This window comes from Xenopus laevis, chromosome 3L (assembly GCF_017654675.1).
Source record: "Xenopus laevis strain J_2021 chromosome 3L, Xenopus_laevis_v10.1, whole genome shotgun sequence".
In the NCBI taxonomy this organism is placed as follows: domain Eukaryota; kingdom Metazoa; phylum Chordata; class Amphibia; order Anura; family Pipidae; genus Xenopus; species Xenopus laevis.
Genome location: NC_054375.1, coordinates 24,606,391 through 24,746,768, shown reverse-complemented (window position 1 = coordinate 24,746,768; position 140,378 = coordinate 24,606,391). Strand labels below are relative to the sequence as shown.

General features: G+C 40.5%; 9 protein-coding genes and 4 long non-coding RNA genes across 24 annotated transcripts; 4 read left to right on the top strand and 9 right to left on the bottom strand.

The window, feature by feature from the left end:
• The first annotated feature begins 5,780 nt into the window (after window positions 1-5,780).
• Window positions 5,781-26,380, top strand: LOC121401098. 9 transcript variants are annotated; one of them, XR_005966110.1, is made up of 12 exons: window positions 9,183-9,226; window positions 13,228-13,497; window positions 13,798-14,010; window positions 14,142-14,230; window positions 14,717-14,811; window positions 15,619-15,840; window positions 16,999-17,088; window positions 20,088-20,256; window positions 21,638-22,277; window positions 23,142-23,183; window positions 24,297-24,431; window positions 26,250-26,380. It is a non-coding gene; the product is annotated as an uncharacterized LOC121401098 (long non-coding RNA). The 9 variants fall into 9 exon arrangements; XR_005966113.1 differs by lacking the exons at window positions 9,183-9,226; window positions 13,228-13,497 and adding an exon at window positions 5,781-5,808 and having other exon boundaries at window positions 15,652-15,840; XR_005966108.1 differs by lacking the exons at window positions 9,183-9,226; window positions 13,228-13,497 and adding an exon at window positions 5,781-5,808.
• LOC121401067 (serine/threonine-protein kinase N2-like) lies at window positions 21,668-24,369 on the bottom strand. Its single transcript, XM_041585429.1, has 10 exons — window positions 24,284-24,369; window positions 24,104-24,179; window positions 23,925-24,016; window positions 23,571-23,744; window positions 22,907-22,969; window positions 22,637-22,713; window positions 22,412-22,554; window positions 22,174-22,281; window positions 21,987-22,067; window positions 21,668-21,868 (listed from the first exon to the last, which is right to left on the bottom strand). The coding sequence occupies exons 1-10, from the start codon at window positions 24,367-24,369 to the stop codon at window positions 21,668-21,670; spliced, it is 1,101 nt and encodes a 366-aa protein (XP_041441363.1).
• On the bottom strand, window positions 24,418-28,314 carry LOC121401082 (regulatory protein zeste-like). 2 transcript variants are annotated; one of them, XM_041585454.1, is made up of 6 exons: window positions 27,131-28,314; window positions 26,332-26,389; window positions 25,793-26,063; window positions 25,145-25,251; window positions 24,971-25,041; window positions 24,418-24,610 (listed from the first exon to the last, which is right to left on the bottom strand). In XM_041585454.1, the coding sequence occupies exons 2-6, from the start codon at window positions 26,377-26,379 to the stop codon at window positions 24,505-24,507; spliced, it is 603 nt and encodes a 200-aa protein (XP_041441388.1). In that variant the 5' UTR covers window positions 26,380-26,389; window positions 27,131-28,314; the 3' UTR covers window positions 24,418-24,504. The 2 variants fall into 2 exon arrangements, with proteins under 2 accessions (XP_041441388.1, XP_041441389.1); XM_041585455.1 differs by lacking the exon at window positions 27,131-28,314 and having other exon boundaries at window positions 26,332-26,989.
• Window positions 28,315-45,655: 17,341 nt separating this feature from the next.
• Window positions 45,656-69,348, top strand: LOC121401099. Of its 3 annotated transcripts, XR_005966120.1 has the most exons (9): window positions 45,656-46,582; window positions 47,570-47,680; window positions 50,254-50,422; window positions 51,810-51,988; window positions 53,317-53,358; window positions 54,473-54,607; window positions 56,420-56,577; window positions 61,791-61,829; window positions 69,162-69,347. It is a non-coding gene; the product is annotated as an uncharacterized LOC121401099 (long non-coding RNA). The 3 variants fall into 3 exon arrangements; XR_005966121.1 differs by lacking the exon at window positions 53,317-53,358 and having other exon boundaries at window positions 69,162-69,348; XR_005966122.1 differs by lacking the exons at window positions 56,420-56,577; window positions 61,791-61,829; window positions 69,162-69,347 and adding an exon at window positions 54,734-54,865.
• LOC121401073 (serine/threonine-protein kinase N2-like) lies at window positions 51,840-54,545 on the bottom strand. Its single transcript, XM_041585435.1, has 10 exons — window positions 54,460-54,545; window positions 54,280-54,355; window positions 54,101-54,192; window positions 53,747-53,920; window positions 53,082-53,144; window positions 52,812-52,888; window positions 52,579-52,721; window positions 52,341-52,448; window positions 52,159-52,239; window positions 51,840-52,040 (listed from the first exon to the last, which is right to left on the bottom strand). The coding sequence occupies exons 1-10, from the start codon at window positions 54,543-54,545 to the stop codon at window positions 51,840-51,842; spliced, it is 1,101 nt and encodes a 366-aa protein (XP_041441369.1).
• Window positions 55,866-57,676, bottom strand: LOC121401092 (serine/threonine-protein kinase N-like). The gene is made up of 3 exons (XM_041585466.1): window positions 57,300-57,676; window positions 56,502-56,559; window positions 55,866-56,231 (listed from the first exon to the last, which is right to left on the bottom strand). The coding sequence occupies exons 2-3, from the start codon at window positions 56,547-56,549 to the stop codon at window positions 55,950-55,952; spliced, it is 330 nt and encodes a 109-aa protein (XP_041441400.1). The 5' UTR covers window positions 56,550-56,559; window positions 57,300-57,676; the 3' UTR covers window positions 55,866-55,949.
• A 2,399-nt stretch (window positions 69,349-71,747) lies between the features above and the next one.
• On the top strand, window positions 71,748-80,624 carry LOC121401102. The gene is made up of 6 exons (XR_005966127.1): window positions 71,748-71,789; window positions 74,566-74,646; window positions 77,417-77,629; window positions 78,306-78,514; window positions 78,615-78,616; window positions 80,570-80,624. It is a non-coding gene; the product is annotated as an uncharacterized LOC121401102 (long non-coding RNA).
• A 3,256-nt stretch (window positions 80,625-83,880) lies between these two features.
• LOC121401105 lies at window positions 83,881-88,174 on the top strand. The gene is made up of 4 exons (XR_005966131.1): window positions 83,881-83,967; window positions 85,395-86,034; window positions 86,899-86,940; window positions 88,054-88,174. It is a non-coding gene; the product is annotated as an uncharacterized LOC121401105 (long non-coding RNA).
• LOC121401066 (serine/threonine-protein kinase N2-like) lies at window positions 85,425-88,126 on the bottom strand. The gene is made up of 10 exons (XM_041585428.1): window positions 88,041-88,126; window positions 87,861-87,936; window positions 87,682-87,773; window positions 87,328-87,501; window positions 86,664-86,726; window positions 86,394-86,470; window positions 86,169-86,311; window positions 85,931-86,038; window positions 85,744-85,824; window positions 85,425-85,625 (listed from the first exon to the last, which is right to left on the bottom strand). The coding sequence occupies exons 1-10, from the start codon at window positions 88,124-88,126 to the stop codon at window positions 85,425-85,427; spliced, it is 1,101 nt and encodes a 366-aa protein (XP_041441362.1).
• On the bottom strand, window positions 88,175-91,066 carry LOC121401083 (regulatory protein zeste-like). The gene is made up of 6 exons (XM_041585456.1): window positions 90,886-91,066; window positions 90,089-90,146; window positions 89,550-89,820; window positions 88,902-89,008; window positions 88,728-88,798; window positions 88,175-88,367 (listed from the first exon to the last, which is right to left on the bottom strand). The coding sequence occupies exons 2-6, from the start codon at window positions 90,134-90,136 to the stop codon at window positions 88,262-88,264; spliced, it is 603 nt and encodes a 200-aa protein (XP_041441390.1). The 5' UTR covers window positions 90,137-90,146; window positions 90,886-91,066; the 3' UTR covers window positions 88,175-88,261.
• A 30,413-nt stretch (window positions 91,067-121,479) lies between these two features.
• Window positions 121,480-122,540, bottom strand: LOC121401222 (serine/threonine-protein kinase N2-like; the record flags this gene model as incomplete). Its single annotated transcript, XM_041585552.1, has 3 exons — window positions 121,480-122,126; window positions 122,245-122,325; window positions 122,427-122,540. Coding segments are annotated over 3 exons (396 nt in total), but the record flags the coding sequence as incomplete, so codon positions are not given.
• Window positions 122,527-123,184, bottom strand: LOC121401093 (serine/threonine-protein kinase N3-like). Its single transcript, XM_041585467.1, has 2 exons — window positions 122,898-123,184; window positions 122,527-122,807 (listed from the first exon to the last, which is right to left on the bottom strand). Exons 1-2 carry the CDS (start codon window positions 122,947-122,949, stop codon window positions 122,545-122,547), a joined length of 315 nt encoding a protein of 104 aa, XP_041441401.1. The 5' UTR covers window positions 122,950-123,184; the 3' UTR covers window positions 122,527-122,544.
• Window positions 123,185-123,789: 605 nt separating this feature from the next.
• On the bottom strand, window positions 123,790-124,686 carry LOC121401088 (calcium-independent protein kinase C-like). Its single transcript, XM_041585461.1, has 4 exons — window positions 124,545-124,686; window positions 124,365-124,440; window positions 124,186-124,277; window positions 123,790-124,005 (listed from the first exon to the last, which is right to left on the bottom strand). The coding sequence occupies exons 1-4, from the start codon at window positions 124,628-124,630 to the stop codon at window positions 123,828-123,830; spliced, it is 432 nt and encodes a 143-aa protein (XP_041441395.1). The 5' UTR covers window positions 124,631-124,686; the 3' UTR covers window positions 123,790-123,827.
• Window positions 124,687-140,378: the final 15,692 nt, after the last annotated feature.

Sequence of the window (140,378 nt, the reverse complement as noted above, 5' to 3'; positions counted from 1 at the left end):
AAAGTTGGCTATTTCGTTCAACTGCAAATGCGTTTGCCCCAGGAAATTTGAAGAAAGAAGAAGACGGAAGTGGAACTCGCTCCGTGGTGCTCACTGGTATAACTCCGGGCCGGTGCAGTTTTTCTGCTGATAGGAGCACCGGCCCGGGTTTCAAGATACAAGTCAATACAATCACTTGGGGGTGCTACTATTTGGCAACCCAAGTGCACCAAGCCTTTCTTCTCCTTTAAGTAAATATTGCCCTTTTACATATTTTGCCTTGAACACCATTTTGTGATGGTTCTGTGTGCTGCTCAGAGATCACCTGACCAGAAATACTACAACTGTAAACAGGAAGAAGTGTGGCAGCAAATGAAAGAACTCTGTCTAATAATTGGCTCATGTGACCTAACATGTATAGTTTGTTTTGTGTGCACCATGAATCATACAATCCAGGGGGCGGCCCTTATTTTTTTAATATGGCAGTTTTCTATTTATGATTACCAATGGCACATACTACTAAAAAAGTTTTAGGAATTATTTAATTAAGAATTAGAATGGTTTATTTACATGAAGCAGGTTTTACATATGAGCTGTTTATGTAATATACTTTTATAGAGACATTGTTTGAGGAGTATAGTTTTTTCCTTTAAAATGCTAAGAAGCTACACAAAACTGCATAGTCTGATGCAATAAGTAGGTTCAATTTATATAATATGGTGTGTGTTTGACAATAATAATATATTATTTCAGTGTCTACATACTTTATTCTTTCAGATTGCATGACTGGCTGGACTATAACTTTCAAGATTTCTCAGCATATTGGGAGCTATTGTCTAACAACATAAAGAATGCTGCACAATAACCCCCATATGTAACAAAAGGCACAAAGTTTGCACAAGTGTGGTGACCTGTAGCAACCAGTTGCTTTTAAAAAGGTTGTTCATTAAATGCTACCTGCTGATTGGTTGCTATAGGTGATTAGACCTTTGTAAATGTGGCACCTTTATTACTTTAATATTCCCCTTTGACCCAAGGATAATTGCCAGTTTCTGTTCCTAGTGTATAAAAGCGAAGGCAAATGAAGAACAGGTATTCACTCCACTATAGGAGGACTGGAGTGAATGTAAACATCAGTGCAGGAGTCCAAGACCAAGCCCTAAGGTAATTCCTATGGGAAACCAGGGTGAAAGGAACCCATGAATGAGGCTTAGCAAGTAACAGGATAGTTCTGTGATAGTTCACCCCAGGAGTGTAAGAGAGCAGGGCTAGTGAGCGAGAGCAGTGCTGTTCTTCACCAATGAGAAATTGTGTATGGTTTGAATTCCCCATGCAACACCCTCATCGGTGTAGGGACCACCAATCTACCACCACAAGTAAAGAGTTTTGGGCAAACAAGGAGCTAAACTTGTTTATTACCCTGGGATGAATACTATCCAGTCCTGGACCTTTGCTCACCTTTACCCTTGTTCTAGTCTCTTAACTGAACTCATAGTTAGAGTATCTTCAATAACCCTATACTTCCTTACTTGCTAAATGACAATGGGACCAGTCCCTGGGCTGGATCAACTTGTACTATGAGCTATCTTCCATAACCCTCTATTCCTCACTTGCTAAACAGCCATCCAACCCCTTATTATATTATTATTATATGATCCCTTATATATTTATACATAGTTATCATATCAACCCATAAGTGCCTCTTCTCTGGCCAAGCCTGGGCTGCTTTGATTTTTTTGCCCAGCTGCTTTTTACTCCAAGTCCAGTCCTGTCCAGTAGTGATGTGCGTGTTGACCCAAAATCCACAGTGACCCGTGGATTTGACTCCAGTTGGGTGGGTTGAAATTTGACCAACTATTGCAGGTTAGGGTTAAAGGAAGTACACTCCTTTCTGCTCCTGAAGATTCCTGCCTTTTATCCAGAGGCGCAGACAGAAAGTAGCATAGTAGAATGAGAAGACGTGGGTACAGATTAGGAGCAGGTCCTACAATGCCAAAATTTTGCAGGTTAGTGTCGGGTGTGGGTCGAGTTTTACCTGACCCTCACATCACTAGCCCTACAGAGCATTTGTGTTTTCAGATGTCAGAAAAAAGACAAATTTTCATTAACTATGAAAAATAAAGTAGCAGAAATTAGCCATTCTATAACAGTTAACTTAAAGGGTGAACCACCTTTTTAGATGATGAACCATACAGGACCCACTTAAAACTTTGTTTTACTCCTTACTGCAATAACCTTTTCCATCTCTATTTTATCTTTGACTTAGCTTTTGATTTTCTTCGCTTACAAGGGGAATATATTGACATGTATACAGACTTAAGGTTGAACTTGATGGACGTGTGTCTTTTTTTCAGCCTAACTACTATGTTACTATGAATATTTATTTAGCAGGATTTTTAAAGACATTCCATAATGAAAATCTTTCCCAGTTAATATATTGCAGAGATGCCTTACCAGAGGTGTACTGTCAATTTATTGTAGTTCTGGATCTATTGTACTAAAGGAGCACCTCTTCTAATCAATAAATCTGTCACAGCACCTAGCGTTACAATTCCAGCAAGGGCTCAGAAGACAAGTTTGCAGCAGAACAACACACTGTTCATTAGATGGGGGTTTTGAAGGAAATAATTAACACACACCCTTCAACCTAAATACTGCAACTTTGCAGAACCCAAGAAACAGAGGCCAGATTCTGTGCAATCGCAGAGTCTGGGGAAATTATACATAAGGCACAACATTTTAAAGGGGTGGTTCATCTCTAAATAAACTTTGAGTATGATGTAGAGAGCAAATATTCTGAGACAATTTGCAACTGGTTTTCATTTGTGTTTTTATTTGTGCTTTTTGAGTTATTTAGCTTTTTATTCAGCAGCTTTCCAGCCTTCTATTCCAGCCATCTGGTTGCTAGGGTCCAAATTATCATAGCAACCATGCATTGATTTAGAACTGGAATATGAAAGGAGAGGCCTGAGTAGAAAGATGAGTAAATAACAGTAGCAATAATAATACATGTGTAACCTTACAGAGCATTTGTTTTATAGATGGGGTCAGTGACCTACATTTGAATGCTGGAATGAGTCAGAAGAAGGCAAATAATTGAAAAAATCAAATTTGGCCAATTGAATAGTTGCTTAGAATTAACCATCTATAACAGGTAACTTAACCATCCCTTTACACTGCTCACACTTAGGGTGTATTTATTAACATTGGAGACAAACACCACCAGTGATGTTGCCCATAGCAACCAATTAGCCATTCTTTGAACAGTCACCTACAAGTTCCAAACAAAAGCAAAGATCTAATTGGTTGCTATGGCAACATCACTGGTTATATTTGGCTCCAATGTTAATAAATATGCCCCCTACTAGAGTAGACTGATGAGGGTTAAGTTTACCACACACTGGACCTTTCCAGTACACTATGTAACAGCACAGATCCCAAACTGCATTTAAAATGTCTTTATTATTGGCACTAGGCACAGACTTGCTCTCAAGTCCCATGGGAACATAACAAAGAGTCGTACAAGCTGTAATCAGTGCCCAGGGCAGCTAAAAACAAGTCATTTTTAGCACAGTTTGGTGCTGTTTTACTAAATAAGGCATTCCCCAACATTATTTGGATTAGAATTCTCTAGCAAATGATGGAACAGCCGGAGTTCCCTCAGTATTAACAGCAATAAAACCAAACTCATGAAAGGGAAGATTTTAATTTCCTATTTATTTGAATAAAACTGTGATACATCTGTCTGTCATGTCACCAGAAAAATACCTCTAAAGTAGAAATAAAATATTCCTACAACTGTTGTACAGTTAGGACACTCCAATCTGTTCGCAGACACTCATTGGGGGAAATTTACTAAAGGGCAAAGTGACTAAGCGGTACTTCACACCCTAATGCCAGGCGAAGTTGCGCTCTGACGAATGAGTGTAACTACGTTAATTCACTAAGATTGGATTTGACTGAAAGTTACCAATTGCGCCAGACTTGCCTTCGTCAGCTCAGACCAGGCGAAGTGCAATAGAGTAGATAGGACCTGGTCAAAAAGTCTTAGTCCCAAAAAACGCTGGCGTCTTTTACTTTTTACAGGGTAATAGGCTGCAAAATATTGTAATTTTATTTTGGGATACCCAGCTTCCCCCTACATTCCCTAACATATGGCACATAAACTATACACTGAGCTCATGTGTAGGGCATATAACAACTCTATTTTATTTTATTAAGGTTCCCTGGGCTTGTGTAGTCTAATGTATTGGCTGCGACATATAAGTCTGTTTTAACTTCCCGCTGTATGCAAATTAGTCAACGCTAGCTTAATTTCGCTTTGCTTGCCACAGTAACGCTAGGCAACTTTCGCGCCCTGAACCAACTTCGGATTTTCGCAAATTAGTGTATTGGCTGCAAACGTCTGTTTAACTTTAATTTCCACCGTATGCAAATTAGCCAACGCTAGCGTAACTTCGCTTTGCTTGCCGCAGTAACGCTAGCGCAAATTTGCAAGCGTTTGCGCCCTGAACCAACTTCGGAATTTCGCAAATTAGTGTCGTCTTCGCGAATCTACTCCTGGCGAAGTGTTGCGATGTCGGCAAAGCTGAAGCAATTTTGGAGTTAAAGGGATCCTGTCATCGGAAAACATGTTTTTTTCAAAACGCATCAGTTAATAGTGCTACTCCAGCAGAATTCTGCACTGAAATCCATTTCTCAAAAGAGCAAACAGATTTATTTATATTCAATTTTGAAATCTGACATGGGGCTAGACATATTGTCAATTTCCCAGCTGCCCATGTCATGTGACTTGTGCCTGCACTTTAGGAGAGAATGCTTTCTGGCAGGCTGATGTTTTTCCTTCTCAATGTAGCTGAATGTGTCTCAGTGAGACATGGGTTTTTTACTATTGAGTGTTGTTCTTTAGATCTATCAGGCAGCTGTTATCTTGTTATCTGGTTACCTTCCCATTGTTCTTTTGTTTGGCTGCTGGGGGGAAAAGGGAGGGGTGATTTTCACTCCAACTTGCAGTACAGCAATAAAGAGTGATTGAAGTTTATCAGAGCACAAGTCACATGGCTTGGGGCAGCTGGGAAATTGACAATATATCTAGCCCCATGTCAGATTTTAAAATTGAATATCAAAAAATCTGTTTGCTCTTTTGAGAAATGGATTTCATTGCAAAATTCTGCGGAGCAGCACTATTAACTGATTCATTTTTGAAAAAAATGTTTTTTCCCATGACAAGTATCCTTTATGGTAATTTGTTCCCATTAGAACAGCATTTTTTGGACTTTTTCAGGTTGAGCCCCTGCTTTTTGAGGAGCAACTTTTTGGCTGGGGTATATTGTCCCTTTAGAAAGCAATGTTTACATCCTTTAGGGAAGGCTGTCTCCCTTGGACTCCATTTTAATCAAATAATCCAAATTTTAAAAAGGTATTTCCTTTTTCCTGTAATAACACAATAATACCATGTCCTTGATTCCGCTAATATATCATTAATCCTCAATAAAGGCAAAATCATACTATTGGATTCATTTATTGTTTAAATGATTTTTAGTAGACTTAAGGTATGGAAATTATGAAAAGGTAATAACCCCAGGTCCTGAGCATTCTGGATAACAGGTCCCATACCTGTGCCAAATATTATGTGAATATTTTATCATAAACTGCAATACTAATGCAATAAATGTAACTTATTTTAAATGCAATGGTGGGATGTTTCTGTTACCCCATTATATATTGTGTTCTTTAAATCTATGTTTCAGACATCTGTGCATCAGTGTCTTGTGGCATCTCCAACAAAGATTATGAGGTGTGTCCCTGAAACAGAACAAAGAAAGAAAGGTAAGAACATATACAATAGCTTGTAATTGATACAAACTAGGGATGCACTGAGTCCACTATTTTAGGATTCAGCCAAATTCCTAACCCTTTGTGAAAGATATGGCCAAATACCAACCGAATCAGAAGCCTAATTTGCATATGTAAATTAGGGAAAGGAGGGGGATGGAGAACTGCATGTCCACTGTGCAGTTAAATTCATTTTTTTCCTTTCTTGTGTCTTCTATTTTATGTAGGGTTTAAAAACCCAATAAAATTTTCATTATAAAACATTTTTGACTTCCTTGTTTGTATGCCGAAAAGCCATGTGATTTTTTTGGATACAGATTTGGTTTTGCCAGGCACTTGGTTTCAGCCAAATCCAAATTCTACTAAAGAAGGCTGAGTCTTTACCGAATTCTGAAATGAATCCTGGATTCTGTGCATCCTTAATCCAAACTAAGATATAATTAACCTTATTGGAAGCAAAACCAGCCTATTGGGTTTATTTAATGTTTACATGATGATCTGTTAGACTTAAAGGAACAGTAACGTCAAAAAATAAGTGTTTTAAAGTAATGAAAATCTAATGCAGTGTTGCCCTGCACTGCTAAAACTGGTGCGTTTGCTTAAGAAACACTACTATTATTTATATAAATAAGCTGCTGTGTAGCAATGGGGGCAGCCATTCAAAGGAGAAAAAGCTCAAGTTACACAGCAGATAGCAGTTAAGCTCTGTCTGTCTAATGGTGTTATCTGTTATCCATTAGTTAACCTGTGCCATATAGCCGTTTTTCAATTTCCGCCATTGCTCCACAGCAGCTTGTTTATATGAACTATAGTAGTGTTTCTGAAGCAAACTGATCAGTTTTACCAGTGCAGGGCAACAGTACATGATATTTTCATTCCTTTAACACACTTACATTTTTTGGTGTTACTGGTTCCTTTAAGGTGGGGAGACCCAAATTACAGAAAGAGCCGTTATCTGGAAAACCCAGGTCCGGCCACTCTGGATAACAGGTCCATTACCGGTATTGGCAAATAGGGATGTGCATATGAGTAAACAGTATGCTTTTACATCTTTTCCTTTGAGCCACTGCATAGTAACATGGGACAACGTAAGATGCATGTCCATCAAGCTCAACCTTTTTAGTCTATATATAACCTGCCTAACTGCTAGCTTATCCAAAGGAAGGCAAAAAAAAAACAATTGAAGACTCTCCAATTTGCCTCAGAGGTGGAAAAAATTCTCCCTGACTCCAAGATGGCAATTGGACCAGTCCCTGGATCAACTTGTACTATGAGCTATCTTCATAACCTCTATTCCCTCACTTGCTAAAAAGTCATTCAACCCTTCTTAAAGCTATCTAATGTATCAGCCAGTACGACTCAGGGAGAGAATTCCCCAACTTCACAGCTCTCACTGTAAAAACACCTTCCTCATATTTAGCTGGAACCTTTTTTCTTCTAATCAGAATGGGTGACCCTGTGTCAGCTGGAAAGACCTATTGGTAAATAAATCATTAGAGATGTTATTGGACGATCCCCTTATATATTTAGACATAGTTATCATATCACCCTTTAAGCACCTCTTCTCCAGTTTGAACAACCCCAATGTGGCCAGTCTTTCCTAATTGCTGAGATTTCCCATACCTTTTACCAGCTTAGTTGCCCTTTTCTAATTCAATAATGTCCTGTTTGAGCACTGGAGACCTAAACTGTAAACTGTACAGTGTATTCTAGATGGGACCTTACCAGTGCTCTATACAGTGGAAGAATAACCCCTCCTCCACAAATCTATGCCCCTGACACTGTTTATGGGAATAATTCAGTTTCTAACATAAACGTGAAAATGTCTGTGTATAATGTTCTCTTTAAATATTCCCAGAACGATTATAGCACCCCAAAGTAGGACTTGTAATCTTAAATTTCACATGTAGATGATGAGAATCATCCTGCAAGCACTACATCAGTCATCTTCTTATGTAACATATTGGCCTGCAACTTCAGAATGACTGTGTCCACAGCAACAGAAAGAGCAAATGCCCTTGGAGACCATATGAACAATAAAGAATTTAATTTACAGCAAAGTATAAATATATAAGACTGACTTTTCCTTAAGCTTGATTGTTGGATGCTCCATACATTTTCCTAGCAACTTGCAGCTACTAGTATTGACTGCTTATACCTCCATTCCGCCTGTTCCGCCAATTGTTTATATAGTCATAGAGAACCCAGGAACTACTGCCTGTCTGGACCACATGGTCTAGTGGGTCGTGACATGGATGAAACTGGCTTGCAACAAAAAACTTATGTTAATGCATTATTGACAGCTCTCTCAATGGCATACACCATGCCAACTCTGAAACTATGACCCAGAACTTGTGCCCAGCTAGAGGGGGCATCACATGCAGCTTTTACTACTTAGTGAGTGCCTGATGGAATTCTGGGCAACGAAACACTGCGTTCTGCATACATTTGTATTTGAATTGCACTTTATATAAGGGGATCAGATAATAATCTATCTAATGCTTTATTTACCAGTAGGTCTTTCCAGCTGACACAAGGTCACCATTCTGATTAGAAGAAAAGAAATTCCGCCTAAATATTCGAAAGGTGTTTTTTACAGTGAGAGTGATGAAGATGTGGAATTCTCTCCCTGAATCAGTGGTACGGGCTAATACAGTGGTACAGGCTGATACATTAGATAGCTTTAAAAAGGGGTTGGATGGCTTTTTAGCAAGTGAGGGAATACAGGGTTATGGAGTACAAGTTAATTCAGAGACTGGTCCGATTGCCATTTTGGAGTCAGGAATGATTTTTTTCCCTCTGAGGCAAATTGGAGAGGCTTCAGATGGGCCTTCCTCTGGATCAACTGGCAGTTAGGCAGGTTAAAAAAATTAAAGGGTTGAACTTGATGGACGTGTGTCTGTTTTCAACCTAACTAACTATGTAACTGTTATTTTGCACTTAGGTCTCTGTAGTGTCATACTTGCAACACAACTATCAGTTTACATCTCTTTGGTGTACCATTGAGGAAATGGATCCAGCCACCACAAAATAATTTTTGGAATCGCTTGTGGTTGAGTTTGGTTTTTCCTCAGGGATTCTGAAAGTCAGCTCTACTATAATCCAAATTTGTTTATTCACCATCAAGTGTTTTCATTTTATTTTTTGAATCCCCTGAGGCTACATAAAATAAATGATATATTTGTCAGTGGAATTTAAATATACCACCAGAAAATAGATACAATCTTAAAGTATCAGATTTTAAATGTTAAATTAATACATCAACAGTTTACGGGGAATGCTTTATACAAACAAGGAGAACTTGTATGTGTTGTTGGCAGGATTAGAATGAAGCCAATTTGGAGAAACCTCACAAACCCCAACAGAGTTCCTGGTGCTTGTTGGTAGGGGAATCTGCAACCGCCCAACCAAGGTACGTAGAAGGATCACCGGCACACAGGAGTTTAGTCAGCAGGGCAAGCCCTTGCAATTTTATTAATGCAGTGCGATTAAAATGATTAAAAAAGGATAAAAATGAGGCATGGAAGCCAAAACTCAGAGGTTCCAATTTGAAGTAGGAAAACAAATTACTCTCAAAAGGCTATTTAGAACTTCTAGGAGTGGCAACTGCATGTTCCTGTGTGTCCTTGTGCCGTCTCAGCTGATAATGTCCTGGAAAGTATCATTGTCTGGTCTACTACTTATCCATCTTAAGTCCTGCACCGCAAGACATCAGCATGTCCTCTGTTCAACTAGTGATCCATAGCTGGTAGACATCTCTCCATTTTTATTGCATTTATTCCTCTGGGGGTCTGTATCTTTCCCAGGCAGACAGGTACAGCTTGTATTAGAAGACAGGCATTTGAATCTACCACCCATTTCCCAGTGTGGTTCCCTGCTTTTATGGTGTAAGTTACATAACAGATAATAATGTTCCTCCAATGATACAGCCCCGGACTTTTAAAATACAGAAGTGGCACACCACCCCCAAAAAACCTGCTGCTTTAGGCTCACATAACCTCCCAACATTTTGGAAATAGAAAGATGGACACAAAGATTTGTCACATGTATCACAGCGGTAGCAGTATGTGTGGTCACACACCCCCCAATTTCCATGTTCACTTTACTAAATTTGCAGGTTAATGAAAGTTTGAAACACATTTCAGTGGTTTTATGTGTTATTACAGTTTGCTAATGAAGGTGAATTGCCCTTTAAGCTGCAAGTCAGTTCCCCAAGAGACCTGCTTATCTTAAATTGTTACAATTTCTTTGCTTATATCAAATTGTTTAATTTGAATCTAAGTGCAACCTGCCACATATTCTGGCCTCTCTGCCAAAAGCCAATTACGTTTTAGAAACTTTGTATATTTTTCCAGCTGTTCACTGCAGGAGATCAAAGAGAATATCGGGACTTTTCAGTAACAATCCGGGACTGCGGGTTGAGCTGTCAAAATTGGTACTGTCCTGGGAAAACTGGGGACAGTTGGGAGGTATGGGCCCAGGCCTACTTTCCTGGCGTCATCCTGAGCTACAGTATGTTCGCCCAGTCATCAACAGTTATAGGTCCTTCTGTCAGTAATTTGCACCCAAAACTTACCTGCTCCTAATGAAATGAATATAATCATTATCCTCTGATTTCTAGCTAGAGCAGGGAGCACTGTGGAGGGGGAGGCCACGGACGAATTGGGGGCAGGGTCAGACTGAGCTGGTGGGGCACGGGGTCCCGCAGACCCGTTCCTGCCTGAAACCACTGCCCCGACCTCCCTCTCTGGCCCTGATCGCAGCTGTGATAAGAAAAATGTACATCAGGCAGCTGCTGGGTAGGGAAGGGGGTTTTGTGGCTGAGGCAGCAGCCCCGGTGAGCCCCAGTCCAAAGCTGAATGGGGGTGGTGATTGGGGCAGAAGCGGCAGAGCCAGGGGTGGGGCATGCCTGCTTTAGACACTGCCAGAAACCTTCAGATCCAGGTTGGTCTCTCTGCTTTGTGATGTTCATGCAGATCCAGGCTTAAATATCCTGCATCCAGTAATCTCTTCTTGTGAACTACAATTCCCATAATTCCCCACAGACCTCCCCAACTGTCCCATTTTGAGTGGGACAGTCCCTCTTTTGACAGCTCAATCTGCCCCTGTTAATTTTAAGAATTAACAGGTCTCTTGGGACAAGTTAGACTCACATCTTAAAGGTAATTCATGTTTATTAGCAAAACTGTAATAACTGAAAAAAACACAGAAATGTGTTCAAGCCTTTCATAACGTGCCAAATTTTTAAAAATTGATCATGGTTATTAGAGTGTGGTTAAAAAAATCCACTGCGCTATTACGCGGCGACTCTTTTTGGCCCACCTTTTATTACCAAAATGTTGGTAGGTATGGACTATTCCTGCTTAAGATACATTGACACAATTCAAACACCATGAAACTGGGGATATTTAACTGAATTTGGGAATCTTCTGTGAGCTGTTTTCATGAACTCAAGTCTAGAGATGGGTCGTTGCAACAGTAGGGGGGCACATCACCAAAGTCAAGCCTAGAAAACCATGGCATGTTTTATACAAAGAGTGAAGTATATCACACTCAAATTATACATTAGCCATTGCTGCACAGAATATAAATCACTAAAATAATAGATTAAGACCATTCATTCAGACCTTGTTTTGATAGAAGTCCATGCTGGGATTATTTTCTGTACATACACATTTAGTACAGGATCATTTCTATTTGTCAGAACCTGTGTCTGAAATGTTTTCATTGTGTGAATGGAGGGGATTTTTTTCAAATAAACACTATAATGCTGACTTTGGCCATGGTCTGGATTTGGCCATTGGGTCACATTTACGGACAGCACATGATTACCCACTGAACAGCATGAGGCTTGGCACTTGTCAGATCTAATGCTTTTATGAGACTCTATTAAACAGGTCACGACAGTATATTGCGTAGATAAGAACTGCCTTCTAAAAATGCTTCAGCACTGTACCCTTTAATTGTTTATCCTTATATAAAAGGAGTAGCTGTCAGCATATTTAATCAACTCTCAAGCTGCTGACGTTCATGCCCCCAAAATCTCTTCTCTCCTTTGTAACACTAATAAGAGAAGTTTCTAGGATTCCACCTCTACCTGAATTAGATGCATCATACTCACTGGGTAAATCACATCATCAAAACAGACCCTGAGGTTCAGGTATGATTTACTCAGACAGTTACCGCTTTGTCCCTCGTCCCTCAGGGCTCGGTATTGGGTCCACTTTTATTTAACTTGTTCATTAATGACTTGGGGAGGGTATTGTAAGTAATGTATCAGTGTTTGCAGATGACACAAACTATCCAGCCCAATTAATTCCATCGAGGATGTAGCATCCTTGCAACAGGATCTTGACCAACTGTCAATCTGGGCAGCTAAGTGGCAAATGAGATTCAATGTTGATAAAGTAAGTCATGCACCTGGGATGTAAAAATATCCAAGCCACTTATACCCTTAAAGGGGTGGTTCTGCCTTTGAGTTAACATTTAGTATGTTATAAGAAATGGCCAAGTCTAAACCAGTTTGCAATTGGTCTTCATTATTTATGTTTTTTAAACTGATCCATCTAAAAGCAAATGCTCTGTAAGGCTACACATGTATTGTCATTGCCTACTTTTTATTGCTCATCTTTCTATTCAGGCCTCTCCTATTCATATTCCAGTCTCTTATTTAAATCAATGCATGGTTGTTGGGAAATTTGCCTTCCTCTCAGTTAGGATCAAATATAAGGTACTGTTTCAGTGGTTGTTCACCCTTGAATTAACTTTTAGCATGATGTAGAGAGTGACACTCTGAGACAATTTGCAATTGGTTTTTATTTTTGATTATTTGTGTTTTTTGAGTTATTTATGCAGGAGCTCTCCAGTTTGTAAGTTCAGCAATCTGGTTGCTAGGATCCACATGACCCTAGCATCCATGCATTGACTTGGATGAGAGACTGGTATATAAACAGGAGAGGACCTGAATAGAAAGGTGAGTAATAAAAAGTAATTAAAAGAAACTAATAACCAGATCAAAATGAAGCTCTCTTCTTACCACCTGCCCTATGGTATGTCCTAAGAGGCTCACTTAGTGCTCACAGTCAATGACCCCTATAAACTAGTGATGATTGCTCTCTTACAATATTGCTCCACCCAAATGCTGAACCCAAAGAGTGCAGGGAATTGTTGAAACTGCCAACATTTCAGACCTGAACTAGGGGAGCGCAAGCAGAGGAGGTACATGCCCAGCACCCCACACAGTTATCAGCAGTTGTCTCTACACCCCCTTTAATGCAACCATTAAAACTGTAGGGAATAAAGGGGAATGGCTTATAAGTAATAAATAAATATAATATATGGGAAATGATTTAACTGCACAGTGTTATGGCTTATGAACTAAACAGTCTGTTATTTCTGCATTTGTCTCCGTAGGTAACAAGCAGAGCACAAAACACAGTCATCCATATAATATGCATCCCCAAGGATTGGGAAGTGTGTCCACCAAAGAACCCTACATGCAGTGGATGTTACTGGGCACAACAGCAAATTAATTTTATTGCACCCAACATATCCAGCGGTTGTCTTGTTTTACCAATATATGTTGAAATTGCTCTTAACGTTTGGGGCCCTCTGCAGCTGCAGGGTCTGCTTCTTCTGTAGTTCCACCCCTGCCCACAAGACAGGCAACAGGGCACTGGGCAGGTACCTGTTAAATGGTCTTCTGCCTACCCCTAGTCCTGGGTATCGTTCTCCCTCTGTTGTACTCACCTCCCTCTCTTCCCGACTGTCACTCTCCCCTACCTTTATCCTCTGCCCTTCCCCTCCGCTGCTCTCCCTGCCCTCCCCACTGTTATTGCACATGGACACGCACACTTGTGCACGCTCAAAAGGGGAACGTGGCCCTTGATTCCAGTAAAGGGGGATTTGTTGTGCTCGTACTGCATATAGTGCTGGGAGCTGTGCCCTGAAAATTAAAGAAGGTTTGTTGTATTCTCACTGCAGATAGAGCTGGGAGCTGTGCCCTGAAGATTAAAGCAAACTTCATGTGCTTGGATTGAGAATGTGGAGACACTGTGGATGTCTGTACCAGCTCTGTGTGATTCCCGGTGAGTCTGACTGAGGGAGATATTGAAACTCCAGCGTGTTCCCTGGATGAAGACAAGTGTTGTCTGTGTGCCTGCTACGTGGGAGCAACTACTCTGTCCAACAGGAGAGGTATTTGGGCAGGTAGCACTATCTGGGGAAAGTTAAAGGGGTGGTTCACCTTTAAGTTAACTTTTAGTATGTTTTACAATGATCAGTTCTAAACATCTTTTTAACTAATCTATATCATTTATTTTTTATAGTTTTTGAATTATCTGCCCTGTTCGTCTGACACTTTCCTGCTTTCACATCGGGGTCACTGACCCCATCTAAAGAACAAATGCTCTGTAAGGTGACACATTTTTCGTTATTGCTACTTTTTATTACTTGTCTTTCTGTTCAGGCCTTATTCATATTTCAGTCTCTTATTTAAATGAATGCCTGGTTTCTAGGGAAATTTAGATCCTAGTAACCAGATTACTGAAATGGCAAACTGGAGAGATGCTGAATTAAAAACGTAATAACTCAAAAACCACAAATAATGGAAAAGATTACCAATTGCAAATTGTCTCAGAATATCACTCTCTATATCATACTAAAAGTTAATTTAAAGGTAAGAGCTCTTGTGGAAAGGGACTGTGACTCTCTTTATAAAACAGGAGTGAAGTGTGAGACTTTGCCTGGTGAGGACTGTGCCACACAGGTTCCCCAGGGCAATTGTGTTATTGATTAATACTATGTATTTGCACTTTTCTTCTCTGCCAGTTATATAAAGTTCTATTTGTTTTACTGCAACAGTGGGATTAATCATTTGTTTTCTTGTGGGGCCACCCATCAGTGCATCCCTGGATCCCACTAGGTGGAGACACTGCCATGGAGAGACATTCCCTGTACCCTTTTTATTTAGCAAAGGGGATTCAGGACCTGTGTATGGTAAGATATTAATGATGTATATCCTATAATACAGGTGGTGGCCAAGATTGGGTTACGTCACTTTCTGGTTGGTCCATCAAACTGTGCCAGTAGAATCCCTTTAGAGGGAACATTTACAGGGATGGCTCATCTTTTTTTTTACTTTTGGTGTATTATAGAATGACCAGTTCTAAGCAACTTTTCAATTGGTCTTCATTATTAATTTTTTATAGATTTTTAATTATTTGCCTTTTTCGCCTGACTTTCAAATTGGGGTCATTGACCCCATCCAAAAACAAATGCTTTGTAAGAGTACACATTTATTGTTATGGCCGCTGTTTAATACTCCTTTTTCTCTTCAGTCCCTCTCCTATTCATTGCTGAAATTACAAACTGGAGAGCTGCTGAATAAAAAGTCCACAAATAATAAAAAATGCCAATTGCAAATTGTCTCAGAATATCACGCTTTACATCAAACTAAAAGTTTATTTAAAAGTGAACACCCCTTTTAAGAAATGTTTCATGTTTCATCAATCCAAAAGCGCTTTCAAAATTAAGATTGTAAACAGGCCTCCCCTTTCTAATGATGATTGCAATAAATGAATATATATTTTTGTGGTATATTTTGATGTTGCAATAAATACATTTTTGCACTATGAACCCTATACCTTTATTAACATTATAGATGCAGTTTATAGGTGCAGGGTATAGGGGTAATACTTATGTGTGATTTATAGCAACTGTAATGGGGCTTTCCCCATAACTAAATACGAAAGCTGAAACCTGTCAGGTTCAATGTAACCCTAAATATGAATTTGTTTTAATAAGGGGAACAACTGATGGAATATCCCATTTATCCAGATGAGACCGTTACATATATTTGGCAAGTGACTCAAGGAGATGCCCCATTGTCATCTGATCCACGTTGTCTAACAAGACTGAACTCCAGCTCCTTTGATCCACAGAAATATTTATCTTCTGGGCCTTTTGGACCTGCAAGATTCGCAAGATGGCGACGGTGAGCTCCGCTGCGCTTCTCTGCATTTAAGGGTGAGAATCTTTTAAAGAGGGTTTTTTTACACTAAAGCACATTGAGGAGAGGGGAGGGGCAATGCCTGGATGCTTGGGGGGCTTATGGTAGGGGGGGTTTAGTTCTCCTTTAAAAAATCAGAATAAGAAAGTATGAATGGAAAATGATGGTCTAAAATATAAGAATACCTCGAAAACCTCCAAAAAAATTTAGTTTTTCTGACAATTTCTAGCGAAAAAAATTCCAAAATCCTATAAAAGTCTGAGTTGATGTAAAGAGGTCCAATAGGATCAGCGCAGCTCCCACTGACTTCTATAGGACCTAGACAATTTTTACCTGACAAAGTTTTGATATCAGTGGTTTTATGGTTTTTACACTTAATAAATCTCACATTTTTTGAGCTTCTTTAAAAAGTGAGAAAACCACCAATTCTAATGGTTTGTGGAAAAAACAGCCCGGTAGTGTTGGTATCAGGAGAAGAACTGCACAAGCTAAAGAGTCTTCTGTACCACATGTATAAATTGTGATGTACAATAACTAGTGTTTTATATCAAAGTTGACACCTTTCTTCAGGCAAGTGTATTGTTGAGATACTCAGAAGCCACTGTGTGCTTTAAAAAACAAAATTTCTTACAAAAGGCTACTGCATTGTAAACACTGTGTGGGTTACAGTGACATTCAGAACGCTTACTAAAACTGTATTATACTATGCCAAAAAAGCTTTGGTGTTGAAATGGATGCCCCCCCAACCTCCCACATTACAACATTGGTTGTCACTGATAGGAAAGTCATTGGTAAATATAAAACTGGCGTACAAAGCAAGAGGGTGCCCCACCAGATTTTGGTCAAAATGGTCCCCCTGGCTGGAATTACACCCAGAACAAGAACCCTGAAAGGGCACTGTAGATGATTCCCCTAGGACCCGTTGGGTGATTAACCTCAACATCACTACTGATGGTAATATTGCTCAGTAACTCATGCTCCTGACTCAAACAGCAGACATTACTACGTATGTTTCATTTAACAAATATTTCCTTGTCTTTTGTTTCTTTTTTGTATAGTAACCTTTTTTCCATATCCCCTTCCCTTCCCTTCCTGTTGAAACTCAATAAATATACGCTTTTAAAAAAAAAAAGCAGGGGACATTACCAACTCTATCGGCATTTTTTTCCTTTTAGATCATGTTTTCTATGCTGGTGGTGCAACTGTTCATCTTCTTAGCGGAAATCCTCCCGAGGGCACATCACCAGGTTTTGCCCTGTTCCCAGGTACCCCTTGCACCTCTCTGGGTGGACAAATGCACAGGGAAAAATATTTGACTCTCATGAACGTTTTGTTCATACTGTTTACGATGCAGTGTCACAGATTTGTTTTTCAAGCTGCAGTTTAAGCATCCGTTTGGAATTAAAAATTGGGTGATTTTGGAAAAAAGTATACTATCCGTGGCAATTATCATTAGCCTTGCACATGTTCCCTGTGGTGGGAGCTGGTTAGAGAAATGTGAGTAAAGGGAGTGGGTAGTCCAGATCTGTCTATGGGCCTTAGCAATAAATCAAAAGTCTAGTGATCTGCACAGAAATGTTTTTTAACTAATCTCCAGCACTATTCAGCCTCGTAGCTGGTGACACAGGCATGTGGTCTATTTCGGTTATGGGAGAGGCCCCTGTAATCACAGAATTGCTTTACTTTCAGCTCATTTAACTTGGGTAAAGGGGTTAAAGTTCACAATCCAAACAATTTTTTAGCTCCAATGTTTCCTAGCAATTTATTTTTTTACCTGATTTCCCATGAGCGGGTTAGTAAGGGCTTGTTGCTGTTTTAAGTATTACAATTCTGGATAACAGGTATGGGACCTGTTATCCAGAATGCTTGGGACCTGTGTTTTTCCGGATTACAGATTTCTGTAATTTGGATCTTCATACCTTAAATCTACTATAAAATTATTTAAACATTAAATAAACACAATGGGCTGGTTTTACTTCCTAGTTGCGATCAAGTACACACCACAGTTTTATTATTACAGAGAGAAAAGGGAATTATTGAAAAGAAAAATGGATTATTTGGATAAAATGGAGTCTTTTACTTCATAAAAGATCTCCTGATAACAGATCCCTGTATATTATTTGATTTATTTCACAAAAGCATCATATCAAAACTTTTATTTCTATGAATCCAGATGTGTAATTGGTACCGTGTATTGCGTATCTCTCTGTACAGGCCTTTGCTGTTTATCTTCCACCCTGACTTCTAGGCTGCTGCTCGGTTGTTGGCATGTTTGGCCACAGGGGTTCTGCCCACTGGTGATTTATTTTGTCAGTTCAATGTTGTTCTTCAACTCTGAGCTCCTGCACAGTAGGTTTGTTATCTGTTGTTATTATCTTCCCTAAGCTCAGATAGCTTGTGTTTTAGGAATTATTCAGATATGGGGGAGACTTGCTTATTATACATATCTGTCGCTGGTTCTCATGTTCAGGATAAGAAGTGAATATGGCACCATCTTGGATTTAATTTCCCTGTTTGCTTCTACACTGGGTGCTATAAAACGCTGTCATTTTGAGACATGCATCTTGCTTTTTCCTTTAGCCATGAGGGGCCCTCTGCGAGGGAGGTATTGTCTGCTTGGAGAATCGCTTAATGCATTTCCCCCTTTAAACGCTGTGGAAGTCTCTCTTTGGACAGGAGCTGACTCTGCCTGTGTCTAGCTCAGTTCATGGCCGAAAGTGGGAGACAGGGTGCAGAACTGAGATTGCAGGCTAAAGAGGAAGGTCCTGGTGGGGTTTGCGGGTCCTTACCGGACCCCCTAAGTCTGTGGGCCCCTTAGGATCATAGGGTTTTCTTCTTGTTGGTTACACCACTGTATACAGGCTTAGGGGCAGATGTATGAAGGGTCGAATATCGAGGGTTAATTGACCCTCGATATTCGACTAGGAACTAAAATCCTTCGACTTCGAATATCGAAGTCGAACGATTTAGCGCAAATCCTGCGATCGAACGATCGAAGGATTATTCCTTCGATCGAACGATTAAATCCTTCGAATCGAACGATTCGAAGGATTTTAATCCAACGATCGAAGGAATATCCTTCGATCAAAAAATCTCAGGCAAGCCTATGGGGACCTTCCCCATAGGCTAACATTGACTTCGGTAGCTTTTAGCTGCCGAAGTAGGGGGTCGAAGTTTTTCTTAAAGAGACAGTACTTCGATTATCGAATGGTCGAATAGTCGAACGATTTTTAGTTCGAATCGTTCGATTCGTAGTCGAAGGTCGAAGTAGCCCATTCGATGGTCGAAGTAGCCCAAAAAACACTTCGAAATTCAAAGTTTTTTTAATTCGAATCCTTCACTCGAGCTTTGTAAATGTGCCCCTTAGTGTTGGAAACCAGGTTGCATTTTATTGATAAAAATGTTCTGAGGATGCCCATGCCTGCTGGTGGGTCACAGGTACTGTAGCACTTTCTGCACCCTCTAATAGTAGTTCCCCTATAAATAGGTTTCTGATATTGATGTTACAAACCCACTCGGTGACACACAGTCTTGGAGTGACCTAGACAATGTTGGCTTGGAAACATTATAGATTGTAGGGTGGGGAGAAGGTGATATCCATAGACACCTGCTAAACACCTAAGCATCCAATTCCAGACGTGTAACAAAGAAGATGAAGATTTTTGGCCAAATCCCTGAATGTTTCCCTGCCTGTTAAACTTACAATACACTCGGAAAGGGATATGGATTTGACACATAGAAAACAGTTACTCATGTGTCACAAATCAGAAGGATTTCCCGTTATCTTAGTATGGGGATCTGTAATATGGATGAATCGTGTGCATTTTTGCTTACCTGCCAGTATTCTGTGTTCACAGGAGAAATGGCTGTATAGTAACCCCACAGGGCAGGTTCAGGCTTTGTACCCACATGCATCTTCTCATCTGCCCAATGAATATTGTGTTGTGCATTTTAACCTTCATTGATTGGGGCTCAGGGCTGGAGAGAAGGGAAGGTGAGAGCCAGTTTGCTCATGTGTGTTATATTCCATATGGTGGAGGCACCTGATAGGCCAGACTATGAAAATAAGAATGGGATCCATTCCTCATATTAAATATGGTTGCTGGGTATTGGAATATAGACTATGTCTCTATACACTGAATGCTTTCAAAATGTTTTATTTTTCATTCCCTTTTATATCCATATGCTCTTAATGTGATACATTCAAGTGTCAGTTTCAATTAAACTCTGGTTTATCTTATACATTTTTTTTCTTTCCCTCCAGGTTTTTGATGTGCGTGTGCCAGTGGGTGCACTGAGTATACAGCCTTATTGCCATGATGGAGGATGCCCAGAATGACCATTATAAACAGAATCTCCATCCTGTTATCCCAGTGTAAGAATGCTTGTTGCAGCAGCCATGCCCGCTGGAGGACTGTGTCTCTCACCTACAGGTACTAAACCTTTCAATGTTTCTTCATTGCTAATTTGGTCAATTCTGTCACTCAGAATAAAGACACACACACAGTGGCTTATCGGTTAATCTGTGCAAGACACAGCTTTATTAATCATAACAATGAAAAATGTGCGATTTTTGATCCAGAGGAAGGCAAAAAACCTCTGTGAAGCTTTGTTCTATCTGCTTCACTAGAGGGAAAAATTCCTTCCTGACCCCTTAACGGCAATCGGATTTGCTCCCAGGATCAATGCACCATATTACATCAAGTGAAAGGAAAATGGCAGCATACACATGAGCACCAGTAAGCTGTTTAGTGAAAACTGCATTCCCTTTCATTCCATTCTGCAGACCCCGGCCTCTACAGTTTGAGAGATGGAGTAAAATGGAATGCAGGTTTCACCAAGTGGCTTAAGGGGTACTCCTGTTTATGATGCCATATTTTGGTGTAAAGAGGAGAAGAGGAACTGCTGATGGTATTACAGTGCAAGGAAAGGAAGGCACTGCTGGTGATATTACAGTGAAAAGGAAGGCACTGCTGGTGATATTACAGTGGAAAGGAAAGGGAGGCACTGCTGGTGGTATTACAGATGAAGGAAAGGAAGGCACTGCTGGTGATATTACAGTGGAAGGAAAGGGGAGGTACTGCTGGTGGTATTACAGTAGAAGGAAAGGGGAGGCACTGCCGGTGGTATTATAGTGGAAAGGGAGGCAGAAGAGACATTATTGGTAATGCTATGGTCGATGGTAGAGAAGGCACTGCAGGTGGAATTGGGGTACTCTTACCTGGTGGAGCTGTCAGGTGGTGCATTTTCCCAACTCCAGCCTGCAAAAGACAAACAATATAATTTGAAATGCATTCCTCATATTTTACTTTGCAATTGATATTCCTGAAACCCTATAATACTTTGGGGCACATTAATCACAAATTGGGTGGTTTGTTGAAATAAAAATATTGACTAATTGTGGTTGCAACTTTTCCAACAACTTGTGATTACAAATCATTGGTTTCCATGTATTTTTAAACAATTTGTACAGTTGTGATTTCTGTGACATTTGGGGTGAAATTTATGGTGGCTTTCTACTTGCCCAAATGATGAAGATACACTTCCATTGGTTTCCTTGGAATGTGAACAGGTTTCAGCAGCCTGAGAGTTTGTTGTGATTGTTTTTGCCACGTATACAAAAACCACAAAATTAGAATCATCATAGGGATCATCTTAATATTTCAATAAAATCCACTTTGCCCTGCATGCACGCAATATGGCTGCTTCCCATAGCCAGCTCTGCTCTGATCAGTGCCCCTGCACCCATAACTTTAGGAATACTAACGCTAGGCACTTCTTGTTCTGACTTGTGCTTCATGTATTTTTAATTAGGTCTTTTCTTACCCATCATCCCCTTTGGACTTAAAATGCTGCATAGTTAAAGTCCAGAAAGGCTTCATCGATCTCGCTTGCCATCTCAGCAGGGGGTCCTTTGGGCTGGGTCAGATTCGCAGACAGCTTGGTGAACTCCTCATCGAAATACCCCACATCCTCCGGTCCATTTAGGCTGGGCACGAACGGAGCTGTTACGTTCTTCTCAATAATATCATCCCAGACAATGCCCTGCAAAATAGGCACCATAACAAATGCTCATTATTAGAGTTTCATCATTAGAAGCTGAGGATATGAAAGGACTGTATCTCTTGGATAATTATTTGGACAATACAGACAGGGGACTTACATTAAAGAATGGATGTTCTGCTACATCTGCGGCATTCCCCGGGGTGGAACCTAGCCTCTCCTCAGGATTCTTCTTCAACAGCTACAAGAAGTGAAAATAGCCGTTACACTGAAGAAGCAGAAGCTTCAGGGAACTCAAGAGAAAGTGGTCACTGATTATAATAAACTGAAAGCTCAGCGCTACTTACCTGTGATATGAAGCTTACTGCTTCGGAGTCCAGGGATGAGGGGTAGTGTGGCTCATCCTCCACGATGGAATCATATATAAAGTCCCTGTCGTATCCGGTGAAAGGTCTCTGAAATGATTCATAGGTATTTATTAGGAGGCCATTCTTTTTACACAGAGTGTTTGATGAGTATAGATAAAGAACAGTATTTAACTTTAATACATCCACCTATAGCTGGCCAGTGGCAATTGCTGCTTACCGTTCCGAGGAGCATCTCATAAACGATGACGCCAAGAGCCCACCAGTCGACGGCTCTTGAGTACTCCTCCTCCATCACGACTTCGGGCGCCATATAAGCAGGACTCCCAACCATGGTGTTGGTGCGGTCTCCATATCCAATGCCTTTATAAAAAAAGAAAAAATATAATTGTATGCCCTAAATGAGTTCCCTTTGCTCTGTGTAATAATACAAGGTGGCTCTTACCAGTTTTGCTCATCCCAAAATCGGCGATCTTGATGTAGCCGTCTTGATCCATTAGTAGATTCCCCGGCTTTAAATCTCTGTATTAAATTAAAAGGAAGATGTTATGACACATTAAAACTGCTGTGAAATAGCTGAGCCATAAGCCAAGCTCAAAGAATTCTGGTTCCTGTCCTTTTTCCTACCCTTAGCTTTCCAAGCAGTGACTTTCAACCTGTAATTGTCCTGCTACTAAATTGCAACAGCTACAAACCCCCCTTTATTAACTCTTACCTGTGTATGACGTCCTTGCTGTGAATTCCTTCTAAACCAAGCGTTATACAAGCAGCGTAGAACCTGCAAGAATAAGAAAATGACATTTGATTATTATATGGCGCATTCATAGAGGTATCTTAAAGGGGTGCTTAACTATTATATTATAGAATGGCTAATTATTAGCAGCTTTTCAATTGGTCTTCCTTTTTGTACATTTTTTTATTTATTTGTCTTCTTATTCTGGCTCTTTCAGGCTTTTAAATGGGGATCACTGGCCCCATCTAAAAAGCAAAAGGTACTGTGCACTGTAAGGTAACAAATGTATTGTTATTGCTATTTTTTATTACTCATCTTTCTGTTCAGACCCTCTTCTTTCCAGGCTCTTATTCAAATCGATGCATGGTTGCTAGGGTTATGTGGCTAACTAATTGCAAACTAATTGCAAACTGGAGAGCTGCTGAATAAAAAACTAAATAACTCAAAAACCACAAATCATAAAAAATTAAAACCAATTGCAAATTGCCTCAGAATATAACTCTCTACATCATACTAGAGATTAATTCAAAGGTGAAAACCCTTTACTATTAGTGTAGCTTACCTCTGCCACTGTCATTATCCTCCCCTACTCCTCAGTCTTCTATAACTCTGGGACAAATATCCACCTACTGCCATTTATACTTACTTGGTTGTCTGTAGATCAAAGTGCTGGCTCCTCATCAGGTGGGTTCTTAAACTGCCTCCTGCCACAAACTCCATGATGAAAAACAGCTGGTTTTTGGTGCTGAATGTGGCGTATAAGTCCACTATAAAACTGTGTGGATTCACCAACTGTCCAATTTGCTTCTCTGTTAAAATGCTGAAATATAAAAGAGAAAATGAGTCCGGCACAGAGTAAATTATCTTGGTAACAAAAGCAACTGGGTGAAAGGAAGGGAAGTGAAAGAAAAGTATATAAAATAGAAAAGATTGTGAGACAGAAAGCAACTGCTCCAAAAGCAAAATGAGAGGATTATGGAATCATTCTCAGTGAACTTACTGTTCTATATCATCAGTGGAGTCGATGTTGTCCTTCTTGAGCACTTTAATAGCGCAATAGATGTTTGCTGGAAGATACTCTACTAGTAGAACCTGGAATTAGAAAGTGAGTTTAGTGTCATTGTTACCCTGTATATGCTGCTAAAGATCCAAGTCCTAATTAGAGACTGAATCAGTTACCTTGCCGAAGCTTCCTCTGCCTAAAACCTTAATCCGGCGAAAGTCCCTTGCTGTAAAACTGCTGAACTGTAGCTCTCTGAAAGGGAATAACATAAATTGTGTTTTGTGCAGCTTGAAAAACAATGTATATCTATATTAATAATGTATGTATTTATGTCTTATATTGAGGGTTTGTCTTACTGTGTCGTTTCAGCCTCCTCTACTGTCATCTCTTCAGCCTGAGAATCCTCTGGAATGGGGCTGTAATCGCCGGGGAGAGGACCCATCGATGTTTCAGAAGAGTCTTCTTCATTCTCAGGAACTTCACTATTGGGAAGAGGTCATTGAGGTACATGATTAGTATAATGCAAGTTTATAGTAGAAATCAGTCTTAACCGCAGCCTCCCATATAAAGTGTGAGTTTACCTTTCTTCCTCATTCTGTTGTTGTTGTTGCACTGGATCTTCTTCAACAACAGATTCTGCCTCTTCCTCAGCCTCCTCATTTGTATCTTCTACAGGTAAGTCCCTTTAAATATAATGGCGGGTTAGTGTTTATTCTAATTCATTTCTTTCCCTTAGTGATTTATAAGCTTCACGCTATCCTTTTTTCTTCCCTTAGCAAATACATTCTCCATAATCCTTAATACTACAGCACCCCTAGCCATAATTCATAGATGGCACTGTACAATTATGTATTGTGGGATCTCCCGGCCAAATGAAGGGGCATCTTACCAACTGTCCTCTTTTTTTATGCCAATCATTTCATCTGTTGGTACCTTACTTTAATTAGAATAATATTCCTGTTATTGTGAAGATATTTTTGTTCTTATTTGATGAAAGTATGGGATAGGGATTTAATCTCTAATAAACTCCAAAATATCCTTACCTGTCAGATGGTTGTTCAGGCGGCTGTTCTATCTCTGGAACAGGTTCCTCAGATGATTCATCATGTTGATGCTGCAAACAAGAGACAGGCAATTATTGAATGTGGCTTTACATTGATATGATAAGGGCAGTGTTTGTGTCCAAGAAATGAATGGCGTCAATGTAAAATACTCACTTGTGATGAATCACTGGCGGGGTCTGAAATGACCTGAACCTCAGGCGCAGTGATCTCTGGTGCAGGGAAGTTGACATCGGTGTCCCTTGTAGTCTCCAGAACTGCATCTGAAATAAATTTGAAGGATATTAGGATTTTCAAATACAACATTCTTGAATCTAAGGCTTAAGACCTTTTTCTTGATTTGTTAAGATGCTGCCAATGAACATTGTTTTAAAATATAAATTTAAAAGATATGAAGGTCATCTATAGTTCTGTGGGGCTCAATCTAATGGTCCACATCAACACCAAAGAATTGGACGGCACTCCGATCAAAAGGAATACAGGTTTATAGCATACTCCTGCAGGGATCCTACGCCCAAGGATCCCTGCAGGAGTATGCTATAAACATGTATTCCTTTTGATCGGAGTGCCGTCCAATTCTTTGGTGTTGATGTGGATCTTAGCAGTGGGGATGCAGCAGACAGAGCACCCGATAGGAAACATATGAAGCAGCTACAGGGAAGATGAGCTTTGAGCAGTCTTTTTGTTTTTGAGCTCAATCTAATGGGGGTCAACCTAATGTCCATGAAGAGGTAGTGTATGTGATGTTATGATGACACACATGTAATGCCAATAGGAAAGAGGCCAGAGACTGTTATATCTTACCTGGAGAATTCTCTGCTTCCCTCTGAGCTAGCTGCACATTGAGCTTGTGGAGAGAGGAGAAAAGGGCTTTCACCTTCCTCTCACTGATGTTCCTCAGCTCCTTCACTTGGGCTTTGGTCTGTCTGTCCTTGGTGACAAGGTACAGCTTTTGCGCCCCTGCTGCTATCCTCATCTCCTTCCGGATGTCTCTCAGCAGCTCCTGCTTCATACCTGAAAAGCAAATACTCACCCAAGGCTCACAAGCATCAAAAGACTGATTGATGTCAACAGTCTATAGAGAATAGGGAACAAAATCAAGAAAAAAATGATTAAGCAATTGAAATCCTCCCAAAATTTAATGAATATTGAACATTTTTTATGTGATATTTGTGAAGAACATCTGAAAAATGTAACAGTAATGTTTGTCAAACAGGTTTGCAAAATATTTCTTGTAAGCTGAGGATTTTCTCTTTTGCAGTGACAGTTCCCCTTTATATCTGGTGGCAAGGACTCTAATCGTCAGGCATGAAACAACGACTTTATATTTCCATCTGTCTTACCTCAGTATGCCGGTGCCGGTGCAGGATGTTGCACAGTTTGGCGCCCATCTTGACGCTCCTGTATCAGGAAAAAAAGGTTGGTATAAGTCACTGCTTTAGTGGAGATAAAGAATACAAATGTTTGTAGCTGCTGGTAAATGGCAAGCTCAGGACAAGCATCTCTCTGTAACTTTCCCACTACACATATTAACAATGAGCTGCTGTTACCATGCATAGGACATTCTAAGAGAACTAGCCCTTAAATTAAACTATTATTTAAACTAATATCATTAAACTATTAATTAAACTATTTTAGTTGCTTATAAATGTACTTATACAAGTGCTTATTTGCTGCTAGTTTACCCCTGGAACTATATCAGCATGACTGTCGCACTGTGGGAAGCTCAAATATTGCTCCGGGATCTCAGCCCCTGACTCCCAAATATATATATGTGGAAATTTTAAAGACTATTTGTAGCTAAAAACTACAATAATCATTGTCTTTAATATGTCCCCCCATCCCAGTGTCTTTATCGGCTCCACTAAACCCTGAATTCTGAAATAAAAACTTGCTTTCTGTACCTGTCACAAGTCAAAGGTCCACCCAGACCCTCCCCTTTTTCAGACAATCCCCTCCCATTTATTTGTTCCACAAATCAGATCATTATAACTGTTAGCCCCCCACTTTCCTCTGGATCAGCTAGCAGTTACACAGGTTTTATTTAGACAAAAAGGTTGAACTTGATGGACGTGTGTCTTTTTTTCAACCTCATCTGCTATGTAATAAATATTACCAGAGGGATAAATTCAGGATCCCTACCTTCCTCCTGATGACCCGCAATGGGTTGAGCAGGTTGCTGTTATTTCTCTGCTCTTGATGTAAGTTGGTAGTCTTTAAAAAGACTGTTTTTTTTCTTCTTTATCCTCTTCTTTGTCGCTTTTTGGAGTCGCTGCAAATCGTTCAGATCACTAAGATCGCTCTTAGTATTTCATTTTTTTGGGGAGAGACAAAAAGAGATTGTGAGCCAAACACTCTTTGACACATAAAGCTTTGAATACTGTTTTTCCCTTTCTCTATTCTTCCCAGTTATACTGCGCTACTGAATATGTTTGCTGCTCCGAAATAACCAGTAACACCAACCAGTAGCAGCTTTAATAGAATGAAGAAGCCAATTAGGGCACATACAAAAGGTTGGTGCAATCAAGGCCCTGGGCACCCCTGCCAACCAAGTGTGGGTCCTGGTGACCCCAATGTACTTAGGGGACTGTACAGACTAATGGTTAAAAACAGCTGAATATTACTGCCGTATATTACTGGCAGGGGTCCTACTCTGATCAGTTCCCTGCACCCATAAACACTAGGGATCTTTATTGTAGGAATTTATTCTTCTGATTTTTGCTACTAATATTTCCATTTTGGCCCTTCCTTACATATCATCCACACTAGTGCTGATGCTAGGGACAGTTGCTTATTACAGTTTCTAGGATGAGTGGTACCCTTGACACCAAATGAAGCAATAAATAGACAGGGAACATTAAATACACATTGCATTAGAACTACAACTATGCCGTAGGGGATGCTGGGAATTGTAGTTCAGCTATAGCTAGAGAAGAACAGGTTTAGGCTCAGCGAGACAGTGATTTGTGTTGCCTTTCTGTTCCTTAGCTCTGCACTACCCACTACAGGTCTCACTACCCCTAGCAATGGAACACGGGCAGATTTTTGGCACCTTGACACCCACAAGATTTAGTAGATTGAGGGGCAGGGCTGCCATCAGTAACCATTTTTTAGGGGAATTAGGCCCTAGGGCTGTATTACTGAGTAACTGTAGGGATTAGCAATTCAACATTGTTTTATTAAATAATTCCCCTAACATGTACCTATTTGCCTCCCACAGCCGGGGTATTTGAAAGAAAAGTGCATAAAACGTACTAAAAACAAATTAATGTTGTTTTTTTAAAGAGAATTTAATTAAAAGTAGGGAGGGGTGTGTGTATGGATGCTGGATTTTCATTTGGAGGGGTTGAACTTGATGGGCTTTGTCTTTTTTCAACCCAATCTAACTATGTAACTCAATTAAATGTAGTTACATGTTAAGGTTGGTACATAAGAGCAATGGAGAAACCGGGGGCCACTGGGCAAATTTCTAAGGAGCCTGTCAATACTGGGAACTAGAATAGAATTAGGACTTTTATGACATAGCCCAGGGGTCGCCAAGTGTTATCTTTTTATGGGGTCCCAGTTGAAAGAAAGTGTATATTTGCTGCTAGTCCTTCATAACTGCCAAATGCAGGGTCTGTGTCTCCCAACCAGCACGAAGATTAAAGGAATCTCCCAAGACCATTTTAGGGGAATAATCTCCAAATTACCTAAAGTCAGTAAAATGATCATCATCTACTAGTCTGGGGGGTGTCACCCAACCATTTCCCATCTTTTCTTACTAAAATAATGGTTATTTGGCCAAATAATCTCTCAGAAGGAATTTACACTTAACACAGAGCCAACCAACGGACTAAACCAACTGTCAAATCCCTGGGTATGATGTCTCCTCTCTTCTATGGGACCCTGCTGTATGTCCCCCAATCATTCGCTAGCACCCCCAAACTGTCCCTATGGCACGTGCTTCTGCTTCCCACCCCTAGTTCCAGACTTGGATAAAGGGAACATGTATTTAGCTACAATGTTGGTACAAAAGAGCAGGACAGATACCCAGGGGGCAGATACCACAGGACAGAGGGGCAAAACTCTAAGGAGCCTGTCAGTACTGGGAACACCCTATGGTGTGGTACAGGGGTCCCCAAATGTTACCTTCAGTAGAAAAGGTGTACAGTATATTTGATTGCAGCGCTGCATATTTGCCAAATCCTGGGTCTGTGTCTCCCAACCAGCACTAAGAGTAAAGGCATCTCTCAAGCCCATTTTGGGGGACAATCCTCTAAATTCACTAAAATCAATGAGAACAGCAACATCCACTAGTCTGAGGGATGTCACCCAAATGTTTCCCCTTTTTTTTTGTTAAGAAATGGGTTATTTGACAAAAAAAATCTATCAGAGCAAAAGTACACTCACCTCTCTCTCGCAAAGTCAACCAACGGTCTGAACCAACTGTCATCCTTAGGGTGTGAAGTCACCTCTGTTCCCTGCTCTTAAAGGGGAAGTGTACCCTGTTGATGAATGAGGTTTATATGGCAATAATTTACCATTAGATGTGCAGTACATACCCAGCTTATTATGGACACGGAGCTTTGCTTTGTATGTTTATGAGTTTGAGTCAGTGCAGTTTCTGTGCTTTATATCTATCAGATCCATTCATTCATCACTGCTGCTAAGTCTAGTGTAACCTGGGGGTCCTTTACTTTACCTGAATAGTGGGTAGAGATGGGGGGTTACACTACACAATAGGAAGGGCTTTGTGCTTAGTAGGTGAAATGGTATATACAAGGTATGGATGGGGGGGCAGGTTCTACTAATAAAGGGGCAGATGAGTGTTTAAGCAGCACAAATCATTCATTACTCTGGCAGTGACCAGGCTGCTTGACTGTTGGACCTGTACAGAGAGCCCACTCATTTCCCAGCATAGGTATTCTTCTGTATTAAACACTGTTTGCTCATAGCCTGTACAGAGAGATACTATAGAGCTGTGCCAGTATAGTTACTCTTCTATAATAAGCACAAGCCAGTAGGAACAGCCCCCTAAATTCCCTTACAGCCTGTACAAAGAGATACAGTAAGGGGGTTATTTATCAGAGGTTGAGTTTGTGAGGTTTTTGTTTTATACCTCAAATAAACTTATAATTCGAATGTGTGCTTATTCATAAAAAGATAAAAATACAAATGTAAAAAACGCCTGTCTGCATTCAGGGGGAAAAACCTGAATAATCATATCATTGGGCAAAAAAAAACTTGAATTGCTCAGTTATTGAGTTTTTGAGCACAGAGCACTGAAAAAAATTCAAACATTGTGAAGGCTAAAAACTTCTTCGAATTGTTCAAGGGACCTCTGCCATTGACTTCTACGTGACCTCGACAGGTTTTAGCTGGTGTATTTTCAGATTTGAGCTATTTCTAGCTTTGGTTCATAGAGTTTCCATGAAAGTCACATACATATTTGCATTTACTATGTGCAGTTCAGCAGACAATGCCCTGTATGTTTGTGCACAGCCTGTACATGGAGATAAGGTAAATTAGAGCAGCAGAAATAGTAACCCCCTTGTTGACAGAACCCACAGGGTTAGTACATGGGCAAGATGGCAGCAGGTCATGTTTCAATGGGCACCTGGAGCAGGAGTGCTGCGACCATGAGGCAAGATGGCACTCGACTCGCTCCGACTCTGAATGTCCCACTTATGTTCATGAAAACTAATGAGAGGCAAAGTTGTTACTTCAGAGAGAACCTACAGAAGAAATGCCCTCCTGGCTGTGGAGAAGGTGGAGCTACACTTGCTTCCTGCCCCCTAGCTTGCACCCAAAGTCTTGTGCTAGAAGTTCAGCAACTACACACGTTTCATGGTATGAACATAGTTCTCATCAAGTATTGAACAGACTGTAGTGCAAGATTGTGTTGTTCCATCCCAAGTGGGTTTGTTAATTGTGCAGAGGTAATACCATACCAGCATGTTCCAAGATATGTCAGACAGAGATGCGTGGCATATCGATTCAACTTGCATTAAATTGCTGGCTATTCACTTTTAAAAATTTTTTTTGTTTTTCAATAGCGTATATTAAGCAAATAATGTTTTTTACATGTTAAACCATTCAGTATCATATAGTTGTATAAATGGAGAGAACATGTGTCTATTGCCTGGTTAAAGATGGGGAATGAAAAGGAGATGAGAAAATGGGAGAAATAAGAACGAGGAAGGCAACATTTGCAGCAAAGGTATAGGATCCATTATCCAGAAACCCGTTATCCAGATATCTCTGAATTATGGAAACGGTGTCTCTCATAGACTCCATTTTATCTAAATAATCCACATTTTTAAAAATGATTTCTTTTTTCTCTGTAATAATAAATCTGTCGTTTGTACTTACAAACTAAGATATAATTAATCCTTATTGGAAGCAAAACCAGTCTTTTGGGTTTATGTAATGTTTACTTGATTTTCTAGTAGGTATCAAAATCCAAATTACCGAAAGAGCCATTATCTGAAAACCCCCAGGTCCTGATCATTCTGGATAACAGGTCCCATAGTTGTACATGTATTTGTATTAACAGATAAAATCATCATATGGACTGACCATTCTAGTCATTGGGAGATGTAATCTGATTCCTGATAGGCATTCAGTCTTGAATCTATTATACTTCTGTTGAATTTTGTATTTATTTAACTAACTATTCTTTGTTTTGCCTTGCAGTTAGAGAGTCCAGTGCTGCCCTGTCTCCTAATAGGATTGGTAAGTATTATGTATAGGTGCTGTCATCTCTTCCATTTCACAGATTTTTGATGTAAGGCAAGATGAGCTTGGGGAAACGTCTGTAACTGTGGGATCTTGTGTGTATAGTAAACAATGATTTTCTGTAACTGGGTTAGCATAAAAAGTAAAGTTTTTATCAGTGATTTACATAGTAACATAGTAGGTTAGGTTGAATCCTCATTTTCTGCTGGATATTTTGCGACAACTCCTAAGCTTAGCTTCTCAACAGCTGCTCAGAGCCCACTGAGCATGTGAGTGTCACAGACACTTTCCAAGATGGTGAACCCCTGTGGCAAGTGTGATGTCCTGGATCATTGCTGCTATCGAGAAACTGAAACTTTAGGCTGCTACAATAAGTTCAGTATAGAAAATAAGGCATTTTTCACCATATTAATTCTTAGGGTTTAGTTCTCCTTTTAGTGTAAAGGGGCAGGGAGACTGTGTGATTATATATACACTCATTATACATATATACAGTATATTCATTGACCCTTACAAATTGTCACATGAAGATATTAAGTGTGGCCTCTTACAAGTTATCCTTAATTTACTACTTCTTGGAGTTTGACTGTAGGCCATAGTTACCTCTACACATTTGTATATTCCTGTAGTACAAATATAGCCAATCCATGTGTCACACCATTAACTGAATGAGTGAGATACCACCAAATGTAAAATGACTGTACAATGCACTGTTTCCCCCTGAAAGATTTTCACATCTTCATATTCCTAAACAAGGACTACATCTCATACAAAGGGAGTTTAGTATAATTAAAATTGGTGGAAGTATGGGGGGAGAAGGGGGTGCAATTGGACCAGGGCCCCCCAGTAGCTTGCACACTGATGAAGCCAGCCATAAAATCGTGTACGGATCGGGGGCCCGGCTGCATGTCCCGATCCCTGGCCTGCACAACGCTAGTTATATTACTGATTAAAATGGAAATAATCAGTTATGGCAAAATCATTTTCCACTCTTCCCCTGTAGTGATGTGCAGGTTGACCTGAAACCAACAGGTTGGGTGGGATTTAAGTTGAAATTTGGGTGCCTGCTGCGGGTCTCGGTTGGTTGCGGCACTGACTGGGGAAGTACACTACTCCTCTGCTTTGGAAAATTCTGTCTTCAGAGGCTCACAGAAGTAATGTACAGAGAGGGGTGAGATGCAGGTTAGGGTTGGGTGCAGGTTGTACTGAGTATTTATTAGGCATTTTTTATAGTGTTGTTTTAATGGATGTTATTATAGGGATGTAACTTGCCTGGTCCATGATAAAACACTTGTGGATGTGTTTTCAGCTCTGTACCCTTTAATCACACTACTACTAGACTACGGTTTGGAATGATTTGTACAAGAGACAAAACTTTAAATTTGGATACATTTCCCAACTGTTCTTGGAAGAATTCCCATTAGAACATTGTTGCTGGGATTTGATTTTGGTTTTGCTGTGGATATCCAAGCCCTTCTTACAGGCAATAGAAACAGACCTTTATAATATGTGTTTGCCAGTGGCACATGGGGTGTTTTGCTACCCATGACTTTTAGTAAAAATTGAGGCACAACCAAAAGTGTGAAAGTGCTTCTGCAAGTTCATGTGATTACTGCAAGTGTTTGGAGACCAACTTTACAATGAAACAAGAGGTCAGTCCTTGACCTAAGAGCTTACTATGAACAAGGAGTGACAAACTGGAAAAGAAGGGGCTCACAATCACAGATAAGCATAGACCAAAAGATGACCCCACATCACTTAAAATTTACCTTAAAAACACTTTTCCCTGTCTGGATGATTACTCCAATCAAATTTTAGCCAGTCTCTTGTTCGCGGCTATCTCTCGGTGTCTTACATCACTGCATCCACTCACGACACTGGTTCATTGTGGAACAATATTTATTTAACAATTTATTTTATATAGTTTCACAATCTGCCGAACAAGGGGGGGAGCAATGGAAAAACCTAATTTTATGGATATGAAAAGAAGCAAGTCTATTCTGTGAACCAAATGTACCATTTTAGTGGCAAAAGCGGCCAAACAGGGCTGGAACTAGGGGTAGGCAAAAGAGGCACCTGCTTTAGGCGCAACAATATGGGGGCGCTGGTAGGTGCCTGTTTAACATTCTTCATACTACCCCTAGTTTGGATTTGCTCCTTTTTGCAGCTCTCGCCTACCCCTGTCATTCACTCCTCTGTCCCTCCCCTTTCATCTTTGTCCCTTCCCTCTCCTCTGTCCCTGATCTTACGTTTTGCCTTTTTGTTGCCCTACCCATGCTGCTACATGTTAACTTATGAAACTGGCGAATTTTCGCTCTGGTGAATGGACGTTACTCCGCAATTTCACAAAGATGCGCATTTTACTGAATGTTACCTATTTCGCCAGACTTGCCTTCACCAGCTCAGCTCAGACCAGGCAAAGTGCATTGGAGTGCATAGATCTTCCTCATTCTTCTGTTACTTACATCATATTTTTTAGTGGAAAAAGTTTCAAAAAATGTTGGTGTCTTTTTTCCTTTTTTCAGAGTGATAGCCTGCAAAAGTCCTTTTTTGGGTAACCAGGTTCCCATACATTTTCTAACATATGGAACATTAACTATACAGTGAGCTCATGTGTAGGGCATTATAACAACTCTATTGTCTTAATTAAGGTTCCCTGGACTTGTGTAAGGGAAGTGATGCGATGCCTGCGAATATTCGCCGCTTTGTAAATTTACCCCTAAAGCTCCTCTGCATTCAGCCAATTATCAATATATTAAGGTCATTGAGACATGTGCTACCAAAAAATGACCTGCCCTTTAAACAAAACAGGGATATTTGTGTCCATATATTGCAATACAGTCATGAGACCTGTTATCCAGAATGCTCGGGAACCTGGGGTTTTCCAGATAAGGGGTCTTTCCTTTATTTGGATCTCCATACCTCAATTCTACTAAAAAAATTTTAAACATGAAATAAATCCAATAAGCTTGATTTTGCCTCTGATACAGATTTATTACATCTAAGTTAGGGTCAAGTACAAGGTACTGTTAAGAAAAAGGAAACCGTTGGTAAAAATGTGACTTATTTTAATATAATGGAGACTGCCTTTTCGTAATTTGGAGCTTTCTGGATGACTGGTTTCCAGATAATGGATCCCACATCTGTATATTCAAACTGGCCAAATATGTCAAAGTCATCCCGGGTCTGGCCAGTCCTACACTCACTTCACTATACTGCTTTATTATATATTTTACACAGGGAGTACGTTTTTCCTGCAACTGTATGTATGCTGGGTGAAAGCAAACAAACATAAGAAACACCCAGAAAAAACAGGCGTCAGCACCATAATTTGCACATTCACAGCAAGATTTGCATCACTTCTTGGTAACTAATATTATACTTATAATACACAAAAGCAAAAACGGTGAGTTCTGATGTCATCAGCTATAAACGGTGAGTTCTGATGTAATTTCTGTCACATGACTCACGGAAACTTGTGTATTAGAATAAAGTACCCCCAGTTGCAAAATATGAGGATATTAGAAGTTACCTTGAAGTTCCATGACCTGTATAAAAACACTTGGGGTACTTTATTCACTATATATTTTACAATAGAGGGTACTTTATTCACTATATTATTTGCTTGCCATTTCTGACCCTTTACAGCGTTCAAATGGTGGGGTCATTGACCCCATCTAAAAAACTATTGGTCTGTATTATTATTGCCATTACTTTATATTGCTCATCTTTGTATTCAGGCCCTGTTCATATTCCAGTCACTTGCATAGTTGCTAGGGTAATTTGGACCCTAGAAAACCAGTTGCTAAAATTGCAAACTTGAGAGCTGCTGAGTAAAAAGCTAAATAACTCAAAAAACAAGTGATAAAACATGAAAACCAATTGCAAAATGTCTCCGGATATTGACCAATGAGAGTGCTGATTCCCAGCATAGGGAGGAAGGACAGACTTGTTCAGTCCTAGAAAACTGTACTTAATGCTTCCAACTCCAAATGCAGGAACAAAGAACATGTAGCCAGATTTACACAGATCAGATGGTATTCCCATTGATTATTTTGCATTTTAACAGAGTCACAGACCCTGAAGAGATAGAGAAAAGTTTTATTGAATAATGTTGCTTTAGGAATACAACCCGGATGTTGCTGGACTACAGGTCCCAGGATGCCTTAACCTTCAGAATATGTTAAAGTATGCTGGGATTTGTATTCAAGGAACAACAGAGCACCGTATTGCAGTGCAGCAGTTTTTAGTGTCCTTTTAATACATCCCTGATGCTGTATGTATATAGTCCAGCAAGTAAAGTGAGAGCAGTGCGTAAGATCCCCTTTAAATGAGACAACAGTAGGTTTAAGTTACTTATGTGGATCGATACTGCTATCTTGTGGCTATGAAATAAAAGGACTAGGTGTGTGTAAAAAGAATCTGCAATTGGTTTTCCTTTTTTATTGTTTTTGCGTTATTTAGGAGTTTTTATTCAGCAGCTCTCCAGTTTGCTATTTCAGCAATTTGGTTGCTAGGGTTAAAATTACCCTAGCAACCATGTATTGATTGGAATAAGAGACTGGAATATGAATGAGAGGCCTGAATAGAAAGATGGTTAATAAAAAAGTAGCAGTAACAATACATGTGTAGCTTTACAGAGAATTTGTTTTATGATTCAGTGACCCCCAATTTGAAATCTGAAAAAGTCAGAAGAAAAAGGCAAATACTGTAAAAATTATAAAAAAGGAAAAATGAAGGCCAGTTGAAAAGTTGTTTAGAATTTCCTATTCCATAATATACTAAAACTTAACTCAAAAGGTGAACCACCAAGTGACGACATGTAACCAGCAGTTATTTATTATATGAGGATTTATAAGAATATCAGATAGTGCTCCAGGCATCCCACCCAGTCTAGGGACAATGGAAACAACATAGCATTTTCATTGGTCACCCATACATGGCTCAATTGCCTGGGAAGTACCAATTTAGTGGTTTCACTACTTGCACTGCAGGTATGGGATCCATTATCCAGAATCCCATTATTCAGAAAGCTCTGAATTACAGAAAGGCCCTCTCCAATAGACTCCATTTTATCCAAATAATCCAAACTTTTGAAAATGATTTGCCTTTTCTCTCTAATAATAAAACAGTAGTTTGTACTTAATCCCAACTAAGATATACTTAATCCTTATTGGAAGCAAAACCAGCCTATTGGGTGTAATTAATGTTTACATGATTTTGTAGTAGACTTAATGCATGAAGATCCAAATCACAGAGATCCGTTATCCAAAAAACCCAAGGTCCCAAGCATTCTTTATAACAGGTCCCATACCTGTACTACTCATTAGATCGAAAACCAGGAAAACATCCCAACTCCCAGCTTTGTCCGGCTCATTAGTCATACTTGACATTGATTCTTTTGCTCCCACTAGTTTTTCAAATTAGACATCCCAAGTAGTAATGCTCTTGTTTGGCAGGTTTGGGCCTAGCAATTACTCCTCCAGCAGATCACAGGCATGTGGGAGATCTGACTCTCTGCCAATCCCTTTATCCTTCCTTGCCGTGACCCAACAGCTTTATTTCTGGTGTCTGAAATGTCTTTCAACTTTTATTTATAAAGGAGTACCTCCAACAATGGGAACATCAGAGATGAACAGGAGGCCATACTGAGTACATGCATTTACTAAGCAAGTGTCCCAGCCATGATATGAGATGAGGCAACATACATGCACGTATTGAGTGGGCTAGCATGGGCAGCACTCGGGGAGTAGTCTTCTGATGTGGGGGTACAGCACTTAGGTGGTTTAGCCCCTAATACTCTCCTGCTACTCTAAGTGCAACATAGCCAAGTTTCTACATAGTGTTTTTATCACTTTAAATGTATCTAATACTGTATAGGAGAGGCCTAATTTTGTGTGTGTTTGTTTTTTCCATTCTATATTAATTTGATCAAGAATTATGAATTAGGCTTATCCTGCTGTGAGATGAAATGCAATCATCTTGAATGCTATATGTAATCTATAATGGTCAATAATGGTTTAGGTCTGTAGATGGAGCCACAAGCTAGCATCTGCAGTTTGCTGCAGTATATTACAGGTTTTTGTTATTTGACTATTTGCAATAGTGACGAAAGCCATATCTGATTGGCTAATACAGGTTGTAGCACAGCAGCCATACCTTGGTCAGTCAATATTGTACCTCGTAATTTCATAGCTGTCAATGGGACTATATCAATATCAAATGTGTGTCCTTCTAAATCCTCCATACATACATTCCTCGCGAGAGTGTCATTGGCTGTCAGAAATTTATAAAACTGTCCAGAGTATGCTGGGAGTTCTGCAACATTTTGGTGGTGCAACAATGCTATGAAAGGTATATGACACCTCTAAATTTCAGTTGTACAATGGTAGGTAGCAAACACACTATTATAGGGATGCACCGAATCCACTATTTTAGGATTCGGTGGAATCACAAATCATTTGTGAAAGATTTGGCCGAATACAGAACTAAATCCGAACCCTAATTTGCATATGAAAATCAAGGAAGTGAGCAGGAAAGAGAACCACACATACTCACTGTGCAATGTCTTCCAATCTGACACGCTGAGAAGCCACCTACGCCTACACCGCACCTACAAACTACATGCATCCGACCAAACGCGACTTTCAGATGCGAACGCCGCATGATGCCTCTTCACCCGACAGTCGTGTTGTATGTAGTTTGTAGGTGTGATGTTTCTATAACTTACATTATATTCGGCACCTCCGACTGGTCGTCTACGTTTCCTCTCAGCGCATCGGATCTGAAGACATCGGTCCATGGAGTTCAGGCCTTAGACCTACAAATGCAGGGCTAGAATAAGTGGGAACAGCTGATAATAATGAAGAATTTTAGAATTTTGTGCATTATAAAGATATTAGAAAAGAAGATTTCTATTAGTACTGTATGTACTATTCTATTAGTACTCTATCAATGTGTGCCCCTAAATGCTCACAGGAAAGTGACTTTGTACTGTCTCTTTAACTAGATCACACTAAACTTCTTCTATATATGGAGCTCCATCTCTATTCTGTGACTTCTGCTTCTCCCACAGGCAAGGTCCTTGTATGCTAAACATCTTCCAATACCAAAAAGCATCAGACAAAGCAATGAATGGTCCCAGCTTGAAGGCATATCAGAGGAAGGACAGTCGTAGAGAGCTCCAGGTCTGAACTACTCTTATCTCCACTCTTAAAGGAGAACTATATCGCCAAAATGAATACTTGAGCAACAGATAGTTTATATCAAATCAAGTGGCATTTTCAAGAAACTTATCAAACTGGAATATATATTTAAAGGGGAAGAAAAAGCTTGGTGCACTTGGGGGTGCCAAATGTTGGACACCCCCAAGTGATTGTATTGACTTACCTGAAACCCCGGGCCGGTGCTCCTATCAGCAGAAAACTGCACCAGCCTGGGGTTATATTAGTGAGCACCATGGAGCGACCTTCTTCCGTCTTCCTCCTTCTTCGCCGGGGTTTCAGATAAGTTAATACAATCACTTGGGGGTGTCTAACATTTGGCACCCCCAAGTGCACCAATCCTTTCCTTCTCCTTTAAGTAAATATTGCCCTTTTACATATCTTGCCTTGAACCAACATTTTGTGATGGTCTGTGTGCTGCCTCAGAGATCACCTGACCAGAAAAGTTCTAACTGTAACAGGAAGAAGTGTGGAAGCAAAAGACACAACTCTGACTTATAATTGGCTCATGTGAATCATACGATCCCAGGGGGTGGCCCTTATTTTTTAAAATGGCAGTTTTCTGTTTATAATTAACCAATGGCACATACTACTAAAAAAGTATATAATTATGAAAATAGTTTATTTACATGAAGCAGGGTTTTACATATGAGCTGTTTTATGCAATATGTTTTTGTAGAGACCTACATTGTTTGAGGAGTATAGTTTTCCTTTAAAATGCTGAGAAGCTACAGAACACTGTATAGTCTGATGCATTAAGTAGGTTCAATCTATTATAATATGGTGTGTGTTTGACAACAATGATATATTATTTCAGTGTCTATATACTTAATTATTACAGATTGCATGACTGGCTGGACTATAACTTTCAAGATTCTCCAGAATATTGGGAGCTATTGTCTAACAACCATAAAGAATGCTGCACAATAACCCCCATATGTAACAAAAGGCACAAAGTTTGCACACGTGTGGTGATGTATAGCAACCAGTTTGCTTTTAATCAGTTAGACCATTAGATACTACCTGCTGATTGGTTGCTATAGGTGATTAGCCCTTTGTAAATGTGGCGCCTTTAATAACATAATCCCCTATATCTACAATTAATGCAAGAGGATATTCCAGTAAAAATCTTGTCAGCGTCTTCCTACAAGTCCCCTACCCATCCCTTAACTCAGGGATTCCCCAATCTTTTTTTCACGTGAGCCAAATCTGAACGTAAAAATTGCATTCATGTCAGAAATTCAAAAATAAGCACCTGCCTTGAGACCACTGGGAGCAACATCCAATAGGTTGGAAAGCAACATGTTGCACATGAGCCATTGGTTGGGGATCACTGCCTTAACTCATTTAAAAGCTCAAGTCAGGGATCCTTGATTTACACAGTCCACAGCAGGGCCCTGTACTTACATACATCAGCCATAAGTCATTTGATACAGACTGTGCCGCAATGTACAGTACTCATCAATGTTGTGCTCAACACCTTACACTGGATTATGTTTGGCTGCAAGGTACAGAGCACAGCCAGACTCAAATACTTTTTAAATAAGCACAAAGGTCCACTGGGAAAGAGACTGATATGAAAGATGTATAATCTCGCTAAAGTGGACTGATGTGCCTTATATAAATGAAGAATAATATATTGAGCTTACAGTGCAATATTAACCTGCACTAATGTAGGGGACCCATAGGATTAATTTCCTCCTACTCATCACCAAGTCCCAGTCAGTTACCTATGCATCCTAAGTGAAACCAGGGTGAAAGGAACCCATGAATGAGGCTTAGCAAGTAACAGGATAGTTCCTGTGATAGTTCACCCCAGGAGAGTAAGAGAGCAGGGCTAGTGAGCAAGAGCAGTGCTGGTTTTCACCAATGAGAAATTGTGTATGGTTTGAATTCCCGATGCAGCACCCTCCTCAGTGTAGTGACCACCAATCTACCACCACAAGTAAAGAGTTTGGGCAAACAAAGTGCTAAACTTGTTTATTATCCTGGAATGAATGCTATCCAGTCCTGGACCTTTGCTCACCTTTACCCTTTTTCTAGTCTCTTAACCCAACTCATAGTTAGAGCTATCTTCAATAACCCTGTATTCCCTCATTTGCTAAAAAGCCATCCAACCCCTTCATAAAGCTATCTAATGTATCAGCCTGTACAACTGATTCAGGGTGAGAATTCCACATCCTCACAGCTCTCACTGTAAAAAACTTGAGAATATTCTTCCTCTTTTCTTCTAATCGGAATGGGTGACCTTGTGTCAGCTGGAAAGACCTACTGGTAAATAAATCATTAGAGAGATGATTATATGATCTCCTTATATATTTATACATAGTTATCATATTATCCCATAAGTGCTTCTTCTCTGGCCAGTGAGCATGAGGCCAAAGCTCAGAGGTTCCATTTGAAGTAGGAAAACAAATTACTCTCAAAAGACTATTTAGAACTTCTAGGAGTGGCAACTGCATGTTCATGTGTGTCCTTGTGCCGTCTCGGCTGATAATGGAAAGTATCATTGTCTAGTCTACTACTTATCCATCTAAAGTCCAGCACCCAAGACATCAGCATGTCCTCTGTGCAACTAGTGAGCCATAGCTGGTAGACATCTCTCCAATGACATTTTTATTGCATTTATTCCTCTGGGGGTCTGTATCTTTCCCTGGCAGACAAATTATTGCTTTGGGCATGCAGTAATAAGGTGATTCCTATGGTCAACCAACTCAGTTGGTCAGATGCATTCAGAATACTCACAGGGCCACATTTCAGTTTGGTTTGCCGCCTAGGCCGTGACACCTGTTTGAACCCTTGCACATATGTTCCCCAATTGTATTTTAGCTACAGCTTGTATTAGAAAGAAGATAGCCAGATAGGTATTTGAATCTACCACCCATTTCCCATGGTGGTTCCCTGCTTTTATGGTGTAAGTTGCATAAATAACAGATAATAATGTTCCTCCAATGATACAGCCCCAGACTTTTAAAGTACAGAAGTGGCACACCACCCCAAAAAAACCTGCTGCTTTAGGCTCACATACCTCCCAACATTTTGGAAATAGAAAGATGGACACAACGATTTGTCACATGTATCACAGCGAAACCTTTTTTTTTTTTTACCAGTTTTTGTGGTCACATCCCCCCCAATTACCATGTTTACTTTACTAAATTTGGCAGGTTATGAAAGTTTGAACACATTTCTGTGGTTTTATGTGTTATTACAGTTTTGCAAATTGTTTAATTGAATCTAAGTGCACCTGCCACATATTCTGGGCTCTCTGCCAAAAGCCAATTAAGTTTTAGAAACATTGTATATTTTTTCAGATGTTCACTGCAGGTGATCAAAGAGAATATCTGAACCTTTCAGGGACTGCGGGTTGAGCTGTCAAAATTGGTACTGTCCCGGGAATACTGGGACAGTTGGGAGGTATGGACCCAGGCCTACTTTTCTGGAGTCATCCTGATCTACAGTATGTTCGCCCAGTCATCAACAGTTATAGGTCCATCTGTCAGTAATTTGCACCCAAAACTTACCTGCTCCAATGAAATGAATCATTACCCAAAGTCCTCTGATTTCTAGCTGGAGCAGGAGGGGGGGGGCACAGATGAATGGGGGGCAGGGTCAGACTGAGCTGGTGGTACACGGGGATAAACCCGATGGGCCCAGGCCCTCGTCGTTCCCCAGACCCGTTCCTACCTGAAACCACTGCCCGACCTCCCTCTCTGGCCCTAGTCGCAGTTTAGAGAAGAAAATTGTACATCAAGCTGGGAAAAAATTGACATTGTGGCTGGGGGCCGCAGGTGGGCTTTGCTTCTGGGGATGTGGGGGCCCCTGAGGCAGCAGCCCCGGTGAGCCCCAGTCCAAAGCTGAATGTGGGTGGTGATTGGGGCAGAAGGGGCAAAGCCACGGGTGGGGCATGCCTGCTTTAGACACTGCCAGAAACCTTCAGATCCAGGTTGGTCTCTCTGCTTTGTTGATGTTCATGCAGATCCAGGCTTAAATATCCTGCATCCAGTAATCTACTTCTTGTGAACTACAATTCCCATAATTCCCCACAGACCTCCCAACTGTCCCGTTTTGAGTGGGACAGTCCCGCTTTTGACAGCTCAATCTGCCCCTGTTAATCTTAATCTTAAAATTAACAGGTCTCTTGGGACAAGTTAGACTCACATCTTAAAGGGTATTTTACGTTTATTAGCAAAACTGTAATAACTGAAAAACACACAGAAATGTGTCTAACCTTTCATAACGTGCCAAATTAAAATTGATCATGGTTATTAGGGTGTGGTTAAAAAAATTCATTGCGCTATTCGCGGTGACCATTTTTGTCCCCCCTTTTTATTACCAAAATATTGGTAGGTATGGACTATTCCTGCTTAAGATACATTGACACAATCCAACACCATGAAACTGGGGATATTTAACTGAATTTGGGAATCTTCTGTGAGCTATTTTCATGAACTCAAGTCTAGATATCGGTTGTTGCAACAGTAGGGGGGCACATCACCAAAGTCAGGCCTAGAAAACCATGGCATGTTTTATACAAAGAGCATCAATCAGTGAAGTATATCACACTCAGATTACATATTAGCCATTGCTGCACAGAATATAAATCACTAAAATAATAGATTGAAACCATGCTGGGATTATTTTCAGAACATACACATTTAGTACAGGATCATTTCTATTTGACTGGCAGAACCTGTGTCTGCGACTAAATGTGACTAATTCAGAATGTTAATCCTGATCAAACTGTATAAATAAGTGTAGCTACTGGGTCTTAATAGCACTTCAAGGTGCAATATTGACAGATTTCTAAAATAATTCTAAAATGAAATATTTTCATTGTGTGAATGGAGGGGATTTTTTCAAATAAACACTATAATTCTGACTTTGGCCATTGGGTCAAATTTACACACAGCACATGATTACCCACTGAACAGCATGAGGCTTGGCACTTGTCAGATCTAATGCTTTTATGAGACTCTATTAAACAGGTCACGGCAGTATATTGCATAGATAAGAACTGCCTTCTAAAAATGCTTCAGCACTGTACCCTTTAATTGTTTATCCTTATATAAAGGAGTAGCTGCCTGCATATTAAATTAACTCTCAACCTGCTGACGTTCATGCCCCCAAAATCCCTTCTCTCCTTTGTAACGTTAATAAGAGTTAAAGTGATGAAGTTTCTAGGATTCCACCTCTACCTGAATTAGATGCATCATACTCACTGGGTAAATCACATCATCGAAACAGACCCTGAGGTTCAGGAATGATTACTCAGACAGTTACCCTTTTACCCTTTGTCCCTGGTCCCTCAGGGCTCGGTATTGGGTCCACTTTTATTTAACTTGTTCATTAATGACTTAGGGGAGGGTATTGTAAGTAATGTATCAGTGTTTGCAGCTGACACAAAACTATCCAGCCCAATTAATTCCATCCAGGATGTGGCATCCTTAGTTGACAAACTGGCTATTTGGGCAGCTTAATGGCAAATGAGATTCAATGTTGATAAATGTAAAGTCATGCACCTGGGATGTAAAAATATCCAAGCCACTTATACCCTTAAAGGGGTGGTTCAACTTTGAGTTAACATTTAGTATGTTAAAGAATGGACAATTCTAAGCCACTTTGCAATTGGTCTTCATTATTTATGTTTTTATAGTTTTTTAAACTGACCCCATCTAAAAGCAAATGCTCTGTAAGGCTACAAATGTATTGTCATTGCTACTTTTTATTACTCATCTTTCTATTCAGGTCTCTCCTATTCATATTCCAGTCTCTTATTTAAATCAATGAATGATTGTTGGGTAATTTGCCTAACTCTCAGTTAGGATCAAATATAAGGTACTGTTTCAGGGGTTGTTCAGCATTAAATGAACGTGATGTAGAGAGTGACACTCTGAGACAATTTGTTATTTAGCTTTTTATGCAGCAGCTCTCCAGTTTGCAAGTTCAGCAATCTGGTTGCTAGGATCCAAATGACCCTAGCAACCATGCATTGACTTGGATGAGAGACTGGTATATAAACAGGAGAGGACCTGAATAGAAAGATGAGTAATAAAAAGTAATTAAAAGCAACTAATAACCAGATCAAAATGAAGCTCTCTTCTTACCACCTGCCCTATGGTATGTCCTAAGAGGCTCAGTTAGTGCTCACTGTCAATGACCCCTATAAACTCTTGATGATTTCTCTCTTACAATATTGCTCCACCCAAATGCTGAACCCAGAGAGTTGAATTGTTGAAACTGCCACCATTTCAGACCTGAACTAGGGGAGCGCAAGCAGAGGAGGTACATGCCCAGCACCCCCACACAGTTATCAGCAGTTGTCTCTACACCCCCTTTAATGCAACCATTAAAACTGTAGGGAATAAAGGGGAATGGCTTTTCTCTTACAGAAATATAAGTAATATGGGAAATGATTTAACTGCACAGTGTTATGTTATGGCTTATGAACTAAACAGCCTGTTATTTCTTCATTTCTCTCCGTAGGTAACAAGCACAACGCAAAAAACAGTCGTCCATATAATATGCATCCCCAAGGATTGGGAAGTGTGTCCACCAAAGAACCCTACATGCAGTGGATGTTACTGGGCACAACAGCAAATTAATTTTAGGGCCCCCAACATATCCAGAGGTTGTCTTGTTTTACCAACATATGTTGAAATTGCTCTTAACGTTTGGGGCCCTCTGCAGCTGCAGGGTCTGCTTCTTCTGTAGTTACATCCCTGCCCACATGACAGGCAACAGGGCGCTGGGCAGGTACCTGTTAAATGGTCTTCTGCCTACCCCTAGTCCTGGGTATTGTTCTCCCTCTGTTGTACTCACCTCCTTCCCTTCCCGACTGTCACTCTCCCCTACCTCCCTCCCTCCCCTGCCCTTCCCCTCTGTTGCTCTCCTTGCCCTCCCCACTGTTATAGCACGTGGACACGCACATTTGTGCACGCTCGGAGGGTAACGTGGCCCTTGGGTTGTCTGGTCTGAAAATCCCACATGGTTGGAAAAATCCCCTGCTGTGGCCAGCTAAGTGTTGGACCTAAATTGGATAAGGGAGGGGTTGTAAGTCCTTTGTCCCTAGTGCAGTGTGTCCTGGCAGATTCCTGATTTGGCCAGAAAGTGTCACTATTGGTCCATTTTTTTCATAAAGCTGAGCTGCCATGTGCTCAGTGTCAGTCTACTTCCTGGTTTCTCTCCAGTCCGGAGTGCTGGGACTGTAGACAAGATGTAGGGGCCTAAGGAATTGAGAGGCCAGTGGAGGGTTTGGGGTCCAGATCCCCAAGCCTTGTGAGTTCAACCATGGAGGGTTCAGAGTTCGGAGGCAGTGGAGAGAATGTGACAGGAGCCTTTGGATTGATTCCAGTAAAGGGGTATTTGTTGTGCTCGAATTGCGTATAGTGCTGGGAGCTGTGCCCTGAAAAAATAAAGGTTTGTTGTATTCTCACTGCAGATAGAGCTGGGAGCTTTGCTCTGAAGATTAAAGCAAACTTCATGTGCTTGGATTGAGAATGTGGAGACACTGTGGATGTCTGTACCAGCTCTGTGTGAGTCCCGGTGAGTCTGACTGAGGGAGGTATTGAAACTCCAGCATGTTCCATGGATGAAGACAGGTGTTGTCCGTGTGCCTGCTACGTGGGAGCAACTACTCTGTCCAACAGGAGAGGTATTCGGGCAGGTAGCACTACCTGGGGAAAGTTAAAGGGGTGGTTCACCTTTAAGTTAACTTTTAGTATGTTTTACAATGATCAGTTCTAAGCATCTTTTCAACTAATTTTTATAATTTATTTTTTATAGTTTTTGAATTATTTGCCCTGTTCGTCTGACACTTTCCAGCTTTCACATGGGGGTCGCTGACCCCATCTAAAGAACAAATGCTCTGTAAGGTGACACATTTTTTGTTATTGCTACTTTTTGTTACTTGTCTTTCTGTTCAGGCCTTATTCATATTCCAGTCTCTTATTCAAATTAACGCCTGATCCTAGTAACCAGATTACTGAAATGGCAAACTGGAGAGCTGCTGAATTAAAATCTTAATAACTCAAAAAACACAAATAATGGAAAAAGATCACCAATTGCAAATTGAATATCACTCTCTATACCAGTGATCCCCAACCAGTAGCTCATGAGCAACATGTTGATCTCCAACCCCTTGGATGTTACTCCCAGTGGCCTCAATGCAGGAGCTTATTTTTGAATTCCAGGCTTGGAGGCAAGTTTTGGTTGTATAAAAACCAGATGTACTGCCAAACAGACTCAATGTAGGTTGACAATCCACATAGGGGCTACCAAATGGCCAATCACAGCACTTGTTTGGCAGCCCAATAACATTTTTCATGCTTGTGTTGCTCCCCAACGCCTTGTTCTTCTGAATGTTGCTCACAGGTTCAAAAGGTTGGGGATCCCTGCTCTATACCATACTAAAACTTAATTTAAAGGTGGACAACCCATTTAAGAGCTCTTGGGGAAAGGGACTGTGACTCTTTATGAAACAGGAGTGAAGTGTGAGACTTGGTGAGGACTGTGCCACACAGGTTCCCCAGGGCAATTGTGTTATTGATTAATACTGTGTATTTGCACTTTTCTTCTCTGCCAGTTATATAAAGTTCTATTTGTTTTACTGCAACAGTAGAATTAATCATTTGTTTTCTAGTGGGGCCACCCATCGGTGCATCCCCGGATCCCACTAGGTGGAGACACTGCCATGGAGGGACATTCCCTGTACCCTTTTTATTTAGCAAAGGGGATTCAGGACCTGTGTATGGTAAGATATTAATGATATATATCCTATAATACAGGTGGTGGCCAAGATGGGGTTACGTCACTTTCTGGTTGGCCCATCAAACTGTGCCAATACAAATCCCTTTAGAGGGAACATTTACATTAAAGGGATCTTTATTTTTCCTTTTGGTGTATTATAGAATGACCAGTTCTAAGCAACTTTTCAATTGGTCTTCATTATTCATTTTTATAGATTTTTAATTATTTGCCTTTTTTAATTGAGAGGTGGTTAGAGAATTGTGAGTAAAGAGAGTGGGTAGTCCAGATCTGTCTATGGGCCTTAGCAATAAATCAAAGGTCTAGTGACCTGCACAGAAATGTTTTTTAACTAATCTCCAGCACTATTCAGCCTCGTAGCTGGTGACACAGCCATGTGGTCTATTTAGTTTATGGGAGAGACCCCTGTACTCACAGAATTGCTTTACTTTCAGTTCATTTAACTTAGGTAAAGGGAAAGTTCACAATCCAAACATTTTTTTAGCTCCGATGTTTCCTAGCAATTTATTTTTTTACCTGATTTTCCATGAGTGGTTTAGTAAGGGGTTGTTGTTGACTTAAGTATTAAAATCTGATACAGGTATGGGACCTGTTATCCAGAATGCTTGGGACCTGTGTTTTTCCGGATAACTTTCTGTAATTTGGATCTTCATAACTTAAATCTACTAGAAAATTATTTAAACCTTAAAAAAACCCAATAGGCTGGTTTTGTTTCCGATAAGGATTATAAGGATATCTTAGTTGGGATCAAGTACACACTACAATTTTATTATTACAGAGAAAAAAAGGGAATCATTTAAAAAAAATGGATTCTTTGGATAAAATGGGGTCTATGGGAGATGGCCATTCCGTAATTTGGAGCTTATTTCATAACAGGTTTCCTGATAACAAATCCATGTATATTATTTGATTTATTTCTCAACAGCACCATATCAAAACTTTCTTTTTCATGAAACCAGATGTGTAATTGTTATTGGTACCGTTTATTGTGTATCTCTCTGTACAGGCCTCTGCTGGTTTTTCCACTCTGACTTCTAGACTGCTGCCCAGTTGTTGGCATGTTTGGCCATGCTGGTGTTTGTATCCAGCAAAGCTCCTGTACAGTATGTTAGTTATCTGTTATTATTATCTTCCCTAAACTGGGATAGCTTGTGTTTTTAGGGATTATTCTGATATGGGGGGGAGACTTGCTTTTTATACTTATCTGTTGCTGGTTCTCATGTTCAGGATAAGAAGTTCCAGTGGAGAATATGGCACCATCTTGGATTTAATTTCCCTGTATGCTTCTTCGCTGGGTGCTATCAAACACTGTCAATTTGAGACACACATCTTTGTTTTTCCTTTAGCCATGAGGGGACCCTCTGCGAAGAAGGTATTGTCTGCTGGGGAGAATCGCTTAAAGCATTGTCCCCTTTAAACGCTGTGGAAGTCTCTCTTTGGACAGGAGCTCACTCTGCCTGTGTCTAGCTCAGTTCATGGCTGAAAGTGGGAGACAGGGTGCAGAACTGAGATTGCAGGCTATAGGGGAAGGGCCTGGTGGGGTTTGCGGGTCCGTTTTGGACCCCCTAAGTCGATGGGCCCCTTAGGATCATAGGGTTTTCTTCTTGTTGGTCACACCACTGTGTATAGCCTTAGTGTTGGAAACCAGGTTGCATTTTATTGATAATTTGCTTTCCCTGAACATTTTCTGAGGATGCCCATGCATGTTGGTTGTTCACATGTTCTGTAGCACTTTCTGCACCCTCTAGTAGTGCCCCTGTAAATAGGTTTCTGATATTGATGTGACAAACCCACTCGGTGACACAACAGTCTTGGAGTGACCTAGACAATGTTGGCTTGGCAAAATTATAGATTGTAGGGTAGGGGAGAAGGTACTGACAGTAGAATGGACACCTGCTAAACACCTGAGCATCCAATACCAGACGTGTAACACAAATCCAAAGAGGATTAACATTTTTGGCCAAATCAGTGAATGTTTCCCTGCCAGTTAAAATTACAAAACACTTGGAAAGGGATATGGATTTGACACATAGAAAACAGTTACTTGTGTGTCGCAAATCAGAAGGATTTCCCATTATCTTAGTATGGGGGATCTGTAATATGGATGGAGTGTGTGCATTTTTGCTTACCTGCCAGTATTCTGTGTTCACAGGAGAAATGGCTGTATAGTAACCCCACAGGGCAGGTTCAGGCTTTGTACCCACATACATCTTCTCATCTGCCCAATGAATATTGTGTTGTGCATTTTAACCTTTATTGATTGGGGCTCAGGGCTGGAGAGAAGGGAAGGTGAGAGCCAGTTTGCTCATGTGTGTTATATTCCATATGGTGGAGGCACCTGATAGGCCAGACTATGAAAATAAGAATGGGATCCATTCCTCATATTAAATATGGCTGCTGGATATTGGAATATAGACTATGTCTCTATACACTGAATGCTTTCAAAATGTTTTATTTTTCATTCCCTTTTATAACCATATGCTCTTAATGTGATGCATTCAAGTGTCAGTTTCAATTAAACTCTGGTTTATCTTGTCATTTTTTTTTCTTTCCCTCCAGGTTTTTGATGTGCGTGTGCCAGTGGGTGCACTGAGTATACAGCCTTATTGCCATGATGGAGGATGCCCAGAATAACCATTATAAACAGAATCTCCATCCTGTTATCCCAGTGTAAGAATGCTTGTTGCAGTAGCCATGCCCGCTGGAGGACTGTGTCTCTCACCCACAGGTACTAAACCTTTCAATGTTTCTTCATTGCCAATTTGGTCAATTCTGTCACTCAGAATAAAGACACACACACAGTGGCTTATCGGTTAATCTGTGCAAGACACAGCTTTATTAATCATAACAATGAAAAAAGTGCGATTTTTGATCCAGAGGAAGGCAAAAAAACTCTGTGAAGCTTTGTTCTATCTGCTTTACTAGAGGGAAAAATTCCTTCCTGACCCCTTAACGGCAATCGGATTTGCTCCCAGGATCAATGCACCACATTACATCAAGTGTGAAGGAAACGGTAAGGAAAATGGCAGTATACACATGAGCACCAGTAAGCTGTTTAGTGAAAACTGCATTCCCTTTCAGTCCATTTGACCCCCAGGAAGTCTGCAGACCCCAGCCTCTACAGTCTGAGAGATGGAGTAAAATGGAATGTAGGTTCCACCAAGTGGCTTAAGGGTTCTCCTGTTTTTGGTGTAAAGAGGAGAAGAGGAACTGCTGATGGTATTACAGTGCAAGGAAAGGAAGGCACTGCTGGTGATATTACAGTGGAAGGAAAGGGAGGCACTGCTGGTGATATTACAGTGGAAGGAAAGGAAGGCACTGCTGGTGATATTACAGTGGCAGGAAAGGAAGGCACTGCTGGTGATATTACAGTGGAAGGAAAGGGGAGGCACTGCTGATGATATTACAGATGAAGGAAAGGGGAGGCACTGCTGATGGTATTATAGTGGAAAGGGAGGCAGAAGACGTATTGTTGGTAATGCTATGGTTGATGGTAGAGAAGGCATTACTGGTGGAATTGAGGTACTCTTACCTGGTGGAGCTGTCAGATGGTACCTTTTCTGAACTCCAGCCTGCAAAAGACAAACAATATAATTTGAAACACATTCCTCATATTTTACTTAGCAATTGATATCCCTGAAACCCTATAATACTTTGGGGCACATTAATCGCAAATTGGGTGGTTTATCAAAATAAAAATATTGACTAATTGTGGTTGCAACTTTCCCCACAACTTGTGATTACAAATCACCGGTTTTTAAGCAATTCGCACAGTTGTGATTTCTGTGATGTTTGGGGTGAAATTTATGGTGGATTTCTACTTTCCCAAATGATGAAGATACACTTCCATTGGTTTCCTTGGAATGTGAACAGGTTTCAGCAGCCTGAGAGTTTTTTGTGATTGTTTTTCTCACATATACAAAAACCACAAAATTAGAATCATCTCAGGGATCATCTTAATATTCCCATAAAATCCACTTTGCCCCGCATGCACCCAATATGGCTGCTTCCCATACCCAGCTCTGCTCTGATCAGTGCCCCTGCACCCATAACTCAAGGAATACTAACGCTGGGCACTTCTTGTTCTGACTTGTGCTTCGTGTATTTTTAATTAGGTCTTTTCTTACCCATCATCCCCTTTGGACTTAAAATGCTGCATAGTTAAAGTCCAGAAAGGCTTCATCGATCTCGCTTGCCATCTCAGCAGGGGGTCCTTTGGGCTGGGTCAGATTCGCAGACAGTTTGGTGAACTCCTCATCGAAATACCCCACATCCTCCGGTCCATTTAGGCTGGGTACGAACGGCGCTGTTACGTTCTTCTCGATAATATCATCCCAGACAATGCCCTGCAAAATAGGCACCATAGCAAATGTTCATTACTATAGGTTCATCATTAGACGCTGCGGATAACAAAGGACTGTATCTTTTGGATAATTATTTGGACAATACAGACAGGGGACTTACATTAAAGAATGGATGTTCTGCTACATCTGCGGCATCCCCTGGGGTGGAACCTAGCCTCTCCTCAGGATTCTTCTTCAACAGCTACAAGAAGAGAAAATAGCAGTTACAGTGACAGAAGCTTCAGGGAACTCAAGGGAAAGTGGTCACTGATTATAATAAACTGAAAGCTCAGCGCTACTTACCTGTGATATGAAGCTTACTGCTTCGGAGTCCAGGGATGAGGGGTAGTGTGGCTCATCCTCCACGATGGAATCGTATATAAAGTCCCTGTCGTATCCGGTGAAAGGTCTCTGAAATGATTCATGGGTATTTATTAGGAGGCCATGCTTTTTATACAGAGTGTTTAATGAGTATAGATAAAGAACAGTATTTAACTTTAATACATCCACCTATAGCTGGCCAGTGGCAATTTCTGCTTACCGTTCCGAGGAGCATCTCATAAACGATGACGCCAAGAGCCCACCAGTCGACGGCTCTTGAGTACTCCTCCTCCATCACGACTTCGGGCGCCATATAAGCAGGACTCCCAACCATGGTGTTGGTGCGGTCTCCATATCCAATGCCTTGATAAAAAAAGAAAAATTATAATTGTATGCCCTAAATGAGTTCCCTTTGCTCTGTGTAAAAATACACAATAATAAGGTGGCTCTTACCAGTTTTGCTCATCCCAAAATCGGCGATCTTGATGTAGCCGTCTTGATCCATAAGTAGATTCCCCGGCTTTAAATCTCTGTATTAAAATAAAAGGGAGATGTTATGACACATTAAAACTGCTGTGAAATAGCTGAGCCATAAGCCAAGCTTAAAGAATTCTGGTTCCTGTTCTTTTCCCTACCCTTAGCTTTCCAAGCAGTGACTTTCAACCTGTAATTGTCCTGCTACTAAATTGCAACAGCTACAAATCCCCCTTTATTAACTCTTACCTGTGTATGACGTCCTTGCTGTGAATTCCTTCTAAACCAAGTGTTATACAAGCAGCGTAGAACCTGCAAGGATAAGAAAATGACATTTGATTATTATATGGCACATTCATAGAGGAATCTTAAAGGGGTGCTTAACTATTATATTATAGAATGGCTAATTATAAGCAGCTTTTCAATTGGTCTTCCTTTTTGTACATTTTTTTATTTATTTGTCTTCTTATTCTGGCTCTTTCAGGCTTTTAAATGGGGATCACTGGCCCCATCTAAAAAGCAAAAGGTACTGTGCACTGTAAGGTAACAAATGTATTGTTATTGCTATTTTTTATTACTCATCTTTCTGTTCAGACCCTCTTCTTTCCAGGCTCTTATTCAAATCGATGCATGGTTGCTAGGGTTATGTGGCTAACTAATTGCAAACTAATTGCAAACTGAAGAGCTGCTGAATAAAAAACTAAATAACTCAAAAACCACAAATCATAAAAAATTAAAACCAATTGCAAATTGCCTCAGAATATAACTCTCTACATCATACTAGAGATTAATTCAAAGGTGAAAACCCTTTACTATTTAGTGTAGCTTACCTCTGCCACTATCATTATCCTCCCCTACTCCTCAGTCTTCTATAACTCTGGGACAAATATCCACCTACTGTCATTTCTACTTACTTGGTTGTCTGTAGATCAAAGTGCTGGCTCCTCATCAGGTGGGTTCTTAAACTGCCTCCTGCCACAAACTCCATGATGAAAAACAGCTGGTTTTTGGTGCTGAATGTGGCGTATAAGTCCACTATAAAACTGTGTGGATTCACCAACTGTCCAATTTGCTTCTCTGTTAAAATGCTGAAATATAAAAGAGAAAATGAGTCCGGCACAGAGTAAATTATCTTGGTAACAAAAGCAACTGGGTGAAAGGAAGGGAAGTGAAAGAAAAGTATATTAAATAGAAAAGATTGTGAGACAGAAAGCGACTGCTCCAAAAGCAAAATGAGAGGATTATGGAATCATTTCCCATGAACTTACTGTTCTATATCATCAGTGGAGTCGATGTTGTCCTTCTTGAGCACTTTAATAGCGCAATAGATGTTTGCTGGAAGATACTCTACTAGTAGAACCTGGAATTAGAAAGTGAGTTTAGTGTCATTGTTACACTGTATATGCTGCTAAAGATCCAAGTCCTAATTAGAGACTGAATCAGTTACCTTGCCGAAGCTTCCTCTGCCTAAAACCTTAATCCGGCGAAAGTCCTTTGCAGTAAAACTGCTGAACTGTAGCTCTCTGAAAGGGAATAACATAAATTGTGTTTTGTGCAGCTTGAAAAACAATGTATATCTATATTAATAATGTATGTATTTATGTCTTATATTGAGGGTTTGTCTTACTGTGTCGTTTCAGCCTCCTCTACTGTCATCTCTTCAGCCTGAGAATCCTCTGGAATGGGGCTGTAATCGCCGGGGAGAGGACCCATCGATGTTTCAGAAGAGTCTTCTTCATTCTCAGGAACTTCACTATTGGGAAGAGGTCATTGAGGTACATGATTAGTATAATGCAAGTTTATCGTAGAAATCAGTCTTAACCGCAGCCTCCCATATAAAGTGTGAGTTTACCTTTCTTCCTCATTCTGTTGTTGTTGCACTGGATCTTCTTCAACAACAGATTCTGCCTCTTCCTCAGCCTCCTCATTTGTATCTTCTACAGGTAAGTCCCTTTAAATATAATGACGGGTTAGTGTTTATTCTAATTCATTTTTTTCCCTTAGTGATTTATAAGCTTCACGCTATCCTTTTTTCTTCCCTTACCAAATACATTCTCCATAATCCTTAATACTACAGCACCCCTAGCCATAATTCATAGATGGCACTGTACAATTATGTATTGTGGAATCTCCCGGCCAAATGAAGGGGCATCTTACCACCTGTCCTCTTTTTTTATGCCAATACTTTCATCTGTTGGTACCTTACTTTAATTAGAATAATATTCCTGTTATTGTGAAGATATTTTTGTTCTTATTTGATGAAAGTATGGGATAGGGATTTAATCTCTAATAAACTCCAAAATATCCTTACCTGTCAGATGGTTCTTCAGGCGGCTGTTCTGTTTCTGGAACAGGTTCCTCAGGTGATTCATCATGTTGATGCTGCAAACAAGAGACAGGCAATTATTGAATGTGGCTTTACATGGATATGATAAGGGCAGTGTTTGTGTCCAAGAAAGGAATGGTGTCAATGTAATATACTCACTTGTGATGAATCACTGGCGGGGTCTGAAATGACCTGAACCTCAGGCGCAGCGATCTCTGGTGCAGGGAAGTTGACATCGATGTCCCTTGTAGTCTCCAGAACTGCAAATAAATTTGAAGGATATTAGGATTTTCAAACACAACATTCTTGAATCTAAGGCTTAAGACCTTTTTCTTGATTTGTTAAGATGCTGCCAATGAACATTGTTTTAAAATATAAATTTAAAGGATATGAAGGTCATCTATAGTTCTGTGGGGCTCAATCTAATGGTCCACATCAACACCAAAGAATTGGACGGCACTCCGATCAAAAGGAATACAGGTTTATAGCATACTCCTGCAGGGATCCTACGCCCAAGGATCCCTGCAGGAGTATGCTATAAACATGTATTCCTTTTGATCGGAGTGCCGTCCAATTCTTTGGTGTTGATGTGGATATTAGCAGTGGGGATGCAGCAGACAGAGCACCCGATAGGAAACATATGAAGCAGCTACAGGGAAGATGAGCTTTGAGCAGTCCTTTTGTTTTTGAGCTCAATCTAATGGGGGTCAACCTAATGTCCATGAAGAGGTAGTGTATGTGATGTTATGATGACACACATGTAATGCCAATAGGAAAGAGGCCAGAGACTGTTATATCTTACCTGGAGAATTCTCTGCTTCCCTCTGAGCTAGCTGCACATTGAGCTTGTGGAGAGAGGAGAAAAGGGCTTTCACCTTCCTCTCACTGATGTTCCTCAGCTCCTTCACTTGGGCTTTGGTCTGTCTGTCCTTGGTGACAAGGTACAGCTTTTGCGCCCCTGCTGCTATCCTCATCTCCTTCCGGATGTCTCTCAGCAGCTCCTGCTTCATACCTGAAAAGCAAATACTCACCCAGGGCTCACAAGCATCAAAAGACTGATTGATGTCAACAGTCTATAGAGAATAGGGAACAAAATCAAGAAAAAAATGATTAAGCAATTGAAATCCTCCCAAACTTTTTAATGAATATTGAACATTTTTTATGTGATATTTGTGAAGAACATCTGAAAAATGTAATAGTAATGTTTGTCAAACAGGTTTGTAAAATATTTCTTGTAAGCTGAGGATTTTCTCTTTTGCAGTGACAGTTACCCTTTATATCTGGTGGCAAGGACTCTAATCGTCAGGCATGAAACAACGACTTTATATTTCCATCTGTCTTACCTCAGTATGCCGGTGCCGGTGCAGGATGTTGCACAGTTTGGCGCCCATCTTGACGCTCCTGTATCAGGAAAAAAAGGTTGGTATAAGTCACTGCTTTAGTGGAGATAAAGAATACAAATGTTTGTAGCTGCTGGTAAATGGCAAGCTCAGGACAAGCATCTCTCTGTAACTTTCCCACTACACATATTAACAATGAGCTGCTGTTACCATGCATAGGACATTCTAAGAGAACTAGCCCTTAAATTAAACTATTATTTAAACTAATATCATTAAACTATTAATTAAACTATTTTAGTTGCTTATAAATGTACTTATACAAGTGCTTATTTGCTGCTAGTTTACCCCTGGAACTATATCAGCATGACTGTCGCGCTGTGGGAAGCCCAAATATTGCTCCGGGATCTCAGCCCCTGACTCCCAAATATATATATGTGGAAATTTTAAAGACTATTTGTAGCTAAAAACGACAATAATCATTGTCTTTAATATGTCCCCCCATCCCAGTGTCTTTATCGGCTCCACTAAACCCTGAATTCTGAAATAAAAACTTGCTTTCTGTACCTGTCACAAGTCAAAGGTCCACCCAGACCCTCCCCTTTTTCAGACAATCCCCTCCCATTTATTTGTTCCACAAATCAGACCATTATAACTGTTAGCCCCCACTTTCCTCTGGATCAGCTAGCAGTTACACAGGTTTTATTTAGACAAAAAGGTTGAACTTGATGGACGTGTGTCTTTTTTTCAACCTCATCTGCTATGTAATAAATATTACCAGAGGGATAAATTCAGGATCCCTACCTTCCTCCTGATGACCCGCAATGGGTTGAGCAGGTTGCTGTAATTTCTCTGCTCTTGATGTAAGTTGGTAGTCTTTAAAAAGACTGTTTTTTTTCTTCTTTATCCTCTTCTTTGTCGCTTTTTGGAGTCGCTGCAAATCGCTCAGATCACTAAGATCGCTCTTAGTATTTCATTTTTTTGGGGAGAGACAAAAAGAGATTGTGAGCCAAACACTCTTTGACACATAAAGCTTTGAATACTGTTTTTCCCTTTCTCTATTCTTCCCAGTTATACTGCGCTACTGAATATGTTTGCTGCTCCGAAATAACCAGTAACACCACCCAGTAGCAGCTTTAATAGAATCGAAGAAGCCAATTAGGGCACATACAAAAGGTTGGTACAATCAAGGCCCTGGACACCCCTGCCAACCAAGTGTGGGTCCTGGTGACCCCAATATACTTAGGGGACTGTACAGACTAACGGTTAAAAACAGCTGAATATTACTGCCGTATATTACTGGCAGGGGACCTACTCTGATCAGTTCCCTGCACCCATAAACACTAGGGATCTTTATTGTAGGAATTTATTCTTCTGATTTTTGCTACTAATATTTCCATTTTGGCCCTTCCTTACATATCATCCACACTAGTGCTGATGCTAGGGACAGTTGCTTATTACAATTTCTAGGATGAGTGGTACCCTTAACACCAAATGAAGCAATAAATAGACAGGGAACATTAAATACACATTGCATTAGAACTACAACTATGCCGCAGGGGATGCTGGGAATTGCAGTTCAGCTATAGCTAGAGAAGAACAGGTTTAGGCTCAGCGAGACAGTGATTTGTGTTGCCTTTCTGTTCCTTAGCTCTGCACTACCCACTACAGGTCTCACTACCCCTAGCAATGGAACACGGGCAGATTTTGGGCACTTGACACCCACAAGATTTAGTAGATTGGGGGGCAGGGCTGCCATCAGTAACCATTTTTTAGGGGAATTAGGCCCTAGGGCTGTATTACTGAGTAACTGTAGGGATTAGCAATTCAACATTGTTTTATTAAATAATTCCCCTAACATGTACCTATTTGCCTCCCACAGCCGGGGTATTTGAAGGAAAAGTGCATAAAGCGTACTAAAAACAAATTAATTTTTTTTTTTTTATTGAGAATTTAATTAAAAGTAGGTAGGTGTGTGTGTATGGATGCTGGATTTTCATTTGGAGGGGTTGAACTTGATGGACTTTGTCTTTTTTCAACCCAATCTAACTATGTAACTATGTAACTCAATTAAATGTAGTTACATGTTAAGGTTGGTACATAAGAGCAATGGAGAAACCAGGGGGCACTGGGCAAATTTCTAAGGAGCCTGTCAATACTGGGAACTAGAATAGAATGATAGAATTAGGACTTTTATGACATAGCCCAGGGGTCTCCAAATGTTATCTTTTTATGGGGTCCCAGAGGAAAGAAAGCGTATATTTGCTGCTAGTCCTTCATAACTGCCAAATGCAGGGTCTGTGTCTCCCAACCAGCACGAAGATTAACGGAATCTCCCAAGCGCATTTTAGGGGAATAATCTCCAAATTACCTAAAGTCAGTAAAATGATCATCATCTACTAGTCTGGGGGGTGTCACCCAACCATTTCCCATCTTTTCTTACTAAAATAATGGTTATTTGGCCAAATAATCTCTCAGAAGGAATTTACACTTAACACAGAGCCAACCAACAGACTAAACCAACGGTCAAATCCCTGGGTATGATGTCTCCTCTCTTCTATGGGACCCTGCTGTATGTCCCCCAATCATTTGCTAGCACCCCCAAACTGTCCCTATGGCACGTGCTTCTGCTTCCCACCCCTAGTTCCAGTACTTGGATAAAGGGAACATGTATTTAGCTACAATGTTGGTACAAAAGAGCAGGACAGATACCCAGGGGGCAGATACCACAGGACAGAGGGGCAAAACTCTAAGGAGCCTGTCAGTACTGGGAACACCCTATGGTGTGGTACACTGGTCCCCAAATGTTACCTTCAGTAGAAAAGGTGTACAGTATATTTGATTGCAGCGCTGCATATTTGCCAAATCCTGGGTCTGTGTCTCCCAACCAGCACTAAGACTAAAGGCATCTCTCAAACCCATTTTGGGGGACAATCCTCTAAATTCACTAAAATCAATGAGAACAGCAACATCCACTAGTCTGAGGGATGTCACCCAAATGTTTACCCTTTTTTTGTTGTTAAGAAATGGGTTATTTGACAAAAAAATCTATCAGAGCAAAAGTACACTCACCTCTCTCTCGCAAAGTCAACCAACGGTCTGAACCAACTGTCATCCTTAGGGGGTGAAGTCACCTCTGTTCCCTGCTCTTAAAGGGGAAGTGTACCCTGTTGATGAATGAGGTTTATATGGCAATAATTTCCCATTAGATGTGCAGTACATACCCAGCTTATTATGGACACGGAGCTTTGCTTTGTATGTTTATGAGTTTGAGTCAGTGCAGTTTCTGTGCTTTATATCTATCAGATCCATTCATTCATCACTGCTGCTAAGTCTAGTGTAACCTGGGGGTCCTTTCCTTTACCTGAATAGTGGGTAGAGATGGGGGGTTACACTACACAATAGGAAGGGCTTTGTGCTTAGTAGGTGAAATGGTATATACAAGGTATGGATGGGGGGGCAGGTTATACTAATAAAGGGGCAGATGAGTGTTTAAGCAGCACAAATCATTCATTACTCTGGCAGTGACCAGGCTGCTTGACTGTTGGACCTGTACAGAGAGCCCACTCATTTCCCAGCATAGGTATTCTTCTGTATTAAACACTGTTTGCTCATAGCCTGTACAGAGATACTATAGAGCTGTGCCAGTATAGTTACTCTTCTATAATAAGCACAAGCCAGTAGGAACAGCCCCCTAAATTCCCTTACAGCCTGTACAAAGAGATACAGTAAGGGGGTTATTTATCAGAGGTTGAGTTTGTGAGGTTTTGAATTGCTCAGTTATTGAGTTTTTGAGCACAGAGCACTTAAAAAAATTCAAACATTGTGGAGGCTAAAAACATATTCGAATTGTTCAAGGGACCTCTGCCATTGACTTCTACATGACCTCGACAGGTTTTAGCTGGTGTATTTTCAGATTTGAGCTATTTCTAGCTTTGGTTCATAGAGTTTCCATGAAAGTCACATACATATTTGCATTTACTATGTGCAGTTCAGCAGACAATGCCCTGTATGTTTGTGCACAGCCTGTACATGGAGATAAGGTAGATTAGAGCAGACAATGCCCTGTATGTTTGTGCACAGCCTGTACATGGAGATAAGGTAAGTTAGGGCAGCAGAAATAGTAACCCCCTTATTGACAGAACCCACAGGGTTAGTACATGGGCAAGATGGCAGCAGGTCATGTTTCAATGGGCACCTGGAGCAGGAGTGCTGCGACCATGAGGCAAGATTGCACTGGACTCGCTCCGACTCTGAATTTCCCACTTATGTTCATGAAAACTAATGAGAGGCAAAGTTGGTACTTCAGAGAGAACCTACAGAAGAAATGCCCTCCTGGCTGTGGAGAAGGTGGAGCTACACTTGCTTCCTGCCCCCTAGCTTGCACCCAAAGTATTCTGCTAGAAGTTCTGCAACTACACACGTTTCATGGTATGAACATAGTTCTCATCAAGTGTTGAACAGACTGTAGTGCAAGATTGTGTTGTTCCATCCCAAGTGGGTTTGTTAATTGTGCAGACGTAATACCATATCGGCATGTTCCAAGATATGTCAGACAGAGATGTGTTGCATATAGATTCAACATGCATTAAATTGCTGGCTATTCACTTTTTCCTTTTTTTATTTTTTTTTTGTATTTCAATAGCGTATATTAAGCAACATTTTTTATTACGTGTTAAAGCATTCAGTATCATATAGTATAAATGGAAAAACATGTTTCTATTGCCTGGTTAAAGATAGGGAATGAAAAGGAGATGAGAAAAGGGGAGAAATAAGAACGAGGAAGGCTAGCAACATTTGCAGCAAAGGTATAGGATCCATTATCCAGAAACCCATTATCCAGATATCTCTGAATTATGTAAAGTGTGTCTCCCATAGACTCCATTTTATCCAAATAATCCAGATTTCCTTTTTCTCTGTAATAATAATTCTGTAGATTGTACTTGATCCAAACTAAGATATAATTAATCCTTTTTGGAGGCAAAACCAACCTTTTGGGTTTATTTAATGTTTACATGCTTTTCTAGTAGACTTAATGTATGAAGATCCAAATTACAGAAAGAGCCATTTTCTGAAAAACCCCAGGTCCTGATCATTCTGGATAACAGGTCCCATACCTGTACATGTATTTGTATTGCAGAAATCGTATTAACAGGTAAATTCATCATATGGACTGACCATTCTAGTCATTGGGAGATGTAATCTGATTCCTGATGCACATTAAGTCTTGAATCTATTATACTTCTGTTGGATTTTGTATTTATTTAACTAACTATTCTTTGTTTTGTCTTGCAGGTAGAGAGTCCAGTGCTGTCCTGTCTGCTAATAGGATTGGTAAGTATTATGTATAGGTGCTGTCATCTCTTCCATTTCACAGATTTCTGATGTAAGGCAAGATGAGCTTGGGGAATTGTCTGTAACTGTGAGATCTTGTGTGTATAGTAAACAATGATTTTCTGTAACTGTGGGTTAAAATAAAAAGTAAGGTTTTATCAGTGATTTACATAGTAACATAGTAGGTTAGGTTGAATACTCATTTTCTGCTGGATATTTTGCGACAACCCCTAAGCTTAGCTTCTCAACAGCTGCTCAGAGCCTACTGAGCATGTGAGTGTCACAGACACTTCCAAGATGGTGACCCCCTGTGTTTGAAGTCCTGGATCATTGCTGCTATTGAAAAGCCGAAACTTTAGGCTGGTTCAATATAGAAAATATGGCATTTTTCACTATATTAATTCTTAGGGTTTAGTTCTCCTTTAAGTGTAAAGGGGCAGGGAGAGTGTGTGATTATATATACACTCATTATACATATATACAGTATATTCATTGACCCTTACAAATTGTCACATTAAGATATTAAGTGTGCCCTCTTACAAGTTATCCTTAATTTACTAATTGTTGGAGTTTGACTGTAGGCAGGACCGCCATCAGAAATCGCAGGGCCCCATATGACAAAATTCCCTGGGCTGCGCCCACCACAAGCCCCACCTTCAGGTTCGCCCCCCACCACACAGTAAAAAAACAAAAAAAATATTGGTGGCTAGAGTTTCCACATGTTAATAAAAAATAAAAAGATATTGGTGGTCAGGCCCCCCACTAAAAAAACATTTGTGGCCAGGGCCCCTCTATTAAAAAATATTGGTGGCTAGGACCACATGAGAAAAAAAAGTTGGTGGCCAGCCCCCCCCCCCCACATTATAAGAAAATTGTTGGCTAAGGCCCCTTAAATGTGCATGCCTTCCCGAAGTCAGCAGCTCGCAGAAAGATGGGGGGCCCGGCTAATCAAGTAAGTGTGGCGTGGCCGGGCCCCCCTTACACTCGGGGCTCCCTACAACTGTCCCCCCCTGATGGCGGCCCTGACTGTAGGCCATAGTTACCTCTACACATTTGTATATTCCTGTAGTACAAATATAGCCAATCCATGTGTCACACCAATAACTGAATAAGTGAGATACCACCAAATGTAAAATGACTGTACATTGCACTTCAAAAACTACATATATTTCTATTTTTTATTACACTATGTTTTACAGACGTTTTCCCCTTGAAAGATTTTCACATCTTCATATTCCTAGGACTACATTTCTTACAAAGGGAGTTTAGTTTCATTAAAATTGGTGGCGGAACTACCGGGGGAGCAGGGGGGGACCAGGGCCCCCCAGTAGCTTGCACACTGATGAAGCCAGCCATAAAACTGTGAATGGATGGGGGTTGGGGGGCCTGGCTGCATGTCCCGCACCCTGGCCCACCCAACGCTAGTTATGTTACTGATTAAAATGGAAATGATCAGTTATGCCAAAAACATTTTCCACTCTTCCCCTGTAGTGATGTGCAGGTTGACCTGAAAGGGCTAGAGCTGAAATTCGGGTGCCTGCTGCGGGTCCCGGTTTTTTGCGGCACTGACTGGGGAAGTACACTACTCCTCTGCTTTGGAAAATTTTGTCTTCAGAAGCTCACAGAAGTAATGTTCAGAGAGGGGTGAGATGCAGGTTAGGGTTGGGTGCAGGTTGACCTGAGTACAGTATTTATTAGGCATTTTTTATAGTTTTGTTTTAATGGATGTTATTATAGGGATGCAACTTGCCTGGTCCATGATAAAACACTTGTGCTTCACCACTGTACCCTTTAATCTCACTGGTAGACTAAGGTTTGGAATGATTTGCACAAGAGACAAAACTTTAAATTATTGCTTGAAAAAGTCCTTAAAAATTATTTTGGGAACCGGATTCCTCCATACATTTTCTAACATATGGAACATTAACTTTACAGTGGGTTCATGTGTAGGGCATTATAACAACTCTATTAATTAAGGTTCCCTGGACTTGTGTAATGTATTTGCTGCAACATATATACGTCTATTCAACCTTAAATGTCCCACCGTATGCAGATTAGCCTGACCGAAGACCTCTAACGAAGTTGCACTAGGATTTGCTCGCTTTGCCGAAATAACACTACAGAAAATTAGCCAGCGTTCGGTGCCCTGGACGCAACTTTAAATGTTAGTAATTTAGTGCTGTCTGACTGAATTTCCGCCTGGCAAAGTGTTGCGATGACTGTGAATTTTCACCGCTTAGTAAATTTACCCCTAAAGGTTTTCTGCATTCAGCCAATTATCAATATATTAAAACAGGGATTATTTTGTCCATATATTGCAATACAGTGAATAACGGTCTTTCCGTTATTTGGCTCTCCATACTAAAAAAAAAAAAAATTTTTTGCCTCCAATACCGATTTATCTAAGTTAGGGTCAAGTACAAGGTACTGTTAAGAAAAAGGAAACCATTGTTAAAATGTGACTTATTTTAATATAATGGAGACTGCCTTCCTGTAATTTGGAGCTTTCTGGATGACCGGTTTCCAGATAACGGATCCCACACCTGTATATTCAAACTAGCCAAATATGTGAAAGTCATCCCTGGTCTGGCCAGTCCTACACTCACTTCATTATACTTCTTTATTATATATTTTACACAGGGACTAAATTATACCTGCAACTGTATGTATGCTGGGTGAAAACAAACAAACATAACAAACAACCAGAAAAAACAGGCGTCAGCACCCTAATTTGCACATTCACAGCTAAATTTGCATCATTCGTAAACTCAGTTTGCCAGCAAAGTCACATGACAGTCAGGGGTTGGAGAAACAGTTTTAGGGATATAGATTCCTTCTACTGCACCTCTAATAAACAGATCAGGAAGGTTTAGGGACACTAAAGCCAAACATAAAGCTGCCCAATTGAGGCCTCCAGTGCACTATAGAAATTGACTTAAAGGGTGGTTCACATTTAAGTTAACTTTTAGTATGTTATAGAATGTCTAATTCTACGCAACTTTTCAATTGGCCTTCATTTTTTTTATAGTTTTTGAATCATTTGCTTTCTGTATTATTTCTTTATATTACACAAGAGCCGTGAATATCCTGCAAATTATATCTGTATAAAACTGAAACTTGGGTATTTTAATTAATAAAGTACCCCCGTTGCAAAATATAAGGATATTAGAAGTCACTGTCAGCCTTGTGCTTTTATATGATCATGGAACTCCTTGGCAACTAATAACATCCTTATATTTTACAATAGTGAGTACTTTATTCACTATATTATTTGCTTGCTATTTCTGACCCTTTACAGTGTTCAAATGGTGGGGTCACTGACCCCATCTAAAATGCAATTGGTCTGTAATATTATTGCCACTTTATATTGGTAATTGCTAGGGTAATTTAGACCCTATAAAACCAGTTCCTAAAATTGCAAACTTGAGAGCTGCTGGATAAAAAGCTAAATAGCTCAAAAACCACAAATAATAACAAATTAAAACCAATTGTAAATTGTCTCAGGATATTGACCAATGAGAGTGCTGATTCCCAGCAGTATGTCAGGCTCTAATCTTAAAATTTCCTTAGACTATAAGGGTGGCCATACACAGGCAGATTAAAGTTGTTGATATTGGTCCTTTAGACTGATTCAGCAGTTTATGTGTCTGTGTGTGGGGGCTTCTGACAGGTCTTCACGATTGAAATCAGGCCAAAAATCAGATATCAATCTGGCTGGTTTGATATTTCTTGCAATCAAGGACCATATTGATGTGGTCCTACAACCCGTTGGCGCCCATTTCATTCGTATAATCTGATCGTTTGGCTTTAACCCAATTAATGGGATTAATTTTGGGATTAACCCAATGTCACCTGCCGTTTGGGATCTTATTGTGTATGACCACCTTTAGATCTACTCATTTGGTTAGGTCACCAAATCTGCCTGAGTATGGCCACCATTACACACAGAGATTTATGTGCCGTTTTGGGGACATTATATTACACTGGAATCAAACATAGGGAGGAAGGACAGACTTTTTCAGTCCTAGGAAACTGTACTTAATGTTTCCAACTCCAAATGCAGGAACAAAGAACATGGAGCCTTTAAATGAACTGTTAGTATGAGAATGATATTCTGAGACCATCTGCAATTGGTTTTCCTTTTTTATTGTTTTTTAGTTATTTAGGTTTTTATTCAGTAGCTCTCCAGTTTGCAATTTCAGCAATTTGGTTGCTAGGGATAAAATTACCCTAGCAACCATGTATTGATTGGAATAAGAAACTGGAATATGAATAAGAGAGGCCTGAATAGAAAGATGATTAATAAAAAGTAGCAATAACAATCTGTAGCTTTACAGAGAATTTGTTTTTTGATGGAGTCAGTGACCCCCAATTTGAAAATGTCAGAAGAAGAAGGCAAATACTGTAAAAATTATAAAAAATGAAAACTGAAGGCCAGTTGAAAAGTTGTTTAGAATTTCATATTCCATAATATACTAAAACTTAAATCAAAGGTGAACCACCAAGTGACGACATGTAACCAGCAGTTATTTATTATATGAGGATTTATAAGAATATCAGATAGTGCTCCAGGCATCCCACCCAGTCTAGGGACAATGGAAACAACATAGCATTTTCATTGGTCACCCATATATGGCTCAATTGCTTGGGATAATGCAATGTTTTGTTATCGTGGTGCTAAGTACCAATTTAGTGGTTTCGCTACTTACACTACAGATATGGGATCCATTATCCAAAAACCCAGGCCATCTCCCATAGACTCCCATTTAATGCAAACTTTTGAAAATGATTTCCCTTTTCGCTCTAATAATAAAACTGTAGCATGTACTTGATCCCAACTAAGATATACAGTAGTTAATCCTTATTGGAAGCAAAACCAGCCTATTGGATGTAATTAATGTTTACATGATTTTCTAGTAGACTTAATGCATTAAGATCCAAATCACAGAAAGATCTGTTATCCAAAAAACCCAAGGTTCCAAGCATTCTGGATTACAGGCCCCATACTTGTACTACTCATTAGATCAAAAACCAGGAAAACATCCCAACTCCCAGTTTTGTCCGGCTAATTAGTCATACTTGACATTGATTCTTTTACTCCCATTAGTTTTTCAAATTAGACATCCCAAGTAGAAATGCTCTTGTTTGGCAGGTTTGGACCTAGCAATTACCCCTCCAGCAGATCACAGGCATGTGGGAGATCTGACTCTCTGCCAATCCCTTTATCCTTCCTTGCCGTGACCCAACAGCTTATTTTCTGGTGTCCGAAACGTCTTTCTGCTTTTATTTATGAAGGAGTACCTCCAACAATGGTAACATCAGAGATGAACTGGAGGCCATACTGAGTACATGCATTTACTAAGCAAGTGTCCCAGCCATGATATGAGATGAGGCAACATACATGCACGTATTGAGTGGGCTAGCATGGGCAGCACTAGGGGAGTAGTCTTCTGGTATCCAAAAACGCTCTGCCCGCTTGATTCAGGAAAAGGGTGCAACTTTCCTCGATCAGGTCACAGATATCCTGATATCTATAACTGGATTTATAGGGAAATGAGGAGAGCACTCTGCAAGCATATAAATGCTGTGGTTATCCTTTTATTAGTCGACTACTTGTACACAACATGTTTCGGGCCTATATGCCCTTTATCAAGTGTAACAAACAAACAGAACGTGTAGGCTTCTTGAAACACCCCTACTATCCCCCACCAGTCAGTGAAATCCCAAGGAGGTGTGTGTAAAAGTCCATCTTTTCAGTCCATATGTAAATAGTTAATCAACAGGTGTGTGGATATCTTTGAATAAAGGTTCAGAGTCTCTGTGTTTGTGTCCATTATTCAACCTTTCCACACAATTGTAACATAGTAGCAACATTTTTAATCACTTCCATCTTCAAAATCATTTTGATACATTGTTTTATTCCCACATTACTTTCTACTCATGTCGTGTACAAGTAGTCGACTAATAAACAGATAACTACAGCATTTATATGCTTGCAGAGTGCTCTCCTCATTTCCCTATAGATCGAGTAGTCTTCTGATGTGGGGGGTACAGCACTTGAGTGGTTTTAGCCCCTAATACTATGCTCCTGCTACTCTAAGTGCTAATCTAAGTGCAGCATAGCCAAGTATCCACACAGTGTCTGTATCACTTTAAGTTTATCTAATACTGTATAGGAGAGGCTTAATTTTGTGTGTGTTTGTTTTTTTCCATTCTATATTGATTTGATCAAGAATTATGAATTAGGCCTATCCTGCTGTGAGATGAAATGCAATCATCTTGAATGCTATATGTAAACTATAACGGTCAATAATGGTTTAGGTCTGTAGATGGAGCCACAAGCTAGCATCTGCAGTTTGCTGCAGTATAATACAGGTTTTTGTTATTTGACTATTTGCAATAGTGAAAGCAACATCTGATTGGCTAATACAGGTTGTAGCAGAGCAGCCATACCTTGGTTAGTCAATATGGTAACTCGTAATTTCATAGCTGTCAAAGGGACTTTAAATTTTCTATATGTGGGTCCTTACATACATTCACCCATACATTCCTCGCGAGAGTGTCATTGGCTGTCAGCAAGAGTATGCTGTGAGTTCTGCAACATTTTGGTGGTACAACAATGCTATGAAAGGTATATGTCACCTCTAAATTTCAGTTGTACAATGGTAGGTAGCAAACACTATTATATGGGTGCACCGAATACACTATTTTAGTATTTGCTGGAATCACGAATCATTTGTGAAAGATTTGGGCGAATACAGAACTAAATCCGAACCCCAATTTGCATATGTAAATCAAGGAAGTGAGCAGGAAAGAGAACCACGCATACAGTGGGCTGCTAAATAAATCCTCGACCAAACTCACAGAGCAATTTCTTCCAATCCGACACACTGAGAAGCCACCTTCGCCTTCACTGCACCTACAAACTACATGCATCCGACACAACACGAATTTCAGATGCGAACGCCGCATGATGCCTCTTCACCCGACAGTCGTGTTGTATGTAGTTTGTAGGTGCGATGTTTCTATAACTTACATTATATTCGGCGCCTCCGACTGGTCGCCTGCGTTTCCTCTCATCGCATCCGATCTGAAGACATCAGTCCATGGAGTTCAGGCCTTTGACCTACAAATGCAGGGCTAGAATAAGTTGGAACAGCTGATAATAAAAAATAATTTTATAATGTGCATTATAAAGATCTTAGAAAACAAGATTTCTGATATTACTGTACTAAATAAGTGACTTTGTACTGTCTCTTTAAATAGATCACACTAAACATCTTCTACATATGGAGCTCCATCTCTATTCTGTGACTTCTGCTTCTCCCACAGGCCAGGTCTTTTTATACTAAACATCTTCCAATACCAAGTAGCATCGCACAAAGCCATGAATGGTCCCAGCTTGAAGGCATATCTGAGGAAGGACATTCGGAGAGAGAGAGCTCCAGGTCTGAACTACTCTTATCTCCACTCTTAAAGGAGAACTATATCCCCAAAATGAATACTTGAGCAACAGATAGTTTATATCAAATTAAGTGGCATATTAAAGAATCTTATCAAAGTTGAATATATATCTATAGGAGAAGGAAAGGCTTGGTGCACTTGGGGGTGCCAAATGTTTAGCCCCCCCCCCCAAGTGATTGTATTGACTTACCTGAAACCCCGGGCCGGTGCTCCTATCAGCAGAAAACTGCACCAGCCCGGAGTTATATTAGTGAGCACCACGGAGCGATCTTCTTTCGTCATTCTTTCGTCATCCTTAAAAAGTCGGCTATTTCGTTCAACTGCAAATGCGTTTGCCCCAGGAAATTTGAAGAAAGAAGAAGACGGAAGTGGATAGCTCCGTGGTGCTCACTGGTATAACTCCGGGCGGGTGCAGTTTTCTGCTGATAGGAGCACTGGCCCGGGGTTTCAGATAAGTCAATACAATCACTTGGGGGTGCCTACCATTTGGCAACCCAAGTGCACCAATCCTTTCCATTAAGTAAATATTGGCCTTTTACAAATCTTGCCTTGAACCACCATTTTGTGATGGTCTGTGTGCTGCCTCAGAAATCACCTGACCATAAATACTACAGCTCTAACTGAAACAGGAAGAAGTGTGAAAACAGAACTCTGTCTTATAATTGGCTCATGTGACCTAACATGTATAGTTTGTTTGTGTGCACCGTGAATCATACGATCCCAGGGGGCAGCCCTTATTTTTTAATATGGAAGTGTTCTATTATTGATTACCCAATGGCACATACAGTACTACTAAAAAAGTATATCATTATGAAAATGGTTTATTTACATCAAGCAGGGTTTTACATATGAGCTGTTTTATGCCATATACTTTTATAGAGACTTACATTGTTTGAGGAGTATAGTTTTCTTTTAACATTCTGAGAAGCTACACAAAACTGTATACCCTGATGCAATAAGTAGGTTCAATTTATTATAATATGGTGTGTGTTTGACAATAATAATATATTATTTCAGTGTCTATATACTTTATTCTTTCAGATTGCATGACTGGCTGGACTATAACTTTCATGATTCTCCAGCATATTGGGAGCTATTGTCTAACAACCATAAAGAATGCTGCACAATAACCGCCATATGTAACAAAAGGCACAAAGTTTGCACAAGTGTGGTGACCTGTAGCAACCAGTTTGCTTTTAAAAAGGTGACCATTAAATGCTACCTGCTGATTGGTTGCTATAGGTGATTAGACCTTTGAAAATGTGGCGCCTTTAATTATATAATCCCCTATATCTCCAATTAATGCAAGAGGATCTTCCAGTAAAAATCTTGTCAGCCTCTTCCTACCAGTCCCCTACCCATCCCTTAACTCAGGGATTCCCCAACCTTTTTTACACGTGAGCCAAATTTGAATGTAAAAGAATTTAGAGAGCAATGTAAGCATGCAAAATGTTCCTGGGGGTGCCAAATATGGACTTTGATTGGCTATTGGTAGTCTCTATGTGAACTGGGAGGCTACAGGAGACTCTGTTTGTCATCACACATTATTTTGTGCATCTAAAGCTTGCATTCATGTCAGAAATTCAAAAATAAGCACCTGCCTTGAGACCACTGGGAGCAACATCCAATAGGTTGGAGAGCAAAATGTTGCACACGAGCCACTGGTTGGGGATCACTGCCTTAACTCATTTAAAAGCTCAAGTCAGGGATCCTTGATTTACACAGACCACAGCAGGGCCCTGTACTTACTGCCGTATGTCATATGATACAGACTGTGCTGCAATGTACAGTACTCATCGATGTTGTGCTCAACACCTTACACTGGATTTTGTTTGGCTGCAAGGTACAGAGCACAGCCAGACCCAAATACTTTTTAAATAAGAACGAAGGTTCACTGGGAAAGAGACTGATATGAATAATGTATATTATTCAGAATATTCTTCCTCTTTTCTTCTAATCGGAATGGGTGAGCTTCTGACAGCTGGAAAGACCTATTGGTAAATAAAGAATTAGAGAGGTGATTATATGATACCCTTATATATTTATACATATGTATCATATTACCCCATAAGTGCCTCTTCTCTGGCCAAGCCTGGGCTGCTTTGATTTTTTTGCCCAGACTGCTTTGATTTTTTTTGCCCGGGCTGCTTTTTACTCCCAGTCCGGTCCTGTCCAGTAGTGATGTGCATGTTGACCCAAAATCCGCAGTGACCCGTGGGTTTAACTCCAGTTGGGTGGGTTGAAATTTGGCCAACTATTAGGGTTAAAGGGAAAGGAAACCTAGTCGGCGCAAACCCCCCACCCCCCCTCCCGTTTGTTGCCCACCCTCCTTCCTCCCCCCTGGCCTACCCGTCCCGCTGGGCAAATGCCCCTAACTTGTTACTTACCCTTCTGCGCAGGTCCAGTCCAGGGAGTTCACCGACGACATCTTCTGCCACGCGATCTTCTTCCTGCTGTGAACGGCGCATGTGCAGTAGGATCATTTCGCGCAGAAGGGTAAGTAACAAGTTAGGGGCATTTGCCCAGTGGGACGGGTAGGCCAGGGGGGAGGAGGGTGGGTGGGCAACAAACGGGAGGGGTGCTGGGGGGTTTGCGCCGACTAGGTTTCCTTCCCCTTTAAGGAAGTACACTCCTCTTCTGCTCTTGAAGATTCCCTGCCTTTTATCCGCACACAGAAGTAGGATACTAGAATGATAAGACGTGGGTACAGATTAGGAGCAGGTCCTACAATGGCAATATTTTGCAGGTTAGGGTTGGGTGCGGGTCGAGTTTTACCTGACCCTCACATCACTAGCCCTACAGAGCATTTGTTTTTTAGATGGAGTCAATGAAAACCAGAGGGAATCAGAAAAAAGATAAATATGTCTTTGAAAAATAAAGTAATAGTATAAGCCATTCTATAACAGTTAACTTAAAGGTGAACCACCCCTTTAATGGCACACTGTTCACATTGGAGACAAACACCACCAGTGATGTTGCCCATAGCAACCAATTAGCCATTAGCTTTGAACAGTCACCTACAAGTTCCAAAACAAAAGCAAAGATCTAATTGGTTGCTATAGGCAACATCACTGGTTTTATTTGTCTCCAATGTTAATAAATATGCCCCCTACTAGATTAGATGGATGAGGGTTAAGTTTACCACACACTGGACCTTTCCAGTACACTATGTAACAGGACAGATCCCCAAACTGCATTTAAAATGTCTTTATTATTGGCACTAGGCACAGACTTGCAGCATCTCAAGTCCCATGGGAACATAACAAAGAGCCATATAAGCTGTATCAGTGTCCAGGGCAGCTAAAAAAAAAAAAAAGTAATTTTTAGCACAGTTTGGTGCTGTTTTACTAAATAAGGCATTCCCCCAACATTATTTGGATTAGAATTCTCTAGCAAATGATGGAACTGCTTCAACAGCCGGAATTCCCTCAGTATTAACAGCAATAAAACCAAACTCATGAAAGGGAAGATTTTATTATCCCATTTATTTGAATAAAACTGTGATACAATCTGTCTGTCATGTCACCAGAAAAAGGAAATACCTCTAAAGTAGAAATAAAATATTCCTACAACTGTTGTACAGTTAGGACACTCCAAACTGTTCACAGACACTCATTGGGGGAAATTTACTAAAAGGCGAAGTGACTAACGCTGGCGAAAATGCGACAAAATGATGTAATTTCAGAACTTCACAGGCGCTGGCGTAACTTCGCTAGCGAAGGAGATAGATTCTAGCGGTACTTCACACCCTAATGCCAGGCAAAGTTGCGCTCTGGCGAACGAGTGTAACTACGGTAATTCACTAAGATTGGGATTTGACTGAACGTTACCTCTTGCGCCAGACTTGCCTTCGCCAGCTCAGACCAGGCAAAGTGCAATAGAGTAGATAGGACCTGGTCAAAAAATAGATGAAATTCCCAAAAAAATAGATGAAATCACAGAAAATGCTGGAGTCTTTTACTTTTTACAGGGTAATAGGCGGCAAAAGTTTGTAATTTTATTTTGGGGTAACCAGCTTCCCCCCTACATTTCCTAACATATGGCACATAAACTATACACTGGGCTCATGTGTAGGGCAATATAACAACTCTAGTTTACTTTATTAAGGTTCCCTGGGCTTGCAGGGTCGGACTGGGAGGCATGGGGCCCACCGGGGCTACTGCCCCAGGGCCCCCTCCAGCCGCCACTGCCGCTCCGGAGTGCTGCAGGCGGCTAGTGCGCATGCGCGCGGCGCCGCGTTTGTGCGCATGCGCGCGGCGCCGCGTTTGTGCGCATGCGCAGCCCTTCTAGTCTACCGCGACCCCAAACAAAGTGGGGTCGCGCCGCCCCACTAAGTAGCGGAACTGGGCCGGCGGGGCCCACAAGAGCCCGGGGCCCACCGGGGTTTTTCCCGGTGTCCCGCCGGCCCAGTCCGACACTGTGGGCTTGTGTAGTGTAATGTAGTGGCTGCAACATATAAATCCGTTTAACTTCCCGCCGTATGCAAATTAGCCAACGCTAGCTAAACTTCGCTTTGCTTGTCACAGTAACGCTAGCGCAACTTCGCAAGTATTCGGCGCCCTGAACCCAACTTCGGATTTTCACGAATTAGTGTTGTCTTGGCCAATCTACGCCTGGCGAAGTGTTGCGATGTCGGCAAAGCTGAAGCAATTTCAGAGTTAAGGTAAATTTATTCCCGTTAGAACAGCATTTTTTGGACTTTTTCAGGTTGAGCCCCCGCTTTTTGAGGAGCAACTTTTGGCTGGGGTGTATTGTCCCTTTAGGAAGCAATGTTTACATCCCCTTAAAGGGAGCAAATTAATACAAAGCTGCCCAAACATGATAGCTCCCCCTTAAGGTTCACGTATAGGATCTGTTATCCGGGAAATCCATTATCCAGAAAGCTCAGAATTACAGAAGGCTATCTCCCTTGTACTCCATTTTAATCAAATAATCCAAATTTTAAAAAAAGTATTTCCTTTTTCTCTGTAATAACACAATAATGCCATGTCCTTGATTCCAGCTAATATATAATTAATCCTTTATAAAGGCAAAATCATACTATTGGATTTATTTATTGTTTAAATGATTTTTAAGTAGACTTAAGGTATGGAAATATGAAAAGGTTATAAACCCCAGGTCCCGAGCATTCTGGATAACAGGTCTCATATCTGTACCAACTCTTATGTGAATATTTTATCAATAAACGGCAATACTAATGCAATAACTTGAACTTATTTTTAAATGCCATTGTGGGATGTTTCCTGCTAGCCCATTATACATTGTGTTCCAGGTATCGGTGCATCCAATGCCTTGTGGCATCTCCAACAAAGGTTATGAGGTGTGTCCCCTGAAACAAAACAAAGAAAGAAAGGTAAGAACATTGTTAAAACCATTGTTAAAACAAATTGTATCTACTGGATTAATAAACAAAGTACAGATATGGGATCCTTTATCTGGAAACCCTTTATCCAGAAATCTACAAATTACCAAAAAGACCTTCTCTAATAGACTCCATTTTATTCAAATAATCCAAATTTTTAACAATGATTTCCTTTAGTAAAACACTAGCTTGTACTTGATACAAACTAGTCCACTATTTTAGGATTCAGCCAAATTCCTAACCCTTTGTGAAAGATGTGGCCAAATACCAAACCAAATCAGAACCCTAATTTGCATATGTAAATTAGGGAAAGGAGGGGGATGGAGAACTGCATGTCCACTGTGCAGTTAAATTTGTTTTTTTACTTTCTTTTGTCTTCTATTTTATGTAGGGTTTAAAAACCCAATAAAATATTTCATTATAAAACATTTTTGATTTCTTTGTTTGTATGCTGAAAAGCCATGGGATTTTTTGGATACAGATTTGGTTTTGCCAGGCACTTGGTTTCAGCCGAATCCAAATTCTGCTAAAGAAGGCTGAATCTTTACTGAATTTTGAAATGAATCATGGATTCTGTGCATCCTTAATCCAAACTAAGATATAATTCATCCTTATTGGAAGCAAAACCAGCCTATTGGGTTTATTTAATGTTTACATGATGATCTCGTAGACTTAAGGTGGGGAGACCCAAATAACAGAAAGAGCTGTTGCTCTGTTTCAGAGTGCAGAGACCCAATTTTGCTTCATGAATATAGAGCTGCCTGGAAAGGTAGTTGCTCTATTAATGAGTGTAGGAGGTAAGTAGGCATCCTCCACTTGTCCCCCTACCCATATCCTCTCATGCAGGTCGCATCATGGCCCTGTACTTACCACCTGTCCTATGGCAGCCTTGTGCCCACTGACACAGCGTTCTGTACCCAATCAGTTCTACCACACAATTCCCCTCTTTTAAGAAAACTTTAGGGCCAGACATAGACCACCTGGCTAATGGAGCTGCTGTGTTGCTGTGCCTACATCAGTAAATATATTTTCTGGAATTGTACTCCACTCCCTCACATTCTTGGCAGGTGCCCCTAATCCCTCACTTCCTGACTGTCACTCTCCCCTACCTTTATCCCCTGCCCTTCCCCTCCGCTGCTCTCCCTGCCCTCCCCACTGTTATGGCACATGGACACGCACATTTGTGCACGATCAGAGGGTAACGCGGCCCTTGGGTTAAGTTCCCCTATGGTCTGAAAATCCCACATGGTCGGAAATCCCCTGCGGTCGCCAGTTAAAGATGGCCATACACTTTAAGATCAGCTTGTTTGGCGATATAGCCAAAAGAGCAGATCTTTCCCAGATATGCCACTAATGGCAGGACTATACCGGGGGTAATCCGAACATTCGGCCCTATTGCCAAATGATCGGATTATGACAAGGGCAATGAGAAACAGAAAAACGCAAGGGACCAGTCCAATACACCAACCCCAATCCTAGTTCTCCCACCATCTTTCTCCACAGCCCACACAATACCTGCCCAAGCCGCTTTCTCCCACCACCCGCTTCACAAGCTCCACGGCCCTTGCCAATTATATCAGTGCCAAGCCAAGGCTCACTGTGCTTCTGTGGGAGAGACAGTCACCTCAGAATCCCGCTGCTCACCGCTTTGCTTTAGGTGCCAGCGTCCAGGCTGCCTGTCTGACGCATTCCCTTGTTAGATACGGAGCTCTGCTATTAGTGCACAGGGATTCCCGGCACAGAGTACGGCTCTATTTTAAGCAAGAGCAACTCTCCAGGGGGAATATGTGGAATGCAGCCCGGTTCCAACGCTCTCGTCACTCATTGCACCGCCAGCTCCTGTACCTCATGCATTCCGAACATGCCTCCTGTCATCTGACTACTGTTGCACTGCAACTCGCAGAATCCCCCAACACTCAGGAAATAGCCACATGCACAAATACGGTATATCTTTTTTCCCCCAGCTGCCTTGCACCCACACACACACACAGTTATAGAGTATTTCCCCATTCACAATCAAGGGATTGTGCAGACTCTCTGCTCAGCACCAAGTACTCTACGACAGGTAGATAGGCACCCAATACCATAAAGTGCCTTCACACAGGTATCTGAAGCTACTGCAGCCCTGGGTCTCTGCAACGGCACTGAATAGTTATGTCCAACAAAAGCTGGTGACGGTCTGATATCGTCAGATCGGCAATACATACAGAGATATTATCGGCAGCCGTCACAAAATTTCTAACCTGTCCGATCGACTGAACGACCGATCGACAACTCACGAAAAATGTCGGGACACTCCACACACGGCCGAAAATCAAATCTTTGCGTCTATGGTCAGCTTAAGCGTTGGACCTAAATTGGATAAAGGAGGGGGAGTGAGTCCTTTGTCCCTAGTGCAGTGTGTTCTGTCAGATTCCTGATTTGGCCAGAAGGTGTCAGTATTGCTCCATTTCTTCATAAAGTTGAGCTGCCATGTGCTCAGTATCAGTCTACTTCCTGGTTTCTCTCCAGTCCGGAGTGCTGGGACTGTAGACAAGATGTAGGGGCCTAAGGAATTGAGAGGCCCATGGAGGTCTTGGGGTCCAGGTCCCCAAGCCTTGTGAGCTCAACCATGGAGGGTTTAGAGCTCAGATGAAGTGGAGAGAATGTGACAGGAGCCTGTGGATTGATTCCAGTAAAGGGGTATTTGTTTTGCTCGAATTGCGTATAGTGCTGGGAGCTGTGCCCTGAAAAATAAAAGTTTGTTGTATTTTCACTGCAGATAGAGCTGGGAGCTTTGCCCTGAAGATTAAAGCAAACTTCATGTGCTTGGATTGAGAATGTGGAGACGCTGTGGATGTCTGTACCAGCTCTGTGTGATCCCCGGTGAGTCTGACTGAGGGAGGTATTGAAACTCCAGTGTGTTCCCTGGATGAAGACAAGTGTTGTCCGTGTGCCTGCTACGTGGGAGCAACTACTCTGTCCAACAGGAGAGGTATTCGGGGCAGTTAGCACTACCTGGGGAACTTACTGATTTACTAACGGGCGCAGGCTTAACTTCGCTAGCGAAGACAGTAGTGCTAGAGAGTAGTGCAACTTTGCACTCTAAAGCCTGGCGGATTTCTCATCTCTAAATTCACTAAGATGCGGATTTTACTGAGCGTTACCTCTTGCGCCAGACTTGCCTTCGCCACCGATGACCAGGCGAAGTGCAATACAGTAGGTAGGAGTTCCTCAAAATTTAGTTGAAAAATTTTATAAGTCCCAAAAAACGCTTGCATATTTTCATGAGTGATAGGCTGCAAAAGTCTGTAAAAAATGTTTTGGGTACCCGGATTCCCCCATACATTTCCTACCATATGGCAGATAAACTATACACTGGGCTCATGTGTAGGGCAATATAACAATTTGGATATAAAGAGTTTGGTTTGAATGGTCAAGCCTGTATTATAGTTATAGTATTTTTTTAATTGGGCCCTGCTTGGTTGTATGGAGCTCTATTATTTCCACTTGTAGTTCTGGCTGGATCAACCTTTCATAAATACTGTATGTTGTTGCAAATAGCAGTTTGTATAAGAACTGCATTTGATCTGTGTGTAAATTAATTTAAAGCAGTGGCCATTACCATTTCTCTGCATTGTTTTCCAGAGCCTTACTGTTTTTTCCTTTAGATGCTGGTGGTGCAACTGTTCTTCTTAGTGAAAAACCTCCCGAGGGCACATCACCAGGTTTTGCCCTGTTCCCAGGAACCCCTTGCACCTCTCTGGGTGAACAAATGCACAAGAGAAAATATTTTAGGGGCATATTATACTGAAAATGTGCTCACTTTAAATCCATGCAAGGGAGACCTAGGAACAGATAAACACATGACAGGATGCAGGTAACTTAAAACTTGTTTTCCTTAAAAACATTATTCAGGCCACCAATGCCATTTTTTTGGATATGCAAAGTAATTTTTTTTTTCTTTCTTTATTAGTCAGCTGTAAGTAAAAAGTTAGCTATGTTTCTCTGTTTCTCTGTGTGTGTAAATAAAGTTAACATATGGCATTATACCTCCCAACATTTTAGAAATAGAACGAGGGACAACACGATTTGCTAATTACCATGTTCATTTTACAAAATTTGACAGGTTATGAAAGTTTGAACACATTTCTGTGGTTTTTATGTTATTACAGTTTTGATAATAAAGGTGAATTGTCCTTTAAGCTGAAAGTTGCAGTTTCCCCAAGAGACCTGTTTATCCTAAATAGTTACAATAGTCTCTTTGCATATCTTTAATTGTTAGAAAAGTATCAAAGTGCACCTGCCACATATTTTGGCCTCTCTGCTAAAAGCCAGTTAAGTTAGAAACTTTCTATCTTTTTCTGACTGTTGAGTGCAAGAGATCAAAGAGAAACCTGGGACTGCTGGATGAGCTGTCAAAAAAAGGAAAGTCCTGCGATAAACATGACAGTTGGGAGGTATGTGGCATTTGGTAGCCTTGGACTGGACCATCTTTTGATCTTTTGCTCAGTTTGATTCTATAAGTTGAATTACTTATCACTTTTAAACAAGATCATTTATCAGGGACGCTCCTGCCATGAGAGAACCTTGCCTCAGCAGGCAGTGAGCGGCCAGTTACAAGGGGCAGAAAAAAGCCGCCTCCTGTAACTTTAAGAGATAAATGACATTTATTAAACTGGAAATGTGGCTCAGATAATGCAGAGAGAGTGCTATAATGCTCAGTGCACTAGTGATGCAGCTCCTCTTTGGAGCGGGAGAGGGGTGCAGCACCCCTGAGTGCACTTTTGCACATATATAGTATATTTTATATCTTGCTTATCTCAAAATTGACCAGGATGAATTCAATCAATTTGAATATGAAGACTGAGGAGCTACTACATGACATATCTTCCCCTGGCCCACAAGACATTCATCACAAACTAAAGAAGCCTGTGAACATTAAGTGAAGGGTACAAAAAAAGAAAAAAACTTGAATATGTAGAATGAAAACTCTGGAGCCTTTGCAAGTTTGCCATAAATGAGGAAAGTCCACAAACAGATCAGGTTGTCTCACTTCAGGGGAGATTGCGGAGGATAAATCAGATAAACTGTCCAGTGGAAAGAGCAAAAACATTTCAATGAATCAAGAAGGGAAGGAAAAATATTTAGGCAGTAACAGTCCAACAGTAATACGTGCATGGGATCTGTTATCTGGAAACCTGTTATCTTACCTGTTTTGTTACCTAAGTTCCAAATTACGGTACGGACAACTCCCATAGACTCTATTTTATTCAAATAATTGAACATTTTTAAAAAATTATTTCCTTTTTCTCTGTAAAAATAAAACAGCAGCTTGTACTTTATCCAAACTAAGATATAATTAATCCTTACTGGAAGCAACACCAGCCTATTGGGTTTATTTAATGTTTACATGATTTTATAGTAGACTTAAGCGTATATTCAAATTACAGAAAGACCTGTTAATAAGCATTCTGGATAACAGATCCAATGCCTGTAGCAGCACATGAAATAAAAGGGAGATGAGGTTTATAAAAATGACAGTAATGACTTAGCAGTAGGGATGCACCAAATCCACTATTTTGGATTTGGCCAAACCCCCGAATTCCTCGCGAAAGAATACCAAACCGAATCCTAAATTTTTTACTGCCTAGTTTTGTGACAAAAAGTCACACGAATTTCCTCCCCATCCCTAATTTGCATATGCAAATTAGGATTCATATTGGCCGGGCTAATCCGAATCCTGCTGAAAAAGGCCGAATCCCGAACCGAATCCTGGATTCGGTGCATCCCTACTTATAGATAGATATGTATGACGTGTATGAAGAGCACTGGGATCAGGATTCTGGGACTACGTAACTATTTTAAAATGCAAACATTGTGGCTTTTTTTATAATATTTGGTTCTCATGATTGTTTTGTTCATACTTTTTCAGGATGCAGTGTCACGGGGTCGTTGTTCAAGCTGCAGTTTAAGCATCCCGTTTGGAATTAAAAATTGGTGGGTGATTTTGGAAACAAGTTTACAATCAGTGGCAGTTATCATTAGCCTTGCACATGTTCCCTGTGGTGAGAAGTGGTTAGAAAAATGTGAGCAAAGACAGTGGGTAGTCCAGATCTGTCTGGGCATTAGCAATAAATCATAGGTCAGATTTTGTTATCTGCACAGAAATTCTATTCAGCCTCATAGCTAGTGGCACAGACATGTGGTCTATTTAGGTTATGGGAGAGACCCCTGTACTCACAGAATTGCTTTACTTTCAGTTCACTTAACTTAGGTAAAGGGAAAGTTCACCATCCAAACACCTTTTTAGCTCCAATGTTTTCTAGCAATTAATTTTTTGCCTGATTTCCCATGAATGGGTTAATAAGGGGTTGTTGCTGACTTAACTATTAAAATCTGACACAGGAATGGGACCTGTTATCCAGAATGCTCGGGACCTGGAGTTTTCCAAATAACAAAGATCCAAGGATCTATAATTTGGATCTTCATACCTTAAATCTACTAGAAAATCATTTAATTGTTAAATTAACAGAAAAGTCTGGTTTTGCTTCCAATTAGGATAAATTATATCTTTATTTAGATCAAGTACAAGGTAATGTTTTATTGTTACTGAGAAAAAGAAAATGATTTTTAAAAAATTGGCTTATTTGCATAAAATTGAGTCTATGGATGACGGCCATTCCGTAATTCAGAGCTTTCTGGATAACAGATTTCTGGATAACAGATCCCTGTATATTATTTGATTTATTTCTCAACAGCACCTTATCAAAATGTTCATTTCCATGAAACCAGATGTGTAATTGTTATTGGTCCTGTTTATTGCGTATCTCTCTGTACAGGCCTCTGCTGTTTATCTTCCACTCTGACTTCTAGACTGCTGCTCGGTTGTTGGCATGTTTGGCCATGCTGGTGTTTGTATCCAGCAAAGCTCCTGTACAGAAGGTTAGTTATCTGTTATTATCTTCCCTAAACTGGGATATCTTGTGTTTTCATATTCTGATATGGGGAGACTTGCTTTTTATACTTATCTGTCGCTGGTTCTCATGTTCAGGAAAAGAAGTTGGAGGATATGGCACCATCTTGGATGTAATTTCCCTGTATGCTTCTTCGCCGGGTGCTATAAAACGATGTCAATTGGAGACACGCATCTTTCTTTTTCTTTTAGCCATGAGCGGGCCCTCTGCGAGGAAGGTATTTTCTGCCTGGGGGGAATCGCTTAATGCATTTCCCCCTTTTAAACGCTGTGGAAGTCTCTCTTTGGACTCACTCTGCCTGTGTCATGCTCAGTTCATGGCCGACCACACCCCTGAGTCACAATTTGCTTATATTGACTTGGGGGCACTCTAGATGCAATGGGCACTTAGTTGGATTGGGTACAATTAGGCTGAATGCAGTGGAATGACATTTATTATGATTTCCCTGGATGTAGGACTCTCAACAGCTTCCACTTGGAATTCATTCCCTTCACTGAATTGTATGTTATTTGTATAACATGGAATTGCTACGATACATGGGTGTATGTAGCCATAGATCCTACACAGGAGGCCATAGCTATTGTTGAGGCCCCAGAAACTATTTTGCAACTACTACTACTACTGTTTTTTTCTGACATGAAAGGGATTAAAATCTGGATTATTTGGGAATGCAGTGCTGCTGGGATTTTCTGACTCAGCAAGTTACATCCACAGAGCTAAGTATTGGGAAATCAGATGAGTTCAGATTGAGCCTTTCTTTCCAACATATAATGTATTATTGTCCTATTAACAGTACAACATATCTTGATGATTTACTCTCTTTACAGAACCAGTGCCCCCTATATAGTTACACTATTAATGGAAGCTGTGGTTTTGCCAATAAATTAATTTTATACAAATCACCTCGCATTAAATTAACACATAGTTTATAGTGAATACGGGCAGTTCCCTGCACTTAATGTAAAAGTGGGAGACGGTGCAGAACTTAGACTGCAGGCTAAGGGGGAAGGTTCTGGTGGGGTTACGGATCCTTACCAGACCCCCTAAGACTATGGGCCCCTTAGGATCATACGGTTTTCTCCTTGGTGGTTACACCACTGTGTACAGGCTTACCCCCATATGTAATATAAGTCACTAAGTTTGCCGGGAGCAGTAACCCATGGCAACCAATAAGATGCATTTAAACAGGTGACTAGTAAATCCTACCTGACGATTGGTTGCTACAGGTTACTACCCCTGGGCAAACTTAGTGCATTTTATTACATAACCCCATTAGTGTTAGAAACCAGGTTTATTGATAATTTGCTTCCCCCGAACATTTTCTGAGGTTGCCCATGCCTGCTGGTGGGTCACAAGTGTCAAATCGCTTTCTGCACCCTCTGATAGCAGTGCCCCTGTAAATGGGTTTCTGATATTGATGTGACAAATCTGCTCTATGACACGACAGTCTTAGTGTGACCTAGACAATGTTGTATTGGCAAAATTATAGATTGTAGGGTAGGGGAGAAGGTGCTGACAGTAAAATTGACACCTGCTAAACACCTGCGTATCCAATTCCAGACGTGTAACAAAGAAGATGAAGATTTTTGGACAAATCAGTGAATGTTTCCCTGCCTGTTAAACTTATAATACACTTGGAAAGGGATATGGATTTGACACATAGAAAACAGTTACTTGTGTGTCACAAATCAGAAGGATTTCCCTTTATCTTAGTATGGGGGATCTGTAATATGGATGGATCTTGTGCATTTTTGCTTACCTGCCAGTATTCTGTGTTCACAGGAGAAATGGCTGTATAGTAACCCCACAAGGCAGGTTCAGGCTTTGTACCCACATGCATCTTCTCATCTGCCCAATAAATATTGTGTTGTGCATTTTAACCTTCATTGATTGTGGCTCAGGGCTGGAGAGAAGGGAAGGTGAGAGCCAGTTTGCTCATGTGTGTTATATTCCATATGGTGGAGGCACCTGATAGGCCAGACTATGAAATTGAGGATGGGATCCATTCCTCATATTAAATAGGGTTGCTGGATATTGGAATATAGACTATGTCTCTATACACTGAATGCTTTCAAAATGTTTTATTTTTCATTCCCTTTTATAACCATATGCTCTTAATGTGATACATTCAAGTGTCAGTTTCAATTAAATTCTGGTTTATCTTATAAATTTTCTTTCTTTCCCTCCAGGTTTTTGATGTGCGTGTGCCAGTGGGTGCACTGAGTATACAGCCTTATTGCCATGATGGAGGTGCCCAGAATGACCATTATAAACAGAATCTCCATCCTGTTACCCAGTGTAAGAATGCTTGGTGCAGGAACCATGCCCGCTGGAGGACTGTGTCTCTCACCCACAGGTACTAAACCTTTCAATGTTTCTTCATTGCTAATTTGGTCAATTCTCTCACTTACTACCCCTTATTTGTTACCCCTGCCAAACGAGACCAATACCCAGAATAAAGACACACACACAGTGGCTCATCGGTTAATCTGTGCAAGACAGAGCTTTATTAATCATAACAATGAAAAAAGTGCAATTGTTGATCCAGAGGAAGGCAAAAAAACTCTGTGAAGCTTTTTTCTATCTGCTTCACTAGAGGGAAAAATTCCTTCCTGACCCCTTAACGGCAATCGGATTTGCTCCCAGGATCAATGCACCATATTACATCAAGTGAAAGGAAAATGGCAGCATACACATGAGCACCAGTAAGCTGTTTAGTGAAAACTGCATTCCCTTTCATTCCATTCTGCAGACCCCGGCCTCTACAGTTTGAGAGATGGAGTAAAATGGAATGCAGGTTTCACCAAGTGGCTTAAGGGTGGGTACTCCTGTTTATGATGCCATATTTTGGTGTAAAGAGGAGAAGAGGAACTACTGATGGTATTACAGTGCAAGGAAAGGAAGGCACTGCTGGTGATATTACAGTGAAAAGGAAGGCACTGCTGGTGATATTACAGTGGAAAGGAAAGGGAGGCACTGCTGGTGGTATTACAGATGAAGGAAAGGAAGGCACTGCTGGTGATATTACAGTGGAAGGAAAGGGGAGGTACTGCTGGTGGTATTACAGTAGAAGGAAAGGGGAGGCACTGCCGGTGGTATTATAGTGGAAAGGGAGGCAGAAGAGACATTATTGGTAATGCTATGGTCGATGGTAGAGAAGGCACTGCAGGTGGAATTGGGGTACTCTTACCTGGTGGAGCTGTCAGGTGGTGCATTTTCCCAACTCCAGCCTGCAAAAGACAAACAATATAATTTGAAATGCATTCCTCATATTTTACTTTGCAATTGATATTCCTGAAACCCTATAATACTTTGGGGCACATTAATCACAAATTGGGTGGTTTGTTGAAATAAAAATATTGACTAATTGTGGTTGCAACTTTTCCAACAACTTGTGATTACAAATCATTGGTTTCCATGTATTTTTAAACAATTTGTACAGTTGTGATTTCTGTGACATTTGGGGTGAAATTTATGGTGGCTTTCTACTTGCCCAAATGATGAAGATACACTTCCATTGGTTTCCTTGGAATGTGAACAGGTTTCAGCAGCCTGAGAGTTTGTTGTGATTGTTTTTGCCACGTATACAAAAACCACAAAATTAGAATCATCATAGGGATCATCTTAATATTTCAATAAAATCCACTTTGCCCTGCATACACGCAATATGGCTGCTTCCCATAGCCAGCTCTGCTCTGATCAGTGCCCCTGCACCCATAACTTTAGGAATACTAACGCTAGGCACTTCTTGTTCTGACTTGTGCTTCATGTATTTTTAATTAGGTCTTTTCTTACCCATCATCCCCTTTGGACTTAAAATGCTGCATAGTTAAAGTCCAGAAAGGCTTCATCGATCTCGCTTGCCATCTCAGCAGGGGGTCCTTTGGGCTGGGTCAGATTCGCAGACAGCTTGGTGAACTCCTCATCGAAATACCCCACATCCTCCGGTCCATTTAGGCTGGGCACGAACGGAGCTGTTACGTTCTTCTCAATAATATCATCCCAGACAATGCCCTGCAAAATAGGCACCATAACAAATGCTCATTATTAGAGTATCATCATTAGAAGCTGAGGATATGAAAGGACTGTATCTCTTGGATAATTATTTGGACAATACAGACAGGGGACTTACATTAAAGAATGGATGTTCTGCTACATCTGCGGCATTCCCCGGGGTGGAACCTAGCCTCTCCTCAGGATTCTTCTTCAACAGCTACAAGAAGTGAAAATAGCAGTTACACTGAAGAAGCAGAAGCTTCAGGGAACTCAAGAGAAAGTGGTCACTGATTATAATAAACTGAAAGCTCAGCGCTACTTACCTGTGATATGAAGCTTACTGCTTCGGAGTCCAGGGATGAGGGGTAGTGTGGCTCATCCTCCACGATGGAATCATATATAAAGTCCCTGTCGTATCCGGTGAAAGGTCTCTGAAATGATTCATAGGTATTTATTAGGAGGCCATTCTTTTTACACAGAGTGTTTGATGAGTATAGATAAAGAACAGTATTTAACTTTAATACATCCACCTATAGCTGGCCAGTGGCAATTGCTGCTTACCGTTCCGAGGAGCATCTCATAAACGATGACGCCAAGAGCCCACCAGTCGACGGCTCTTGAGTACTCCTCCTCCATCACGACTTCGGGCGCCATATAAGCAGGACTCCCAACCATGGTGTTGGTGCGGTCTCCATATCCAATGCCTTTATAAAAAAAGAAAAAATATAATTGTATGCCCTAAATGAGTTCCCTTTGCTCTGTGTAATAATACAAGGTGGCTCTTACCAGTTTTGCTCATCCCAAAATCGGCGATCTTGATGTAGCCGTCTTGATCCATTAGTAGATTCCCCGGCTTTAAATCTCTGTATTAAATTAAAAGGAAGATGTTATGACACATTAAAACTGCTGTGAAATAGCTGAGCCATAAGCCAAGCTCAAAGAATTCTGGTTCCTGTCCTTTTTCCTACCCTTAGCTTTCCAAGCAGTGACTTTCAACCTGTAATTGTCCTGCTACTAAATTGCAACAGCTACAAACCCCCCTTTATTAACTCTTACCTGTGTATGACGTCCTTGCTGTGAATTCCTTCTAAACCAAGCGTTATACAAGCAGCGTAGAACCTGCAAGAATAAGAAAATGACATTTGATTATTATATGGCGCATTCATAGAGGAATCTTAAAGGGGTGCTTAACTATTATATTATAGAATGGCTAATTATTAGCAGCTTTTCAATTGGTCTTCCTTTTTGTACATTTTTTTATTTATTTGTCTTCTTATTCTGGCTCTTTCAGGCTTTTAAATGGGGATCACTGGCCCCATCTAAAAAGCAAAAGGTACTGTGCACTGTAAGGTAACAAATGTATTGTTATTGCTATTTTTTATTACTCATCTTTCTGTTCAGACCCTCTTCTTTCCAGGCTCTTATTCAAATCGATGCATGGTTGCTAGGGTTATGTGGCTAACTAATTGCAAACTAATTGCAAACTGGAGAGCTGCTGAATAAAAAACTAAATAACTCAAAAACCACAAATCATAAAAAATTAAAACCAATTGCAATTTGCCTCAGAATATAACTCTCTACATCATACTAGAGATTAATTCAAAGGTGAAAACCCTTTACTATTAGTGTAGCTTACCTCTGCCACTGTCATTATCCTCCCCTACTCCTCAGTCTCCTATAACTCTGGGACAAATATCCACCTACTGTCATTTCTACTTACTTGGTTGTCTGTAGATCAAAGTGCTGGCTCCTCATCAGGTGGGTTCTTAAACTGCCTCCTGCCACAAACTCCATGATGAAAAACAGCTGGTTTTTGGTGCTGAATGTGGCGTATAAGTCCACTATAAAACTGTGTGGATTCACCAACTGTCCAATTTGCTTCTCTGTTAAAATGCTGAAATATAAAAGAGAAAATGAGTCCGGCACAGAGTAAATTATCTTGGTAACAAAAGCAACTGGGTGAAAGGAAGGGAAGTGAAAGAAAAGTATATAAAATAGAAAAGATTGTGAGACAGAAAGCAACTGCTCCAAAAGCAAAATGAGAGGATTATGGAATCATTCTCAGTGAACTTACTGTTCTATATCATCAGTGGAGTCGATGTTGTCCTTCTTGAGCACTTTAATAGCGCAATAGATGTTTGCTGGAAGATACTCTACTAGTAGAACCTGGAATTAGAAAGTGAGTTTAGTGTCATTGTTACCCTGTATATGCTGCTAAAGATCCAAGTCCTAATTAGAGACTGAATCAGTTACCTTGCCGAAGCTTCCTCTGCCTAAAACCTTAATCCGGCGAAAGTCCCTTGCTGTAAAACTGCTGAACTGTAGCTCTCTGAAAGGGAATAACATAAATTGTGTTTTGTGCAGCTTGAAAAACAATGTATATCTATATTAATAATGTATGTATTTATGTCTTATATTGAGGGTTTGTCTTACTGTGTCGTTTCAGCCTCCTCTACTGTCATCTCTTCAGCCTGAGAATCCTCTGGAATGGGGCTGTAATCGCCGGGGAGAGGACCCATCGATGTTTCAGAAGAGTCTTCTTCATTCTCAGGAACTTCACTATTGGGAAGAGGTCATTGAGGTACATGATTAGTATAATGCAAGTTTATAGTAGAAATCAGTCTTAACCGCAGCCTCCCATATAAAGTGTGAGTTTACCTTTCTTCCTCATTCTGTTGTTGTTGTTGCACTGGATCTTCTTCAACAACAGATTCTGCCTCTTCCTCAGCCTCCTCATTTGTATCTTCTACAGGTAAGTCCCTTTAAATATAATGGCGGGTTAGTGTTTATTCTAATTCATTTCTTTCCCTTAGTGATTTATAAGCTTCACGCTATCCTTTTTTCTTCCCTTAGCAAATACATTCTCCATAATCCTTAATACTACAGCACCCCTAGCCATAATTCATAGATGGCACTGTACAATTATGTATTGTGGGATCTCCCGGCCAAATGAAGGGGCATCTTACCAACTGTCCTCTTTTTTTATGCCAATCATTTCATCTGTTGGTACCTTACTTTAATTAGAATAATATTCCTGTTATTGTGAAGATATTTTTGTTCTTATTTGATGAAAGTATGGGATAGGGATTTAATCTCTAATAAACTCCAAAATATCCTTACCTGTCAGATGGTTGTTCAGGCGGCTGTTCTATCTCTGGAACAGGTTCCTCAGATGATTCATCATGTTGATGCTGCAAACAAGAGACAGGCAATTATTGAATGTGGCTTTACATTGATATGATAAGGGCAGTGTTTGTGTCCAAGAAATGAATGGCGTCAATGTAAAATACTCACTTGTGATGAATCACTGGCGGGGTCTGAAATGACCTGAACCTCAGGCGCAGTGATCTCTGGTGCAGGGAAGTTGACATCGGTGTCCCTTGTAGTCTCCAGAACTGCATCTGAAATAAATTTGAAGGATATTAGGATTTTCAAATACAACATTCTTGAATCTAAGGCTTAAGACCTTTTTCTTGATTTGTTAAGATGCTGCCAATTAACATTGTTTTAAAATATAAATTTAAAAGATATGAAGGTCATCTATAGTTCTGTGGGGCTCAATCTAATGGTCCACATCAACACCAAAGAATTGGACGGCACTCCGATCAAAAGGAATACAGGTTTATAGCATACTCCTGCAGGGATCCTACGCCCAAGGATCCCTGCAGGAGTATGCTATAAACATGTATTCCTTTTGATCGGAGTGCCGTCCAATTCTTTGGTGTTGATGTGGATCTTAGCAGTGGGGATGCAGCAGACAGAGCACCCGATAGGAAACATATGAAGCAGCTACAGGGAAGATGAGCTTTGAGCAGTCTTTTTGTTTTTGAGCTCAATCTAATGGGGGTCAACCTAATGTCCATGAAGAGGTAGTGTATGTGATGTTATGATGACACACATGTAATGCCAATAGGAAAGAGGCCAGAGACTGTTATATCTTACCTGGAGAATTCTCTGCTTCCCTCTGAGCTAGCTGCACATTGAGCTTGTGGAGAGAGGAGAAAAGGGCTTTCACCTTCCTCTCACTGATGTTCCTCAGCTCCTTCACTTGGGCTTTGGTCTGTCTGTCCTTGGTGACAAGGTACAGCTTTTGCGCCCCTGCTGCTATCCTCATCTCCTTCCGGATGTCTCTCAGCAGCTCCTGCTTCATACCTGAAAAGCAAATACTCACCCAAGGCTCACAAGCATCAAAAGACTGATTGATGTCAACAGTCTATAGAGAATAGGGAACAAAATCAAGAAAAAAATGATTAAGCAATTGAAATCCTCCCAAAATTTAATGAATATTGAACATTTTTTATGTGATATTTGTGAAGAACATCTGAAAAATGTAACAGTAATGTTTGTTAAACAGGTTTGCAAAATATTTCTTGTAAGCTGAGGATTTTCTCTTTTGCAGTGACAGTTCCCCTTTATATCTGGTGGCAAGGACTCTAATCGTCAGGCATGAAACAACGACTTTATATTTCCATCTGTCTTACCTCAGTATGCCGGTGCCGGTGCAGGATGTTGCACAGTTTGGCGCCCATCTTGACGCTCCTGTATCAGGAAAAAAAGGTTGGTATAAGTCACTGCTTTAGTGGAGATAAAGAATACAAATGTTTGTAGCTGCTGGTAAATGGCAAGCTCAGGACAAGCATCTCTCTGTAACTTTCCCACTACACATATTAACAATGAGCTGCTGTTACCATGCATAGGACATTCTAAGAGAACTAGCCCTTAAATTAAACTATTATTTAAACTAATATCATTAAACTATTAATTAAACTATTTTAGTTGCTTATAAATGTACTTATACAAGTGCTTATTTGCTGCTAGTTTACCCCTGGAACTATATCAGCATGACTGTCGCACTGTGGGAAGCTCAAATATTGCTCCGGGATCTCAGCCCCTGACTCCCAAATATATATGTGGAAATTTTAAAGACTATTTGTAGCTAAAAACTACAATAATCATTGTCTTTAATATGTCCCCCCATCCCAGTGTCTTTATCGGCTCCACTAAACCCTGAATTCTGAAATAAAAACTTGCTTTCTGTACCTGTCACAAGTCAAAGGTCCACCCAGACCCTCCCCTTTTTCAGACAATCCCCTCCCATTTATTTGTTCCACAAATCAGATCATTATAACTGTTAGCCCCCCACTTTCCTCTGGATCAGCTAGCAGTTACACAGGTTTTATTTAGACAAAAAGGTTGAACTTGATGGACGTGTGTCTTTTTTTCAACCTCATCTGCTATGTAATAAATATTACCAGAGGGATAAATTCAGGATCCCTACCTTCCTCCTGATGACCCGCAATGGGTTGAGCAGGTTGCTGTTATTTCTCTGCTCTTGATGTAAGTTGGTAGTCTTTAAAAAGACTGTTTTTTTTCTTCTTTATCCTCTTCTTTGTCGCTTTTTGGAGTCGCTGCAAATCGTTCAGATCACTAAGATCGCTCTTAGTATTTCATTTTTTTGGGGAGAGACAAAAAGATATTGTGAGCCAAACACTCTTTGACACATAAAGCTTTGAATACTGTTTTTCCCTTTCTCTATTCTTCCCAGTTATACTGCGCTACTGAATATGTTTGCTGCTCCGAAATAACCAGTAACACCAACCAGTAGCAGCTTTAATAGAATGAAGAAGCCAATTAGGGCACATACAAAAGGTTGGTGCAATCAAGGCCCTGGGCACCCCTGCCAACCAAGTGTGGGTCCTGGTGACCCCAATGTACTTAGGGGACTGTACAGACTAATGGTTAAAAACAGCTGAATATTACTGCCGTATATTACTGGCAGGGGTCCTACTCTGATCAGTTCCCTGCACCCATAAACACTAGGGATCTTTATTGTAGGAATTTATTCTTCTGATTTTTGCTACTAATATTTCCATTTTGGCCCTTCCTTACATATCATCCACACTAGTGCTGATGCTAGGGACAGTTGCTTATTACAGTTTCTAGGATGAGTGGTACCCTTGACACCAAATGAAGCAATAAATAGACAGGGAACATTAAATACACATTGCATTAGAACTACAACTATGCCGTAGGGGATGCTGGGAATTGTAGTTCAGCTATAGCTAGAGAAGAACAGGTTTAGGCTCAGCGAGACAGTGATTTGTGTTGCCTTTCTGTTCCTTAGCTCTGCACTACCCACTACAGGTCTCACTACCCCTAGCAATGGAACACGGGCAGATTTTTGGCACCTTGACACCCACAAGATTTAGTAGATTGAGGGGCAGGGCTGCCATCAGTAACCATTTTTTAGGGGAATTAGGCCCTAGGGCTGTATTACTGAGTAACTGTAGGGATTAGCAATTCAACATTGTTTTATTAAATAATTCCCCTAACATGTACCTATTTGCCTCCCACAGCCGGGGTATTTGAAAGAAAAGTGCATAAAACGTACTAAAAACAAATTAATGTTGTTTTTTAAAGAGAATTTAATTAAAAGTAGGGAGGGGTGTGTGTATGGATGCTGGATTTTCATTTGGAGGGGTTGAACTTGATGGACTTTGTCTTTTTTCAACCCAATCTAACTATGTAACTATGTAACTCAATTAAATGTAGTTACATGTTAAGGTTGGTACATAAGAGCAATGGAGAAACCGGGGGCCACTGGGCAAATTTCTAAGGAGCCTGTCAATACTGGGAACTAGAATAGAATTAGGACTTTTATGACATAGCCCAGGGGTCGCCAAGTGTTATCTTTTTATGGGGTCCCAGTTGAAAGAAAGTGTATATTTGCTGCTAGTCCTTCATAACTGCCAAATGCAGGGTCTGTGTCTCCCAACCAGCACGAAGATTAAAGGAATCTCCCAAGACCATTTTAGGGGAATAATCTCCAAATTACCTAAAGTCAGTAAAATGATCATCATCTACTAGTCTGGGGGGTGTCACCCAACCATTTCCCATCTTTTCTTACTAAAATAATGGTTATTTGGCCAAATAATCTCTCAGAAGGAATTTACACTTAACACAGAGCCAACCAACGGACTAAACCAACTGTCAAATCCCTGGGTATGATGTCTCCTCTCTTCTATGGGACCCTGCTGTATGTCCCCCAATCATTCGCTAGCACCCCCAAACTGTCCCTATGGCACGTGCTTCTGCTTCCCACCCCTAGTTCCAGTACTTGGATAAAGGGAACATGTATTTAGCTACAATGTTGGTACAAAATAGCAGGACAGATACCCAGGGGGCAGATACCACAGGACAGAGGGGCAAAACTCTAAGGAGCCTGTCAGTACTGGGAACACCCTATGGTGTGGTACAGGGGTCCCCAAATGTTACCTTCAGTAGAAAAGGTGTACAGTATATTTGATTGCAGTGCTGCATATTTGCCAAATCCTGGGTCTGTGTCTCCCAACCAGCACTAAGAGTAAAGGCATCTCTCAAGCCCATTTTGGGGGACAATCCTCTAAATTCACTAAAATCAATGAGAACAGCAACATCCACTAGTCTGAGGGATGTCACCCAAATGTTTCCCCTTTTTTTGTTGTTAAGAAATGGGTTATTTGACAAAAAAAATCTATCAGAGCAAAAGTACACTCACCTCTCTCTCGCAAAGTCAACCAACGGTCTGAACCAACTGTCATCCTTAGGGTGTGAAGTCACCTCTGTTCCCTGCTCTTAAAGGGGAAGTGTACCCTGTTGATGAATGAGGTTTATATGGCAATAATTTACCATTAGATGTGCAGTACATACCCAGCTTATTATGGACACGGAGCTTTGCTTTGTATGTTTATGAGTTTGAGTCAGTGCAGTTTCTGTGCTTTATATCTATCAGATCCATTCATTCATCACTGCTGCTAAGTCTAGTGTAACCTGGGGGTCCTTTACTTTACCTGAATAGTGGGTAGAGATGGGGGGTTACACTACACAATAGGAAGGGCTTTGTGCTTAGTAGGTGAAATGGTATATACAAGGTATGGATGGGGGGGCAGGTTCTACTAATAAAGGGGCAGATGAGTGTTTAAGCAGCACAAATCATTCATTACTCTGGCAGTGACCAGGCTGCTTGACTGTTGGACCTTTACAGAGAGCCCACTCATTTCCCAGCATAGGTATTCTTCTGTATTAAACACTGTTTGCTCATAGCCTGTACAGAGAGATACTATAGAGCTGTGCCAGTATAGTTACTCTTCTATAATAAGCACAAGCCAGTAGGAACAGCCCCCTAAATTCCCTTACAGCCTGTACAAAGAGATACAGTAAGGGGGTTATTTATCAGAGGTTGAGTTTGTGAGGTTTTTGTTTTATACCTCAAATAAACTTATAATTCGAATGTGTGCTTATTCATAAAAAGATAAAAATACAAATGTAAAAAACGCCTGTCTGCATTCAGGGGGAAAAACCTGAATAATCATATCATTGGGCAAAAAAAAACTTGAATTGCTCAGTTATTGAGTTTTTGAGCACAGAGCACTGAAAAAAATTCAAACATTGTGAAGGCTAAAAACTTCTTCGAATTGTTCAAGGGACCTCTGCCATTGACTTCTACGTGACCTCGACAGGTTTTAGCTGGTGTATTTTCAGATTTGAGCTATTTCTAGCTTTGGTTCATAGAGTTTCCATGAAAGTCACATACATATTTGCATTTACTATGTGCAGTTCAGCAGACAATGCCCTGTATGTTTGTGCACAGCCTGTACATGGAGATAAGGTAAATTAGAGCAGCAGAAATAGTAACCCCCTTGTTGACAGAACCCACAGGGTTAGTACATGGGCAAGATGGCAGCAGGTCATGTTTCAATGGGCACCTGGAGCAGGAGTGCTGCGACCATGAGGCAAGATGGCACTCGACTCGCTCCGACTCTGAATGTCCCACTTATGTTCATGAAAACTAATGAGAGGCAAAGTTGTTACTTCAGAGAGAACCTACAGAAGAAATGCCCTCCTGGCTGTGGAGAAGGTTGAGCTACACTTGCTTCCTGCCCCCTAGCTTGCACCCAAAGTCTTGTGCTAGAAGTTCAGCAACTACACACGTTTCATGGTATGAACATAGTTCTGATCAAGTATTGAACAGACTGTAGTGCAAGATTGTGTTGTTCCATCCCAAGTGGGTTTGTTAATTGTGCAGAGGTAATACCATACCAGCATGTTCCAAGATATGTCAGACAGAGATGCGTGGCATATCGATTCAACTTGCATTAAATTGCTGGCTATTCACTTTTAAAAATTTTTTTTGTTTTTCAATAGCGTATATTAAGCAAATAATGTTTTTTACATGTTAAACCATTCAGTATCATATAGTTGTATAAATGGAAGAACATGTGTCTATTGCCTGGTTAAAGATGGGGAATGAAAAGGAGATGAGAAAATGGGAGAAATAAGAACGAGGAAGGCAACATTTGCAGCAAAGGTATAGGATCCATTATCCAGAAACCCGTTATCCAGATATCTCTGAATTATGGAAACGGTGTCTCTCATAGACTCCATTAAATCTAAATAATCCACATTTTTAAAAATGATTTCTTTTTTCTCTGTAATAATAAATCTGTCGTTTGTACTTACAAACTAAGATATAATTAATCCTTATTGGAAGCAAAACCAGTCTTTTGGGTTTATGTAATGTTTACTTGATTTTCTAGTAGGTATCAAAATCCAAATTACCGAAAGAGCCATTATCTGAAAACCCCCAGGTCCTGATCATTCTGGATAACAGGTCCCATATTTGTACATGTATTTGTATTAACAGATAAAATCATCATATGGACTGACCATTCTAGTCATTGGGAGATGTAATCTGATTCCTGATAGGCATTCAGTCTTGAATCTATTATACTTCTGTTGAATTTTGTATTTATTTAACTAACTATTCTTTGTTTTGCCTTGCAGGTAGAGAGTCCAGTGCTGCCATGTCTCCTAATAGGATTGGTAAGTATTATGTATAGGTGCTGTCATCTCTTCCATTTCACAGATTTTTGATGTAAGGCAAGATGAGCTTGGGGAAACGTCTGTAACTGTGGGATCTTGTGTGTATAGTAAACAATGATTTTCTGTAACTGTGGGTTAGCATAAAAAGTAAAGTTTTTATCAGTGATTTACATAGTAACATAGTAGGTTAGGTTGAATCCTCATTTTCTGCTGGATATTTTGCGACAACTCCTAAGCTTAGCTTCTCAACAGCTGCTCAGAGCCCACTGAGCATGTGAGTGTCACAGACACTTTCCAAGATGGTGAACCCCTGTGGCAAGTGTGAAGTCCTGGATCATTGCTGCTATCGAGAAACTGAAACTTTAGGCTGCTACAATAAGTTCAGTATAGAAAATAAGGCATTTTTCACCATATTAATTCTTAGGGTTTAGTTCTCCTTTTAGTGTAAAGGGGCAGGGAGACTGTGTGATTATATATACACTCATTATACATATATACAGTATATTCATTGACCCTTACAAATTGTCACATGAAGATATTAAGTGTGGCCTCTTACAAGTTATCCTTAATTTACTACTTCTTGGAGTTTGACTGTAGGCCATAGTTACCTCTACACATTTGTATATTCCTGTAGTACAAATATAGCCAATCCATGTGTCACACCATTAACTGAATGAGTGAGATACCACCAAATGTAAAATGACTGTACAATGCACTGTTTCCCCCTGAAAGATTTTCACATCTTCATATTCCTAAACAAGGACTACATCTCATACAAAGGGAGTTTAGTATAATTAAAATTGGTGGAAGTATGGGGGGAGCAGGGGGTGCAATTGGACCAGGGCCCCCCAGTAGCTTGCACACTGATGAAGCCAGCCATAAAATCGTGTACGGATCGGGGGCCCGGCTGCATGTCCCGATCCCTGGCCTGCACAACGCTAGTTATATTACTGATTAAAATGGAAATAATCAGTTATGGCAAAATCATTTTCCACTCTTCCCCTGTAGTGATGTGCAGGTTGACCTGAAACCAACAGGTTGGGTGGGATTTAAGTTGAAATTTGGGTGCCTGCTGCGGGTCTCGGTTGGTTGCGGCACTGACTGGGGAAGTACACTACTCCTCTGCTTTGGAAAATTCTGTCTTCAGAGGCTCACAGAAGTAATGTACAGAGAGGGGTGAGATGCAGGTTAGGGTTGGGTGCAGGTTGTACTGAGTATTTATTAGGCATTTTTTATAGTGTTGTTTTAATGGATGTTATTATAGGGATGTAACTTGCCTGGTCCATGATAAAACACTTGTGGATGTGTTTTCAGCTCTGCTCTGTACCCTTTAATCACACTGGTAGTGGAATGATTTGTACAAGAGACAAAACTTTAAATTTGGATACATTTCCCAACTGTTCTTGGAAGAATTCCCATTAGCACATTGTTGCTGGGATTTGATTTTGGTTTTGCTGTGGATATCCAAGCCCCTCTTACAGGCAATAGAAACAGACCTTTATAATATGTGTTTGCCAGTGGCACATGGGGTGTTTTGCTACCCATGACTTTTAGTAAAAATTGAGGCACAACCAAAAGTGTGAAAGTGCTAGGGGTAGGCAAAAGAGGCACCTGCTTTAGGCGCAACAATATGGGGGCGCTGGTAGGTGCCTGTTTAACATTCTTCATACTACCCCTAGTTTGGATTTGCTCCTTTTTGCAGCTCTCGCCTACCCCTGTCATTCACTCCTCTGTCCCTCCCCTTTCATCTTTGTCCCTTCCCTCTCCTCTGTCCCTCCCCTTACGTTTCCCCTTTTTGTTGCCCTTCCCATGCTGCTACATGTTAACTTATGAAACTGGCGAATTTTCGCTCTGGTGAATGGACGTTACTCCGCAATTTCACAAAGATGCGCATTTTACTGAATGTTACCTATTTCGCCAGACTTGCCTTCACCAGCTCAGACCAGGCAAAGTGCATTGGAGTGCATAGATCTTCCTCATTCTTCTGTTACTTACATCATATTTTTTAGTGGAAAAAGTTTCAAAAAATGTTGTTGTCTTTACCTTTTTTCAGAGTGATAGCCTGCAAAAGTCCTGTTTTGGGTAACCAGGTTCCCATACATTTTCTAACATATGGAACATTAACTATACAGTGAGCTCATGTGTAGGGCATTATAACAACTCTATTGTCTTAATTAAGGTTCCCTGGACTTGTGTAAGGGAAGTGATGCGATGCCTGCGAATATTCGCCGCTTTGTAAATTTACCCCTAAAGCTCCTCTGCATTCAGCCAATTATCAATATATTAAGGTCATTGAGACATGTGCTACCAAAAAATGACCTGCCCTTTAAACAAAACAGGGATATTTGTGTCCATATATTGCAATACAGTCATGAGACCTGTTATCCAGAATGCTCGGGAACCTGGGGTTTTCCAGATAAGGGGTCTTTCCTTTATTTGGATCTCCATACCTCAATTCTACTAAAAAAATTTTTAAACATGAAATAAATCCAATAAGCTTGATTTTGCCTCTGATACAGATTTATTACATCTAAGTTAGGGTCAAGTACAAGGTACTGTTAAGAAAAAGGAAACCGTTGGTTAAATTGTGACTTATTTTAATATAATGGAGACTGCCTTTTCGTAATTTGGAGCTTTCTGGATGACAGGTTTCCAGATAATGGATCCCACATCTGTATATTCAAACTGGCCAAATATGTCAAAGTCATCCCGGGTCTGGCCAGTCCTACACTCACTTCACTATACTGCTTTATTATATATTTTACACAGGGAGTACGTTTTTCCTGCAACTGTATGTATGCTGGGTGAAAACAAACAAACATAACAAACACCCAGAAAAAGCAGGCGTCCGCACCATAATTTGCACATTCACAGCAAGATTTGCATCACTTCTTGGTAACTAATATTATACTTATAATACACAAAAGCAAAAACGGTGAGTTCTGATGTAATTTCTGTCACATGACTCACGGAAACTTGTGTATTATAATAAAGTACCCCCAGTTGCAAAATATGAGGATATTAGAAGTTACCTCGGAGTTCCATGACCTGTATAAAAACACTTGGGGTACTTTATTCACTATATATTTTACAATACAGGGTACTTTATTCACTATATTATTTGCTTGCCATTTCTGACCCTTTACAGCGTTCAAATGGTGGGGTCATTGACCCCATCTAAAAAACTATTGGTCTGTAATATTATTGCCATTACTTTATATTGCTCATCTTTGTATTCAGGCCCTGTTCATATTCCAGTCACTTGCATAGTTGCTAGGGTAATTTGGACCCTAGAAAACCAGTTGCTAAAATTGCAAACTTGAGAGCTGCTGAGTAAAAAGCTAAATAACTCAAAAAACAAGTGATAAAACATGAAAACCAATTGCAAATTGTCTCAGGATATTGACCAATGAGAGTGCTGATTCCCAGCAGTATGTCAGCCATCTTGCTCTTATCTTAAGCTTTCCATACACTATAAGATTTACTCATTTGGTTAGGTCACCAAATCTGCGAGTATGGCCACCATTACACACAGAGATTTATGTGCCATTTTGGGGATATTATATTACACTGGAATCAAACATAGGGAGGAAGGACAGACTTGTTCAGTCCTAGAAAACTGTACTTAATGCTTCCAACTCCAAATGCAGGAACAAAGAACATGGAGCCAGATTTACACAGATCAGATGGTATTCCCATTGATTATTTTGCATTTTAACAGAGTCACAGACCCTGAAGAGAGAGAGAAAAGTTTTATTGAATAATGTTGCTTTAGGAATACAACCCGGATGTTGCTGGACTACAGCTCCCAGGATGCCTTAACCTTCAGAATATGTTAAAGTATGCTGGGATTTGTATTCAAGGAACAACAGAGCAACCCCTTTAAATGAGACAACAGTAGGTTTAAGTTACTTATGTGGATCGATACTGCTATCTTGTGGCTGTGAAATAAAAGGACTAGGTGTGTGTAAAAAGAATGAAAGGGGTATGTGTTATAAAACAAGGATTGGCTGAGAGACCCTATTTCACTTGTCTGTGTTGGTTTTGACACAAGACACACCAGCACAACATGGATAATTCTAGCAGGATTTAACCTTGCTCGTTTAATTGCGGATGCAACGTTTCGGGGCGTGACCCCTTTCTCAAGCATTTCACGCCCCGAAACGTTGCATCCGCAATTAAACGAGCAAGGTTAAATCCTGCTAGAATTATCCATGTTGTGCTGGTGTGTCTTGTGTCTACGCTGTTTTTGAGGTTGTCCAATTCCTCTAACACCTAGCACCTGGAATTCGTGCATCTTCGGACGGCCAGGGTGTGCGAGTGTAAGTTCTTCTTTTTTGCAACTGTGTTGGTTTTGCCCAGGTATCCCCCTGAGGAATGGAACAAATATTGTAAAAGAGGTTGTTCACCTCTGGTATAAGAGTAATATTTTGAGACAATCTGCAATTGGTTTTCCTTTTTTATTGTTTTTGAGTTATTTAGGAGTTTTTATTCAGCAGCTCTCCAGTTTGCTATTTCAGCAATTTGGTTGCTAGGGTTAAAATTACCCTAGCAACCATGTATTGATTGGAATAAGAGACTGGAATATGAATGAGAGGCCTGAATAGAAAGATGATTAATAAAAAAGTAGCAGTAACAATACATGTGTAGCTTTACAGAGAATTTGTTTTATGATTCAGTGACCCCCAATTTGAAATCTGAAAAAGTCAGAAGAAAAAGGCAAATACTGTAAAAATTATAAAAAAGGAAAAATGAAGGCCAGTTGAAAAGTTGTTTAGAATTTCCTATTCCATAATATACTAAAACTTAACTCAAAGGTGAACCACCAAGTGACGACATGTAACCAGCAGTTATTTATTATATGAGGATTTATAAGAATATCAGATAGTGCTCCAGGCATCCCACCCAGTCTAGGGACAATGGAAACAACATAGCATTTTCATTGGTCACCCATACATGGCTCAATTGCCTGGGAAGTACCAATTTAGTGGTTTCACTACTTGCACTGCAGGTATGGGATCCATTATCCAGAATCCCATTATTCAGAAAGCTCTGAATTACAGAAAGGCCCTCTCCAATAGACTCCATTTTATCCAAATAATCCAAACTTTTGAAAATGATTTCTCTTTTCTCTCTAATAATAAAACAGTAGTTTGTACTTAATCCCAACTAAGATATACTTAATCCTTATTGGAAGCAGAACCAGCCTATTGGGTGTAATTAATGTTTACATGATTTTGTAGTAGACTTAATGCATGAAGATCCAAATCACAGAGATCCGTTATCCAAAAAACCCAAGGTCCCAAGCATTCTTTATAACAGGTCCCATACCTGTACTACTCATTAGATCGAAAACCAGGAAAACATCCCAACTCCCAGCTTTGTCCGGCTCATTAGTCATACTTGACATTGATTCTTTTGCTCCCACTAGTTTTTCAAATTAGACATCCCAAGTAGTAATGCTCTTGTTTGGCAGGTTTGGGCCTAGCAATTACTCCTCCAACAGATCACAGGCATGTGGGGGGTCTGACTCTCTGCCAATCCCTTTATCCTTCCTTGCCGTGACCCAACAGCTTTATTTCTGGTGTCTGAAATGTCTTTCAACTTTTATTTATAAAGGAGTACCTCCAACAATGGTAACATCAGAGATGAACAGGAGGCCATACTGAGTACATGCATTTGCTAAGAAAGTGTCCCAGCCATGATATGAGATGAGGCAACATACATGCACCTATTGAGTGGGCTAGCATGGGCAGCACTCGGGGAGTAGTCTTCTGATGTGGGGGTACAGCACTTAGGTGGTTTAGCCCCTAATACTCTCCTGCTACTCTAAGTGCAACATAGCCCAGTTTCTACATAGTGTTTTTATCACTTTAAATGTATCTAATACTGTATAGGAGAGGCCTAATTTTGTGTGTGTTTGTTTTTTCCATTCTATATTAATTTGATCAAGAATTATGAAGTAGGCTTATCCTGCTGTGAGATGAAATGCAATCATCTTGAATGCTATATGTAATCTATAATGGTCAATAATGGCTTAGGTCTGTAGATGGAGCCACAAGCTAGCATCTGCAGTTTGCTGCAGTATATTACAGGTTTTTGTTATTTGACTATTTGCAATAGTGATGAAAGCAATATCTGATTGGCTAATACAGGTTGTAGCACAGCAGCCATACCTTGGTCAGTCAATATTGTACCTCGTAATTTCATAGCTGTCAATGGGACTATATCAATATCAAATGTGTGTCCTTCTAAATTCTCCATACATTCCTCGCGAGAGTGTCATTGGCTGTCAGAAATTTATAAAACTGTCCAGAGTATGCTGGGAGTTCTGCAACATTTTGGTGGTGCAACAATGCTATGAAAGGTATATGACACCTCTAAATTTCAGTTGTACAATGGTAGGTAGCAAACACACTATTATAGGGATGCACCGAATCCACTATTTTAGGATTCGGTGGAATCACAAATCATTTGTGAAAGATTTGGCCGAATACAGAACTAAATCCGAACCCTAATTTGCATATGAAAATCAAGGAAGTGAGCAGGAAAGAGAACCACACATACTCACTGTGCAATGTCTTCCAATCTGACACGCTGAGAAGCCACCTAAGCCTACAGCGCACCTACAAACTACATGCATCCGACCAAACGCGACTTTCAGATGCGAACGCCGCATGATGCCTCTTCACCCGACAGTCGTGTTGTATGTAGTTTGTAGGTGTGATGTTTCTATAACTTACATTATATTCGGCACCTCCGACTGGTCGTCTGCGTTTCCTCTCAGCGCATCGGATCTGAAGACATCGGTCCATGGAGTTCAGGCCTTAGACCTACAAATGCAGGGCTAGAATAAGTGGGAACAGCTGATAATAATGAAGAATTTTAGAATTTTGTGCATTATAAAGATATTAGAAAAGAAGATTTCTATTAGTACTGTACTTCTATCAATGTGTGCCCATAAATGCTCACAGGAAAGTGACTTTGTACTGTCTCTTGAACTAGATCACACTAAACTTCTATATATGGAGCTCCATCTCTATTCTGTGACTTCTGCTTCTCCCACAGGCCAGGTCCTTGTATACTAAACATCTTCCAATACCAAAAAGCATCAGACAAAGCAATGAATGGTCCCAGCTTGAAGGCATATCAGAGGAAGGACAGTCGTAGAGAGCTCCAGGTCTGAACTACTCTTATCTCCACTATATCCCCAAAATGAATACTTGAGCAACAGATAGTTTATATCAAATCAAGTGGCATTTTCAAGAAACTTATCAAACTGGAATATGTATTTAAAGGGGAAGAAAAAGCTTGGTGCACTTGGGGTTGCCAAATGTTGGACACCCCCAAGTGATTGTATTGACTTACCTGAAACCCCGGGCCGGTGCTCCTATCAGCAGAAAACTGCACCAGCCTGGGGTTATATTAGTGAGCACCATGGAGCGATCTTCTTCCGTCTTCCTCCTTCTTCGCCGGGGTTTCAGATAAGTTAATACAATCACTTGGGGGTGTCTAACATTTGGCACCCCCAAGTGCACCAATCCTTTCCTTCTCCTTTAAGTAAATATTGCCCTTTTACATATCTTGCCTTGAACTAACATTTTGTGATGGTCTGTGTGCTGCCTCAGAGATCACCTGACCAGAAAAGTTCTAACTGTAACAGGAAGAAGTGTGGAAGCAAAAGACACAACTCTGACTTATAATTGGCTCATGTGACTCATACGATACCAGGGGGCGGCCCTTATTTTTTAAAATGGCAGTTTTCTGTTTATAATTAACCAATGGCACATACTACTAAAAAAGTATATAATTATGAAAATAGTTTATTTACATGAAGCAGGGTTGTACATATGAGCTGTTTTATGCAATATGTTTTTGTAGAGACCTACATTGTTTGAGGAGTATAGTTTTCCTTTAAAATGCTGAGAAGCTACAGAACACTGTATAGTCTGATGCAATAAGTAGGTTCAATCTATTATAATATGGTGTGTGTTTGACAACAATGATATATTATTTCAGTGTCTATATACTTAATTCTTACAGATTGCATGACTGGCTGGACTATAACTTTCAAGATTCTCCAGCATATTGGGAGCTATTGTCTAACAACCATAAAGAATGCTGCACAATAACCCCCATATGTAACAAAAGGCACAACGTTTGCACACGTGTGGTGATGTATAGCAACCAGTTTGCTTTTAATCAGTTAGACCATTAGATACTACCTGCTGATTGGTTGCTATAGGTGATTAGACCTTTGTAAATGTGGCGCCTTTAATAACATAATCCCCTATATCTCCAATTAATGCAAGAGGATATTCCAGTAAAAATCTTGTCAGCCTCTTCCTACAAGTCCCCTATCCATCCCTTAACTCAGGGATTCCCCAATCTTTTTTTACACGTGAGCCAAATCTGAACGTAAAAATTGCATTCATGTCAGAAATTCAAAAATAAGCACCTGCCTTGAGACCACTGGGAGCAACATCCAATAAGTTGGAAAGCAACATGTTGCACATGAGCCATTGGTTGGGGATCACTGCCTTAACTCATTTAAAAGCTCAAGTCAGGGATCCTTGATTTACACAGTCCACAGCAGGGCCCTGTACTTACATACATCAGCCATATGTCATTTGATACAGACTGTGCCGCAATGTACAGTACTCATCGATGTTGTGCTCAACACCTTACACTGGATTATGTTAGGCTGCAAGGTACAGAGCACAGCCAGACTCAAATACTTTTTAAATAAGCACAAAGGTCCACTGGGAAAGAGACTGATATGAAAGATGTATAATCTCGGTAAAGTGGACTGATGTGCCTTATATAAATGAAGAATAATATATTGAGCTTACAGTGCAATATTAACCTGCACTAATGTAGGGGACCCATAGGATTAATTTCCTCCTACTCATCACCAAGTCCCAGTCAGTTACCTATGCATTGTGGGAGAGAAATATTCCCCTTTGACCCAAGGATAACTTACCAGTTCCTGGTTCCCTAGTGTATAAAAGTGAAGGCAAATGAAGGAACAAGTATTCACTCCACTATAGGAGGACCTGGAGTGAATGTAAACATCAGCGCAGGAGTCCACAACCAAGCCCTAAGGTAATTCCTAAGTGAAACCAGGGTGAAAGGAACCCATGAATGAGGCTTAGCAAGTAACAGGATAGTTCCTGTGATAGTTCACCCCAGGAGTGTAAGAGAGCAGGGCTAGTGAGCAAGAGCAGTGCTGTTCTTCACCAATGAGAAATTGTGTATGGTTTGAATTCCCCTTGCAGCACCCTCCTCAGTGTAGTGACCACCAATCTACCACCACAAGTAAAGAGTTTTAGCAAACAAAGAGCTAAACTTGTTTATTATCCTGGAATGAATGCTATCCAGTCCTGGACCTTTGCTCACCTTCACCCTTTTTCTAGTCTCTTAACCCAACTCATAGTTAGAGCTATCTTCAATAACCCATTCCCTCATTTGCTAAAAAGCCATCCAACCCCTTCATAAAGCTATCTAATGTATCAGCCTGTACAACTGATTCAGGGTGAGAATTCCACATCCTCACAGCTCTCACTGTAAAAAACTTGAGAATATTATTCCTCTTTTCTTCTAATCGGAATGGGTGACCTTGTGTCAGCTGGAAAGACCTACTGGTAAATAAATCATTAGAGAGATGATTATATGATCCCCTTATATATTTATACATAGTTATCATATCATCCCATAAGTGCCTCTTCTCTGGCCAGTGAGCACGAGGCCAAAGCTCAGAGGTTCCATTTGAAGTAGGAAAACAAATTACTCTCAAAAGGCTATTTAGAACTTCTAGGAGTGGCAACTGCATGTTCATGTGTGTCCTTGTGCCGTCTCAGCTGATAATGGAAAGTATCATTGTCTAGTCTACTACTTATCCATCTAAAGTCCAGCACCCAAGACATCAGCATGTCCTCTGTGCAACTAGTGAGCCATAGCTGGTAGACATCTCTCCAATGACATTTTTATTGCATTTATTCCTCTGGGGGTCTGTATCTTTCCCTGGCAGACAAATTATTGCTTTGGGCATGCAGTAATAAGGTGATTCCTATGGTCAACCAACTCAGTTGGTCAGATGCATTCAGAATACTCACAGGGCCACATTTCAGTTTGGTTTGCCCCCTAGGCAGTGACACCTGTTTGAACCCTTGCACATATGTTCCCCAATTGTATTTTAGCTACAGCTTGTATTAGAAAGAAGATAGCCAGATAGGTATTTGAATCTACCACCCATTTCCCAGGGTGGTTCCCTGCTTTTATGGTGTAAGTTGCATAAATAACAGATAATAATGTTCCTCCAATGATACAGCCCCAGACTTTTAAAGTACAGAAGTGGCACACCACCCCAAAAAAACCTTCTGCTTTAGGCTCACATACCTCCCAACATTTTGGAAACAGAAAGATGGACGCAACTATTTGTCACATGTATCACAGCGAAACTTTATTTTTTTACCAGTTTTTGTGGTCACATCCCCCCCCCCAATTACCATGTTTACTTTACTAAATTTGGCAGGTTATGAAAGTTTGAACACATTTCTGTGGTTTTATGTGTTATTACAGTTTTGCAAATTGTTTAATTGAATCTAAGTGCACCTGCCACATATTCTGGGCTCTCTGGCAAAAGCCAATTAAGTTTTAGAAACATTGTATATTTTTTCAGATGTTCACTGCAGGAGATCAAAGAGAATATCTGAACCTTTCAGTAACAATCCGGGACTGCGGGTTGAGCTGTCAAAATTGGTACTGTCCCGGGAAAACTGGGACAGTTGGGAGGTATGGGCCCAGGCCTACTTTTCTGGAGTCATCCTGATCTACAGTATGTTCGCCCAGTCATCAACAGTTATAGGTCCATCTGTCAGTAATTTGCACCCAAAACTTACCTGCTCCAATGAAATGAATCATTACCCAAAGTCCTCTGATTTCTAGCTGGAGCAGGAGGGGGGGGCCACAGATGAATGGGGGGCAGGGTCAGACTGAGCTGGTGGTACACGGGGATAAACCCGATGGGCCCAGGCCCTCGTCGTTTCCCAGACCCGTTCCTACCTGAAACCACTGCCCGACCTCCCTCTCTGGCTCTAGTCGCAGCTTAGAGAAGAAAATTGTACATCAAGCTGGGAAAAAATTGACATTGTGGCTGGGGGCCGCAGGTGGGCTTTGCTTCTGGGGATGTGGGGGCCCCTGAGGCAGCAGCCCCGGTGAGCCCCAGTCCAAAGCTGAATGGGGGTGGTGATTGGGGCAGAAGGGGCAGAGCCACGGGTGGGGCATGCCTGCTTTAGACACTGCCAGAAACCTTCAGATCCAGGTTGGTCTCTCTGCTTTGTGATGTTCATGCAGATCCAGGCTTAAATATCCTGCATCCAGTAATCTACTTCTTGTGAACTACAATTCCCAAAATTCCCCACAGACCTCCCAACTGTCCCGTTTTGAGTGGGACAGTCCCGCTTTTGACAGCTCAATCTGCCCCTGTTAATCTTAATCTTAAAATTAATCTTGTCTTGGGACAAGTTAGACTCACATCTTAAAGGGTATTTTACGTTTATTAGCAAAACTGTAATAACTGAAAAACACACAGAAATGTGTCTAACCTTTCATAACGTGCCAAATTAAAATTGATCATGGTTATTAGGGTGTGGTTAAAAAAAATTCATTGCGCTATTCGCGGTGACCATTTTTGTCCCCCCTTTTATTACCAAAATGTTGGTAGGTATGGACTATTCCTGCTTAAGATACATTGACACAATCCAACACCATGAAACTGGGGATATTTAACTGAATTTGGGAATCTTCTGTGAGCTATTTTCATGAACTCAATTCTAGATATCGGTTGTTGCAACAGTAGGGGGACACATCACCAAAGTCAGGCCTAGAAAACCATGGCATGTTTTATACAAAGAGCATCAGTCAGTGAAGTATATCACACTCAGATTACATATTAGCCAGAATATAAATCACTAAAATAATAGATTGAAACCATTCATTCAGCTCTTGTTTTGATAGAAGTCCATGCTGGGATTATTTTCAGAACATACACATTTAGTACAGGATCATTTCTATTTGACTGGCAGAACCTGTGTCTGCGACTAAATGTGACTAATTCAGAATGTTAATCCTGATCAAACTGTATAAATAAGTGTAGCTACCGGGTCTTAATAACACTTCAAGGTACAATATTAACAGATTTCTAAAATAATTCTAAGATGAAATGTTTTCATTGTGTGAATGGAGGGTATTTTTTCAAATAAACACTATAATTCTGACTTTGGCCATGGTCTGGATTTGGCCATTTGGTCACATTTACGGACAGCACATGATTACCCACTGAACAGCATGAGGCTTGGCACTTGTCAGATCTAATGCTTTTATGAGTCTCTATTAAACAGGTCACGGCAGTATATTGCATAGATAAGAACTGCCTTCTAAAAATGCTTCAGCACTGTACCCTTTAATTGTTTATCCTTATATAAAGGAGTAGCTGCCTGCATATTAAATTAACTCTCAACCTGCTGACGTTCATGCCCCCAAAATCCCTTCTCTCCTTTGTAACGTTAATAAGAGTTAAAGTGATGAAGTTTCTAGGATTCCACCTCTACCTGAATTAGATGCATCATACTCACTGGGTAAATCACATCATCGAAACAGACCCTGAGGTTCAGGAATGATTACTCAGACAGTTACCCTTTTACCCTTTGTCCCTGGTCCCTCAGGGCTCGGTATTGGGTCCACTTTTATTTAACTTGTTCATTAATGACTTAGGGGAGGGTATTGTAAGTAATGTATCAGTGTTTGCAGCTGACACAAAACTATCCAGCCCAATTAATTCCATCCAGGATGTGGCATCCTTAGTTGACAAACTGGCTATTTGGGCAGCTAAATGGCAAATGAGATTCAATGTTGATAAATGTAAAGTCATGCACCTGGGATGTAAAAATATCCAAGCCACTTATACCCTTAAAGGGGTGGTTCAACTTTGAGTTAACATTTAGTATGTTAAAGAATGGACAATTCTAAGCCACTTTGCAATTGGTCTTCATTATTTATGTTTTTATAGTTTTTTTAAACTGACCCCATCTAAAAGCAAATGCTCTGTAAGGCTACAAATGTATTGTGATTGCTACTTTTTATTACTCAGCTTTCTATTCAGGTCTCTCCTATTCATATTCCAGTCTCTTATTTAAATCAATGAATGATTGTTGGGTAATTTACCTTACTTTCAGTTAGGATCAAATATAAGGTACTGTTTCAGGGGTTGTTCAGCATTAAATGAACATGATGTAGAGAGTGACACTCTGAGACAATTTGTTATTTAGCTTTTTATGCAGCAGCTCTCCAGTTTGCAAGTTCAGCAATCTGGTTGCTAGGATCCAAATGACCCTAGCAACCATGCATTGACTTGGATGAGAGACTGGTATATAAACAGGAGAGGACCTGAATAGAAAGATGAGTAATAAAAAGTAATTAAAAGCAACTAATAACCAGATCAAAATGAAGCTCTCTTCTTACCACCTGCCCTATGGTATGTCCTAAGAGGCTCAGTTAGTGCTCACTGTCAATGACCCCTATAAACTCTTGATGATTTCTCTCTTACAATATTGCTCCACCCAAATGCTGAACCCAGAGAGTTGAATTGTTGAAACTGCCACCATTTCAGACCTGAACTAGGGGAGCGCAAGCAGAGGAGGAACATGCCCAGCACCCCCACACAGTTATCAGCAGTTGTCTTTACACCCCCTTTAATGCAACCATTAAAACTGTAGGGAATAAAGGGGAATGGCTTTTCTCTTACAGAAATATAAGTAATATGGGAAATGATTTAACTGCACAGTGTTATGTTATGGCTTATGAACTAAACAGCCTGTTATTTCTTCATTTCTCTCCGTAGGTAACAAACACAACGCAAAACACAGTCGTCCATATAATATGCATCCCCAAGGATTGGGAAGTGTGTCTACCAAAGAACCCTACATGCAGTGGATGTTACTGGGCACAACAGCAAATTAATTTTAGGGCCCCCAACATATCCAGAGGTTGTCTTGTTTTACCAACATATGTTGAAATTGCTCTTAGCGTTTGGGGCCCTCTGCAGCTGCAGGGTCTGCTTCTTCTGTAGTTACATCCCTGCCCACATGACAGGCAACAGGGCGCTGGGCAGGTACCTGTTAAATGGTCTTCTGCCTACCCCTAGTCCTGGGTATTGTTCTCCCTCTGTTGTACTCACCTCCTTCTCTTCCCAACTGTCACTCTCCCCTACCTCGATCCCCTGCCCTTCCCCTCTGTTGCTCTCCTAGCCCTCCCCACTGTTATAGCACGTGGACACGCACATTTGTGCACGCTCGGAGGGTAACGTGGCCCTTGGGTTGTCTGGTCTGAAAATCCCACATGGTCGGAAAAATCCCCTGCTGTGGCCAGCTAAGTGTTGGACCTAAATTGGATAAGGGAGGGATAAGGGAGTCCTTTGTCCCTAGTGCAGTGTGTCCTGGCAGATTCCTGATTTGGCCAGAAAGTGTCACTATTGGTCCATTTTTTTCATAAAGCTGAGCTGCCATGTGCTCAGTGTCAGTTAGTCTACTTCCTGGTTTGTCTCCAGTCCGGAGTGCTGGGACTGTAGACAAGATGTAGGGGCCTAAAAATTGAGAGGCCAGTGGAGGGTTTGGGGTCCAGATCCCCAAGCCTTGTGAGTTCAACCATGGAGGGTTCAGAGTTCGGAGGCAGTGGAGAGAATGTGACAGGAGCCTTTGGATTGATTCCAGTAAAGGGGTATTTGTTGTGCTCGAATTGCGTATAGTGCTGGGAGCTGTGCCCTGAAAAAATAAAGGTTTGTTGTTTTCTCACTGCAGATAGAGCTGGGAGCTTTGCCCTGAAGATTAAAGCAAACTTCATGTGCTTGGATTGAGAATGTGGAGAAACTGTGGATGTCTGTACCAGCTCTGTGTGAGTCCCGGTGAGTCTGACTGAGGGAGGTATTGAAACTCCAGCGTGTTCCCCGGGTGAAGACAGGTGTTGTCCGTGTGCCTGCTACGTGGGAGCAACTACTCTGTCCAACAGGAGAGGTATTCGGGCAGGTAGCACTACCTGGGGAAAGTTAAAGGGGTGGTTCACCTTTAAGTTAACTTTTAGTATGTTTTACAATGATCAGTTCTAAGCATCTTTTCAACTAATTTTCATCATTTTATTTTTTATAGTTTTTGAATTATTTGCCCTGTTCGTCTGACACTTTCCAGCTTTCACATGGGGGTCGCTGACCCCATCTAAAGAACAAATGCTCTGTAAGGTGACACATTTTTTGTTATTGCGACTTTTTGTTACTTGTCTTTCTGTTCAGGCCTTATTCATATTCCAGTCTCTTATTCAAATTAACGCCTGGTTTCGAGGGAAATTTAGATCCTAGTAACCAGATTACTGAAATGGCAAACTGGAGAGCTGCTGAATTAAAACCTTAATAACTCAAAAAACACAAATAATGGAAAAAGATCACCAATTGCAAATTGAATATCACTCTCTATACCATACTAAAACTTAATTTAAAGGTGGACAACCCATTTAAGAGCTCTTGGGGAAAGGGACTGTGACTCTTTATGAAACAGGAGTGAAGTGTGAGACTTGGTGAGGACTGTGCCACACAGGTTCCCCAGGGCAATTGTGTTATTGATTAATACTGTGTATTTGCACTTTTCTTCTCTGCCAGTTATATAAAGTTCTATTTGTTTTACTGCAACAGTAGAATTAATCATTTGTTTTCTAGTGGGGCCACCCATCGGTGCATCCCCGGATCCCACTAGGTGGAGACACTGCCATGGAGGGACATTCCCTGTACCCTTTTTATTTAGCAAAGGGTATTCAGGACCTGTGTATGGTAAGATATTAATGATATATATCCTATAATACAGGTGGTGGCCAAGATTGGGTTACGTCACTTTCTGGTTGGCCCATACAAATCCCTTTAGAGGGAACATTTACATTAAAGAGATCTTTATTTTTACTTTTGGTGTATTATAGAATGACCAGTTCTAAGCAACTTTTCTTTTCAAAACTTTTTATTAGACAGCAAAACAATATATATTTTCCACAAAACAAAGATTTTTATGATTTCTTACGTGTAGAAAGTGTATATCCTCCTACGCAGAGGGGATTATCGCATTACAGTCAAACGTCATGAGAGTGAAGGAAAAACATTGGTTTCAGACACTCCACATAATTACACATCGGAAAACAACATGTACCAGCAATAAAGACATTGTATTTAAGAAAATAAAATAAAAAGAAAAACCGAACAGTAAACCTAATCAACCGTGTCCGTGGTTATTATACTAACATCAATTAGCTCGTAATTCAGGAAGTGAAGCTACCATAAATTCCATCATATAGGTTGCAATTCAGCACAAATCAACAAGCGAAACAGGTGGTGAGTGATACAGGGGAATTGTAAAACTGTAAAGCCTGCATTGGATAAAAAATTAGCGTAGCCTGGCGTACTGCAGCCAGGGAGTCCAGACCTTAGTAAAGTTAGCATAGGTATCGGTAGTTATACTCAATAATCTTTCATTTACCATGATCCAGTTCATTTTCATACGAAACATAACCAAAGGAATAGATCTTTTCTTCCACGAGGCGGCAATAGTTTGTTTCGCCGCTATAAAAATAAACTGTATCAATTTGCGATGATATTTGTCTGAAATTGGGATAGTAGTATTGAGCAAGGCTAACAAAGGATCTTTTCGGAGTCTAATCCCCAAAATTGAATCAATTAGTGTAAATATTCTGGACCAAAATCTGAACGCCTGTCTGCACTGCCACCAAACATGCAACATAGTACCGCCCATTCCACAATGACGGAAACAGAGCGGACTAACAGTGGGATAATATTTATGTAACTTGGCAGGAACCAAGTACCATCTAGAGACCACCTTGTATAAAGTTTCCTGCGCCAGTGTATTTATGGAGGATTTGGCCGTATGCACCCACGTTTGTTGCCAGGAAGTGTCATCCATTACAGTACCCAGTTCCCGGTCCCATTGGGTAGTATATATCGGAGGAGAGGGAAATGATGAGTTTAGAATATCCTTGTACAGCATAGAAATTATACCCCCACTACAAGGGAATTTAATACACATTTGTTCCCAAGCCGAAGAGGAGAGGATATCAGTACACCCTTTAGTCACCTCATTAAGAAAATGTTGGATCTGTATATACCGGAAGCATTCCCCTCTAGGAGGATTAAACTGTTCAACTATAGTGGACCATTTCTTGAGGCCTTGCAAGCCAAAAAACTGAGCGACAAAGAGCATGGTATGGGAATGCCACCATTGAAAATCACTACCCTGTAGACCTGGTGGAAAAACAGGGTTACCAATAATAGGAATAGCTGGACAGTGTGGCGATTTCAAAGGGGCTGTCAATATAACTCGATCCCATACGGCCAGCGCCATTTTCAATATTGGGGTGGAAATAATGGGTCTCTCACATTTAGAAATCCATGGTAACACTGCAGGATTAATCGGGTTGAGCAGTGCCACTTCTATTTGCGCCCATAATGGGAGGGTAGGTCTATAGAAGTGAATTAACGGCTCAATTTGTGCTGCTTGATAATAGAAAAAGACGTTGGGGACACTCAGGCCACCCCTATTCCTAGGTAGAAATAAAGTTTTTTGGGCCAATCGTGGTTTTTTCCCAGCCCAAATAAAATTCATAAACTTTCGTTGTATTTTATATAGATGAGACCGTGTAAGTTCAATTGGCAAAACCCGAAAAAAATAAAAAATTTTTGGCAAAAGAACCATCTTTATTGCATTTATTCTGCCGAACCATGATATACGTAATTTAGACCAGGTTACTAGAGATTTATCAATATCCATCCAGAGAGGAGGGTAATTAGCCTGATATAAACCTTCGAGGGTAGGAGTTATTTTCACCCCTAAATAAGTTATCTGTTCGTCTGTCCACTGCAAATCAAAATTAAGCTTAAGCAATTTAACCTGTGATGGGGAAATATTCAAGGGGAGGGCTTCAGATTTAGTCAAGTTTATCACCAGTCCAGATATTCGCCCAAAATGATGAAGGGTATTAAACAAATGCGGGAGAGATGCAAGTGGCTTCGTCAGAGTCATCAATAAGTCGTCAGCAAATAGTATTTGTTTATGAGTTTGGTGAGCTACCGTCGTACCAGCAATTCGTGGGTCCTGTCTAATCAATACTGCTAGGGGTTCAATCGCTAGGATAAATAAGAGTGGGGAGAGGGGGCACCCCTGCCTCGTCCCCCTGTAGAGTGTAATCTTATCAGAAGCAAAGGGACCCCATTTAAGGAAGGCTTGTGGAGTGTTGTATAGAGCCTGAATCGAAAAAATTAATTTATCCCCAAAATTCCATTTGCGTAAGATATAATATAAATATTCCCAGGAAACTGAATCAAACGCCTTTTGGATATCCAGCGCTAATAGCACTGCTGAGGTGCGGGAGGAGTTAAGGGTGTATAACAATTGCAACAGGCGTCTAATATTATCGCCTCCGTCTCTATTTGGGACAAATCCTACTTGATCAGGATGAATTAGGGATGCTAAGAAGGAGTTTAGGCGCGTAGCCAATATTTTCCCCAGAATTTTGACATCGTTGTTCAATATGGAAATAGGTCGATAATTGCCACAATCCAGCGGATTTTTATTGGGTTTAGGAATCAAAGCAATCTGTGCCAATATAGAGTCCGAGTGTAGTTTATCTCCTCGCATTAAGCTATTAAACAAATTCGTAAGATGTGGAGCCAAGATCGGGGCAAACTTCTTATAGTACAAAATCGAAAAACCATCTGGTCCAGGGGTTTTAGAAGTGGGGAGCAATTTAATCGCCAATAAAGTTTCCTCCACAGTAATATTATTATCCATCAATAGGCGCTGTTCAGAGGTCAAGGTTGGTAATTGTACCTTGGCAAATAAGCTATCTGCCTGGGGCACATTGAAAGTAGATGGATCCTGATATATTTTGGAGTAAAAAGCAACAAACTCCCGGAGGATCATGTGTGGATTGCCAGTAATGGAGCCAGAGTTGGTTCGAATTTTATCTAATGGAGAGTGTGGTGACATTACTGAGTGTAAGGTGCGGGCCAGGGGAGTATCTGGTTTATACCCTTTGCGGTAACGCCTATTAACCTGCCATTGACGTATATTTTCGATGTCCTGCGTATAGATCAGATCTAATTCCCTTTTAACATCTAAAATAGTGGCTTGCAGTTTAGGAGAGACTCTAATTTTACTTTGCCTCTCCAAAATTAATAATTTATTTTCAAGTTCCTGCATTCTAGCGTGTTTTTGTTTTTTACGAGCTGCTGCCATACTTATAATGTCACCTCGTAATACAGATTTATGGGCTTCCCATAATGTGATTGGTGAAGATACCGTACCCTGATTTAATGTAAAATATTGTCTGATATTGCCTTCAATGTGGGATCGTAACTGCGGTATAGCTAACAAGGCATTGTTCAATCTCCACCGGAATTCAGTAGGCTTACTTACCAGTGATGTCAAATCCACTACCACTATAGAATGGTCTGACCATGCAATTGGCACTATTTTAGCAGAGACTATATTTGGCAACAAGGTTTGTGGGACAAAGATATGGTCTATACGGGAATACGTTTTGTGCGGATTAGAAAAGTAAGTATAGTCTTTAGTCGTAGGCCAACGTTCCCTCCAAGCATCTATCATCGACAACTTTTGGAGTATAGTTTGTATCTTTGTAGCACAAACCGTGTCAGCCATTGAGCGCGAAGGAACCTTAAACGTTTTATCCATTTTAGCATGCAAGCAGATATTAGAATCACCACCCAATATCAACTGACCTTTACGAAATGACGCAAGTAGTCCATGCAACTCTTCAAAAAAACAAGCTTGCCCAGTATTTGGGGCATAATAGTTAAGCAGAGTTACTTCAGTATCCTGTATCTCACCAACAAGCAGGACATATCTACCATGCGGATCCTTTTTCAAAGTTTCAAGCTTAAATTGAATGCCCTTATTAAAACAAATTGCCACACCATTTTTTTCACAGAACCTACAGCTAAATAATAGTGTGGAAAGTACGGTGATAGGTAAGCCGGAGTTGAGTCGAGGGAAAAGTGCGTCTCCTGTAGAAACAATATATCTACATGAAGGGAGCGATAGTACTTAAAAGCCTTCGAACGTTTGTGTGGTGAATTGAAACCTTGTACATTATGGGAAATAATTCTCAAAGTAGCCATAACAACAGAGTGATATACAACAGAAAGTGTGGCCGGAATTGACTGGTAGCTTCACTGAAAAGAGCATAGAAAAAATGGACACGGTTTTGAAGGAAATAAAAGAAAAAAGTTATAAAGCAATCAACTAAGAACATTGAAAAACAAATAAACTGAAGTGGTAGAACAGTCTGTAATACACACGTCACATCAATGTGACGTCTCATATATTAATCCTACTGTGAGTGGATCAACAGGGTGGTCCTCGGAGCCCTTTAAACTATAAACGTAATAGTAGTATACACATAATCGTCTCTGTTAACATTGTGTTAGGCAAGCAACGGAGCTAAAGAAGAGCCTATAAAGCAAGCATATCGAGCATAAACAGCTTAAATTATAACAGCAATGTTACCCATGTCCAGAGTGAAGCGTTCAATCACCAGCATTAGGCGACCCTGAGGCAGCAGAACATTGTGTAAGATGTAGTTGCTGTAATAAGGCAGTAGCCTCAGCTAGATCGGCTGTAGAATACTGCTTGCCTTGGTGTAGAAAGTGTAGTCGAAAGGGGAAGGCCCATCTATATTTTATATTATTCTGTTGCAAAACCGCCGTAATAGGTTTGAAAGAACGCCGTTTGGCAATCGTAGCTGGGGCTATATCAGCAAACAGTTGCAGTGGATGACCTTCATATTCCAAGTGGTCAGACTGACGCGCCGCTTGCATAATAGTTTCTTTGGAAGTGTAGTAATGAAGCTTCAAAATCACATCCCTGGGATTGCCTACCTGAGGTGGCCGTCCCAATGCTCTATGAACCCTGTCCATTTCAAGCTTGGACGATGGAAGATGTGGAACAAGCAAGGAGAAGAAGTCAGTGATATCAGATTCCAAATTTTTATAAGATTCCGGAAGACCTCTGATTCTGATGTTTCCACGACGCGATCTATTTTCCATGTCTTCCATCTTGTCTTGAAGTTCTTGTAGCTGATAACGAAGAGAATCAATATCTGTTTCATGACCCTCTAACACTGTAGTTGTATCGTCCAGCCTGTGTTCCAGGGTATCTGTTCTTTTACTGATCTCTTTGATTTCTTTTGATAAGGAGGCAGTAATCTTTTTTGTAGATATATCAAGTTCAGTGCGCAGCAGTATTTTAAATTGTTCCATCAGTGCGGCATCCCTGGAATGGATTTTTATAGAATGAGAGGGTAATTGAGCTTGGTCAGCAGAGTCATCCGGTTCAGACCAATTGACCGCACAGCCAGTTTCCTTGGACAGATATGTATCCAGATTTTTGGTTTTGTCTTTTGGAGTGGTTTTTTGAGGGGGGGAGCCTTCCCAATTTTCCCCATAATGCTGAGACAGTAATCCACCAAAACCACAATATAATGTCCAATAGGCAATAGCAAATTATGGTAGTGCCGTGGCTCCGAAGAATACACCTGGACCTTCAATACAAAGCCATGATGTTAGGCAACTTCATAGAAGTACTCAGGGGAACAATAGCAAGATAGCATGTAGAAAAGGTCCCATGAGACAATGCAGGCTGAGCAAGTACAGGATTAATGAAGGAGGGAGCGGAGTTAGCAGCAATGTATAATCAAAGATAGTCACAGTCCAAATAGGATAGTAATATGGTAAAAGACCCCCTTTTTTACTGATGTCCCAATATAGAGATGGTCGCTCCAGATCAATAGAGGGCAGGACACAATGGAGGAAGTCACTCAGGGAAGCATAAAACATATAGGCCTCAATGGCGCAGTGCTTCCAGCCACACAGCACTACAACGCCGGTTAAACAGACTCCCTGTAGCTCCAATCGGAGTATTTAATAAATAAGTGGCCTCACCTGCTGACCTTCCGACGCTATGGAGAGTGAAACAGGCGCCGTGAGAAGGAGAGACACTATAGGCCTCAATGACGTCGTCGAGTTAAGTAAGCAGAGAGGAGAATGCCACCGCAATCCGGGCACGGCCGACGGCGAGAGGACTCCAGAGGAGTATTTGCTGTAAAGTCCAATGCCTCTGCTAAGTATGCGATCACTTCGTGAAGAGTTCAGTGCGGAGCTCAAGGAGATGCGACTGCTCCCGCTCGCGGCTAACTCCGCCCCCCCTCTAAGCAACTTTTCAATTGGTCTTCATTATTCATGTTTATAGATTTTTAATTATTTGCCTTTTTTAATTGAGAGGTGGTTAGAGAATTGTGAGTAAAGAGAGTGGGTAGTCCAGATCTGTCTATGGGCCTTAGCAATAAATCAAAGGTCTAGTGACCTGCACAGAAATGTTTTTTAACTAATCTCCAGCACTATTCAGCCTCGTAGCTGGTGACACAGCCATGTGGTCTATTTAGTTTATGGGAGAGACCCCTGTACTCACAGAATTGCTTTACTTTCAGTTCATTTAACTTAGGTAAAGGGAAAGTTCACAATCCAAACATTTTTTTAGCTCCGATGTTTCCTAGCAATTTATTTTTTTACCTGATTTTCCATGAGTGGTTTAGTAAGGGGTTGCTGCTGACTTAAGTATTAAAATCTGATACAGGTATGGGACCTGTTATCCAGAATGCTTGGGACCTGTGTTTTTCTGGATAACTTTCTGTAATTTGGATCTTCATAACTTAAATCTACTAGAAAATTATTTAAACATTAAATAAACCCAATAGGCTGGTTTTGTTTCCGATAAGGATTACAAGGATATCTTAGTTGGGATCAAGTACACACTACAATTTTATTATTACAGATAAAAAAAGGGAATCATTTAAAAAAATGGATTCTTTAGATAAAATGGGGTCTATGGGAGATGGCCATTCCGTAATTTGGAGCTTATTTCATAACAGGTTTCCTGATAACAAATCCATGTATATTATTTGATTTATTTCTCAACAGCACCATATCAAAACTTTCTTTTTCGTGAAACCAGATGTGTAATTGTTATTGGTACCGTTTATTGTGTATCTCTCTGTACAGGCCTCTGCTGGTTTTTCCACTCTGACTTCTAGACTGCTGCCCAGTTGTTGGCATGTTTGGCCATGCTGGTGTTTGTATCCAGCAAAGCTCCTGTACAGTATGTTAGTTATCTGTTATTATTATCTTCCCTAAACTGGGATAGCTTGTGTTTTTAGGGATTATTCTGATATGGGGAGACTTGCTTTTTATACTTATCTGTCGCTGGTTCTCATGTTCAGGATAAGAAGTTCCAGTGGAGAATATGGCACCATCTTGGATTTAATTTCCCTGTATGCTTCTTCGCTGGGTGCTATCAAACACTGTCAATTTGAGACACACATCTTTCTTTTTCCTTTAGCCATGAGGGGACCCTCTGCGAAGAAGGTATTGTCTGCTGGGGAGAATCGCGTAAAGCATTGCCCCCTTTAAACGCTGTGGAAGTCTCTCTTTGGACAGGAGCTCACTCTGCCTGTGTCTAGCTCAGTTCATGGCTGAAAGTGGGAGACAGGGTGCAGAACTGAGATTGCAGGCTATAGGGGAAGGCCCTGGTGGGGTTTGCGGGTCCGTTTTGGACCCCCTAAGTCGATGGGCCCCTTAGGATCATAGGGTTTTCTTCTTGTTGGTCACACCACTGTGTACAGGCTTAGTGTTGGAAACCAGGTTGCATTTTATTGATAATTTGCTTTCCCTGAACATTTTCTGAGGAGTCCCATGCATGCTGGTTGTTCACATGTTCTGTAGCACTTTCTGCACCCTCTAGTAGTGCCCCTGTAAATAGGTTTCTGATATTGATGTGACAAACCCACTCGGTGACACAACAGTCTTGGAGTGACCTAGACAATGTTGGCTTGGCAAAATTATAGATTGTAGGGTAGGGGAGAAGGTACTGACAGTAGAATGGACACCTGCTAAACACCTGAGCATCCAATACCAGACGTGTAACACAAATCCAAAGAGGATTACAATTTTTGGCCAAATCAGTGAATGTTTCCCTGCCAGTTAAAATTACAAAACACTTTGAAAGGGATATGGATTTGACACATAGAAAACAGTTACTTGTGTGTCACAAATCAGAAGGATTTCCCATTATCTTAGTATGGGGGATCTGTAATATGGATGGATTGTGTGCATTTTTGCTTACCTGCCAGCATTCTGTGTTCACAGGAGAAATGGCTGTATAGTAACCCCACAGGGCAGGTTCAGGCTTTGTACCCACATGCATCTTCTCACCTGCCCAATGAATATTGTGTTGTGCATTTTAACCTTCATTGATTGGGGCTCAGGGCTGGAGAGAAGGGAAGGTGAGAGCCAGTTTGCTCATGTGTGTTATATTCCATATGGTGGAGGCACCTGATAGGCCAGACTATGAAAATAAGAATGGGATCCATTCCTCATATTAAATATGGCTGCTGGATATTGGAATATAGACTATGTCTCTATACACTGAATGCTTTCAAAATGTTTTATTTTTCATTCCCTTTTATAACCATATGCTCATAATGTGATGCATTCAAGTGTCATTTTCAATTAAACTCTGGTTTATCTTATAATTTTTTTTTCTTTCCCTCCAGGTTTTTGATGTGCGAGTATACAGCCTTATTGCCATGATGGAGGATGCCCAGAATGACCATTATAAACAGAATCTCCATCCTGTTATCCCAGTGTAAGAATGCTTGTTGCAGCAGCCATGCCCGCTGGAGGACTGTGTCTCTCACCCACAGGTACTAAACCTTTCAATGTTTCTTCATTGCTAATTTGGTCAATTCTGTCACTCAGAATAAAGACACACACACAGTGGCTTATCGGTTAATCTGTGCAAGACACAGCTTTATTAATCATAACAATGAAAAAAGTGCGATTTTTGATCCAGAGGAAGGCAAAAAACCTCTGTGAAGCTTTGTTCTATCTGCTTTACTAGAGGGAAAAATTCCTTCCTGACCCCTTAACGGCAATCGGATTTGCTCCCAGGATCAATGCACCACATTACATCAAGTGTGAAGGAAACGGTAAGGAAAATAGCAGTATACACATGAGCACCAGTAAGCTGTTTAGTGAAAACTGCATTCCCTTTCAGTCCAATTGACCCCCAGGAAGTCTGCAGACCCCCGCCTCTACAGTCTGAGAGATGGAGTAAAATGGAATGTAGGTTCCACCAAGTGGCTTAAGGGTTCTCCTGTTTATGATGCCATGTTTTGGTGTAAAGAGGAGAAGAGGAACTGCTGATGGTATTACAGTGCAAGGAAAGGAAGGCACTGCTGGTAATATTACAGTGGAAGGAAAGGGAGGCACTGCTGGTGATATTACAGTGGAAGGAAAGGAAGGCACTGCTGGTGATATTACAGTGGCAGGAAAGGAAGGCACTGCTGTTGATATTACAGTGGAAGGAAAGGGGAGGCACTGCTGATGGTATTACAGTAGAAGGAAAGGGGAGGCACTGCTGGTGATATTACAGTGGAAGGAAAGGGGAGGCACTGCTGATGATATTACAGAAAAAGGAAAGGGGAGGCACTGCTGGTGATATTACAGAAAAAGGAAAGGGGAGGCACTGTTGATGATATTACAGATGAAGGAAAGGGGAGGCACTGCTGATGGTATTATAGTGGAAAGGGAGGCAGAAGACGTATTGTTGGTAATGCTATGGTCGATGGTAGAGAAAGCATTACTGGTGGAATTGAGGTACTCTTACCTGGTGGAGCTGTCAGATGGTACCTTTTCTGAACTCCAGCCTGCAAAAGACAAACAATATAATTTGAAACACATTCCTCATATTTTACTTAGCAATTGATATCCCTGAAACCCTATAATACTTTGGGGCACATTTATCACAAATTGGGTGGTTTATCAAACTAAAAATATTGACTAATTGTGGTTGCAACTTTCCCCACAACTTGTGATTACAAATCACCGGTTTTTAAGCAATTCGCACAGTTGTGATTTCTGTGATGTTTGGGGTGAAATTTATGGTGGATTTCTACTTTCCCAAATGATGAAGATACACTTCCATTGGTTTCCTTGGAATGTGAACAGGTTTCAGCAGCCTGAGAGTTTTTTGTGATTGTTTTTCTCACATATACAAAAACCACAAAATTAGAATCATCTCAGGGATCATCTTAATATTCCCATAAAATCCACTTTGCCCTGCATGCACCCAATATGGCTGCTTCCCATACCCAGCTCTGCTCTGATCAGTGCCCCTGCACCCATAACTCAAGGAATACTAACGCTGGGCACTTCTTGTTCTGACTTGTGCTTCGTGTATTTTTAATTAGGTCTTTTCTTACCCATCATCCCCTTTGGACTTAAAATGCTGCATAGTTAAAGTCCAGAAAGGCTTCATCGATCTCGCTTGCCATCTCAGCAGGGGGTCCTTTGGGCTGGGTCAGATTCGCAGACAGTTTGGTGAACTCCTCATCGAAATACCCCACATCCTCCGGTCCATTTAGGCTGGGTACGAACGGAGCTGTTACGTTCTTCTCGATAATATCATCCCAGACAATGCCCTGCAAAATAGGCACCATAGCAAATGTTCATTACTATAGGTTCATCATTAGACGCTGCAGATAACAAAGGACTGTATCTTTTGGATAATTATTTGGACAATACAGACAGGGGACTTACATTAAAGAATGGATGTTCTGCTACATCTGCGGCATCCCCTGGGGTGGAACCTAGCCTCTCCTCAGGATTCTTCTTCAACAGCTACAAGAAGAGAAAATAGCAGTTACAGTGACAGAAGCTTCAGGGAACTCAAGGGAAAGTGGTCACTGATTATAATAAACTGAAAGCTCAGCGCTACTTACCTGTGATATGAAGCTTACTGCTTCGGAGTCCAGGGATGAGGGGTAGTGTGGCTCATCCTCCACGATGGAATCGTATATAAAGTCCCTGTCGTATCCGGTGAAAGGTCTCTGAAATGATTCATGGGTATTTATTAGGAGGCCATGCTTTTTCTACAGAGTGTTTAATGAGTATAGATAAAGAACAGTATTTAACTTTAATACATCCACCTATAGCTGGCCAGTGGCAATTTCTGCTTACCGTTCCGAGGAGCATCTCATAAACGATGACGCCAAGAGCCCACCAGTCGACGGCTCTTGTGTACTCCTCCTCCATCACGACTTCGGGCGCCATATAAGCAGGACTCCCAACCATGGTGTTGGTGCGGTCTCCATATCCAATGCCTTGATAAAAAAAGAAAAATTATAATTGTATGCCCTAAATGAGTTCCCTTTGCTCTGTGTAATAAAACACAATAATAAGTTGGCTCTTACCAGTTTTGCTCATCCCAAAATCGGCGATCTTGATGTAGCCGTCTTGATCCATAAGTAGATTCCCCGGCTTTAAATCTCTGTATTAAAATAAAAGGGAGATGTTATGACACATTAAAACTGCTGTGAAATAGCTGAGCCATAAGCCAAGCTCAAAGAATTCTGGTTCCTGTTCTTTTCCCTACCCTTAGCTTTCCAAGCAGTGACTTTCAACCTGTAATTGTCCTGCTACTAAATTGCAACAGCTACAAATCCCCCTTTATTAACTCTTACCTGTGTATGACGTCCTTGCTGTGTATTCCTTCTAAACCAAGTGTTATACAAGCAGCGTAGAACCTGCAAGGATAATTAAATGACATTTGATTATTATATGGCGCATTCATAGAGGAATCTAAAAGGGGTGCTTAACTATTATATTATAGAATGGCTAATTATAAGCAGCTTTTCAATTGGTCTTCCTTTTTGTACATTTTTTTATTTATTTGTCTTCTTATTCTGGCTCTTTCAGGCTTTTAAATGGGGATCACTGGCCCCATCTAAAAAGCAAAAGGTACTGTGCACTGCAAGGTAACAAATGTATTGTTATTGCTATTTTTTATTACTCATCTTTCTGTTCAGACCCTCTTCTTTCCAGGCTCTTATTCAAATCGATGCATGGTTGCTAGGGTTATGTGGCTAACTAATTGCAAACTAATTGCAAACTGGAGAGCTGCTGAATAAAAAACTAAATAACTCAAAAACCACAAATCATAAAAATTAAAACCAATATCAAATTGCCGCAGAATATAACTCTCTACATCATACTAGAGATTAATTCAAAGGTGAAAACCCTTTACTATTAGTGTAGCTTACCTCTGCCACTATCATTTATCCTCCCCTACTCCTCAGTCTTCTATAACTCTGGGACAAATATCCACCTACTGTCATTTATACTTACTTGGTTGTCTGTAGATCAAAGTGCTGGCTCCTCATCAGGTGGGTTCTTAAACTGCCTCCTGCCACAAACTCCATGATGAAAAACAGCTGGTTTTTGGTGCTGAATGTGGCGTATAAGTCCACTATAAAACTGTGTGGATTCACCAACTGTCCAATTTGCTTCTCTGTTAAAATGCTGAAATATAAAAGAGAAAATGAGTCCGGCACAGAGTAAATTATCTTGGTAACAAAAGCAACTGGGTGAAAGGAAGGGAAGTGAAAGAAAAGTATATAAAATAGAAAAGATTGTGAGACAGAAAGCGACTGCTCCAAAAGCAAAATGAGAGGATTATGGAATCATTCCCCATGAACTTACTGTTCTATATCATCAGTGGAGTCAATGTTGTCCTTCTTGAGCACTTTAATAGCGCAATAGATGTTTGCTGGAAGATACTCTACTAGTAGAACCTGGAATTAGAAAGTGAGTTTAGTGTCATTGTTACCCTGTATATGCTGCTAAAGATCCAAGTCCTAATTAGAGACTCAATCAGTTACCTTGCCGAAGCTTCCTCTGCCTAAAACCTTAATCCGGCGAAAGTCCTTTGCTGTAAAACTGCTGAACTGTAGCTCTCTGAAAGGGAATAATATAAATTGTGTTTTGTGCAGCTTGAAAAACAATGTATATCTATATTAATAATGTATGTATTTATGTCTTATATTGAGGGTTTGTCTTACTGTGTCGTTTCAGCCTCCTCTACTGTCATCTCTTCAGCCTGAGAATCCTCTGGAATGGGGCTGTAATCGCCGGGGAGAGGACCCATCGATGTTTCAGAAGAGTCTTCTTCATTCTCAGGAACTTCCCTATTGGAAAGAGGTCATTGAGGTACATGATTAGTATAATGCAAGTTTATAGTAGAAATCAGTCTTAACCGCAGCCTCCCATATAAAGTGTGAGTTTACCTTTCATTCTGTTGTTGTTGTTGCACTGGATCTTCTTCAACAACAGCTTCTGCCTCTTCCTCAGCCTCCTCATTTGTATCTTCTACAGGTAAGTCCCTTTAAATATAATGACGGGTTAGTGTTTATTCTAATTCATTTTTTTCCCTTAGTGATTTATTAGCTTCACGCTATCCTTTTTTCTTCCCTTAGCAAATACATTCTCCATAATCCTTAATACTACAGCACCCCTAGCCATAATTCATAGATGGCACTGTACAATTATGTATTGTGGAATCTCCCGGCCAAATGAAGGGGCATCTTACCACCTGTCCTCTTTTTTTATACCAATCATTTCATCTGTTGGTACCTGACTTTAATTAGAATAATATTCCTGTTATTGTGAAGATATTTTTGTTCTTATTTGATGAAAGTATGGGATAGGGATTTAATCTCTAATAAACTCCAAAATATCCTTACCTGTCAGATGGTTCTTCAGGCGGCTGTTCTATCTCTGGAACAGGTTCCTCAGATGATTCTTCATGTTGATGCTGCAAACAAGAGAATGTGGCTTTACATGGATATGATAAGGGCAGTGTTTGTGTCCAAGAAATGAATGGCGTCAATGTAAAATACTCACTTGTGATGAATTGATGGCGGGGTCTGAAATGACCTGAACCTCAGGCGCAGTGATCTCTGGTGCAGGGAAGTTGACATCGGTGTCCCTTGTAGTCTCCAGAACTGCATCTGAAATATTGCAAATAAATTTGAAGGATATTAGGATTTTCAAATACAACATTCTTGAATCTAAGGCTTAAGACCTTTTTCTTGATTTGTTAAGATGCTGCCAATGAACATTGTTTTAAAATATAAATTTAAAAGATATGAAGGTCATCTATAGTTCTGTGGGGCTCAATCTAATGGTCCTCATCAACACCAAAGAATTGGACGGCACTCCGATCAAAAGGAATACAGGTTTATAGCATACTCCTGCAGGGATCCTACGCCCAAGGATCCCTGCAGGAGTATGCTATAAACATGTATTCCTTTTGATCGGAGTGCCGTCCAATTCTTTGGTGTTGATGTGGATCTTAGCAGTGGGGATGCAGCAGACAGAGCACCCGATAGGAAACATATGAAGCAGCTACAGGGAAGAGCTTTGAGCAGTCCTTTTGTTTTTGAGCTCAATCTAATGGGGGTCAACCTAATGTCCATGAAGAGGTAGTGTATGTGATGTTATGATGACACACATGTAATGCCAATAGGAAAGAGGCCAGGGACTGTTCTATCTTACCTGGAGAATTCTCTGCTTCCCTCTGAGCTAGCTGCACATTGAGCTTGTGGAGAGAGGAGAAAAGGGCTTTCACCTTCCTCTCACTGATGTTCCTCAGCTCCTTCACTTGGGCTTTGGTCTGTCTGTCCTTGGTGACAAGGTACAGCTTTTGCGCCCCTGCTGCTATCCTCATCTCCTTCCGGATGTCTCTCAGCAGCTCCTGCTTCATACCTGAAAAGCAAATACTCACCCAGGGCTCACAAGCATCAAAAGACTGATTGATGTCAACAGTCTATAGAGAATAGGGAACAAAATCAAGAAAAAAATGATTAAGCAATTGAAATCCTCCCAAACTTTTTAATGAATATTGAACATTTATCATTATGTGATATTTGTGAAGAACATCTGAAAAATGTAACAGTAATGTTTGTCAAACAGGTTTGCAAAATATTTCTTGTAAGCTGAGGATTTTCTTTTTTGCAGTGACAGTTCCCCTTTATATCTGGTGGAAAGGACTCTAATCATCCGGCATGAAACAACGACTTTATATTTCCATCTGTCTTACCTCAGTATGCCGGTGCCGGTGCAGGATGTTGCACAGTTTGGCGCCCATCTTGACGCTCCTGTATCAGGAAAAAAAGGTTGGTATAAGTCACTGCTTTAGTGGAGATAAAGAATACAAATGTTTGTAGCTGCTGGTAAATGGCAAGCTCAGGACAAGCATCTCTCTGTAACTTTCCCACTACACATATTAACAATGACCTGCTGTTACCATGCATAGGACATTCTAAGAGAACTAGCCCTTAAATGAAACTATTATTTAAACTAATATCATTAAACTATTAATTAAACTATTTTAGTTGCTTATAAATGTACTTATACAAGTGCTTATTTGCTGCTAGTTTACCCCTGGAACTATATCAGCATGACTGTCACACTGTGGGAAGCCCAAATATTGCTCCGGGATCTCAGCCCCTGACTCCCAAATATATATATGTGGAAATTTTAAAGACTATTTGTAGCTAAAAACTACAATAATCATTGTCTTTAATATGTCCCCCCCATCCCAGTGTCTTTATCGGCTCCACTAAACCCTGAATTCTGAAATAAAAACTTGCTTTCTGTACCTGTCACAAGTCAAAGGTCCACCCAAACCCTCCCCTTTTTCAGACAATCCCCTCCCATTTATTTGTTCCACAAATCAGATCATTATAACTATTAGCCCCCACTTTCATCTTTATCAGCTAGCAGTTACACAGGTTTTATTTAGACAAAAAGGTTGAACTTGATGGACGTGTGTCTTTTTTTCAACCTCATCTGCTATGTAATAAATATTACCAGAGGGATAAATTCAGATCCCTACCTTCCTCCTGATGACCCGCAATGGGTTGAGCAGGTTGCTGTAATTTCTCTGCTCTTGATGTAAGTTGGTAGTCTTTAAAAAGACTGTTTTTTTTCTTCTTTATCCTCTTCTTTGTCGCTTTTTGGAGTCGCTGCAAATCGCTCAGATCACTAAGATCGCTCTTAGTATTTCATTTTTTTGGGGAGAGACAAAAAGAGATTGTGAGCCAAACACTCTTTGACACATAAAGCTTTGAATACTGTTTTTCCCTTTCTCTATTCTTCCCAGTTACACTGCGCTACTGAATATGTTTGCTGCTCCGAAATAACCAGTAACACCAACCAGTAGCAGCTTTAATAGAATGAAGAAGCCAATTAGGGCACATACAAAAGGTTGGTGCAATCAAGGCCCTGGACACCCCTGCCAACCAAGTGTGGGTCCTGGTGACCCCAATGTACTTAGGGGACTGTACAGACTAATGGTTAAAAACAGCTGAATATTACTGCTGTATATTACTGGCAGGGGACTTACTCTGATCAGTTCCCTGCACCCATAAACACTAGGGATCTTTATTGTAGGAATTTATTCTTCAGATTTTTGCTACTAATATTTCCATTTTGGCCCTTCCTTACATATCATCCACACTAGTGCTGATGCTAGGGACAGTTGCTTATTACAGTTTCTAGGATGAGTGGTACCCTTGACACCAAATGAAGCAATAAAGAGACAGGGAACATTAAATACACATTGCATTAGAACTACAACTATGCCGCAGGGGATGCTGGGAATTGTAGTTCAGCTATAGCTAGAGAAGAACAGGTTTTGGCTCAGCGAGACAGTGATTTGTGTTGCCTTTCTGTTCCTTAGCTCTGCACTACCCACTACAGGTCTCACTACCCCTAGCAATGGAACACGGGCAGATTTTGGGCACCTTGACACCCATAAGATTTAGTAGATTGGGGGGCAGGGCTGCCATCAGTAACCATTTTTTAGGGGAATTAGGCCCTAGGGCTGTATTACTGAGTAACTGTAGGGATTAGCAATTCAACATTGTTTTATTAAATAATTCCCCTAACATGTACCTATTTGCCTCCCACAGCCGGGGTATTTGAAGGAAAAGTGCATAAAACGTACTAAAAACAAATTAATGTTTTTTTTATAGAGAATTTAATTAAAAGTAGGTAGGTGTGTGTGTATGGATGCTGGATTTTCATTTGGAGGGGTTGAACTTGATGGACTTTGTCTTTTTTCAACCCAATCTAACTATGTAACTATGTAACTCAATTAAATGTAGTTACATGTTAAGGTTGGTACATAAGAGCAATGGAGAAACCAGGGGGCACTGGGCAAATTGCTAAGGAGCCTGTCAATACTGGGCACTAGAATAGAATGATAGAATTAGGACTTTTATGACATAGCCCAGGGGTCTCCAAATGTTATCTTTTTATGGGGTCCCAGTGGAAAGAAAGTGTATATTTGCTGCTAGTCCTTCATAACTGCCAAATGCAGGGTCTGTGTCTCCCAACCAGCACGAAGATTAAAGGAATCTCCCAAGCCCATTTTAGGGGAATAATCTCCAAATTACCTAAAGTCAGTAAAATGATCATCATCTACTAGTCTGGGGGGTGTCACCCAACCATTTCCCATCTTTTCTTACTAAAATAATGGTTATTTGGCCAAATAATCTCTCAGAAGGAATTTACACTTAACACAGAGCCAACCAACGGACTAAACCAACTGTCAAATCCCTGGGTATGATGTCTCCTCTCTTCTATGGGACCCTGCTGTATGTCCCCCAATCATTTGCTAGCACCCCCAAACTGTCCCTATGGCACGTGCTTCTGCTTCCCACCCCTAGTTCCAGTACTTGGATAAAGGGAACATGTATTTAGCTACAATGTTGGTACAAAAGAGCAGGACAGATACCCAGGGGGCAGATACCACAGGACAGAGGGGCAAAACTCTAAGGAGCCTGTCAGTACTGGGAACACCCTATGGTGTGGTACAGGGGTCCCCAAATGTTACCTTCAGTAGAAAAGGTGTACAGTATATTTGATTGCAGCGCTGCATATTTGCCAAATCCTGGGTCTGTGTCTCCCAACCAGCACTAAGAGTAAAGGCATCTCTCAAGCCCATTTTGGGGGACAATCCTCTAAATCCACTAAAATCAATGAGAACAGCAACATCCACTAGTCTGAGGGATGTCACCCAAATGTTTCCCCTTATTTTTTTGTTAAGAAATGGGTTATTTGACAAAAAAATCTATTAGAGCAAAAGTAAACTCACCTCTCTCTCGCAAAGTCAACCAACGGTCTGAACCAACTGTCATCCTTAGGGGGTGAAGTCACCTCTGTTACCTGCTCTTAAAGGGGAAGTGTACCCTGTTGATGAATGAGGTTTATATGGCAATAATTTCCCATTAGATGTGCAGTACATACCCAGCTTATTATGGACACGGAGCTTTGCTTTGTATGTTTATGAGTTTGAGTCAGTGCAGTTTCTGTGCTTTATATCTATCAGATCCATTCATTCATCACTGCTGCTAAGTCTAGTGTAACCTGGGGGTCCTTTCCTTTACCTGAATAGTGGGTAGAGATGGGGGGGTTACACTACACAATAGGAAGGACTTTGTGCTTAGTAGGTGAAATGGTATATACAAGGTATGGATGGGGGGGCAGGTTCTACTAATAAAGGGGCAGATGAGTGTTTAAGCAGCACAAATCATTCATTACTCTGGCAGTGACCAGGCTGCTTGACTGTTGGACCTGTACAGAGAGCCCACTCATTTCCCAGCATAGGTATTCTTCTGTATTAAACACTGTTTGCTCATAGCCTGTACAGAGAGATACTATAGAGCTGTGCCAGTATAGTTACTCTTCTATAATAAGCACAAGCCAGTAGGAACAGCCCCCTAAATTCCCTTACAGCCTGTACAAAGAGATACAGTAAGGGGGTTATTTATCTGAGGATGAGTTTGTGAGGTTTTTGTTTTATACCTCAAATAAACTTATAATTCGAATGTGTGCTTATTCATAAAAAAATAAAAATACAAATGTAAAAAACGCCTGTCTGCATTCAGGGGGAAAAACCTGAATAATCATATTATTGGGCAAAAAAAAACTTGAATTGCTCAGTTATTGAGTTTTAGAGCACAGAGCACTGAAAAAAAATCAAATATTGTGAAGGCTAAAAACGTATTCGAATTGTTCAAGGGACCTCTGCCATTGACTTCTACATGACCTCGACAGGTTTTAGCTGGTGTATTTTCAGATTTGAGCTATTTCCAGCTTTGGTTCATAGAGTTTCCATGAAAGTCATATACATATTTGCATTTACGATGTGCAGTTCAGCAGACAATGCCCTGTATGTTTGTGCACAGCCTGTACATGGAGAGAAAGTAAATTAGGGCAGCAGAAATAGTAACCCCCTTATTGACAAAACCCACAGGGTTAGTACATGGGCAAGACTTCAGCAGGTCATGTTTCAATGGGCACCTGGAGCAGGAGTGCTGCGACCATGAGGCAAGATGGCACTCGACTCTGAATTTCCCACTTATGTTCATGAAAACTAATGAGACAGAAGAAATGCCCTCCTGGCTGTGGAGAAGGTGGAGCTACACTTGCTTCCTGCCCCCTAGCTTGCACCCAAAGTCTTGTGCTAGAAGTTCAGCAATTACACACGTTTCATGGTATGAACATAGTTCTCATCAAGTGTTGAACAGACTGTAGTGCAAGATTGTGTTGTTCCATCCCAAGTGGGTTTGTTAATTGTGCAGACGTAACACGATATCGGCATGTTCCAAGATATGTCAAACAGAGATGCGTGGCATATAGATTCAACATGCATTAAATTGCTGGCTATTCACTTTTTCCTTTTTTTTTTTTTTTATTTTATTTCAATAGCGTATATTAAGCAACATTTTTTATTACGTGTTAAAGCATTCCGTATCATATAGTTGTATAAATGGAAAAACATGCATCTATTGCCTGGTTAAAGATAGGGAATGAAAAGGAGATGAGAAAAGGGGAGAAATAAGAAGAGGAAGGCTAGCAACATTTGCAGCAAAGGTATAGGATCCATTATCCAGAAACCCCATTATCCAGATATCTCTGAATTATGTAAAGTGTGTCTCCCATAGACTCCATTTTATCCAAATAATCCAGATTTCCTTTTTCTCTGTAATAATAATTCTGTAGTTTGTACTTGATCCAAACTAAGATATAATTAATCCTTTTTGGAGGCAAAACCAACCTTTTGGGTTTATTTTACATGTTTACATGCTTTTCTAGTAGACTTAATGTATGAAGATCCAAATTACAGAAAGAGCCATTTTCTGAAAAAACCCAGGTCCTGATCATTCTGGATAACAGGTCCCATACCTGTATATGTATTTGTATTGCAGAAATCGTATTAACAGATAAATTCATCATATGGACTGACCATTCTAGTCATTGGGAGATGTAATCTGATTCCTGATGCACATTAAGTCTTGAATCTATTATACTTCTGTTGGATTTTGTATTTATTTAACTAACTATTCTTTGTTTTGCCTTGCAGGTAGAGAGTCCAGTGCTGCCCTGTCTCCTAATAGGATTGGTAAGTATTATGTATAGGTGCTGTCATCTCTTCCATTTCACAGATTTCTAATGTAAGGCAAGATGAGCTTGGGGAAGTGTCTGTAACTTGTGTGTATAGTAAACAATGATTTTCTGTAACTGTGGGTTAACATAAAAAGTAAGGTTTTATCAGTGATTTACATAGTAACATAGTAGGTTAGGTTGAATACTCATTTTCTGCTGGATATTTTGCGACAACCCCTAAGCTTAGCTTCTCAACAGCTGCTCAGAGCCTACTGAGCATGTGAGTGTCACAGACACTTCCAAGATGGTGACCCCCTGTGTTTGAAGTCCTGGATCATTGCTGCTATTGAGAAGCCGAAACTTTAGGCTGGTTCAATATAGAAAATATGGCATTTTTCACCATATTAATTCTTTAGTTCTCCTTTAAGTGTAAAGGGACAGGGAGACTGTGTGATTATATATACACTCATTATACATATATACAGTATATTCATTGACCCTTACCCTTACAAATTGTCACATTAAGATAATAAGTGTGCCATCTTACAAGTTATCCTTAATTTACTAATTGTTGGAGTTTGACTGTAGGCAGGACCACCATCAGAAATCGCAGGGCCCCATATGACAAAATTCCCTGGGCTGCGCCCACCTCAAGCCCCACCTTCAGGTTCGCCCCCCACCACACAGTAAAAAAAACAAAAAATATATTGGTGGCTAGAGTTTCCACATGTTAATAAAAAATAAAAAGATATTGGTGGTCAGCCCCCCCCTAAAAAATATTGGTGGCTAGGACCACATGAGAAAAAAAAGTTGGTGGCCAGGCCCCCCCACATTATAAGAAAATTGTTGGCTAGGGCCCCTTAAATGTGCATGCCTTCCCGAAGTCAGCAGCTCTCAGAAAGATGGGGGGCCCGGATAATCAAGTAAGTGTGGTGTGGCCGGGCCCCACTTACCCTCGGGCCCCCTACAACTCTCCCCCCTGTCCCCCCCTGATGGCGGCCCTGACTGTAGGCCATAGTTACCTCTACACATTTGTATATTCCTGTAGTCCAAATATAGCCAATCCATGTGTCACACCAATAACTGAATAAGTGAGATGCCACCAAATGTAAAATGACTGTACATTGCACTTCAGAAACTACATACATGGGTATATTTCTATTTTTTATTACACTGTAATTTTTTACACACGGTTTCCCCTTGAAAGATTTTCACATCTTCATATTCCTAAACAAGGACTACATTTCTTACAAATTGAGTTTAGTTTCATTAAAATTGGTGGCGGAACTACCGGGGGAGCAGGGGGTGCAATTGGACCAGGGCCTGCCAGTAGCTTGCACACTGATGAAGCCAGCCATAAAACCGTGAACGGATGGGGGTTCGGGGGCCTGGCTGCATGTCCCGCACCCTGGCCCACCCAACGCTAGTTATGTTACTGATTAGAATGGAAATGATCAGTTATGCCAAAAACATTTTCCACTCTTCCCCTGTAGGGATGTGCAGGTTGACCTGAAAGGGCTTGAGTTGAAATTCGGGTGCCTGCTGCGGGTCTCGGTTGGTTGCGGCACTGACTGGGGAAGTACACTACTCCTCTGCTTTGGAAAATGTTGTCTTCAGAAGCTCACAGAAGTAATGTTCAGAGAGGGGTGAGATGCAGGTTAGGGTCGGGTGCAGGTTGTACTGAGTATTTATTAGGCATGTTTTTATAGTTTTGTTTTAATGGATGTTATTATAGGGATGCAACTTGCCTGGTCTATGATAAAACACTTGTGCTTCAGCACTGTACCCTTTAATCACACTGGTAGACTAAGGTTTGGAATGATTTGCACAAGAGACAAAACTTTAAATTATTGCTTGAAAAAGTCCTTAAAAATTCATTTGGGTAACCGGATTCCTCCATACATTTTCTAACATATGGAACATTAACTTTACAGTGGATTTATGTGTAGGGCATTATAACAACTCTATTAATTAAGGTTCCCTGGACTTGTGTAATGTATTTGCTGCAACATATATACGTCTATTCAACCTTAAATGTCCCGCAGTATGCAGATTAGCCTGACCGAAGACTTCTAACGAAGTTGCACTAGGATTTGCTCGCTTTGCAGAAATAACACTACAGAAAATTAGCCAGCGTTCGGTGCCCTGGACGCAACTTTAAATGTTAGTAATTTAGTGCTGTCTGACCGAATTTTCGCCTGGCAAAGTGTTGCGATGACTGTGAATTTTCACCGCTTAGTAAATTTACCCCTAAAGGTCTTCTGCATTCAGCCAATTATCAATATATTAAAACAGGGATTATTTTGTCCATATATTGCAATACAGTCAATAACGGTCTTTCCGTTATTTAGCTCTCCATACCTCAATTCTACTAAAAAAAAAAAAATTTTTTGCCTCCAATACCGATTTATTACATCTAAGTTAGGGTCAAGTACAAGGTACTGTTAAGAAAAAGGAAACCATTGTTAAAAATGTGACTTATTTTAATATAATGGAGAATGCCTTCCTGTAATTTGGAGCTTTCTGGATGACCGGTTGCCAGATAACGGATCCCACACCTGTATATTCAAACTGGCCAAATATGTGAAAGTCATCCCTGGTCTGGCCAGTCCTACACTCACTTCATTATACTTCTTTATTATATATTTTACACAGGGACTAAATTATACCTGCAACTGTATGTATGCTGGGTGAAAACAAACAAACATAACAAACAACCAGAAAAAACAGGCGTCAGCACCCTAATTTGCACATTCACAGCTAAATTTGCATCATTCGTAAACTCAGTTGGCCAGCAAAGTCACATGACAGTTTTAGGGATATAGATTCCTTATACTGCACCTCTAATAAACAGATCAGGAAGGTTTAGGGACACTAAAGCCAAACATAAAGCTGCCCCATTGAGGCCTCCAGTGCACTATAGAAATTGACTTAAAGGGTGGTTGACATTTAAGTTAACTTTTAGTATTTTATAGAATGTCTAATTCTTCGCAACTTTTCAATTGGCCTTAATTGTTTTTTATAGTTTTTGAATCATTTGCTTTCTGTATTATTTCTTTATAATACACAAGAGCCGTTGAATATCCTGTAAATTATATCTGTATAAAACTGAAAGTTGGGTATTTTAATTAATAAAGTTCCCCCGTTGCAAAATATAAGGATATTAGAAGTCACTGTCAGCCTTGTGCTTTTATATGATCATGGAACTCCTTGGCAACTAATAATATCCTTATATTTTACAATAGTGAGTACTTTATTCACTATATTATTTGCTTGCTATTTCTGACCCTTTACAGTGTTCAAATGGTGGGGTCACTGACCCCATCTAAAATGCAATTGGCCTGTTATATTATTGCCACTTTATATTGGTAATTGCTAGGGTAATTTAGACCCTATTAAACCAGTTCTTAAAATTGCAAACTAGAGAGCTGCTGGATAAAAAGCTAAATAACTCAAAAACCACAAATAATAACAAATTAAAACCAATTGTAAATTGTCTCAGGATATTGACCAATGAGAGTGCTGATTCCCAGCAGTATGTCAGCCGTCTTGCTCTAATCTTAAAATTTCCTTAGAATATAAGGGTGGCCATACACAGGCAGATTAAAGTTTTTGATATTGGTCCTTTAGATTGATTCAGCATTTTATGTGTCTGTGTGTGGGGGCTTCTGACAGGTCTTCACGATCGAACTCAGGCCAAAAATCAGATATCGATCTGGCTGGTTTGATATTTCTTGCAATCAAGGACCATATTGATGTGGTCCTACAACCCGTTGGTGCCCATTTCATTCGTATAATCTGATCGTTTGGCCCGTGGGCTGAACGTTCGGATTAACCCAATGTCACCTGCCATTTGGGACCTCACCAAACGAGTGGATCTTATTGTGTATGACCACCTTTAGATCTACTCATTTGGTTAGGTCACCAAATCTACCTGAGTATGGCCACCATTGCACACAGAGATTTATGTGCGTTTTGGGGACATTATATTACACTGGAATCAAACATAGGGAGGAAGGACAGACTTGTTCAGTCCTAGGAAACTGTACTTAATGCTTCCAACTCCAAATGCAGGAACAAAGAACATGGAGCCTTTAAATGAACTGTTAGTATGAGAATGATATTCTGAGACCATCTGCAATTGGTTTTCCTTTTTTATTGTTTTTGAGTTATTTAGGTTTTTATTCAGTAGCTCTCCAGTTTGCAATTTCAGCAATTTGGTTGCTAGGGATAAAATTACCCTAGCAACCATGTATTGATTGGAATAAGAAACTGGAATATGAATAAGAGAGGCCTGAATAGAAAGATGATTAATAAAAAGTAGCAATAACAATCTGTAGCTTTACAGAGAATTTGTTTTTTGATGAAGTCAGTGACCCCCAATTTGAAATCTAAAAATGTCAGAAGAAGAAGGCAAATACTGTAAAAATTATAAAAAAGGAAAACTGAAGGCCAGTTGAAAAGTTGTTTAGAATTTCATATTCCATAATATACTAAAACTTAACTCAAAGGTGAACCACCAAGTGACGACATGTAACCAGCAGTTATTTATTATATGAGGATTTATAAGAATATCAGATAGTGCTCCAGGCAGGTCCGGACTGAGAATTAAAATAGGCCTTGGCATTTCAGGTACACAGAGGCCCAATCAGCCCACACAGAGGCCCAACCAGCCCACTAAATACTGACTTTCTATGGCACCTTATAGCAGCCCCTCTGGCATTTGCCAGAACCCACAGATTGCCAGTCCCACCCAGTCTAGGGACAATGGAAACAACATAGCATTTTCATTGGTTACCCATATATGGCTCAATTGCTTGGGATAATGCAACGTTTTGTTATCGTGGTGCTAAGTACCAATTTAGTGGTTTCACTACTTACACTACAGATATGGGATCCATTATCCAAAAACCCAGGCCATCTCCCATAGACTCCCATTTTATCCAAATAATCCAAACTTTTGAAAACGATTTCCCTTTTCACTCTAATAATAAAACAGTAGCATGTACTTGATCTAAGATATAGTTAATCCTTATTGAAAGCAAAACCAGCCTATTGGATGTAATTAATGTTAACATGATTTTCTAGTAGACTTAATGCATTAAGATCCAAATCACAGAAAGATCTGTTATCCAAAAAAACCAAGGTTCCAAGCATTCTGGATTACAGGCCCCATACTTGTACTACTCATTAGATCAAAAACCAGGAAACATCCCAACTCCCAGTTTTGTCCGGCTCATTAGTCATACTTGACATTGATTCTTTTGCTCCCATTAGTTTTTCAAATTAGACATCCCAAGTAGTAATGCTCTTGTTTGGCAGGTTTGGACCTAGTAATTACCCCTCCAGCAGATCACAGGCATGTGGGAGATCTGACTCTCTGCCAATCCCTTTATCCTTTCTTGCCGTGACCCAACAGCTTATTTTCTGGTGTCCGAAACGTCTTTCTGCTTTTATTTATAAAGGAGTACCTCCAACAATGGTAACATCAGAGATGAACTGGAAGCCATACTGAGTACATGCATTTACTAAGCAAGTGTCCCAGCCATGGTATGAGATGAGGCAACATATATGCACGTATTGAGTGGGCCAGCATGGGCAGCACTCAGGGAGTAGTCTTCTGGTATCTAGGAAATATATTATCCAAAAACGCTCTGCCCGCTTGGTTCAGGAAAAGGGTGCAACTTTCCTCGATCAGGTCACAGATATCCTGATATCTATAACTGGATTTATAGGGAAATGAGGAGAGCACTCTGCAAGCATATAAATGCTGTGGTTATCCTTTTATTATTCGACTACTTGTACACGACATGTTTCGGGCCTATATGCCCTTTATCAAGTGTAACAAACAAACAGAACGTGTAGGCTTCTTAAAACACCCCTACTATCCCCCACCAGTGAAATCCCTTTTCAGTCCATATGCAAATAGTTAATCAACAGGTGTGTGGATATCTTTGAATAAAGGTTCAGAGTCTCTGTGTTTGTGTCCATTATTCAACCTTTCCACACAATTGTAACATAGTAGCAACATTTATAATCACTTCCGTGTTCAAAATCATTTTGATACATTGTTTTATTCCCACATTACTTTCTACTCATGTCGTGTACAAGTAGTCGACTAATAAACAGATAACCACAGCATTTATATGCTTGCAGAGTGCTCTCGTCATTTCCCTAAAGATCGAGTAGTCTTCTGATGTGGGGGTACAGCACTTGAGTGGTTTTAGCCCCTAATACTATGCTCCTGCTACTCTAAGTGCAGCATAGCCAAGTATCTACACAGTGTCTGTATCACTTTAAGTTTATCTAATACTTTATAGGAGAGGCCTAATTTTGTGTGTGTTTGTTTTTTCCATTCTATATTGATTTGATCAAGAATTATGAATTAGGCCTATCCTGCTGTGAGATGAAATGCAATCATCTTGAATGCTATATGTAAACTATAACGGTCAATAATGGTTTAGGTCTGTAGATGGAGCCACCAGCTAGCATCTGCAGTTTGCTGCATTATATTACAGATTTTTGTTATTTGACTATTTGCAATAGTGAAAGCAACATCAGATTGGCTAATACAGGTTGTAGCAGAGCAGCCATACTTTGGTTAGTCAATATGGTAACTCGTAATTTCATAGCTGTCAAAGGGACTTTAAATTTTCTATATGTGGGTCCTTACATACTGTACATTCATCCATACATTCCTCGCGTGAGTGTCATTGGCTGTCAGCAAGAGTATGCTGGTAGTTCTGCAACATTTTGGTGGTGCAACAATCCTATGAAAGGTATATGTCACCTCTAAATTTCAGTTGTACAATGGTAGGTAGCAAACACACTATTATATGGATGCACCAAATACACTATTTTAGGATTTGGTGGAATCACAAATCATTTGTGAAAGATTTGGGCGAATACAGAACTAAATCCTAACCCCAATTTGCATATGTAAATCAAGGAAGTGAGCAGGAAAGAGAACCACGCATACAGTGGGCTGCTAAATAAATCCTCGACCAAACTCACAGCGCAATGTCTTCCAATCCGACACACTGAGAAGCCACCTACGCCTACACCGCATCTACAAACTACATGCATCCGACACAACACGACTTTCAGATGCGAACGCCGCATGATGCCTCTTCACCCGACAGTCGTGTTGTATGTAGTTTGTAGGTGCGATGTTTCTATAACGACTGGTCGCCTGCGTTTCCTCTCAGTGCATCAGATCTGAAGACATCGGTCCATGGACTTCAGGCCTTTGACCTACAAATGCAAGGCTAGAATAAGTTGGAACAGCTGATAATAAAAAAGAATTTTATAATGTGCATTATAAAGATCTTAGAAAACAAGATTTCTGATATTACTGTACTAAATAAGTGACTTTGTACTGTCTCTTTAAATAGATCACAGATCTTCTGCATATGGAGCTCCATCTCTATTCTGTGACTTTTGCTTCTCCCACAGGCCAGGTCTTTTTATACTAAACATCTTCCAATACCAAGTAGCATCAGACAAAGCCATGAATGGTCCCAGCTTGAAGGCATATCTGAGGAAGGACATTCGGAGAGAGAGCTCCAGGTCTGAACTACTCTTATAGGAGAAGGAAAGGCTTGGTGCACTTGGGGGTGCCAAATATTTAGACCGCCCCCAAGTGATTGTATTGACTTACCTGAAACCCCGGGCCGGTGCTCCTATCAGCAGAAAACTGCACCAGCCCGGAGTTATATTAGTGAGCACCATGGAGCGATCTTCTTTCATCATCCTCCTTCTTCGCGCGGCTGCTCATGCGCAGTAGAACAAAAAGCCGAACTTTAAATAAAAAGTTGGCTATTTCGTTCAACTTCAAATGAGTTTGCCCCAGGAAATTTGAAGAAAGAAGAAGACGGAAGTGGATCGCTCCGTGGTGCTCACTGGTATAAATCTAGGCGGGTGCAGTTTTCTGCTGATAGGAGCACCGGCCCGGGGTTTCAGATATGTCAATACAATCACTTGGGGGTGCCTACCATTTGGCAACCCAAGTGCACCAAGCCTTTCCGTTAAGTAAATATTGCCCTTTTACATATCTTGCCTTGAACCACCATTTTGTGATGGTCTGTGTGCTGCCTCAGAAATCACCTGACCATAAATACTACAGCTCTAACTGAAACAGGAAGAAGTGTGGAAGCAGAACAGAACCCTGTCTTATAATTGGCTCATGTGACCTAACATGTATAGTTTGTTTGTGTGCACCGTGAATCATACGATCCCAGGGGGCAGCCCTTATTTTTTAATATGGCAGTTTTCTATTTATGATTACCCAATGGCACATACAGTACTACTAAAAAAGTATATCATTATGAAAATGGTTTATTTACATCAAGCAGGGTTTTACATATACTTTTATAGAGACCTACATTGTTTGAGGAGTATAGTTTTCCTTTAACATTCTGAGAAGCTACACAAAACTG

Coding starts and splice junctions, on each gene's coding strand:
- LOC121401067 (XM_041585429.1), bottom strand. CDS start 24,369: ATGGGTCCTCTCCCCGGCGATTACAGCCCCATTCCAGAGGATTCTCAG. Junction 24,180..24,283: donor GAGGAGGCTGAAACGACACA/GTAAGACAAACC, acceptor ATTCCCTTTCAG/AGAGCTACAGTTCAGCAGTT. Junction 23,745..23,924: donor TCCACTGATGATATAGAACA/GTAAGTTCACTG, acceptor TTTATATTTCAG/CATTTTAACAGAGAAGCAAA.
- LOC121401082 (XM_041585454.1), bottom strand. CDS start 26,379: ATGGGCGCCAAACTGTGCAACATCCTGCACCGGCACCGGCATACTGAG. Junction 25,042..25,144: donor CCGCCAGTGATTCATCACAA/GTGAGTATTTTA, acceptor TCTTGTTTGCAG/CATCAACATGATGAATCATC. Junction 24,611..24,970: donor CCTGAACAACCATCTGACAG/GTAAGGATATTT, acceptor TTATATTTAAAG/GGACTTACCTGTAGAAGATA.
- LOC121401073 (XM_041585435.1), bottom strand. CDS start 54,545: ATGGGTCCTCTCCCCGGCGATTACAGCCCCATTCCAGAGGATTCTCAG. Junction 53,921..54,100: donor TCCACTGATGATATAGAACA/GTAAGTTCATGG, acceptor TTTATATTTCAG/CATTTTAACAGAGAAGCAAA. Junction 52,041..52,158: donor CAGAACATCCATTCTTTAAT/GTAAGTCCCCTG, acceptor CCTATTTTGCAG/GGCATTGTCTGGGATGATAT.
- LOC121401092 (XM_041585466.1), bottom strand. CDS start 56,549: ATGGGCGCCAAACTGTGCAACATCCTGCACCGGCACCGGCATACTGAG. Junction 56,232..56,501: donor ACCGGCACCGGCATACTGAG/GTAAGACAGATG, acceptor TATTCTCTATAG/ACTGTTGACATCAATCAGTC.
- LOC121401066 (XM_041585428.1), bottom strand. CDS start 88,126: ATGGGTCCTCTCCCCGGCGATTACAGCCCCATTCCAGAGGATTCTCAG. Junction 87,502..87,681: donor TCCACTGATGATATAGAACA/GTAAGTTCACTG, acceptor TTTATATTTCAG/CATTTTAACAGAGAAGCAAA. Junction 85,626..85,743: donor CAGAACATCCATTCTTTAAT/GTAAGTCCCCTG, acceptor CCTATTTTGCAG/GGCATTGTCTGGGATGATAT.
- LOC121401083 (XM_041585456.1), bottom strand. CDS start 90,136: ATGGGCGCCAAACTGTGCAACATCCTGCACCGGCACCGGCATACTGAG. Junction 89,821..90,088: donor ACCGGCACCGGCATACTGAG/GTAAGACAGATG, acceptor TATTCTCTATAG/ACTGTTGACATCAATCAGTC. Junction 88,368..88,727: donor CCTGAACAACCATCTGACAG/GTAAGGATATTT, acceptor TTATATTTAAAG/GGACTTACCTGTAGAAGATA.
- LOC121401093 (XM_041585467.1), bottom strand. CDS start 122,949: ATGGATCAAGACGGCTACATCAAGATCGCCGATTTTGGGATGAGCAAA. Junction 122,808..122,897: donor TTTTGGGATGAGCAAAACTG/GTAAGAGCCAAC, acceptor TTTTTTATCAAG/GCATTGGATATGGAGACCGC.
- LOC121401088 (XM_041585461.1), bottom strand. CDS start 124,630: ATGGGTCCTCTCCCCGGCGATTACAGCCCCATTCCAGAGGATTCTCAG. Junction 124,441..124,544: donor GAGGAGGCTGAAACGACACA/GTAAGACAAACC, acceptor ATTCCCTTTCAG/AGAGCTACAGTTCAGCAGTT. Junction 124,006..124,185: donor TCCACTGATGATATAGAACA/GTAAGTTCATGG, acceptor TTTATATTTCAG/CATTTTAACAGAGAAGCAAA.